Source organism: Nuphar pumila, chromosome 2 (assembly GCF_984573655.1).
Source record: "Nuphar pumila chromosome 2, dmNupPumi1.hap1.1, whole genome shotgun sequence".
NCBI classification, from domain to species: Eukaryota; Viridiplantae; Streptophyta; class Magnoliopsida; order Nymphaeales; family Nymphaeaceae; genus Nuphar; species Nuphar pumila.
The window spans coordinates 21,629,767-21,741,279 of NC_143250.1; the positions used below are offsets into that span (position 1 = coordinate 21,629,767).

Genomic DNA, 111,513 nt, shown 5'->3' on the forward strand with positions numbered 1-111,513 from the left:
CGTCTTACTTGGATGACTATTATATTTACCTGTTGGAGGAACTGTGTTATGCTTTAGACCTGGATGACATGGAAGATAACTTTTCATATGATTTGGCAATAAAATCTCATGAGTCAACAGATTAAGTAAAAGTCATGAACGAGAAAATTGCGTCTATTGAAAAAAACCAAGTCAGTGAATTAACTGATTTATTTGAGAAAAGAAAAGCCATTGGATGTAAATGAATTTTAAAGAAGAAATTCAAGTCTGATGATAGTATTGATCAATTTGAACCAAGGTTGGTAGCTAAAGCATTTTCTCAGAAAGAAGGGTTAGACTATGCTGATATATATTCACCTGTTATAAAATTTGCTTCGATAAGGATAATTCTCGTGTTTTGTATATCACTGTAACCTAAATCTACATAAAATAGATGTTAAAACCGCATTTCTTAATGATGAGCAAAAGAAAACTATTTTCATGGAATAACTTGATGGCTATATAATTGAAAGCAAAGAAAATAAAGTATATAGGTTGAAAAAAAAATTATACGGACTCAAGCAATCACCACATTAGTGGTACTTGAAGTTTCATAAGGCAATTACATCATTAGGGTTTGTGGTAAATAAATTTGACCACTGTGTTTATGTCTGAAAAAGTGGAAGCAAATTTGCTATTCTCTCATTATATGTGGATGATATTCTTTTGACTGGAAATGATAATGATATGATTGCCAAAACCAAGTCATGGTTAAATTCTCAATTGGAGATGAAAGACATGAGAGAAGCATCCTATATTCTTGGAATTAAAATCATTCGAGATAGAAATTCTAAACTTTTAAGCTTGAGTCAAAAAAGGTATTTAAATCATATACTCAAGAAATTTAAAATGAGTGATTACAAGCTTGTTGGAATACTTCTAGTAAAAAGTGTCAAATTGAGTAAGAATGATAGTCCTGGTGATAGACAAGAAAGACTGAATGTCCCTTATGTATAAGGCCTGATATCAGCTTTGTTGTTGCCCTCGTTAGTCGCTACCAAAGTAATCCTGGTTGGCCTCACTGGTAAGCAGTAAAAAGAATATTTCAATATTTAAAAGGGACTGTAAACTTGAAACTATATTTTCAAGATGATGCTTTAGAATTAACTGGATATTTTGATGTTGACTTTGTAGGCAATCAAGATTATAATAAATCTACTTCTAAATATATTTTTCTCTTTAGAAGAAGAGCAGTTTCCTGATCTTGTAAGAAATAAGGTTGTGTAGCTCAGCATAATCAGGAAGCAGAATATATTGCATGCAATGCAATTGCTACATTTGTCGTTTGGATACGTCGCTTCATTAATGATTTGAAGCATGATATAATCAATAGGCCATTTCAAATTTATTGTGATAACCAGGTTGTTATCTCTTATGAAGAGTGGCAGACAATTCTAAAAGTAAACATATAATGATAAAATATCATTATATTCATGACATGATTGAAATGAATGAAATTAAAGTCAGTTACTTACCTATATCTGATATGGTTGTTGATCCCTTATCAAAGGGCATATCAGAGAAAATGTTATCAAAACATGCATCCTGTATGGGATTAAGATATGTCTAATAAGACATATAGTTGAATGAGTTGTTAAAGTATATAACTTATTCCAAGAACATTGATGCAAGTGAAATACTCCAATAATAGGAGGTAAAACCCTGCATCATGATTATTTTCACATGTCCAAGCTTGGTCATACATAACCATGTTTCACGCATGAGTTTATGCATTGAGGAGAGAGGTGGGCCCACTCTCTCTCCAACGCATGAAACCGCCTGATAGAGGACCATATCCATATAAAACACATTTGAACGTGCTTTATTTAGATAAGCATAAAGGTGAAACTGGTTACCGATTTTCTCTCTAAGTAAAGAAGATTGGTAAGTCTTAAAAAGCTGAGTAACGGTTCATAGGAAGGTGAAACTACCAACATATTTCTCCCTTATAAGGGAGAGGTTCTCACTCAAAACACATATATGATAAAGTGAGAAGATCCCCTTCTGAATAAGGCCTATTTCATACCTTCTACATCTACGCATGTAGTCTTAGTGACTTCCTAACACCCCTCAAACTGAAGCATGTAAGTACTTACATTTTTAAAAAATAATAATAAATGCATAGAGGGTGGAATTTTAACCTAGGACTTCACGCATACACGTTACCCATTTAGCCAAAAAAAATTCTAAGTTTGTAAATCAACAAAAATAATACATATCCTAAAATTAATTACCATATGACACAATTAGATGAGCTTGATCAAGCTCGGCTTGTTTACATTGCGGCAAGGGCAACACCGACCTAGCCATTGCCCAACATCGGTTGGACAAAAAGTAGTAGGCTTTTTTATTTTTTAAAGTTTTTATTTTTTATTTTTAAGCTAGCTAGTAAAAAATGTCGCATATTTGATGAAATTTCGCATATAAGTAGGAATTTCCCATGTATGCGTCTGAATTTGCATAGAAAATGTGCAAATTTGCATAGAAAACTCATAAATTTAGGGGGAAATCGTGAAGAGTTCAAGGAAAATTGCATGTATACAAAAAATTTGCATAAGAAATTTGCATGTATACGTGTGAATTTCCTATCCTATTGCAATATTCACATGCTAAACCATAATCTCGCATCGCTTAAAGTTGACTGCATGTGAAGGTCTTTGAATTCTGCAAAGTTTTCATGATTTTTGTATCGAAAGTAGACTTTCAAAACCACCAACATGAAACTCTTGACGAACTTTGTATACTAATTGCCTATATATATATACACACACAACAAAATTTTCATGCTAAAACAAAATCTCATATCTCTTAAAGTTGATTGCATGTGAAAGTCTGTAAATTCCACAAACTTTTCATTATTTTCGTCTCAAAAGTAGACTTTTACACCCGCCAACATGAAACTCTTGATGAAATTCGCACGCAAGAGATTTTCACAAGTATTATCACGATTTTTGTACTATAGATGCGGAAATCGTAGGGCTTTCGTGAAAGTGAGGAGTAGTCATTTTTGCAGCATGTATTGGGCGAAAATCATGATTTCCACATAAATATTGTGTGATTTTTATTTTTAGTGATATTTAGTGAGATCGAGAGAGCATCGGAACGTAACGAGAGAAAATCGAGAGATTCACTCGTGCTAAGCGTAAAAAGGTCATAAAACATAGGCACCCTGCAAAAATGGACATCCGGCAGATTTAAAAATTTGTGAGAATTTTGGGAAAATAGGCCAAGTTTACTGTACAGTACCGTCATTTTTTGTAAAATAAAATCCCTCCCTAGGGGGGGTCAGGTATACCCAACCTAAGCGATGTATCAAACCAATTAGACCAAGCTGGGATTGATTTTGATAGGCTCACACATTAAGTCTAAAACCTAAACTTAAAAAAAAAAATGGGTTGATTCTTGAGTAAAAAAACATGGAGTCGAACTCATATGTACCTGACCTGTTTTTATACTGGAACCAAATGGTTTTATGCAATTTGTACTTGAACCCACCTGAACTCCAACCATTTTTTATCTATACCCGTTTCATACTCAACCTAGTTTTATACCTTAGTGAAACTATTCTATGTAATCTAAATGTAAACCGGCCTAGACCCCAATCCATTTTAGACTCAACCCATCGTTCCAACAGATCTCGAACCTGAACATCTGTCCTTGTTAAGGCTGCAAAAGGGTCAAATTCGGTCCAGATCTTGCAGGATCCGAATCCAAATCTGAAATGCAAACAGTTGATCTGAATCTGAATCCAAATGTGAAGCAGATCCAAGGAGGTAAGGCTTGAATATGAATCCGAAATACCTGATACATGTGGTAATACAAGATTTAGAGAAAATAGAACAAAAACAAGCTACTTACATGTAAAACAATGCAATGGAATCAGATTTTGATTTGGATTAATTCCAAATCTTACTTAAAATACCAATCCAAATTCAACTAGTCTTCAAAATTAATCCGATTAAACAGATCGGAATGCACATTTAGGTTTTAGTTCAACAACCAAAGCCAAAATTAACATGTCAGACTCGGATTGGATATCCAACCATATCAAACCCGTGCAACCCTAGTTTTTTTTCTTTTTTTTTTTTCTTTTTGGATTAGCAAGCTGGGTTTAGGCTAACCCCCACCAATTACAAATATGCAACAGAAAGCTCATCATACACATAAAGGAAGCCAATAAGGTGGTAGCCTTCCAACATTTATCACATCTCATAACTCCTAATCTTTCTAGCTGCATAGGCATGAAGAGAAAATCTTTTGGAGTCCAATTACATCCGAGACAATTGAACTTCTTAATAAAATTGATAATGCTTTGGTCAATCCATCCTGGTCTTCCCCTACCTTCAATTTCTAGATTCACCACTTTCACTATATCCTTTCACGAACTCTCTACAAATAGTCTTTTGAGTGTTTACCTTCAAAAGTGATGTCATTCCTCATCTCCAAGATCTGAAGCACTATCAATTGAAACAATGTAATCCAACATAGATATATTTTCTTACAACCAAAATTGAACTTGGTTCAATGAGTGAGCCCTGACATAGTGACAAACAATCTAGCAACCTTCGCCCAATCCAGCTCACACTGTTTTGCATGCAGATCAAGGAAATGATCTCAATCACAACTCAGCTCACACGTTTTCTGTCAATCAAGACAAGTCTATCTCTGCTCAAACAAAAAGCTCTCAAGATAAGACAAGATCCTTGGTATGGATGAAGTCAGCCTCACTCCTTCGTTCCAGTCGTGACGCTGCGGGTTGACTCTAGACTTAGACATTGATACACGTGCCTACTTTATTGCAACTACCATGATCAACAAAGGAAAAGTGACGGTTCGATGACAGTTGGTGGCAGAGAAAAACTCGGCATGCCGGAGAGCCGCCCGGTGATGTGGTACTTAGTGGTAATAGTACTCGTCAAAACAAAAAAGGCTCCAAAACATTCCATAAGGTGCATGCTGCACTCACGAGGGACGGCCAGTGAACTGCTGGAGAAAGGTGGGGATGACGTCAAGTCTGCATGGCCCTTAGGGGTTGGACCACACACGTGCCACAATGGCAATTCCCTGTCTAAGGCAAAGAACTCAGCTCTTGGAAAGATCAACTGATCTCATACTGCCGGCAGGGTTAAGGATGAGCTCGCTATGGTAAGGGCTCACGTTGGAAAAGGATTTAGATCTTGGAAAGGCAACTTTCATCCTGACAGCAGGGCTAAGGATAAGCTTGTTATGACAAGCTCTCTCATTGGAAAGGGCAGCCCTCATCACAGCATCAAAGCTAAAGATGAGCTTGCTATGGCAAGCTCTCTCAGCGGAAAGGCCAGCCCTCATCACAGCATCAAAGCTAAGGATGAGCTTGCTATGACAAGCTCTCACGTTGGAAACTCTCAATGAAGAAAACATTCAAGGCAAAAAATGAATCTCATGAGATTCTTGCCATTGAAAGAAATCAAGCCAAATTGTTTCTCAAGGAAAGAATGAAACCAGAAATGCACAGCTAGTGCCAACGTTGACAAGGAGATACAAAAATAGTCTAAGGCAAATTCAAAATTTTTGGATAATGGCAGAGCTCCATCATGAAGACCTACCTATCTTGGAAAATTCGAAAATCAAGGATCAACGTCCTTACCTTGTGAAACTTTTCTTGAGCTGCATGCAAAACCGTGTGAGCTGGATTGGAATCCAAAAACTGTGTGGGCTGATTGATCTGAATCCGAAGGTGTTTCCAAAACTGAAGTGATCTTGTTAAATTTTTTGTTGTAAGTTCGTTGTGTCATCTCAGATTGTGATAGTTGTAATGCCCCATACATTCCCACGAATTACGTGTTGGAGGTTAGGTGTTGGCTTGGTGCTTCAAGTCTCTGGGTTTGTGTGGCCAGCGAGGTGATTGTGAGGGTGCTGAATATACATATTTTGTTAGTTTGCATATTTCAGTTTTCCTTGATCCAGTGTAACTAAAATATGTAAACTGCACCAAAATTTTTTTTTGTTTTTTTTATTTTTTTCTAAAATTTCACCATAAGGATAAGGATGTGATATAGATGCATGGTTTTATATAAACAAACTCTTGGATCATCCAATTACGATGTATAAGAAGGATCTTTTAAAGCTTGAAAATAATGGCTCAAAATTTTTATAAATATGCAAGCATGAAAAATCATATTTCTTAATTTGTTTACGATGATCCAATATTCGATTCCAAGCAAATGGACCATGACGAATGCATCTGCATGGTTAGATTTGCAAAAAAATCTATGAAAATCTTAGTTCATACCAGTTGAAAATAATCAGCTTATTAACAACTAATGTTTGCAAAAATTGCTAAATGTCGCATGAGTTGATGCAAAAGTCATTTTCTTCGTGAGAATTCCTCAAGCATTAAGTGTGTTGTTTACTTTCTTAAAATATTTTCTACGAAATTCGTCAAGATTTTTTACATGTTGTTGACTCATAGTGATGCACAATTCTGTTATAGAATGCAAAATTCTGTTTTAGTATATATAAGAGAATTGTGCAAATCAGTGGTCCCCAAACTTTATTTTCTTATAACTTAGGGCATTTTGTGGTCTCCAAACGGTGGTCCCCTAACCTCTTCCTCTCTGGCAAAAATTTTGGCAACTATTTTAGGTGACTTTTTGGCGATGACTACTTTCGATGGTACTTCATCAGTAACTGTCTCCACTTCATCATGTGATTTCCAACCGGTTGAGTCCGAGTTTTTCTGGTAATGACATTTTTTAGTACGGTGCTAATATTTGCATAAATGGTTCTAAGGTTTTGATGTGGTGTTCTTCTGGTAATGTCATTTTTCCAGATTTAGGGTTTTGATGTGGTGTTTTTAGAATGACATAAATGGTTAGTTTATGGTTCTAAGATTTTTTTGGTGTATTTTTTAATTACCATTAAGCACAAATCAATGAATATTGTGTGATTTGATTTTGGTTAGAATATTAAAGTTTTTTTTATTAATTAACATCAATGCATATTTTTTTTGGTTTATTGGATTTAGGATTTTTTTATGTTTTTTTCTAATTGCCATTAGTCATGAATCCATGAATATTGCATGATTTTTTTGTTAGAATATTAAGAGTTTTTTTATTAATTAGCATAAATGCATAATTGTGATGTCTGTAGAAATCAAGGTTGTCAACCAGAGAGATGCATACTTATATGTTTCAGTATAAGAACTATGTAAACCATAAACATTGATTTTTTATGTATATAATCCATGAATGTCTGTAGAAATTAGAGTTGTGTGTGCAACATTTTTTGCAAGATGATACAAATTCTAGTAAATTATGTTAGTACATGTTTATATAAACTGATGCTTTATGGAGACACTAAACAACTTAATCAAGTTTTAAAAGGAAATTGCAAAACATAGTGTATTTGTACAAACCATTCTAAATAAAATTTTGTGGTAGTTGTTTGTACAAAATGAGTGCAAATTATTCAAAAAAATTGTTTAGTCCTTAACCATTTTGATATGTGATATTTTATGAAATGTATCACAGGTCAGATATTGTTCTACATAATACTGTAATTGGATTTGGTAAATTTAATTGCATTTTGTTCATTTCAATATTGTTTATGAGGTAGACGACAAGAATAAAATTATCTTCATTTCAATATTGTTTGTCATACATTTTTAATTGACTATTACTAATTTATGTTATTGTAGGAATTTCTTATTCTGAGAATTGTGATATAGCACCAAAAAAGAGGAAAAACTTATAGCCTACAATAGGCTTCACAAAGAAGAGTAAAACAACTTTAAACACACAATGTGGAGTATTTGATGATCGTTACGCAATGGGTCATATTTTTATACTGAAATATATAATAAGCTTGCCATCCAAGTAGAGAGAGAGCATGCTCCATGGCAAACAGTGTGGGCATTAGATGTAATGCATAAAAAAGATACTCTCGCCAGAATCGAACACAAAAATCTTCCTTCAACCTAGCAATTTATAGCACTTCCAACAAAACAACAATGCCTAGTTTCAGAATGGCCCAAAGATGCAAATGAAGCATCCAAAAGGATTGATAAGGTTGTTGCCAAAATATTGGATGAAAGTGAGGCTAGACTGCAGAGTGCACAAGAGGTTCCTCCTCCGCAGGAGAATGCGAGGGTGGGGAGTAGAATGGAGGAGAGTAAAGGCTCAAAAGTAAATGAGAGTGACGTTGGGTTGCAGAGTGCACAGAAGGTTCCTCCTCTCTAGGAGGATGCAAGGGTGGGGAGTAGAGTGTAGGAGAGTTCAATCCCAAAAGTAGATGAGAGTGCACAGGAGGTTCCTCCTCTCTAAGTTTCGAAAGTGGAGGAGAGTAAGGCTCCGAGGGAGAGGTCACAGTGACCAACAAGGTCTGGTGCTCATCTAGAGGTAAGTTTCTCCATTATGTGTAAGCACATGACTTTGACTTTAATCATATTGTTTTGATTGCTAAATTCTTGAACAGAGGAGAAATAGCTTATTAGCCAAATTTGCATTACTTTCGACACGACTCAGTAGCTTTTGTTTATCTTATATGCAATTTTATTATATTATAATTACTATATTCATACCTAGATTCATATAAAAGCATTAGCAAAACATAATTAGATGTTGTTTTGTTAGCATATGAGATATATATATATATATATATATATATATAAACATTGTTTGCTTTTTTACATTTCATATTGTCAAGCCTGGTTGAAGTTTTTTAGAATTGTAATATGTGTTGAGTCACACATCAATTGCTGCATAAATTTTTATTATTTTAATACTTTGTATCCAAAGTCCAAAATAAACTTATGAATTTGAATCTTTAAAACATGTTGTTATTCGTGCTTTGAATATGACAAAATTAATTATGAATGTAGGATTCATTGGCCCAAAAGATTCAAAGGGTCCAACATCTCTCATTCATTGATTCTACTTGTTTCAAGCTCACTCCTGGTTTCGAACACTGACCTCGAATGTGAAGGATTGGCAGAATCGGATGCATTTTTGAAAATTCTTGGAGATAGAACCATGGTACACTGATCAAAATCTCCTAGAGCCCATTGTCGAATTCTGGAATCCATTAACAAACACATTCAAGTTTGAAAGCAATGAGAAAACTAGTACATTGAAGGACATGATATGAATCACCATATTTAAGAATCATGGAAAGCTTATGACAAGACGTCGGTGGGCAGATTTCAAGTAGTTGGGTAAACTGCTCCTAGATGCGGGGGACGATGCATTCACAGATGACAAGCTTAGCTTAGCTTGGTTGAGGAGCCACTATGACATTGTCGTTTCATAGAGTTCGAGTATGAAGTTGCCCTATTTTGGAGGAAAGGGCTATAATCTAGACAAAGATGTGAGAGCATTCTTGATCTACCTTTTTGGCTTGTGGTTATTCATCGATACTGGTGGAAAGATGATCCATGCATCGTACTTAGAATAATTTCAATCACTAGATCAGATCGATGAGTATGCATAGAGAATTGCCATACTTGCATGTCTATATGCAAGTTTGAATGAGTGCAAGAATAGCAAAAAAAACCTTGCTGGATTTTTTGTGTTGTTCGAGGTATTCGTTCTTTCATTTTTCATTAACTTTTGATTTATATTTAAACATTATATAGAAATTATTGATGTACTTATGTGTTAATTAATCCTTGTATTGATTCTTGTAGGTCTGAATATGGGAGCGCATATCCAATGTAAGTATCTTTTTCCTTGAATTTCCTCGTATTACAATGTGGAGACATGTTTGCAAGACAAGGGTACAAACGAAGAGGTTTGGGTCATTGTATCAGCAGGGAAGCTAGCGATGCATAATTGCGCAAGATTACTTTGACACATGTATGCATTATGAAAATATTTTTTTATATTTTTTGCTATAATGCGATAGGACCAACCATGAATGAAATGTTATCGTATATAATGTGGTGCGCTTATGTGGATGTCGTGGATGAGGATAAATAGGATGTAATTGTTGAATCGAAGGGCCTCGCAAAGAGGGATATTTGGTTGCACAACATGAACAAAGTTGAGCACTAACTAGCCAGTTGAGTGGTCCGACAATTTGACTATGTTCAGCATCAACCATCGAATCGCCCTAGTGTTATAAGCAAAATCGTCCATGGTATATACAAGGATCAAAAGAAGGATTACCCGATGTTGTTTGAATTCGAAGTTAAAGATGACTACGACGACGGAGAAGACGTCAATACCATGGTACCAAATGACGAGAAAGTTAAGGTCCAGACTGAGGAAGAGGAAGTTGGGGGCATGGAGTCCAAACATTCGTGTAGAAATGGCCCTTTTAAAGGAAGAAAACTAAACATTAATAAAGTTACTTAAAGAAAATGATGCTACAATAATATATCAAACTGACCTTATCAAAAATATGGAGAAGATCAACAACAAGTCAAGGTCATGCTTAAAGGAGTGATTTTGAAGTTGTAATTATTTTGTTGGACTGTATTGGACTCTTATGTATATTTTTGTATATTAAGCTATAATTAAATTATTGAACTGTTTTGGATTATTGTGTATATTTTTGTGTAATAATTCTTATAATAATTGTTGAATTGTGTGTAAAATTATTGCAATAATTGTTGTTATAGACTCTTTTAAATTATATATGCCTGGTTAGTTAAATTAAAGAGCAATTTTTATAATACTAGGAAAATCTGAAATTTAAATTGAAGTTTGAAGTGTTCTCTAATAACAGAATTTGAAGTTTGTTTGAAGTGTTATAATAGCAGAGTTTGAAGTTTGTTTGAAGTGTATTTTTTTGCAATAATTGAAGTCTTCTATAATAATTGAACAACAGCTTCTATAAGAACAGAGAAATTAACATGATTCCATGTAAATTTTTGAAGAATTGAGCGAATTTTCATATATCTATGCAAATTTGCATAATTTTATGTACATTTCCTTTTAATTGAGCAAATTTTCATCAAACTATGTGAAAGTTCTATGCAAATTTGCACAATTCTATGTGATTTTTTTTCTAATAGAGAAAATTTCCATAAAACTATGTTGAAGTTCTATGTAAATACACACAATTCTATGTATATTTTTTTCGAATTAAGCAAATTTTCATCAAACTTCATGAAAGTTCTATGCAAATTCACACTATTCCGTGCACATTTCCTTCTAATTTTGCGATTTTTCATAAAACTATGCAAAATTTCTAAGCAAATTCGCACAGAACCATGCACATTTCCTTCTAATTGTGTGAATTTCCTTAATCTGTGGAAAAAAAATTATCCGCATGTTTAACATTTTAACGGTTACACAACAGATTCATTTAACACACATTTAAAATTTACAAAACAAAATAATTAAGAATGAACTTTATATCCAAATTCATCATCTGAAACAAAAAATCTGAAATTTACAACTGAAATTGATGCACAAACATAAATAAACAACTACAAATTTTAACTATGAGTGAAGTTTACATCAAAATTACAACCAAGTTTTTAAACACAACCATAAATGGAGTTTACATCAATATTACATTCATTGTATATTAAATTGTCCCTAGGATTGTCCAGAGCTTAGCTAAGTTCTCCTTGCCATTCGGTAGCTTATCGTCCGTTGGTCTCTCTTCCTCTCCCTCATCATGATCTTTCTTAAAGTCGTTGCCTACCTTCTTTTCCTCCCCCTCATTATATTTTCCTTAAGGTCATTGCTTTCCTTCTTTTCCTTTATCTCAACCATCACTTTGGCCCACTGCTATCAAACCTTCTTCCTCTCACGTTTATAAAATTTCATCATCCACTTCCTGTATGTGTCTGCTTCAATATGCAATAAGGGTTATATTAGTAACTTTCTAACAATGTCATAAAATAAAAAAAATAAATATTCAACAATTAATGCATAAGCCATAATAAAAAAAGGGTTATTAGTAACTTGCATAAAATTTAATTCTTTACCTAAGCTCAAGCAATGCATGTACATGAAGATAAATATTCTATAATTATAGTTGTAACAACAAGTCAATAACATGATCACATATCCTTTGAGTTAACAAACATGTGCAAAGTCATTATGAGTTTGTTTACTTAGGAATATCTTTCACGACAGTGGCCTTCTAGTCGGTGTAAACATCGTAGCCAAACATCCTTGCAAAAAATGAACCTACAATACAACATTCAACCCAATGAGTACTTGAAAAAAATAAACACATTATTGAATAAGTAATATTATCATCCAATATCTTCAAGGTTCTGACCAGGAAGATTTGTAGACCTCGTAAAATTATATAACTTAAACTCCTTCGTATTCATATTAATTTCCCAAAGAACTCAATGATAATTGCCCTAGTTAACAAGAATCAAGATCTGCAAGATAAATCGAGTTTAAGGTCATTGTGCAGTTAGAAATTTATGTTGTTTAAACATATCTTGTCACATTCACAAAATGGATATGACAACTGGTCGATTTTCAAGCAATTGCAAGCCCCTTCTTGAATTTTTGGACTCTTAAGCATTTGCTGTGAATTTTAATATTTATTGATTAGTTTCTATTAGATGGTAAAATAACCATAAAAATGTCACTTTCGAGACTTACAAAGAAATACGGGGTAAGGTAAATGGTCTTTGGCAGTCGTGCATCCTTTTTAAAATTCTCCATGTACAACTTTTGGAGTCTCTCTATGAATATTTGTAGGTGTTGCATCATCAAAATAAGTGATACACTGATGTTATATTTAAATGATTCCATGTACAAACATAACAAATAAAGAACATGTGATACACTTACTTCACTAACCAACAATGTTTCTTCTCCTAACAAAAGCACTTCACTGATTTTTTGCTTCTGCCTACCTTTTTTATTCTCATCATTCTATTTTTATCGCCAATTGAATTTGAATATCAACACATACATGCAACTACCATTGGTTGTATACACACATAACTCGAGAAGTTAATAATTATACATCAACTACGTCAATTGAAACTTTGCTTGGGGTTGTTGTTGAGGCCGGTGACCTGCGCTTGTAGGTTTCTTGTGCCATGTATATACATAGCAGACATCGCAAGATACCTAAGATATACACAACAAACATAAGACATTAGAGATGTTCATTGAAAAACCTTATATAAATCATAAAACAATTTTGTAATAGAATACTTATTAAAAATTAATAGCTAAATACTGACTATGAGGATGTCATGGAGGTCAGAAAAGCTCCCAAAGGACCAGAGGATGTCAAGGAGGAGGGACTCCGCTCGCTTTGATGGCTCATTCATGCATGCAAGGCCTCTCTCCTTAGACCCTTATACTCTCTTTTCTCTTTCTGTATGGCTATCTTTTTCTGTTCTAGCTAGGTTTATTATAAAATGGTGGAATAAAAGTGGACTTAATTGGGGAATATTGCTCACCCAAACACCATCTATGTCCAAGCTAGTTTCTTCTCTTAAGACTGCTATAAGAGTGTTTGATTTTGATAATAAGCACATGGGCTCTTATAGCAGTGATCTCCAGGATGTTGTTTGCCAATTTTATTGCTCATATTATGGATATCAGGTTTACATATTTTCCTCTATTTTTACCAAGCTCTCCTGAGGTTGCATGAAGTTCTTGATCAAGATGTGATTAAACTATGAGATGATCTTTACAATTTGATGCATAACTTTCCTCTGGTGCGTACCTTTACAAAAATGTGTTACCTTAATACCATAGTAGCAGAAAGATTGCTTGGTAGTTTATGTATGTAATTAATATGCCCCTTATAAGATAGTTTATACTGAGATTTAGCATTTAATTTTGCAACAGAGAAAGACTACTTGGAAAAAATATCTTTATGGGTGTAGCAAGACATTTGGTCTATATGTAATTTCAAATTTCAGTTTTTCCATACCTTTTACTATCCAAAATTATAATAGCATTTATTTGAGTTGTTGCAAGACTATTTTCCTTACTATTCGCTCAAAGAGAAGTTTCCAACTGCTTCAACTACCAGAGATACTTGCAAGATTTGAAGACGTTACTTAATCAGCTAAAGCCATAGTACGTGAATTACAAAAATTTCCAAGTAGAGTGAAGATATTAATTAATTAGTTACAGCACCAAGAGGTATGCTTTTATAAAGTGCATAGTTTGTTTAGTTTATTGATAGCTTTTTTTTATATTGTTTGGTGCGAGAATTAGAATTGTATCGGCATCAAAGATGCTCGAGGTATATGTCCTATTTCAGTATAGTTTGTCATCTTTTTGTGTCTGACTTTCCAATTTTTCTTGTGCATTTTGATCAATCTCTTTTTGCTTGTCAAAATACAAGTTATGCCCTTGCTTGGAGTTTAACTCAAAATGAAGATTAGGAATGCAGAAAAAAGACCCCTGTTGAAAATTTTTATCTATATTTTAGCATCTAATTATGTGATTTTTCTTGATGGCGATAAGTTAAATTCATCATCCTTTTTTCATCTTTTTGTTAACCTTGAATTTTTCGCGTGTAAAGTATTAAATAAACATAGGTTTACATAAATAAAACATCCATAACAGAAAAATACACATAGTACATCCACATCAACAACCAAACAAAAATACTATAAGGCCATTAACTTCTCATATATATATATATATATATATATAGAGAGAGAGAGAGAGAGAGAGAGAGAGAAAGTTGAGAAACAATGAGAATCATAGGAATGGAGTGAAAAAACTAATTGAGAAAGTCGATCAGTGTCAGAATGGAGCGAAAAAAAGCTAACTGGGGAAGTCGATCAACGACAAAATGGAGTGAAAAACTTTCATAAGAATCGCCACAAGGGTACAACTAAAAGGGTTAGGGTTCTAGAGGGAAAGGGTTATCCTGTTTTCAAATACAAACAAAAAAGAAAAGAAAAAATGAACACAACCCCTATATATACAAGTAAATTTGCACACTAATACGAAATCTTGCATCTTTTAAAGTTGACTGCATGCGAAAGTCCATTAATTCTGCAAACTTTTCATAATTTTTGCATGGAAAGTACACTTTTACAACTATCAACGTGAAACTCTTGACGAAATTCACACGTGAGCGATTTTCGCAAGGATTGTCGAGAGTTTTGCATCGGATATCATGCAAAATTAGTGATTTTCGTATAAACATTGTGCACATTTTGTTTTTAGTGATATTTGTCGTATAATATGGTTATTTTCTGTTTAAAATCTCTTAGTTACTCAATGAAATAAATCATGTTGATTATCTGTAATCTACTGATGACAATAATTATCATCATCAATATGTTGATTATTTATATTCTATGGCCGGCTATGTTGGTTTAAAACTAATGATAAATATCATTGACTACATGATTTTAAGTCGACGATAATTTATTATCGGTATAAGGAATATAGTTGATGATTTTTATTGTTGGCTATATCCATTTTTTTAATTTTAAAACTAACATAGCCAATGATTAATTATCGACGATATAAGCAATATGGCTAACAATTGTTATCGTTGGCTATATCCATATTTTTTTTTGTTTTTTGAAGCTAACATAGCCAATGATAATAATTGTCGATGATTTTTCTTATACCATTGATAATTTATCGTCAGCTATATTAGTTTTAAAATAAAAAAAGGGATATAATCGACAATAAATTTTCTTATAGCGATGATAATTTATCATTGACTATGTTAGTTTCAAAAAAAAAAAATAGACATAGTCAACGATAAAAATCATCAGCTATATCACTAATACTTATGATAAAGTATTGTCAGATATTTTAGTTTAAAATCGATAATAATTATCGTCATCTTATAATTGTCAATGATTAATTATCATTATAATTATAAAATATTTTTTATAGTGATTAATTATCATCGTAATTTCAAAATTGATGATTATAATGTCAACAATATCTCTTTTCGACCATCTTTTGTGTCTTCATATTTATATTACCGAGGGGATAAGAACAACGATAAAATATCATCGATAATAGATGTTTTCACTATGACATTATATATTATCGGGATTAAATTATTATTGATGATGATAATTTATCATCGCTATTTTTTGGTCGGTAATGACTGTTTTTCTGTAATGAGTGAATTCCTTTTTCTATGTTAGAGGGGAAACTAACTCCTTATTTCTGTATTAAATGAGAATGAAAATGGATCCACATGACAGGAAAAAGCCTAAGAAATGAGTAGGCTGAGAATTGATGTCAATATTCCTTTTTCTCAAACTTTTTGAACTATGTGACTCAAAAAGGTGCACATTTATGCTATTAGGCTTTTGATATCGGAATTTATGCCTGAATTGACACTCATTCTAAGTTGTAAGCACTGATTATACTCTCGATGTGTTATACTATAGGAGAACAATTTTTTTATTTGGTGTGGTTATTAGTATGGGATGCTCAAGCTGATAGAATAACATAATGCTGAAGAGCAAAAACTTTATCTCAGGTCTACTTCCAACACTACCACTTTGCTTTACATATTTTGCTTGATTGGCCAAAAACACAAATTTATATACATATTTTACTTAATGTACCTTGTACATATGCTTTGGCTTCGTATATCTTCTTTAATATTTGCAAATTGGGGATAATATATAATTTCAATTAACTATTTGTTGCAGAAATCTTCTACCATGAGTGCAGAGAACTACTTGTTGACTAAAAATACATCAGAATTAACATATTGTCACTCAATCTGCATATGAACATATACAAGTATTTTATGGCAGGATTCACAAACTTTCTTGATAGATCCGACATGCAAAATATGGATACAAATATGTATTTGCATGGAATCATTACAATTTTTATTCTCATTTTGGAACTTCACATGAAAATGTTTATGGATAGTTATCGATATTAATAGAAATAGATTTTCAATCCACATGATTTCCAATCATTTCCATATTTTTAAGCATTCTTATCAACCAATTCACACAATGTTTTTTGGCCTGCACGATAGGCCTCAATTGATGCATTTGCAAATATACAAGACTATGGAAGCAATGGTCAAGTAAAGAGAGGAAATAAAGGGAAAAAATTATATTTTTATTCTAGTAATATAGTGGGAATGGTTTAGAATGGTTGAAAAATCTTTTTAACAAGATTTGGCGGACAAATAAGATGCCTAAGGAGTGGAGGAAGAGTACTTTGGTGCCTCTATATAAGAATAAGGGTGACATATAAGATTGCACAAACTATAGTGGTATAAAACTCATGAGTCATACTATGAAACTTTGGGAGAGGGTGATTGAGTCTAGGTTGAGGAAGGTTGTCATGATATCGGAGAATCAATTTGGTTTTATGCCTGGAAGATCAACTATGGAAGTTATACATCTTCTTAGACAAATTATTGAGTGATATAGAGAGAGGAACAAAGATTTGCATATGTTTTTTATTAATTTAGAGAAGGCATATGGTAGAGTACCTAGGGATGTTCTCTGGTGGATAATGATGAAGAAAGATGTTTCTCTCAAGTACATTAGTATAATTAAAGATATGTACGAAGGAGTGGTAACCAATATCCGCACTTGTGGAGGGGTGACAAACAATTTTCCTATAAAAGTTGGGTTACATCAAGGATCTACATTAAGCCCTTTCCTATTTGCTATAGTGATGGACGGGCTTACGAAATCAATTCAAGAAAATGTGCCGTGGTGTATGTTGTTTGCTGATGATATTGTTTTGATTGATGAGTCTAGAACTGGGGTTAATGCTAAGTTAGAATTATGGAGACAGACATTGGAAGCAAGAAGTTTTATGTTAAGTAAGAGTAAGACAAAATATATGGAATGTCGGTTTAGTAAGCAACGCAGTAGTGATGAGAGTGTAGTGAAGCTTGGTGAGCAAGAAATATCAGTGGATGACTGTTTCAAATATTTGGGATCTATCATTCAAAATAATGAAGAAATTGATGGAGATCTAAACCATTGGATAAAGGTTGGGTGGATGAAATGGAAAAGTGCAACTGGAGTGTTGTGCGATCATAGAATGCCATTGCGAATGAAGAGAAAATTTTATAGGACGACAATTAGGCTCACTTTATTATATGGTACAGAATGTTGGGCGGCTAAGAGACATCATATTCAAAAAATGAGTGTAGCTGAGATGCGTATGCTTTGATGGATGTGTGAAAATACAATAAAATATAAGATTCAAAACGAGGTGATACGTAAGAAGGTTGGTGTTGCATCCATTGAAAATAAGATGAGAGAAAATCGTTTACGGTGGTTTGGACATATTCGGCGAAGGCCTAATGATGCTCCAGTTAGAAGGATGGACAAATGGAAAAATATATTAGTCAAAAGAGGTCGAGGCATGCCTAAGAAGACTTGGATGGAGATGATAGGAAAGGATATGAATGCTTTAAACCTCACCGAGGACATGGCATTGGATAAAAATGATTGGAGGAGAAGGATTCATGTGAAGGACCCAGAATGATTTTCTTTTTTGGTTCATATCGCCGACCCCAATTGTTTTGGGATGAAGGTGTAGTTGTTGTTGTTGTTGTAGTAATATAGTGATTTGAAAAACAACAATTGGAATATATTAACATATTCTTTCTTGTTTAGGAGCGCACACACACACACATATATATATATATATATACATTGGCAGATCTGGGATTTTGCTTAAAGGGGAGGCAAAAAAAAATTATAATAAAATAAAATAAAATAGTCCAAAATGAGGTTATTTATGGGCTTCATCCCATAGAAATACATCAAATTGGAACACTCAACATCATAGATTAAAAAATAAAGCTAAAAAAAGTTTGACCCGATTAATGAAATACTAAAAGAATAGGTGAATGGGTAAGCACAATTTTTCAAAAAACTCAAATTTCAAATACATAAACTAATAAACCACGCAATCAAGCATTGTTTTCAAATACATAAAGGTCTTCCGATGGATGGAAAGTTCAAAATTCGGCGTTTTCTGGTATGCGATGTTTTATCGAGTGTTGTGACAAGCACCCATATACCAAAAACCAAGTGTTTGAACACTGCAGTCATGTAATGCAGAAGATTTTATGTATGTTTCAAGAGACTTTTGGTCGATCAACAATAGTCAAACACTCCAATCAAGTATGGCTTCAAAGAAAACAATAGACTTTGGGGTTGTTGGTGCCGAAGAACTTACTGGAAATTAAGCTTTTTGAAACTAGTATTCCCCAACCGACTTTTCGGATGAGGGGTTCCTGCCACCAGAGAAATTTACTTCTTCTGGTACTCCAGAACCCAAAAAATGGGTTTTCAGAAACTCAGGAGCCCCATGTATCGGTCTTTTTGACTACTTCTGAGAGAAGCGACAACCTTGTACGCTCCGAAGTACAACCCCCTCTCTAACTCAAACGATGCGCATGGTGGTGCGCACGCTCAGTGGTTACACTTCCGCTCGCACACCTTAGGCCTGATAGTTCAGGCACGTGGTCGCGCACTGCCGTGTGCTATGGCATGTGACAACTTCCTGTAGCATGTGCTTCAACATAAAAAGTTAGTAAGTAAAGGAGTTATTAATACTCTTGATTTTAGTAACTTTGATATTTGTATAGATTGTATTAAGGGTAAGCAGACTAACAAACACAATAAGAATTCTAGGAGAAGCATTGAACTTCTTGAGATCATAAACACTGATATTTTTGGTCTTTTTAGTACTCCACACTTAGGAGGTCAGAGATATTTTCTCACCTTTATAGATGACTTATCATGACATATGTATCTCTATTTGTTGCATGGGAAATCTGAGGCTTTGAATGCATTTAAAGATTATCAAGCAGAAAAGAAAATTAAGATTGTGAGATCAAGTAGAGGAGGTGAGTGTTGTCATAGGTATATATAAGTTGGACAAAGACCTGTCCCATTTGCTAGATTTATTAAAGAACAAGGCATTGATTATCAATATTCAATGTCTAATGATCCATATCAAAATGGTGTTGTGGAAAGACACCATCGTACTCTCATGGATATGGTTAGGACTATGATTAACAACTCTATTTTCCCATTATCTCTTTGGGGCAAGGCCTTGAAAATTGTTGTGTACATTTTCAACTGAGTTCATCGATCTTGATCTTTCCCTACCATCAATTTCTAGATAGAAAATGATTGTATTGTATGAAAAAAAATTTGCATTCCAAAAAATGCTCCACAATTTATCAAATCTACAAAATGGACAATTCCGCAGGTTCTCACTTTTTTCTTGATGCTTTTACCCCTCATAGCTATGAATTTTTTATTTTTTGCGGGTCACGATGTTAAAATTTGATGGACCCACGAAACTCGTCAACAAAATCATATATGAGGTTTCGATATTCTTAAAAAGATTACAAAATTCCAAAACACTTGTGAAACTCATAACGAGCATCGCAAAGCATATTGCAAAAATCCTTTAATTATTATGAAAGTTCGTACCTTGTGAAATTCCAAAAGAGTATCACAAGAGGTATTATAAAATTATGAAAAACTTGCGAAAGTTCGATATTGCAAAATTGCCATGAGTATCGCACTGGTATTGCAATTTTTTTTTCTTGCAAAATTCCTTGTGATCATGCCATCACATGCATTTTGTATGAGAAAAATCTTTCATATGATTACTGCGACCAGTTCTATATAGTTGAATCGTATCGATCATTATATGGTACTTATCCATTTCATCTAATGGTCGATAATATCCCACATGTCGCTCTTCTGACCCTTATTCTCAACTTACTACCAACTCCAATTAAAAAAATAATGTAGCCTAAAGTGAAGAAACAAAGAACATAACACAAGGAGGTGATGTCATACAAGTGCAGTGTATGTTACCAGTTTGGCCACAACAGGCAAAAACACGATTAGAAAGTTTTGTGTGAGTATTCAAGGCATTTTGAAAGTAGTTTATGATATGCTTCTTTGTAGTTTACATAATGTTCTTTCGATTAAATGCTCTATTTTCTATTGTCTGCAATGTATAATGTTTGTTATTTAAATCATATAAGGTAGCTCACGATGTTTAGACGAAGTGCAAGCAAAGGAGTTAATGACCAGTCACCCGGCACAATTGTGATGGCTAATACTGAAGAGGTTGTTCCAACGAAGCCAAAATATAGTGAAGTGCAATTATTTTTCAAAAAAACTGTGTTGGTCAATAAAGTAAGTATATTATAAGTTTTTTTAGGTGTGTTTGTTTTTGTTAATTATATATGGATTCTTTTAAAAATAACATTAGTGTATTTATATATTTGATTCTTTTTTAGTTATTTGTTTGTTATGTTTGTATTGGCTCATTTAAATCTAACATGAATGTATCATATATTTTTGATGATGCAACATCTAGAAAGATTCAAAGAGAAACTCTAAAAGTACTGCATTGAACAAATGCAAGAAGAACACAGATTCCCAAAGGCCCCATTTACTGTACTTTATATATTCTTTTTTGACAATAAAAATTATGAATATAATTTTGACAAAATGAAAAAAAACTTGAATGTCATTTGGATGTAAAGTTTATTCATGATTACTCATACATTTTCATATTTGGATATACAGTTCATTCAGATATGTCATTTGGATATAATTTTGACATTGCATTATTTCATTCTTTCACAAAATGAAGTCGCTCATACGTTTTGCATTCATTTCATTTTTTCACAAAATAAAGTCACTCATATATTTTGTATTAATTTCATTATTTCACAAAATGAAGTTGTTCATACATTTTGCATTCATTCTATTCTTTCACAAAATGAAGCAGGTTATACATTGCATTCATTCCATTATTTCACATAATGAAGCCACTCATACATTGCGTTCATTTCATTCTTTCACAAAATGAGTTATACACTGCATTCATTCCATCTTTTCATAAATGAAGTCACTAATGCATTGTATTTATTCCATTCTTTGACAAAATGAAGTTGCTCATACATTTTGCATTTATTTTATTCTTTCACAAAATAAAGTCACTCATACATGTATTCATTTTATTCTTTTACAAAATGAAGTCGCTCATACATTGCATTCATTCTATTATTTCACAATAATGTTGCTTTTCACTGCCTCTTTGATGGAAACAAAACAAAGTATACAAAACAGTACCTTAATCTCTTCGGCTTAAAGAATGTTGTATTTCATTGCATCTTTGATAGAGAAAAAACATAGAATACCATCATTGATTCTACACTCTTTGTTGTCCTCTTGATTTTTTCCTATCCTACTTATACCATGTGATCAAACAAACACCAACTGTGAGATAGGTCGACTCTATATCATTATCATCAAACACATCTTTTCAGTTATCATAGTTCGTTAGAGTAGAGACATTTTGTATCATCATCCTTCACGTTCTATATGATGAGAATAAATTTTCAGATGATCAACTACATCACTCACGAATAACTCACGGACTTTTGGGTTCCTATCACACTTATACCATAAGATCTTATCGTCGATGAAGTGTCGTTGATCTTCTCACCGCTTATGTTTTTACTGGGAAAACTCACCACTTATAAAGTGCCACCCATGCTTTTACTGAGAAAACTCATTGTCGATGAAATGTCGCCCATGCTTTTAGGGTTCATCATCATTGATGAACCGTTCCTGATGAACTACCATCGATGAGGGATTTTTGCAAAGCCTAAATGACATTGAGATGTCATCGAAAGATCACAGAAAGGACTGAGGACCAAAAGAACCCTAAGGTTACAAAAATAGGGCATCAGAATGCAAATAAGGGGTTGAAAAAAAAATATCATTTATATAGAACAAAATTTTACAAGAAAAAATAATTTTATAATACCAGTGCGATACTCATCATAATTTTGCAATATCAAACTTTCGCAAGTTTTTCATAATTTTGCAATACCTCATGTGATACTCTTTTAGAATTTCACAATGTACAAACTTCCACAAAACTTAGATGATTTCGCCTTGCGATATTCATCACGAGTTTCACAAGTGTTTTAGAATTTCATAATCTTTTTTGAAATATCGCAACCTTGCAATTTTGTTAATGAGTTTTATAGGTCCATCAACTTTTAGCGTAATAAACTGCAAAAATTAGAAATTCAGAGTTGCGAGGTGTAAAAACATCCTGAAAAAGTGAGAACTTGCAGATTTGTCGATTTGACGGATTTGGTAAATCGTGGGAATTTTTTAAAAATGCATTATTTTTTGCTCCACAGTGCGGTCATTTTCCGATTTCTAGATTAACCACTTTCACTATATCCTTTCTCGAACTCTCCAGAATTAGTCTTTGAGTGTTTACCTTAGTGATGCCATTTCCTCATCTCCTAGATCGGATGCACTATCAATTGAAACTATACAATCCAACCTAGATATATTTTCTTACAACAGAAATTTAACTTGGTCCAATCATCGGTGAGCACTGACATGAGGTATCTATGTGTCCTCCATCTCTTGCCAAACAATCTAGCAACCTTCACCCATACTTTGCGATGCACTTTGCATTGAAGGAACAAATGGGTGCCATTTTCCTCATTACCTGGGCATAAACTGTATTAGCTGCAAAATGACCCAAGCGTTGAAGACGCTCCCGAGTAAACTGTTTGTTCTCCAAGGCCAGCCGTAGCGTGGAAGCTGCTCTAAGGCCATAATCACTTCCCCATATGCTTGATGAAGAGGGAACGATTGACCATGGTCTCGAAGCAGCTGGTATGCTTCTTTAGAATTGAACTCCTTAGATCCAGTCCACTCCAGCTTGTTGGGGCCAGGATCATGTGCCATCACATGGCACACTTTGATTGTGCCGCTGCACCTGATGCCCTTCCGACCCGCTTTAAACCCTAACAAACATTACAAATTTACAATGCAACAATGATTATAATTCATTTCTCGTTTTCTTTTTTTTTTTGAGAAATAATTCATTTCTCGTTTTCAAGAAGAGAAAGGTAAATTAAGTGTGTACCAACCATAAGTGGTAAAATACCACAACAGAAGCGCCCTCTAAGTGATTAATTAACCTGTGAAACCTAAAAAGACTTCCAAAATTAGCTTTAAATCAAATTTCCTCCACAGCCAATAAGAAAAAAAGCAAGGATAACTTGATGATTATGTAAAGGTCAAAATCAAAGAGCAAGAGCAGGCCACGTGTATAAAATCACAGATCAGCCAGGAAATTAACATAACATTTGACAGTAACGTGTCAAAAAAACCCTCCAACTTTTAAAATGGCACACAAATCATCTAATGGCTTATTTTCAATATGCTTTACATCGTAACCACATATCATTCGCCAAAGAAAGCAAGTGCATCTACGTTTGTGCACACCCTTTATTGGTCTCTCTCTCTCTCATTCGTATTTATCACCAATTCACCGTCTACATTTCTGTGATCAGGCGTCCATTGTCCTCTCTGTCTCTCTCATTCATATCATCAAGGTAATCACGATTATCAATCCCTCTTAAGTTTGCCTCTTTTTACCTCTTATATTTGTCTTTTTTAAGAAATCTCCCCACCACATTCACATACGTGTTTATATCGATCGCCTTATCTTCCTCTGTGAAACATTTTGAGTTTTCTCCGAGTTTAATTGATGTTGCAATCAAAATATTCGATTTTTTTCGACTTGCGTTCCACTTTTCCTGAAGTGGGTAATCGTTATTATCGGTGATATCTTCGTCATGATCATATTTATAGGGGTTTGAGTAGATGTCTCGGATGGTTCTGCCGCATCGAGGCTCGGGTTTGTTGGCAGAGAAGAATGTTTGGGGCTTAATCTCTTCGTTTCATGTGATTATTTCGTTGCGCCAATTTTTTGCTTCGATATGACATTGGATTGAATCGTGTTCTGTAAGATTTTGTTGGTTTTTCTTGTTGTGATGGAGGACGACGACGCAGGTTTTTTGGTTTTGTTCTCTGTTTTCGATATCAGGTGACGAAAGGTTGTTGTTTGTATACTTCCCATTTTCTGTTTTGGTGAGATTGGATGGAATGCATGTGATCTTCCTGTTTTCTCCTGGTTCTTTTCATTTTTTATTTTCTTTTCGTTTTTTTCCATGTGAAAGATCCTATTTTTGCCCCTAAGTTACCTGAATAGAGGTGTCTGGAAATTGGATGTTGGTTGGGCATTTAGTTTTCGTTGGTGCCTAGGCATGATTAACGGATTCTCTATGTTAGGCATTGATCCATGATCAAGAAAAGAGTGTTGCAAGCGTGGCCCCTAGCAGAGCGTACTCTGTATTGGGGCTTTGCCTATCTGGCAATACATGGTACTGGTGACTTTTCTGTAGTGTGGGATTTTCATCAAGTTGGAACCATTTGGTCCTAGCAGTCTTGGATGTGAATGAGGTCACCTTTTTCATAAAAAGCCTGAGCTTTAGGTGAGTTGGATGGTGTTGGTTAAGGTCAACCATGCTTTATTGACTCAGTGAGTTGGTGATCTTGACTTTATTGGTCATCTATGGGTCAATCTGCATTGTGTTTATACTTGATGAAGTTTAAGATATGATGGCTGTGATGATGTTTTCTTCAATACTTATGTTCATGTGCTTTATGTACATTAAATCGTGTGGACATTTGGTTGGTGCTTCACTAATTCCACATTGTCACGATTTTCATTTAGTTTTGTAATATCGGGTTTGGCCATGATTTGCCTGCTTACATTGGTTCTGCTAATTTTTTGCAAACACCATCTTTATCAATGGTATAATTGAGTCTGGGCATTATCAGAGTGTGATTGTGTTAACTACATACTTTTAACCTTGTCAATATTGCTCAATCACCTGGTCCTTCATTAGATGATCATATGGACTCCAACGTTGCATCACTCCATTAAATGTGTGATTCCCCTATTTATTCATTAGAAGTGAAGAAGCTGGAAATAATAGGACCCTCTTTGAATGGTTAGGATGAACCTAGATTGTTGTTGCTTTTATGGTTTAGGCTTACTTAACAATTTGACCAGCCTGAGAGCCTGAGAGTGATCATATTCTATCCTTCTTTAAATTTAGTTGCTTTGTGTGGTTATAAAATTACAACCATATTAAATTTATTCTAGGTGAGCTAGGTTTATCTGCGCAACTGCATGCATAAGTTGGCTAAATTGTTGTCTGCCTGATCCTGGCTTGCCAACTAAATGGTATGGACATGCCTACAGGTTAGGCCACAAAAGGTGAAACCTGTTAGGCCTATCAGACCATATTAAACTCGACTTGGTTGCACTTTTAGCATAACAACTAAGGTCCTAGTGTGTTTAAAGGCTTGAACCATTCCATCCTTTCATCATCAATCCATATCATAGAGTTGGATATATCAGTCTTCCTTCTCCCTCATTTGTATCCAATGTCAAAACCTGTTTAGCCTAACAATTTTCTTATATTGTATTTATGGTCTCCCTCCAAGCTTTGACAGAAACTTGCTCATTTAACATGTATCAGATCAATATTTCATACCATTGTTGTGTCAAGTAGGTGTAAAATGTCCAAACTAAGGCTTCACCTTATTTTTTGCTTTTACTGCCACTGCACATCCTGTAATGAGTTCATTCCTGGTCATATCACTTTTATTGATTCCCATATCTTGCTTAATGCATGTGCTTTCTCTTCTTGTGGAAACTCAATTGTCCAAACACCTGAATTTACTATGATCTTATAGAAACTCCTATCTAATCAAGGAGCCACTCATGTATCATATTTGTTGTCTCTACTTTATCTATCCAATGCTATCATACTTACTGCTTTGTTATGTACTGGGGCTTAAATATTAAAATTTATGTTGTTGTTGCACTAGATAGACACTTGTATATTTTAGTCAGTATCCTCTTCACTTTCTCTCCAGCTTTCCCATTGAACTTGCACTTCCTGTATTTTCTCATGACTTTAATTTATAAGATTTGACAAAAATTTCATGGCCAGTTGCCACCACATGCCACTTTTCCCTCTATGCTTGGGACTGACGTTAGTAGGGTTAGTTGCACAATGATGAAAAACTTCAGCCTAGATTCACTCCAAGTTGATTGGTTGGGCTAGTTCCATCCTATCCTATTTTTACCCTTTCAATTAACTCATCCATGAAGAGATAATCATACTATTGTCTATGTTACATGCTGTTTGCAAACTCGCTAGGTTGGCTTGAATCACCCATCTGCCAAGCGAAATTTCATGGACAAATCATGTTAGTTTACAGATTGCCAAAAACTTGGCAAGTCTTGTTGACTCGACTGAGTTATCAGTTGATTTACCTACTTACAGGGACAGTTAGTGATTGAATTCCATTATGTGATTAAACAATATATCCATTAGCTTTAGGTTTTAAGGGTTTGGCTTTTATAGAATTATGTTCTTGTAGATTATAGTTAGCAGCTTGTTTCTACCACTATATTGCATACTTGTAGTTTTAGGCGTAGTTTTGTTGTCTTTAAGTGTGAAAACTTCTTCTTTTGATTTTTGAAAGTGCTCTATATTTTCGTTTATTAAAATTGTGTTGATCTTTCAGATTCTGAAATTTCTTATTCCCTTTACTTGCTTAGCTGTCTGTTCAAGCTCCATCTGCGGTCTTCCTCATTTGTTTGCTACTAAGCTTTCTCAATTACTCATTCTGCCCTTTCTTAGTCCATTATCTACCTTTTCCTCTGTTACCTTGTCACAATAACAAAAATGAATGAACACAAAAGCTGTTCTAGAGATGGAAGGTTTTGTTTGATTCAATTGGTCTTTCCTTCACTTGCTTAGAACCATGACAAGTTCCATCCACCTCTTTCTCTGCATGGAAACTTCACTTTATTTTGAAAGATCTTAATCTACTTCCTTTAGTATGTATTATACAATACTGTAGAAGTCGTTCTCTTTTGTTTTATTTGATGCAGTCTTGAATGATTTGGCAAGTCATTGATCCTTAAAGAAGGGCCAGAGGAGCAGTGACGAACCAATCTATTTGTTCTCATAATATATGAGAACAAGAAGCATGCCAGCCATTTGTCAATCTATAAATGGAATGTGGATCTTCATTCTGAACTCTGATACTTATTCTCAGAAATTCCCCAAGTAACAACTCCTTTGGAGAGTGTGCAAATCTTGTTTTGATTTGGTTATTTTTTCACCTAGATTTGGAAATTTGGTACTCCTGCAGCAGTACTTTTTACAGTGTTTGGAACTTTATGGCCATATTTCTGTTGCTTTACTGTAATTTAGTTAATATGCCTATATTCAACTTAGTGTTGAGGAAAGAGAAAAAGCAAAAAATGTTGGATAAGGATGACACTAAAATGTCATCTATCTAAAATGAAAAAACAAACATTGAGATTAGTATCCCAAGAGTGCATTGGTATTGCAATAGATTATACATGCATAATGGAATTTTGGTGATGTATCTATGGTTTGTATAATAGATTATACATGCAAAGAGGTCGGGGTAGGCCTAGGAAGACATGGATGGAGGTGATAGGAAAGGATATGAATGCTTTGAACCTCACCGAGGACATGGCATTGGATAGAAATGAATGGAGGAGAAGGATTCATGTGGAAGACCCAGAATGATTTTCTTTGTTGGTTCATATCGCCGACCCCAATTGTTTTGGGATGAAGGCGTAGTTGTTGTTGTTGTTGTTTGTATCTATGGTTTGTATTTTCAACTAGTGCGCTTTTTCATTCTTTTGTTATTTTACAATGATTGTCAAGAATTAATTCCCTTGGGTATTTTATTGTTTTTCTTTTTAATTTTTTATAGATTCGCGCTACACAACGTGGTAGTTTTGTACGCAAATCAGTAAGAAATCTTCATAACTGTTGGTTTAGCAGCATAAAGGAGGTGAAATGTCATTATGAATAATCTTTCATTTTTTCACTTTCTACATTCCAAAGGAGTTTTCGTAATATTTGAAGGTTATATAAATCATGAATTTTAATTTTGATGCCCGTCATATGGTTATTTGACTTATTTCCATTAGTGCTCATTGAGGATTTGTGTGCAGGCCACACATTGGAAAAGAAGCCAGTTCATATTCCCATTAGCTGTAAGTTGAACCAGGCAATCTTGTTCTCCATTTTCTTTTCTTTTTTTATGTCTCAAGTGGTAGTGGCATACTGATACTATATGGCAGTTGGACATGGACAATCCAATTTAAATAAAATATATAGTTCTTTTAATTTCTTTTGAATCCAGATTTTCCTGCTATCTGATGTTGCTGAAATTGATGATTTAAATACTGTCATCTAGAATATTACAAGTTTGAACCATTATAATTGGGATGGCAGCTGATGCCCGGTTTTCAACTAGACGGTATATCAAAAATTTCTAGGCAACATTAAGATTTCACATTTGGCCTGCCATTCAAATGCTAACTATCTTAATTTTAAACTGTGACAAGTTAGACTAAAGGTTTTATATTTGTATGTGCTTCTAGCCTTGATTGAAAAGCAATTTCTATGTTTGAGGCTTATAAATTTAATGTTTCATATCAATATTAGCATTTAGCTTGGATATTCTTGTAGTTCAAAATTTGGTTGAGTTCATTATGTTTAGATTGTTAACATTTATGAATTCCTTTTCCTGTTTTATCACCGAGGACATGGCATTGGATAGAAATGATTGGAGGAGAAGGATTCATGTGGAAGACCCAGAATGATTTTCTTTTTTGGTTCATATCGCCGACCCCAATTGTTTTGGGATGAAGGCGTAGTTGTTGTTGTTGAAAATTTACTTTTCATCTTGTATAGGAAGTTCTTAAACTGCATATGGTATTGTAGCACGAGCTTTATGTATTCTCATGTAATTCCATTTCAAGAAGATTGTAATGAGTCATCAAAGTAAGCTACTTGATGCTACTAGAAGACCAAGTTCCCACCATTTAAAAATTTGGGGTTAGGTTCAATCCCCTCTATCAACAAGTTTTCACACAGCTGCTGTTGCATAATTACTCTTGTGATTGACAACATACAAATCCCTTCTTTTCTTTTATGTAGTGCAGTAACAAAGAACAAATGCTGGAACAATTGCTGTATTTTTTTTGGTGATGTCCCCTCATTAGACATTACATTTGGAATGAGAAACAAATAGACTTCTTGAGTATGTGTAACAACCCCAACTCATTCTCGTGAAAAGAGGGATTTTTTTTTGTTTTTTTTTAAACAATTGCGGAAACCAAAACCCAAGGATCCGGGGTCTCACATACTTAACAACTTCTAAACCACAAGTGATCTTACATTGATCAACCAATGAATAACCAATTTTATTAATCAATAAATGAATGTCATAAAACAAGAATAAAATAAAGAATGTAACACATAGCTACACTGTCAAGAATATCAGAAACAAGTCACGCGATCTTGCAGGCTCCATGTGGCAGTCATCCCCGTTTGAACCTAGAGAGGAACCCGTACCTTGGATCGAAAACGGAAAAAGACTGAAAAATATTCGTTGGATGATCGGAACGAAAGGTGATCCTCCTTTCCTCCTTCTTTCCTTTTTCTTTCTTTCTCTCCCACGAGTTTCCCTCTCTCCTCTCTCTCTCTCTCTATAGAATAACAATTCTAGATGGAGAGGAAAACTCAGCTCTTATATAAGTTTTTTCTAGATTTTTTTTCTACTTTATCTTTTTTTTGTATTATTTAATTAATGGGCTCCTCTAGAGAGTGATGCCGCTCTAGAGTCTACAACTCTATCTCCCTTTAACCACCTCTCTTTTTAACTACCTTTCTTATCTATTATTTTATTTATTTATTTATTTATCTCTAACAACATTTGGGTCTTTCTAGAGGGTGATGCCCCCCCTAGAATCCCCTCATAATGGTTTGAGTTCCACAAATGTAAAACTACACCATATCCAAAATAAAAATTTCGAAATTTATTAATTTATATTAATCATTTAATTATTAAATAATAAATTTTAAGAATGTTCCGGAGGGTGTCTCTCCCCTTCTAAGAGTCTTCTTAACATGGAATTTTACCTGGTTTAACTTTTTAATTGAATTTAAATCTTTAAATTGTTTGGACTTGGATTTCAGATCTGGATCCAAGATTCAAATCTATATGGATCTCAACTTGGATCAGATCTTAGTTAATATGGGTCTTGGATTGGGTCTAGATCCATATCAACTCGGATCAAACAGATCAGATCAGATCCGATTCAATCCAGAAAATGATAAAAATAGAGGCGGATCATTTTTGAAAAACACGATTTTCGGGCCAACCATAACCCGATTTCAGAAAAACAAAATATCAATGTTCTCAAAATTACGAGACGCATCTAACGGTGTACTTACTTGATTTTTGCCTCTGAATTTAACCTAAATTTTGCTTGATTTTAAAGGTTAAAAAAAAAAAAATTTACAAATATTAATTGACCCATTTTGGTCTTGTCAATGGGTCTTGGGCCATGCCCAGACTCATCTGACATCGTCTAAAAACAAAGATTTCTATTAACTTACAAAATACTTAGCCAAAAATTTAGAATTTCAAAACTTAAAACCATGGAAAAACACACGATATTACATCTCTACCCCTTTAAAAGAATTTCGTCCACAAAATTATAACATATTGAATAAATGTAGGTAGTGGTCATGCATATCGGCCTCGGGCTCCCAGATGCACTAGTCCAGTCCATGATGCCGCCAACGCACCCTCACAAACGGGATCGTTCTACTACGCATTGTTCTCTCCTAGTGATCCACAATCTTCACCGGCCTTTCTTTTGTCGTCAAGTCAGACTGTACCTCAACCACCTCGTAGTGGATCACGTGTGAGGGGTCATGCATATACTTCCTCAATATCGAGACGTGGAAGACATTATGAATCTAGGAAAACTTAGGAGGAAGCACCACACAGTAACTTGACTCACCAATGCGCTTGAGGATCTCGAAAGGTCAAACATGAGGGCTCAAATTCTCCTTATTCTCGAACCATAACACACTCTTCTTAGGCAAGATCCGAACAAACATGTGATTGCCCCACGAAAAAACTGAGCTCTCTACGCCGTGGATCGACGTAGCTCTTGTGCTTGTTCTGCACCGCGGCCAACTTCTGCCGGATCAACCGCACCTGGTCCGAGTACTGTTGGATGGCCTCTGAAAACTCCACTGCTCTCACTCCAACCTCATCCCAGCATACCAGAGATCTGCATGGTCTGCCATATAAAGCTTCGTACGAGTTCATACCAATACTGGCATGGTAACTGTTGTTGTACTAAAACTCCGCAAGCTTCACATGCCTATCCTACTCCCTTGCTCAATCCAGCGCGCATGCTTTAAGCATATCCTCGAGCGTTTATGAGTGAAACACTGTGCAGAACTTTAACATGATACCAAGGGCCTTCTACAACTGACACTAGAAATGAGATGTGAAGCGAGGGTATCGGTCTGACACGATCGAACGTGGCATCCCGTGAAGTCGGACAATCTCATCAACGTACAAATTTGTTAAACTCTCCAAACTGTGACTAATCCTGATCTGCAGAAAATGGGCATTTTTCGTCAACCAGTCCACTATCACCCTGACGACATTGTGCTGACGACGGGTCCTCAGCAAACCCACGATGAATTCCATCGAGATGTCGTCTCAGTTCCATTCTGCAATGTCTAGCGGCTGAAGAAGTCTACCAGGTCTTTGATGCTCGATCTTCACTTGCTGACAGGTGAGGCACTGAAACACAAACTCTGCAATATCTCGCTTCATCCCATTCCACCAATAAGTTCACTGGAGATCCTTGAACATCTTGGTAGAACCAGGGTGAACATAATACTTAGACCAGTGGGGCTCACTCATCAACTCCTCCTGTAGTGCCTTCAGAACCCACCATCGGTCTGCAAACATGATGGTCCCGTCCTCCTCACTGCGAAATTGCGCATAAGGCTTCTGGGCACTTATGCACAATCCTCGAAGTTCGGATCGGCCGACTGAAGCTCCTCGATACGGTGTATGATCTCAGGCCGCGCCTGCATCCCAGTATAAAGGATGCGTTCGAAATCGTCTGCAAACGGCTGCCATCTGACAAATTCCTCTATCAAGTCTCAATTGCACCCGATTAGGCTGGCTACCGTGACTGATGTCTTCCTGCTCAGCGCATCTGCCACCACATTCGCCTTACCAGGGTGGAAGGCGATGGAGAACTCATAGTCCTTGAGGAGCTCCAACCACTTGTGCTGCCTCAAATTCAAATCACGCTGCCTAAAAATGTACTTGAGGCTTTTGTGATAAAAAGGACCTCGAACTGCTCCCCATACAGGTAGTGACACCAGATCTTCAATGCGAAGACAATTGCTACTAACTCAAAGTCGTGCGTCGGGTAGTTCTTCTCGTGTACCTTCAATTGTCGAGAAGCATACGTGATGACCTTCCCGTGCTGCATCACGACACAACCTAGTCCGGTACCCGAAGCATCAATGTACACTAAAAGTCCTGTATGAATCGACGATTGTAGCACGCCAATCCTAAGAAACTCATGATCTCTGAAACCGTCGGCTGCTCCCTAGACAATACTGCCTCCACCTTAGCTGGATCAACCTCCACGCCTTTCTCTGAGATCACGTGGCCGAGGAACATCACCCTGTCAAGCCAAAACTCACACTTCGAGAACTTAGCATACAACTTATGTTCTCTCGGTGTCTGCAACACGATTTGCAAATGCTCTCGATATTCCGCTACGCTCCCATAATATATTGGAATGTCAACGATAAACATAATGACAAACGAATCCAGCCACAAACTAAAGACCCGATTCATCAAATCCAAAAATGTTGCAGGGGCATTGGTGAGTCCAAAAGACATCACCAAGAACTCATAATGCCCGTATTTGAACCTGAACGCAGTCTTCGGAACATCCTCTGCTTTGACCCGCAGTTGATGGTACCCAAAACGAAGATCGATCTTGGAGAACACCTTCGCCTTCCTAGGCAAAGGAAACTTGTTCTTCACGGTTACCTGATTCAGCATGCGGTAGTCTATGTAGAGTTGCATTGACCTATCCTTCTTCTTGACAAAGAGAACATGTGCAACTCAAGTGAACACACTCGGCCTGATAAAGCTCTTGTCAAGAAGTTCCTGCAGTTGCCTCTTCAGCTTTGCAGCGCCATGCGATACGACACGTTCAAAACTGGTGCCGTGCCAGGCACTAGCTCGATCGAGAACTCGATTTTCTTGTGAGGCGGCAAACTCGGCAAGTCCTCGAGAAAGACGTTCGGAAACTCACGAACCATGTCCAACTGCTTCAAAGGTGTCGCCTGACTCTTTGTGGCGAACACGCTAGCCAAGAACACCATATAACTCTGCTTGTAATGCTTGGAGATCTTTAAAGTCGAGACGATGTTCACCTTACTCACAGGCCTAGTCGCCTGGAACACCAGCCCAGACAAGTCGGGGCGTTCTAACAAAACCTTCTTTTCTTGACACTGAAGGGTAGCATTGTGTCTGGATAACCAGTCCATACCAAGAATGACGTCGTAGAAGGTTATGTCCAGTATGATCAGGTTGACAGACAACTCATGCCCCTCGATGACCACTCGAACTGCAGGAAGATACTTCCCACAACGAGTAGACACACCCATCGGAGACATCACATCGAGAGCCTTCTCTAGGTTAGACAGAACGAGGTCAAGCAAACCCGCAAAAGAAAACGAAATTAACGAATGGGTACCCCCGAATCGAACATCATTTATTAAAAAGTTTGTATCCTGGTCAAACCTACCCCTTAGGATTGATCCCCACAAAAATCACAATCATACAATTACATTGAATTTTAATTCACAAATAAGAAATTAAATCAAATTATCTCTACGGTCAATAACATAGAAATTTAACAATTTCACAACAGTAAGGATAAATGTACAAATTAGCTCTTACCAATGATGGAGACTGCTTCTGAAGTATGAGTCGTGACTTTTTGATAGAGGTTCTGACAAATCTAACAGGGTTCAAATACCAACCTTGTCTTACACAAAGACAATTTGGTATATAAAAAATGGTTCAATGCAAGATTTTGTGGTCTGGCTCTGATACCAACTCTCTAACGACCCCAATTTATCCTCATGAAAAGTGATTTTTTTTTATTATTAACTAATTTAGGATCTATTTAGAACACCTATCCAAGTAGAGTTCTACTCCATATAGAATTCTACCTTAGCAAATGAATAAAATTTTAAAATTTAATTAATTAATATTTTTATTAATTATTTAATATTAAATTATTAAATAATTAATTTTTAGAATATTCTAGATGGTGTCTCTCCCTCTGGAAGTCCTCTCGACGTGGAATTTTACTCAATTTAACATTTTAATTGAATTTAAAGCTTTAAATTGGTTGGACTTGAATTTCGGATCTGGATCCAAAATCTAAATACATATCCAAAATCCATATGGATCCCAACCTGGACTAGATCCTAGTTAATATGGGTCTTGGACTGTGTTCAGATCCATATCAACTCAGATCAAACGGATTGGATCCGATCCAATCCAATCCAATCCAAACAATGATGAAAATAGAGGTGGATCATTTTTTAAAAACGCGATTTTCGGGCCAACCGTAACCCGATTTCAGAAAAACAAAATATCAATGTTCTCAGAATTATGAGGTGCATCCAACGGTATACTTACCTGATTTTCGCCTTCGAATTTAACCTAAATTTCACTTAATTTTTGCTTGATTTTAAAGGTTAAAAACAAAAAGTTTTACAAACATTAATTGCCGGCTACACCCAGACTCGACTGATGTCATCTAAAAACGAAGATTTCTATCAACTTACAAAATACTTGGCCAAAATTTCAGAATTTCAAAACTTAAAATCATGGAAAGACACATATTACGGGAAGACATAAGGGTTGCCATGGGATTCACCATGTGATCTCATCTCAAATACATCTAGACATGTACTAATTTCTTTGTTAGGAAGAGTTAATCATGAGGATTAGGATCCTTTCTACTATAACATTGTTTGATTTTCACTGTCTTTTTTTTGCTACTATAATATTATCTTCTATAGAGCAGTAAAATGGCAATGCCATTCTCACATGTTCAATGAACAACTAATTATCGATAGAACCTTTCGAATCCATATGCTTTAACGACCTTCCATTGGCTATCAAGCTACATCTATGATGCCTGACTTCTTAATTTTTAACTTTCTGAAAGTTAATTTGCACAAACTGATTTAGAACAGCGGCAATACCTTTGCGTAAAAATGGGAGATAATTTCAGGCTGTGTCATGAAGCCTGTTGTGAAGACTGAAGACCTGACTAGGAAAACAAACATGTTGTTCAAGCCAATTTAGTAATTAACTTGTTTAAATGATGTATTATGGGTTAAGACATGTCTACTTTTAGTCACACTTTGGTCCACAAGGGAAACTCTTTTGGAACGTACATTTTTTCTATAGAGCAGTAAAATGGCAATGCCATTCTCACATGTTAAATTAACAGCTAATTATCGATTGAACATTTAGAATCCATATGCTTTAACCACCTGCCATAGGCTATCAATCTACATCCATGATGCATGACTTCTTAATGTATAACTTTCTGAAATTTAATTTCCACAAACTGATTTAGAGCAGTGGCAATAGCTTTGCATGAAATTGTGAGATAAATTCAGGCTGTATCATGAAGCCTATTGTGAAGACCGAAGACTTGACTAAGAAAAGAAACATGTTGTATGCCCATGTAATGAAATAGCAGAAAATGAAAAAACCATGCCACTAAAGACTTACAAGATCACAATCACAAAAGTGCACAAGCACAAACCAATGCCCCTAAGGGCTTACAAGATCACAATCACAATGTGCACAAGCACAAATCCACCGTGGGACAATACAATAGCCAACAACACAAACACTAAGGGCATATAAGACATCAAAAAACTAAATAGAAAAACACAAAACATAAAAAATATTCATCTTTATTGAGCAAAAATGCTTAAGAGAAGCATTAAGAAAAATGTGGACAAGTAGTCTCATTATATACAAAAAGACCCGAGGCCTAAAGCCATTGGGCGCTCCCATAGGAGTCATTGGGAGCTCCCAACGGTAATAAATGTGACCGTTGGGGCTCCCAACGACTCTATGATACAATGCAATAAAGGAAAAATAAAAAATAAAATAAGAAAAGACGAAAAACAAAACTGTCCTTAGTGCACATCTATTAAAAAAAGACAAAAATACCCCTAGAGGGTATATATATATATATATTGTAGAATGATAGGCCAGTGCAGTAGAGAGAGAGAGAGAGAGAGAGAGAGAGAGAGAGAGAGAGAGAGAGAGAGTCGTACTTCTTATTCAGAAATTATGTCTAATCTACTATTTAAGTAGTGATTAGCTTAAAGGAAAAAATTGTAGTTAGGTCTATTATTTATTGTAAAATATAATAAACCACCTTAAGCATGGATAAAACTCTAATTGGTCGACTTATCTTAACACTCCCCCTCAAGCTGGAGCATAGATATCAATCATGCTCAGCTTGTCTCAACATTTTGAGAAGCTGGGCCTGGCAAGAGGCTTTGTAAAAATATCTGCAACTTGATCCTCAGAGATTACATGCTTAGTAGAGATATGTCCAGCTTGAGCCATATCTCGTATGCAGTGACAGTCAACTTCAATATGTTTTGTTCTCATGAAATACCAGATTATTTGCTATATATGTAGCTGCCTTGTTATCTCACATCATCACCATAGGAGATAGGACCTTCACTTGAAGACGAGTCAGCACTGTTCGAACCCACATTAATTCAGCTGCGGTTTGGGCCATAGCTCTATATTCTGATTCAGCACTTGACCTAGCCACCACAGTTTGCTTCTTGCTTCTCCAGGAGACTAAGTTACCTCCCACAAATACACATAATCCTGTGGTAGATTTTCTATCCTCTACAGACCCAGCATAATCAGCATCGGAATACGTGATTACCTCCAGAGTGCCTCCTTTCTTGAATAACAACCCTTTTCCAAGAGAGGATTTTAAGTACCTAAGTATCATCATTATAGCATTCCAATGTACCTAAGTCAGTTTGTCCATGAATTGGCTAACCTTGCTTACAGCCAGAGCGATATCAGGTCTAGTGACTGTCACATAAAGTAACTTTCCTACCAATGAGCGATAGCTCTTGCTATCAACAGGTTTTGACCCCTCATCCAACAAATGAACTTTGCTCTCCATGAGAATATTTGCTGGTTTAGCTCCCAACATTCCTGTTTCTTTTAGTAAATCAAGAACATACTTCTGTTGTGACAGAACCACACCCTCACTGCCCCTGGCCACTTCTATGCCCAGAAAATATCCAAGGGACCCAAGGTCTTTAGTAACAAAATGTTTTTGAAGATGAGCCTTTGTAGCTGCAATATCATTCATGTTATCTCCTGGAAGGATGATGTCATCCACATATACCATCATAACAACTATACCTGAGTTAGTTTTTTAATGAATAATGTGTGATCTGACGCTGATCTATTAAAACCAAACTTTGACATCACCTCAAACAACTTTTGAAACGATGCCTGAGGACTTTGCTTTAGATCATATATCGCCTTTCTTAAACTACACACCTTTTGACACTCCCCCTCAACCTCGAACGCAGGAGGTTCCAATATGAAGCAGGAACATTGGATTGAATCATAAGAGTGCGTGCTATGTCAAGGAGATGCCTATGTTTTCGTTTAGCCACCCCATTTTGTTGAGAGGTTTAGGCACAGGAGGTTTGAGGTTGAATTCCATGATCCCGGTAAAATTGCAATAGACTTGTGGTTTTAAACTCAAGAGCATTGTCAGTACGAATAATCTTAACAACTGAATCAAACTAAGTTTTTATTTCAATGACCAAAGATTTTAGAATATTAGGAACTTCATATCTTTCTTTTATTAAGAACACCCAAGACAACTTAGAAAAATCATCGACAATGACAAGATAATAACGACATTGGGTGTCTGACTCTGACTAGAAGGAAACGAACTTTGATGATGCTTGCCCAACTGACATGCTTCACACTGGAATGATGTAGTAGGCGGAATTTGAGGAATGACACGACGAAGCTTCGACAATGAAGGATGCCCGATACGACGATGCCACTGAACAGGACTTGAGGATGAATCGACTGCAACATAACTGTTTACCACATGGTGATGTAGATAGTAGACTCCATTTTCTTCATAGCCTCCACCAATCTTCTTCCCCGTCAGCAAATCCTGAAAATGACAACACAGGGTCAAATATCACCTTACAATTTAGCTCTTTTGTAAGACAACTCACTGAGAGTAAACTTTGAGGAAATAAAGGATCATGAAGGATACTTTTCAACTACAAAGAAAAGGATATAGAGACATTTCCCTGATCGATAACTGGGGAGGAACTCCCATCAGCTAATGAGACTCCCCGATGTGCAATAATAGCCTTTAGATCTGAAATTTTTTGAGAGTTTCCACATAGATGTCTAAATGCACCAGAGTCAATAATCCACTTACTATCATTGGAAGAAAGATGGTCTTCGACAGAGTAGGCCACACCAGCTATAGGAGAAGAAGAACTTGAAGGACGATGAGAGACCATCTCTTCATATTCTGCACGGCTAAGAGTGATAGATTCACTAGGAGAATTGGTTTCATGCTCCACCTCCAGTTTTGTAGTATTAACTTTTGGAGCATTTTGCTTCAACGAAGAGAATGCAGGCCGTCCATGTTTGTCCCAGCACCGATCTTCTAAATGTCCTTATTTTCCACAATAGGTACATTGGAGTTTACCTCTACCTCCCATACCTCTTCCACGACCTCTGCCTCTAACATTTATAGGATTTCCTCGTCCATAACTAGATGGAACCACCAAAACAGATGACTGAGATACAGGTTGAGATTGTGGAAGAGAGATGGCAAGTCCACTCAACCGATTGTATGCATCAACAAGAGTAGGAACATCAGACCTGGTTAACATTTAGACTTCTGATGATAGGCCTGTAAGGAACCGAGCAACCATAGTTTGTTCTTGATGGTCCTTCTGTATTGAGCAACACAGAGGTCTGTGAGCATTCAGTCTCTCAAAGGCAGCCTTAACAGATGCATAGTACTGGGATAAGGTCTGATCACCCTGCTGTAAATTATATATCTCCTGTTCAACTTAGAGAATACGACTCACATTCGTGTCTTGAGAATATGTATCTCTAAGATTATCCCACATCTGTTTAGCAATATTATAATAAATTTAGCCATCCACAATATGTGGTTCAATACTATTCATGATTCATGACATAACAATGTCATTATCTTCTTCCCAAGTAGTATATTTTCCAATTTTATCATTTGGCTCGGATTCCAATAAAATATGCTTTCTACGATGTCCAGACACCGACATCATAAACATCCTGGACCACCTTGCATAGTTTGTTTCATTCAGTTTAACAAAAGAACCATATGAGAAAGGATTGGCAAAGGCCTTGTATTCCCCAATAGCCTCATTCTTGTAATCAGATTTGGAAGCTTCACCCATAATGTTTAAACTAAAAGTTACTCAGAACTCAACAAAAAAATTGCTGCTGCACGATACACAGATGGACGGCGGTAATTTTCCTTCACCACGACACCCAGATTTGTATCAAATTGGAAAACAGAAAAGGAACTAATATGTGTTCCCCAAAATGCAGGTTCACACTTCAGATCTGTGTCAGACCTTACACAGATTAAACGCTCAACAACATAACATAGAAGTGTTACTGCAGATCTGTATCAGACCAAAAAAAAAATTTATAACAGCGTCTGCTTCACGCTGTCAGACCATAAACACCAAACACAAACACAGTTAATGCCTGTCGCCCATTCCACGACATCAACGCAATGTGCATACCCACACTCACCAGATCGGGTCGACTGAAAGCCCATTGCTTCGCCACAATTTGTAGATCTGATTACAGATCTGAGTCATGACGTTTGTCAGACTACAGATCTGTACCAAAACAGAACCAACGAATACACCTTACCCGATCGTCAACGTGTGATCTCCCTTCACGCGATCTCAGAATCACTACCTTACCCGATCCTTCTACACGTGATCTCCCGATCCACAGTCACATGATTTTCTTCAAGTAGGATTTGGAGAAGATCTAGAGATCATGTTTCCAAGAGCGTCTGCTCTGATATCATGTAGAATGATAGGCCAGTGCAGTAGAGAGAGAGAGAGAGAGTCGTATTTCTTATTCAGAAATTAGGTCTAATCTACTATTTAAGTAGCGATTAGCCTAAAGGAAAAAATTACAGTTAGTTCCATTATTTATTGTAAAATATAATAAACCACCTTAAGCATGGATAAAACTCTAATTGGTCGACTTATCTTAACATATATATATATATATATATATATATATATATATATATATACATGCACAACTTAACACTCTCCCCAAACTTACGGTGTGATATACCGAAAGTTTTCAAATACAACAAAAATTTAATAGGAAGGATTCAAGTCTTCAAGTGTTTTTAAGGGAAATCTCCATCTTTATCACATAGAGAATTTTGCAAATACAAGTCTTCAAATATCTTTATCAGTGATCATCCCCAAACACCTTCATCGGCTATCTACATCTTCATGATATGATGCATCAAAGATATCCTTTCTCAATCCATCACATCTTTAAGAGCTTGTAAAGAGAATAAGCCAAAAGATTCCAACTACACAAGGAAGATATCCTAACCCAATAGTTATAATTTTTTTAAAACCAATATATTTTAAAACAAGAATAGAATTTTCGAACAAAGTAGTAATAATTTTTAGAAATGTTAGATAATCATTAAGATAGATAAGATGAGTATTCTTCAATGATCAATTTTTATGAAATCAAACCATAATCTTAAAATCAACATATTCTTCAAGAAAATATAACATTGATCATAAGAAAATTTGATCGTTAAAGGACATATGAATCATCATGAAGAGATAAACAATTATGCATAAATAATATCCTAAGCATTTCAAATAAAAATATGCATATAAAATATAACAAGTCAAAAGGAGGCCTCAAGAAAAGAGGAGCTAATTAAATTCATGCATACAATAATATGAACAAGCTAATTAATATAAAACACACACATACATGCATCATGCAATTAAAGCATATTTAATGCACATGAAGCAACAATAAAAAGATAACTATTTTTATCAATAAAATGCATATAACATGCATGGAATTTAATGTAAAGAATCAAGTAGCCTTCAATTACGAACCAAAGTGTCCATCAGTATCAAGTGGACAACACAAGTGTTTACTTAAGGAACCCACTCTCAAAAACCCACAAAGGGGCACACACAAGAATGCTCATAATATAAAGAATAAAATTTTTATTAAACATCACAAGTATGCAAAAATGTTTTAAATTTTTATCCATAAACATCTTCCATACAAAGAAAAACAAGCATTAAAAGTTTAGAAATTTCAATAAGAGATTTTAAAAATCCCACATAACAAAGAGAATGATATTTGCAATCAACATCAATTTACAAAAAATATGAAGAGATTTAAATTCTCACAAATATCAAGAAGTAATATTTTGCAAACTTCGACAATAGTTTGACCACCACAAGCAATCATCTCACTAGGCTTCCAAACTTCAAAAATCAAGTGTATCAGTGACTAGAACAAGAGCATAATCACCATGTCACTAAAGGGCTAAATCATACAAAGGTGAATAAACATTTTTTGTCTACATGTAATGACATTCAAACCAAGTGTATCAATGACTAGAGCAAGAGTATAACAAGAATGTCACTAATGGGCTAAACACACACACACGAAGGTATAGATAAACATCTCTTGTCTATATATAATGACACTCAAAACAAGTGTATCAGCGACTAGATCAAGAGTATAACCAATGGGTGCACATAACTCACCATATTGAAACACATCCTTTGTCTACATATAATGACACTTAAAACATGTGTATCAACGACTATAACAAGAGTATAAAAATGTCACTAATGGGTAAAAAACACACACACGAAGGTATGAATAAACATCTCTTGTCGACATATAATGACACTTAGATAAGAGGCATAATAGAAGAAAACACCCGAGGTAAGAGAGCTTGTAATGAAAACAAGCTAATGTCGCCAAGAACACCAATTTTTAACAATCTTTCGAAACACCATGGTTTCAAAAATAGATAGCCATCACATATACACATAATTATAAGCATCCATAATAAAGTCAATGGCAAAAAACAAATAAGTGATTCAACACACTCACATGACCAGAGATCACATGGCTGTCAGTTAGAGCCAAACTACAAGTTGACAATCTAAACTGATATAAAACGATATGCATACAACTCACCCGAACAAACATCTTTGATTCAATAATATAAGGCCAAAAAATGATGCATCATATAAAAATCTATGTTGAACAACACAAATCCCACAAGAAGCCAATAAATACTCACGAAAATCAATTTTCAAATAAGTGAGTTCATATATAAGAACCAATTTGAAAAAACAAAGTTTCAAATCAAATCCTAATAACGGTAGATGAAAATTTTGAATTTATATAGTGCAATCGTATGCACAATCAAGATGACAATTGATGCAATATCAATATAAGCAAGCTATATAGAGAGCTCAGTTTAGATTACAAGTCTACCATGAGACAATCAATGCCATATAACATTAAAGAGGGCTATATAGAAAATCTAGTACATACACAAGTTACAACTAATCATGGATACTCGTAAAGAGATAAAACAAATTCATGTATATGCAATAATCTAAATAACTTAAAGCCATATATCTTATACAAAAGTTATGCATAGGAACATATTTAAGCATACATGCAAGTGATAGATTAAGGCAGTAAGGGTATACTATAAAAAATTATATTTTATAAATGAAATAAATCAAGTCTTTTAATCAAGAATACACATGTCTACCAAAGATCTAAGTGGACGATCACGTCCATCAATAATGGACTAGTATTAAAGTGAACCATGGGGGGAAACACTTATAACACCTATAAAGAGCAAAGACAAAGAAGTTTCTCATGATTCTCAACTTAATATTTTATTAAAAACTAAGTATGCAACATAATATTTAAATCCCATGCAAAACATGCAAAATAATGCCATGAGACTAAGAAAATAACATAATCATAAGTACTACAAAAAGGATCAACAAAAGAAACACTTAATATCATAACTATTGTCCCACAAAAGGATCATAAAAGACATTTATTAAAGTGAATGACTTTCCATAAAAAGTTATGCTTAATACCTTATGCACGAACAAACAATCTTGTTCATCATGTAAGGCAATCATAAGTGCACAAGGATCAAATATCAATATAAAAATTGTTTATTCATAAGCTAGATCATAATTTTTCACACTTCATATGCTACTTTTAATACACCAAGAGTAACGGCGAAAGTTAAACACAAGTTTAAGCAAAATTTCATAAGATCATACTTGTGAAATAGATACAACACCATTATTCTAAAATATATCAAATTATTTTAAATTACAACTTTTTTTTCAAAAAAAAGAAACAAAACAAAGTTCAATTAAAAGTACGAACATGATTTGACATTTATAATCATGACTTGTTCAAATAAAGCATCTAAATGCCAACAATATATTCTCAAGCGTACAAGATTATATACATATATATCAAATAAAGCATCTAAATGCCAACAATATATTCTCAAGCATACAAGATTATATACATATATATCAAATAAAGCAAGTTTTGAAAAATTAAGATTCAAACATGATTTTAAAAATCATACATATATATAATTTCACAAGATTAAACAAATAAACCTTATAAGATATTTAATAAAAACAAGTCCAACGATAATTTTAAAAAAATTTAAAGTGTTTTTTTAATAAAAATAACATATATATATATATATGTATATATATAATTTTAAAGATAAGGAAAATAAATGCTTCCACATGTATAATGCATGAAATAGATAGCACAAGAAACACTTAAAGATATAAGATACATACCGAGTCAAAATTTCCCTTGAATCCAAGCCACGCAATGATCATGAATCCTTCACGAAGCACGGACTTGAACCAAGGAATCCCAAGACCCAAAAAGAGGTAAAAAGCCAAGAAGAATTTCTTGGCTCTGATACCATGTAATGAAATAACGGAAAATGCAAAAACAATGTAACTAAGGGCTTACAAGATCACAATCACAAAAGTGCACATCGAAAAATGCAAAACAATGCCACTAAGGGCTTATAGTATCACTATCACAAAAGTGCACAAGCACAAACCAATGCCACTAAGGGCTTACAAGATTACAATCACAATGTGCAGAAGCACAAGTCCACTATGGGACAATACAATAGCCAACAAAGGGCAACAACACATGCACTAGGTGCATATAAAACATCATAGAACTAAATAGAAAAACACAAAACATAAAAAATATTCATCTTTATTGAGCATAAATGCTTAAGAGAAGCATTAAGAAAAATGGGGACAAGTAGTCTTATTTTATACAAAGGACTCAAGGCCTAAAGCCATTGGGAGCTCCCAACAGTCATAAATGTGACCGTTGGGGCTCCCAACGACTCGATGGTCCCAATGACCATAAAGCTCCTACAATGCAATAAAGGAAAAATAAAATAAAATAAGAAAAACAAAACAAAACAAAACTGTCGCTAGTGGACAACATCTATTACAAAAAAGACAAAAATACCCCTAGAGAGTATTACCTACTACATTATAAATGACACACACACACACACACATATATATATATATATACAACTTAACAGCCCATTCTGTAATTAACTTGTTTAAATGGATGTATTATGGTGGGTTTAGACATGTCTACTTGTAATGACACTTTGGTCCACAGGGGAAGCTCTTTTGGAACATGCATTTTTTTATAATGGTTGACAAAGTGACCAAGGCCTTAGACCAAGTAATTTTTTCTTATTGTGCCTAACCTTGTATTTAATAAAGCTTTTGTATTCACCCTTGGTTTTCCAAACAACCCAGGGGTTTGTCTCAAACCAAGCACAAAGCGAGGATCCTTTAAACTTGTTATCCCTTTTTTCAACCTGGTACTGTTCATACTTTACTGTTCTCTATTTTAGATAGTGACCTGCATATTGTAAAAAATCCAACTTATCATGATTTAAATTCAAATGATCCTACTTCACTGGGCCTTTGCCCTTTGGCCATTTGGCGACCAGTAAACCCAGACTTGGCCCTGGTGACTGCCTTCACTTCTAGGTACATCAACAATGTGTCTCAAATTTCACTTACTGGGGCTTATATGCCATTTTGAGAGAGAAATCTATCAGTCTTTTAATCTTGTTACCAGGACCAATCATATTTTCACATGGTACCTTAATATCAAACATTGAACAAAACAAAAAATAAAGATGTAAATGTCATGTAAACCAACTCAAGGGTGTAAAGATTATGAATATTCGTCCGATATCTTGGGCCCAATTGATTCAGACTCCATTCTCTTGAATTTCTTGGGAGATTTCTAAGTTTAATTTTTTGGGAAGATCTTGGAACTTGAAAGAAAAGAAGACATGGGGAATTAAAAGAATTCCTTGTTTTCTCAAGTTTCAGAAATTCTTGGTGAATAAGGCAGTGCTGTGATTGTAAATCTATGTTCGATTGTATTTGAATGAATCTCGATAGATTTGTATTTTCTTGTTTTCTGAAATCTTACTCGAAATACCATGTGGTATTTGCAGTAGAGCTGGAAAATTTTCTTCTAGAAGAAGCAAATATAATGTAGCCATTTCACTTTGCTCCATCTTTCATGCAATTTTCTGCCACACACGCTGCCATGCTTCACATGATTTACTGCATTCTGTTCATTTCCTTATTCTGCTTTGGTTATTTCTTCCATTATTTTTTCTTTTTAAAATTTCCCCTCTTTCTGCAACCACTGGTAAGGTCAACAACCTCTCTATCCAATCTATATGATATGAGTGTGGTAAGAAGAAGAAGATGCATCTTTGACTAAGAGGAATACAAGATGATGGAAGTGATCATCCAACTTAGGCCTTAGACTTGTTATTCCCTTACCTTGTAATTCATTTATGATATAAATAACAATGATATTCTTTGCTGTTTAATGCAATGATGTCCCAGACATCATAATTAAGAAAAAAAAATTGCATTACCTCATGCTTCTTTCCTAGTCCATTCGAAAACATTTCAGAAAGTTCGTATATGTGGTCTATGATGTTATTGTCCACAAAAGAAAATTCATAGACAAATGTCCATAATTTTTTTAAGGATAATGGAACTTAGATTTTTGTCTATGCTATGGGATGAATCCTATTATGCTGATCTCCAGGATGAACAGTTAGTCTTCCTGGGAGGTTACATCAGTCTCTCTCTCTCTCTCTCTGAGTGCACTTTTGACTTTCTGTTATGATAATGTCATGTTTTTAGTTTCCACCCTTCTTGCACTCATGTCTCTTTTCAGCCTTTTTTGCTGTGTCATGTAAAAAATGCCAGCTTATATATATATATTTTTCTTTTGCTCTAAGCAGTTTTTTCTCTTGAAATTTGTAATTTCTTAGCATATCTTGACCCCATGTTGTGATAAGGCTTGATGATGATGATGATCAGGATAGCTGTAGAAGCAAGAGGAGTATTGGCACTGTAGCTTATTCGGTTGCAACACAAACTCTTCCAACTCCAACTGAGGAGTCAAAGATGGCCCCCAAGGAGATCTTTTTAAAGGATTACAAGATACCTGATTACTTCTTTGATACAGTATGATCTGGAAAACTCCATTGCTGTTCCTTTTATTATCATATATGCCTTGCTGTACTGTGTGTTTGAACAATTTCGGGGGCTTGCTGTTATATGTTACCATATTGTACTGGAGTCATTAGTTTCATAATCATGTTTGTGACTGATCAAAGATTCTTCAAAAGATTTTGAGTTAAAATCGACTGGTTTGTATGGTGGTTCATAGCCTTTTTCAAACTGTTTCTTATATGGCATGTCTTTGCAGGTTGCATCTATTTGCCAATTTTTTCTGTTCTTCTGGGCTAAAAAAAGGAACGACGTTGCCATCTGCTTTGCCATATTTATTTTCTAATATTGACTGAATATTAAAAAACCATTTCTTATATGACTGTATTGATTGTTTCAGCATCCATTAAAAAAAACTTCCTCTTTTTATTGCCTAATATTAACTGAATGCATCATAAGATTTTTTCCATTTGTTTAATTTTCTTAAATGCAGAATAAGTAATTTTGGTGGTTTTGCCATTATTAACCTTGCGTGTATCTCGTTTAAGTTTTTCAGTTATTATTGCCTAGCTAAAAACATTTTTACCATGACAAACTGCTTCTTTATGGTTTTCCAACATTGTGAAACCTGTTGATATTATTCTTTTTCTAGACTTCAGTTCTGGCCTGTCACCCATTTCCATTTTGTCCAATTGCTTGTGATATGGTGATTGGAGATTGAAATTGGATATTCAGATTTCCTAATATTTATGAGGAGCATCCAACCACAAAAGTGCTTCTGACCATCTATACTTTTTCTGGACACTCCAATGGAAAAAAAGAAACAAAATAATTTAGATTAGGAGCACAAATTGCACATCTGCTTTCCATCCTTTCCTATTGCTTACTGAATTTTCAGAAGGGGGGGGGGGCATTGGCAAGAACAACAATGGGACGACGTCATTGTTAAGTTATATATATATGTATGTATGTATGTATGTGGGTGTATGCTGTATACATATTAATTATGTGTGTGTGTGTATGTATGTATGTATGTATACGTGTTAGGTGTTTTATGTGTTTTTGTATTTGCTTCTTTTTTTTTGTATTTTTTATATTCATGCCCAATAGGGGTATGTAGGTAATTGGAAAAACCAACTAGCCCTTAAGATGCTCTAAGCTAGTTGGTCTCGCTGTTGTTGTAGATAAATGGGACTTAGGTTCCTTGTATGAGCATGAATATTCTGTGCATTTTTATCTCTAATAAAATTATTTTTTTTTACGTGTGTGTGCCCTCGTGTGGATTTGTGAGTGCCCTTAGTGGCTTCTTCATTGCCTTTGTTGGATTGTGAGATTTCCCCTCTGTGGGTTTGTGAGCTTTATTTTTTTGAGCCTATTCCATTACAATCTAGCTGCTTAGCATCGCCTAAACATATTTTGTCAATATCCATGACGTGGAAAATTGACAAAAAGGTGTCATCTAAATCCTTAGCTTGTGGCCATTCTCTTCCTACAGCAATGGCCAGGACATGCAAAGCGGCTCCTTTTCATAGATCCCCGAACTTTATCTGAGCTTCATGGCTAAAAGGTACCCAAAAATAAAGTGTCCTTTTTATCAATCAACTTTGGTTGTTCAATGGCTTGACCATAGTTACCAAGAAACGAAATGGATACAGGTCACAATTTGAGAAGCGGAAGTAGGGAAGCAAGCTGTTTAAAAATGTATTAAGTGTGAAGCTTGAAGCATTTAGGAAGTGAAAGAGGAAGTGACCAGAAGAGACAAGAAAGTGAAAGGGGAATCACGATAAAAGCAAAAGTAGGAGTATTATGGAAAGAAAAAATTGACACTTCAACATATAAGCCTTTAAGAGAATAAAGAAAAAGATTAATGCATCAAGTCCAGTCTATGCTGATCAACTTAACATATTTAAGCAAATCAATGTTAACTTATTTATCAAATCTTATCAATTATGGACAAATAAAGTTAAAAGACAATAAAATGTCAACATATTAAGATTATTAAACAAAAAGTACTCAAAGTGCCTTGTAGCTTTACTCAAATTGAATTCAATGTTGTTAATGCTGCTAGAAAGTTGTTCTCAACCATGCAAGTTTGATAAATTCTGGTTCAGAGAAGTGAAAAACCATAACAATGTGAAATCTTGAATGTCCATTTGTTGTTTTGCTAAGGCATTCTTGTAGACACGTGCAAAGGTATTGACAATTGACCTGTTTCCACTGAAGACAAGACAGAATTTATGACTTATGATTATTCAATAGGGAGGTTTGAGGTGTGGACGGTGTGGCCACTTGGTTAGTCTTCTTGGTGTGGCCCATGTGAGGCTGACAATAAGAGAGAGAGAGGCCACCATCATCAATCTCCTTTGCAACCCTCAACAAGTTTGATAAATTCTGGTTCAGAGAAGTGAAACCATAACAAGTTTTGCTAAGGCATTCTTGTAGACACGTGCAAAGGTATTGACAATTGACCTAAGTCACACAGACTCGGCTGTAAGGTCGACGCACCCGCGTCGACACGCCCCGACATGGGTGCGGCTTCGGACATGGGGCAGACTCGGTCAATGAAGATTCAGACTCGGTCAACGCAGCGGGGCTGAGTCCGTCCGCATTTTGGACTCGGTCAACTTTGATCGAGTCTATTTTTGTTCATTTTTTATGGCAAAAAACTAAAAAAATTTGTTTTATATATATATATTTAAAAAAATATATATAGCCATCTTATTATTGTTATATAAAAAATTTCTTCTGGGGGCACTGCCGAGGGGAGCCCCTAGACCCCCCCCCCCTCTGTAAGGGCAAAAAACTCTGAATCAGGCTCTACAACTCATCACGTGTCCCCTAATAGGCACAACTTTGACCGAGTCTTATTATTGTTATATATATATATTTAAAAAAATATATATACATATATATAGCCGAGTCCCCATGTCCAAAATTTTTGAAATTGCGCTGCACCTACACCCATGTGACATTGCAATTGACCCGTTTCCACTGAAGACAAGACAAATTTTATGACTTATGATTATTCAATAGGGAGGTTTGAGGCGTGGACGGTGTGGCCACTTGGTTAGTTGGTTTGTCTTCTTGGTGTGGCCCATGTGAGGCTAACAATAAGAGAGAGAGAGAGAGAGAGAGAGAGAGAGAGAGAGAGAGAGAGGTCTTAAACAGATAGAACGCTGAGGGGGCATTTGTGTGATAGAAAAAGTCCTGTTTTCGTGGTAAAGGGTTTTTTGTTCTGTGGGGCCCATTAATAAAATAAGCGAAAATACAAATAACAAGTGAAAAACACTTGTAGGTCCAACAATGAACAAGAACCAAGAAGATTACACAAGCACTTTAAGTGCAAACACATAAACCCACAAAGAAATGCCAAAAGGCAAAAAAGAGTGAAAATATTATTGAGAGAGGGAGAGAACAACTTACAAATGAGAGGGGGAACACCCCCTTCAAATCAAGGTTTGAAAACTCGCCGAGTCAACTCGTTAAGTCGGCTCGGCTCGACCCTCCGGCGAGTCAACCTGGCAAGGCAAACTCGGGTTGCCAAGACTCGGGCTTGACTCAGTCGAGTCACGAGTCATGCTGAACTCGGGCGAGTGCTGCCGTTTTCGGCTTTACAAAACTCGCTGGAGGGATCGCTTGGACTCGCGCGACCCAGGCCGAGTCACGAGTCAAATAGAATCGAACGGTTCGTGTTAATGGCAATTTTGCAATATTTGTTTTTTCCACCTTTTAAGTTGTTAACGAAAACCCTTAAGGTCTTCACTGTTCAGCCCTCGACGGAAGAGAGGAGAAGCCAAGAAGGTGCGGTGCGGCTGCAGCTCCAGCCATCCGACGAGAACTCCGGCGTGAACAGCGACGCCGGAAAGGAGTTTTCGGCGTGAACAGTAACTCAGGCGTGGTTTGCCATCGTGTTTATTTTTTTGCGTTTTGTATTTGCATCGTAAACAGTAACTCCGGCGTGAACAATAACGCCGACGAAGGCACATCGACGGTGAATACTGAATAGTAAGGCGTCGTCGCAGCTTCGACGCGTCTTCTCCAGCAAAAATAGTGCATCGACGAGATTTTCCGACGCCACCAGGTATGTTTTTTCGATGTTCTAGCAAAGATTGAAGCATGATAAAATTAGTAGCAAATCTTGTAGTAACCGGTCTTAGAATTTCTTTCTTATTAGAAAATTGAGTCCTCATTAGGTTCAAAACAAAAGTATGATTGTAAATGAACTTCGTGATCCTTTTTCCTTTTTCCACACATCCAACTATGCTTTTTATCTTAGACAAATCTTCAAGCATGAGATCAATGCAATGAGCTGCACAAGGAGTCCAAAATATGGTCTTCCTCCTATCCTCCAACATCTTTCCAGCTGCTTGATAGTTGGCTGCATTATCTGTGATTATCTGCGATTTTTCAATTTCAAAACATTATTAACATACTAGACAAATTATAAATATCAATGTTCAATAGAAAATTTCAAAAGAACAAAATGATATACCTGAACAACATTCTTTGCACCTACTGTTTCCACCACTTTATCTAATAATTTTAATAAATTTTCTCGATTCTTCACGATACTTGTTGCATCAACTGATTTCAAGAAGTAAATGCCCCTTGGACAATGAACCAAAAAATTTATCAATGTCCTTTGTGTTGCATCTTTCCAACCATCAGCCATAATAGAACAACCCATTTCAGCCCAAGACTCCTTGTATTCTTTGAAATAATCATCAATTTTTTAATTTTTTCTCGTAATAATCTTTCAGAAATCTCAGCTGAAGAAGGCGGCTTCAATCCCATTCCTACTAAGGAACAAACTTCAATCATCTTCGTAAAGTAAGGAGAATTGGCTGCATTGAAAGGAATGGTTGAATGATAAAAAAATCTCGCAATAGCTGAACATAACCTATCTCTAGCTTTTCTATCCAAAGTTGCTTTTATTCCAAGTTGTTTCATTGATGGAGACCCTGCCTTCACTTGAACAAAAGCATCAAGATTATGCTTTTGGGCATCATTCATCAATTTTTTTTCCTTTATATATCTTTTCTCAGAAGACTCATCACTTTCATCTGACAAGTCCATATCATTTACTTCAACAAAGGAACCAATCTCATTTACATTATTTTTCTTATATAATTTGTGTTCCTTAAATGACTCCAAATTCTTACGAATTTTTTTCCTTACAAATTCTTCGACTTTGTCGCATGGTTCCACCTCTCCTTTAATACCAGCAAGATGATACTTAAGTCTATTAATGCCACCACTCATCTGTTTTGTACACCAAGTACTTTGTACCCTCTTCTTTTTTTTATCAAGAGGTAACCCAAAATCCCACACAGGGTCCTTTCCCTTAGTGAATGTTGTACTTGGAGTTCTTGAAGATCCTTCTTCTGACATTTCTTTGATGATTTGATAAATCTATAACTGTTAAATTTGAAAAGTTAAAAACATAGATACGGTTAGTAGATTATGCACAAACCCGCCAAGGAAAGTTAAAAACATAGATACGATTAGTCCAACCACTCTCGATTTTCATTGAAGAGCAGTCCAAACCCACCAAGGAAAGTTGGTCAACCCAATTTTTATTATGGATCAGTCCAAAGACTCCAAACCTATCAAAGAAAATCAGTGAACTGTAACCTGAAATCGATTGAGGTTCGGTCCACATGAATCCTCAAATCGATTGCAAAACAGATTTACAAGTGGGTCAAAACTGCACATGATCCCAAAAATCGATGCACACATAAAACTATACATGGTACACTAAGTAATGATAATGCACACAAACTGAACATTGTATATGCTCATCAGCATAAGCAAGTTATCATTTTTTTTTACTATTAACACTAGCGTGATCAAGTTATCAACAACAAAAAAAACCATTAGTGCATGCTTCGTTGCCAAAAAAAAAAATTATACAGGGAGAACCCAAAATCGAAACCAAATCAGAATCCTAAAAACCTGTACCCGTTACCCAAAACCGACAGATTTGGACTTTTCAGAAATCATGCCCCTTGGTCTCTAATATTCTTCATTAATTGTTTTTGTGTTCCTTGGTCTCTGAGAGTCTGAAGAGAAAATTTTGTTACATGACAGGCAATCATTTGTTCATAGCCTACATTTTGGAACTCTTACAGCCTTCCTGCCATGGGATTGGACCACCTTGATATGGACTGATCAAGTAGATGACGAAGGCTCAAGCAAAAGTCAAACGAATCAAAATAATATTTAAGGTTGAACTCACTCTCTGCCTGATCTAACCAGATAAAAAGGCCAAAGTCATAACCTTACAAGGCTCTCTGTGGTCCATTTGCAATTCCAAGTTTGTGGCCTTGTAAAACATTCATTTGTCCCACGCTTCAGTGTAACGAGTGCATACAGCATACTACCTTCACAAAACTCGCCGGAAAATCTTGCCGGAAATTCTCGCAGCGGCAAAAAGAAACACAAAAGGGAAAAAATTGAAAAAACATACCTGGTGGTGTCGGAAAATCTCGCCGATGCACTATTTTTGCTGGAGAAGACGCGTCGGAGCTGCGACGACGCCTTACTATTTAGTATTCACCGTCGATGTGCCTTCGTCGGCGTTACTGTTCACGCCGGAGTTACTGTTCACGATGCAAATACAAAACACAAAAAAATAAACACGATGGCAAACCACGCCTGAGTTACTGTTCACGCCGGAAACTCCTTTCCGGCGTCGCTGTTCACGTCGGAGTTCTCGTCGAATGGATGGAGCTGCAGCCGCACCGCACCTTCTCGGCTTCTCCTCTCTTCCGTCGAGGGCTGAACAGTGAAGACCTTAAGGGTTTTCGTTAACAACTTAAAAGGTGGAAAAAACAAATATTGCAAAATTGCCATTAACACGAACCGTTCGATTCTATTTGACTCGTGACTCGGCCTGAGTCGCGCGAGTCCAAGCGATCCCTCCAGCGAGTTTTGTAAAGCCGAAAACGGCAGCACTCGCCCGAGTTCAGCATGACTCATGACTCGGCCGAGTCAAGCCCGAGTCTTGGCAACCCGAGTTTGCCTTGCCAGGTTGACTCGCTGGAGGGCCGAGCCGAGTCAACGAGTTGACTCGGCGAGTTTTAAAACCTTGCTTGCACCATCTTCTAAGGAAAAGAAACATGACAAGCATCATGGAGATGCCACTGATTGTAATATGTTCATGCAAAATGCAGCCATCTATGAATGTAAGGGGAATAAGTTGCCAAATCAGCCTAAAAAAGGAAATAACTATGATGCTAAAATAAAGTACTTAAAAAATCTTTCTCAATATTTATAAGCATTTATTCTAGATTGCATAACTGAAACCCAAGACTCTTTTGCTACTTATCATCATCATCATTATTTCTATATCCACTGTAGCGATACATTTGCATGGTCAGAAAATATCCTACTTACTATGTCCTCTCTGGGACAACAACCCTCAATCCTTTAACTACATTCCTCACTACTATGCTGAGAATGTATCAATTCATCATCTATGCTATCTCCATGGCTGGACTTCCCTCCCTGAGCCACGCCGAGTGTTTGATGATGTTATCTTCAGCAATGAACTTGATATGCTTGAAATCTGGATGCATGAGCTGTTCCCCCTTGTGAATCTAATACCACTTTCACTGGCTTGCCCAAACCTCCTTTCTTTCACCAAAACCGTGCCCAATTCAATTTTGTTGCCAACAACTTTCTGTGCCAGACTACCTCTATTATTGTAGTTGCCATGGCCCGATATTCAACATCAATTGGTGAAAGCGAAACCTTATGTTGCTTCTTGCATCGCTACGAAATCAGAGATTCACCTGAGAAAACAAAAAAACCCGTTGTTAAGTGTTTGTTATTGGGATCACCTCCCCAGTTAGCATCAATATATGCAATTAAATCTAAAGAAGATGAATCAGACAAAAGAGGCCTCGAGAAAGAGAAGTCTTAATATATCTAATAATACACAAAACCTCTCCCATGTGAACAAAAGTTTGAGCGTGCTGAAATTGACTAACTGTGTGTACAACGCGTGTTATGTCAGGTCTAGTAATTGAAAGATAATAGAGTGCTCCAATAAACTGTCTATAAGGAGTCGGATATTCAAGAAGTTCATCATCAATTCACATCTTGGTGTTGGCAATCTCAGGGATTTCAACTCTCTTATCATCTGTGATGTCAGACCTCAAGACAATGTCAAAAACAAATTTACACTGAGATAATAAATATCCTCTAGGAAAGTAAGCAACTTCTATTCTTAAGAAATATTTTAAGAAGCCTAAATCAGTCATTTCAAAATATTTTTTGAAATGTTTTTTAATATTTTCAACTCCCTGTTTATCTCCTCCGGTGATGATCATGTCGTCCATATAGAGAATAATAATAATAATACCTGTATCAAAAATCTTAACAAACAGTGCAGTGTCAGTCAAACAAGTTCTAAATCCAATATCAAGCAAAACTCGACTAAATCGGTGATACCAAGCCTTTGATGCATATTTAAGTCTATAAAGAGCCTTTTCCAAACAAAGAGCTTTATCCTTAGGAAGACTTATACCTAGTGGTGCCTCCATATAAACTTCTTCAACTAGGTTTCCATTAAAAAAAATATTTTTAACATCCATTTAAAATATAGGTCATTTTCGAAATGCTACTAGAGTTCTAATAGTGGTTATTCTAGTGACTGAAGCAAAGGTTTCTTCGTAATCTATGCTATGTTCTTGAGAATATTTTTAGGCAACTAATTTGACTTTATATCTTTCAAGAGTTCCATCATTCTTTGTTTCAATCTTTTATACTCACCTACAACCTATAGGTTTCTTTTCTTTTGGAACATCTTGAATGATTCAAGTATTTGTCTTTTCTAAAGCTTCTAACTCTATTCTCATAGCGTCTACCCATTCAAAATGTTCTTTAGCTTGAGTGTATAGGTTGAAGGTTCCATATATGAATGAATTAATGCAATAAATGCCTTGTATTTTGGAAAAAAAGAATCATAAGACAAGCTTTCCAAGTGGTTTGGAAATCCTAGATGACCTTCTAGTATGAACTTCAGGCTATTCATCATGACCATTATCAAGATCATTCATCTATTATATCAAGACCACTATCCAGGTTACATTCATAATCACATTTTTTATGACTTGAACTTAAATGAAATAAAAAAGAATGCTCAATTGCTCATCTACTTGCTTCACATTTTCAAAGTCAAAGAAACTTTCTTTTTGTAAGGTCACTTTACGTTAAACATATAATTTTTTATTTTTAGGATCAAAGCACCTGTATCCTTTTTGGTTATTTGTATAACTCAAGAAGACATAAGGAATAGCATGAGGGGAGAGTTTATCAATTTTGTTAGTAAAAACAAAACATTTGCACCAAAAAATTCTTAGTCTAGTATAATCAGAAGCTACTTTAAAGAGTTTTTCAACTGGTGTTATATTTTGCAAAGAAGCAGAAGGCGTTCTATTGATGAGATACATAGCAGTTAGGGATGCTTCAACCCAAAATTCTTTTGGCACTTGAAAGTTCTGGTTGTTTCTATAATATGTTTGTGTTTTTGTTCAGCCAAACCATTTTTTTGTGGTATACGAGGGCAAGCTCTTTGACGTGTGATACCATGCAAATTTAGATAATCTTTAAATTCCTTTGATAAAAATTCTCCCCCAAAATCTGTGCGAAAAAGAGAAATATCCTTTTCAAACTTATTTTTGACCAATTTGTGAAATATTTGAAAATTTGAGAATACCTCATATTTATGTTTGAGAAAGTAGATCTAAGTACCTAGAAAAATCATAAAAAAAAATCACATAGTACGCATATCCACCCTTTGATATAATTGGTGTTGGCCCTCAAACATTTGAATGTATTAGCTCAAGCGGTCTAGAAGAAAAGAAATTTTTTTCATGAAATGGTAATCTCTTCATTTTACAGTCTTTACACGTAAAATTTTTAGAGTTACAATTTTTTTTCAAATTTGGAAAGTGTTGAATTTTGGATACATTAAGAGACCAAGTCATTTGTGCCATATATCCAACTCTAATTTCTTTACATTATAACGAACGACATCCTTGGTTATTTCCAAAAAATCCATGTAATAGTGACCTCCTCTATGGCCTTCCCCAATCAGCTTCCCTGTCAGGCGATCCTGTACCAAACATCTATTAGAAAAGGAAACATTATATCCATGGTCAGATATTTGTGAAATTAATAAGAAATTTAAATTTAACTTGAGAATATATCTATTTTTTGGAATGGTAAATTGTTTGGAGTTTTGTAAAATCTTTTCAAAATTCCCTATTCCTTCTATTTCAAGAGATGTACCATCGGCTGTAAAAACATTTGACATGCTTGAGTTGGTATGACATTCAGATAAAATTTTACTATTATGGGTCATATGAAGGGAAGCACCATAATCAAGAAGCCAAGGAGTTTGATCGGGATCAGACAAGGATGAAACTGCTGCTTCAGTTGAAGCTTCATTTGAAGAAGATACCCTTTGAAAAGTGGTTGGAGAATCACTATAGGTTGTGACATTGATACGGGTGCATCATTAGTTTCTTGTGAAGAGCCAACTGAAGCCACCACCTTTTCTTCCCTGTTTCTAAACTTTAGGCATTGAGGTTTAGTGTGCCTGAGTTCATGACAATTATAACAAATAATTTTTTTCCTGTCATAATCATTGCCTTGTTTCCAATAAGGCTTATTATCATGCTCATTTCCTTGGGCGCATGTAGTTTCTCAGTCTAGAGACGGCCAAAACGGAGTTGTCTTCATTTTTCAAAGAGTGCCCTTTTAGCCTATTTTCTTCCATACTCAATTCTTCAATAGTGTCAACAATAGAGGGTACTTTTTTTCTATAAAGAAGAGCCAAATTTGGTGCTTTCAAACTCCGGTCTCAAGCCATTTATAAATTGATAGAAATGTTCCGCATCAAGTTGCTTTTGTCGGAGCTCTATATCTTCCACGCAATGCCACTTGGGCTCAAGAATAGATAATTCTTCTAAAAGTTCATACAATTCATTGTAGTATTCTCTAATACTTTTGTCTTTTTGAGTCATTGTCTGAACTTTATTTTGAAGATTATACACATGAGCAATATCTTTAAGAGAATACATATTCTTAAGGTATTCTCAATCTTTGTTTGCATGTTCAAATTTTGCGAAACTAGAGCATTTTTTAATATCCATGCTATTGATTAACCAAATATTTGGGATCTATCATTCAAAAATGATGGAGAAATTGATGGAGATGTAAATCATAGGATAAAGGTTGGGTGGATGAAATGGAAAAGTGCAACTGGAGTGTTGTGCGATCGTAGATTGCCATTGCGGTTGAAGGGAAAGTTTTATAGGACGACCATTAGGCCCGCTTTACTATATGGTACGGAATGTGGGCTGCCAAGAGACATCATATTCAAAAAATGAGTGTAGCTGAGATGCATATGCTTCGATGGATGTGTGGAAATACAATAAAAGATAAGATTCGAAACGAGGAGATACGTAAGAAGGTAGGCGTTGCATCCATTGAAAATAAGATTAGAGAGAATCGTTTACGGTGGTTTGGACATATTCGGCGAAGGCCTAATGATGCTCCAGTTAGAAGGATGGAGAAATGGGAAAATATATTAGTTAAAAGAGGTCGGGGTAGGCCTAAGAAGACTTGGATGAAAATGATAGGAAAGGATATGAATGCTTTGAACCTCACCGACGACATGACTTTGGATAGAAATTATTGGAGGAGAAGGATTCATGTGGAAGACCTAGAATGATTTTCTTATTTGGTTTATATCGCCGACCCCAATTATTTTGGGATGAAGGCATAGTTGTTGTTGTATTGATTAACCAAGACATGATTTTGGCATGCCCCATTCTCCACTCTTTCCACTTTTTTCATAAGTAGCTAGTGCCTTAGTTTTCTCACCATCTTCAAGAGGCACTTCCTTTTTGTTCTCTACCTTTGTGAAGACTAGTTTAGGCTTTGGATCGGAACCATCAATTAATCCTCATAATCCTTTTCCCCATATATGGTGCTTCATTATTGAAGACCACATTGCAAAATTAGTATCATTGAGTTTCATGGGTACGATGGTGACTTTCTCTTTGTCATCCATCCTTATAAAATAGTGAGAAAGAAAAGAAAAGAAAAAAAATAATAGATGAGAAAGGAGAGAGTAGTAGTATGCGAAAAGAAGTGTGTTTTCACGACTGGGTTTGGATCTTATCCAAACCCAATTTGAGTTCATCCAATTAGCACTCTAATTAGCACATGTTCCTTAAAGGCACTAATGGCATATTGTAATTTATATTCGTTGTATGATGGGTATTTTCGTACCCTAGTAATTGTAACAACATGTATTTAATATGAAGCTCAATACCACAGTCGATCTTTTTTGGGGAAAATCCTGCAGCTTTCTTTTCTCTCTCTCCCATTCGGTGGTGTCTGCTCTTGTGTATGAAACAGGGAACCACGATTTCTATCATGGTATCAGAGCAACAGATCCAAGCTTAAGGATCTTCTTCCTTCATCCGGTAAAGTCTCTTTCCACTCACTTGCCTTCGAATCATCTCTCCTGCCTTCAAACGAATCAATCAAATCCTTCAAAATAAAGTATTCTTCCTTCTCAGCATACCTGTTTCTCTACATATTTCTATTTCACTGTTTGCTGAACAACCTTCTTTCATTAGCCTACCTGTTTCTTTCTCTACATATTTCTGTTTCACTGTTTCCTCTCTATTTTCTTCACGTTATCATATTTTTGTTTCCCTTTTGACTTGTCACTGCACGTGATCTTATATGTTAACAACACAAATACTCACGCAATATCGGATTCACATCATTTGATCTTTGCGTGATTCCAAGGCTTGAATAGGGTCACATTACTTTTTTTTTTTACAAGTTGACTGTATATCAGATTCAGATCTTGGAGTGATCCCAGGTCTGTCCTGATTAACTAATATTACATTAGTTGATCTTTCTCTATCTTCTTCTCTGTTTCACATTATCTGTTTATATCCCAGAGTCATAAATCCATATTCCCTCATATTCTGAAATTACACACGTTAATTTTAAAGTAACGTGTCTCTTTGATCAAACTCTAATTCAGAACAGGTTCTTGGTAAATAGTTCTGGTTTTCTACCTCAGTTTTATCATTCAAAAAGGCTTGCAACAGAATTTCTGATATTAAGTTTTTGTTCTGATTTTCATTAGATCTCAACTGCAATTGGGTCCTTGTCGTAAAGTCATTTTCTTAATTCTTATCTCTTCTTATATTTTTGGTTTCGATAGAATATGGACTCATTTCCTCACTCTCAGTCTGGTCTTTCCTCAAACTTTCTCATTCAACTCGTGTCTGAGAAACTCAATAATTCCAATTTTCTAACTTGGAAGCGACAAATCATCCCATTCATAAGAAGTCAGGACCTTTCTGGACATCTGGATGGCTCTGTTCCTGTTCCTCCAGAGTTCATATCACAAGAAGCAAAGAATGGTGAGGGAGATCTTTCTATTACCTATGTCAGAAATCCAGAATACGTATCCTGGATGAAGCAAGATCAGGCGCTGGTTGCCTATATCACTTCTACATTATCACAGGAAGTGCTTGTGGCAATTCCAGATGACTGCTCTGCAATGCAATTATGGCATCGATTGGTTCAGACATATTCTCAAGTTTCTCAGGCCAGAATATTATTTTTGAAGAAAGAGTTTCAAATGTTAAGAAATGACTCCATGGCCATCATGGAGTACTTGAACAAAATGAAGACTATTACAGATTAGCTGGCCATCGTGGGATGTGCAGTTAGTGACAAAGATATGGTGCAACAGACTTTAAGTGGGCTGGAATCGGATTATCATATGATGGTTACTTCCTTATTGTGTTTGTCAGAGTTACCTGTTTTTGAAGATCTTCGTGCCAAGCTTTTGCAATATGAGATGACCCTAAAGGGATTTTCTGAAGATACTCATTCTCAAGGTGGAGCACACACTGTTCTTGCCACAGGAGTTGCATATGGGCGGGGACGTGGTACATATGATTTTCGAGATAGAGGGAGTCAAGAAAGAAATGGACAAGGAAGTCGTGGAATATTACCTACACCTAATATTCCTCCCAATGGGCAAAGGTAAAGATCAATACCGACCTGTTTTCTATGCAATAAAAGGGAGCATATCAAAGCAAATTGTTGGTTCAATCCTCAAAATAAAGGTAAACGGCCAGAGACAAGCAAGGGGTCAGATAAATTGAAGAACAATGACAAAGTAAATGAGTTGTTACTCTCTTCTTTAGCTGAATTGAACTTAAAGCAAAATGATCAGGGCACTTGGTATGTCGATTCTAGTGCAGCCACTCATGTCACTGGTGATGTTGGTAAGCTCCTAACTTGTGTTCCCTATGCTGGTAAAAATAATATAGTCACTGGAAATGGGTCTCACCATTGTATTTCCCACATTGGAAACTCTGTCATACCTATGTCTACTTCTTCCCTTGCTCTTTCAAATGTCATTTATGCTCCGAATATCAAGAAAAATATTGTTTCTGTCTCTAAGCTTGTTGATGACATCAATGCTTTAGTTGAGTTTATTCCTTTTTCTGTTTGTGTCAAGGATCTCCACACGAGGGAAACGTTCGCTGAAGGAAAGCGACAAGGGAATATGTACGTATTTCAAGAGAATCCTTCCACTTCGAAGCTCGCATCATCATCTTCTTCAGCTTCTTCTAAAAATGTTTTTAGCCTTTCTGAGTGTAATAAGCCAAATCTTTGGCATGGTCGTTTGGGTCATTGTAGTAGTCGCTTTATTGAAAAGCTTGTTTCTAGCAGTCTTATTCCCAAGTCAAGTCTAAATTTAAATGTCGATGATAAGAAATGTTCTAGTTGTCTTCAATGTAAGAGTCATGTTCCATTTCATTCTATTAATAAAAGAGCTTCAAAGCCTTTTGAAATTATTTGTTCTGATGTTTGGGGTCCGGCTCCAGTTCCCTCCATGTCTGGCATCATGTATTACCTAATTTTTGTAGATAGCTATTCTCGGTATACATGGATCTTCTTTATGAAATGTAAGTCTGAAACATTCAAGTTATTTCAGAATTTTCATTCCTTTGTTCAAAATCAATTCTCTGATAATATCCTTTGTTTCCAATGTGATGGAGGGGGTGAATTCTCCTCAAATGACTTTATTAAATTTCTCTAGACAAACGGAATACGTAGGCAGGTGTCTTTCCTCATACACCTCAACAGAATGAGATTGCTGAACGCAAGCATCGCCATATTGTCGAGAGTGCCATGAGCATGATGCATGATAGTAACCTTCTAGTTACCTTCTGGGCAGAGGCCTTTCATTCAGCCGTTCATATTATAAATCGGTTGCCCATGAATATCTTGGAAAACAAATCACCCTACCTTTCCTTACATGGTGTTCATCCAAATTATCATGATTTGCGAGTATTCGGGTGTGTATGTTATGTTCATGTTGACAGTTCAATGCGACATAAGTTTAAGGATAAGGCCTTGAAGTGCAGATTCGTGGGGTATGTTGATGATTATAAAGGGTACAAATGTTATGATCCCGTGGGAAAGCGTATCAAAATATCCAGGAATGTTGTATTTGATGAATTGAATTTTGATCACAAGGTTGACACCCTTCCTGAAATTGAAGTTTATCACCCCTGGTTGAACTCTGACCTCTTCTCTAGTGTTAATGATGTTTGTCCTTCAGAATGTGATAAAAGAGATGAGAGAAACATGTCTCATGATGTACAAACGACTCAGGAAAGTGTCATTTCCGATTCACTCTTGCCTTCCGAAAGGTATAAAGGCATTGTTTACTCTCGACGTGAGAAGGGGATTCTTCCTAATTCTAATCAAGAGATGAATTCTTCTTCTGCTCCCAGAAGATCCACTCGACCCCGACATCCTATTGATAGATGGGTATGTTATGAGAATTTCACTATGGATTTTCAACTCTTCTTAACCTCTCTAGGTAAGGAAGATCAACCCCCGACTTTCTATCAAGCAACAAATTCTAAGCGATGGATTGAAGCTATGAATGAAGAAATGAAGGCTCTTCATGAATGTGGCACTTGTGAGATTGTTCCCAGACCACATGATCGAAATGTAGTTGGGTCCAAGTGGGTGTACAAAATAAAGTATAATCCGGATGGTACTATTGAGCGATATAAGGCTAGGCTAGTTGCCAAGGGATTCACCCAGGAGCAAGGACAAGATTACGATGAGACCTTCAGTCCGGTTGTGAAAATGGGTACTATTCGAATCATACTATCATTGGCTATTGAACATCAGTGGATTATCAGTCAACTGGATGTAAAAAATGCATTTTTACATGGAACTCTAAAGGAAGAAGTGTACATGGAACAACCCACTGGGTATGCAGAAGGGAACTCCAGAGAATATGTGTGTCGATTAAAGAGAGCTATATATGGTTTGAAGCAAGCCTCTCGATCTTGGTTTGACAGTTTTTCTCTTGAAATAGAGAAATATGGTTTTAGTCGTTCGCTTCTTGATCATTCACTTTTCATATTCAAATGTAAGGACACAATTACCTTATTATTGATATATGTAGATGACATAATCATTACATGTAACTCTGCTGAACACATTGAGCAGGTCAAAGAACTCCTGAACCACAGGTTCAAGATGAAAGACCTTGGTAAACTGCGATATTTTCTTGGAGTAGAAGTTGACAGAACTATTGAAGGCATTACACTTACCCAACATAAGTATACCATTGATGTTCTCAGCAAAGCAGGTATGAAAGATTGCAAGCCTCTAAGCACACCCAGTGTACTTCATCAGAAACTCAGTTCCAGAGATGGCGATTTGTATGAGGATCCTACAGGATATCGCAGGATGGTGGGGATGCTTCAATATCTCACTTTTACTCGCCCTGATATTGTCTATTCAGTCAATCAGGTATCTCAGTTCATGCATGAACCGCGTATTGGACATATGGAAGCTGTTAAACGTATTCTTCGATATTTGAAGGGAACTATTGGAGATGGTCTTTTGTACAGAAAGAGTATGAATGAACATAACATGCATGAACTTCTTGTTTACACAGATGCAGACTGGGCAGGAGATCCAGATGAGCGTAGGTCAGTGTCAGGATACTGTATTTTCGTTGGCCTAAATCTTGTATCTTGGAGCAGTAGAAAAGAAAGGGCTATTGCCAGATCAAGCACAGAAGCTGAATACAGATCAATGGCAGCTGCTACAACTGAAGTAACATGGATTAAACATTTGTTGACAGAAGTAGGAGAATCAATATCTAAATGTATTCTCCTATGTGACAATCAAAGTGCCATCAACATGTCATTCAATCCTATCTACCACAGCCGTGCCAAGCATATTGAAGTTGATCAACATTTTGTAAGACAGAAAGTCGAAGAGAAGGAAATTGAACCAGAATTTGTTCGGACTACTGATCAAGTTGCTGACTTGTTTACCAAAGGGCTTATCAAGGACCGATTCTGGATGTTGAAAGGCAAGTTGTTCATGGTTCAAAACCATGTATAACTTGAGGGAGGATGAAAAGAAGTGTGTATTCACGACTGGGTTTGGATCTTATCCAAACCCAATTTGAGTTCATCCAATTAGCACTCTAATTAGCACATGTTCATTAAAGGCACTAATGGCATATTGTAATTTATATTTGTTGTATGATGGGTATTTTCATACCCTAGTAATTGTAACAACATGTATTTAATATGAAGCCCAATACCACAGTCGATCATTTTTGGGGGAAAATCCTGCAACTTTCTTTTCTCTCTCTCCCATTCGGTGGTGTCTGCTCTTGTGTATGAAATAGGGAACCACGATTTCTATCGGTATGACACACCACTATGAATACACGAGCACTTGAATCACCAAGAAATTCTTTCTTTCTCCCACAAGCATGGAAAACGAGGCAATACACAATCCTCAAGAGTCAAGAGCGAACCTTGCTCTGATACCATGTAAAGAAATGAATGCTTTCAACAAGATCCACCACAATGCTAAAGTATGGGCGCACTTACAAAACCTACACAAGGGGTAAAAACAAGAGGCTAAAATAAATAATATTTTATTGATAACCTTTATGCAAGAAGCATACAAATGTGAGGTGGTTTCACCCTTATATATACACAAGCAAGAGGAGCTCCAAAGAGACGTTGGGAGAGGCCCAACGACTCTAAATAGAGTCGTTGGACCTCCCCAACGTCTCTTTTGGTTGACTAGTCAACCTTTGTTGACTAGTTCAATTTAAACAAAAAGTAAAAATTAAACTATCCTAACCTAGTTACATATCTATTGAAAAAAGAGAAAAATAAAGGAGAAAAACATATATTTATATAAATATATATACATAATATATATATATATATATGTATATATATATGTACAATTTTTAACATGAGGCCCCTCCTGGTAGCAGACACTAATTCCTGGTTAACTTTCACTGGTGGTAGACTCATGTTTGCTGGCTGAATGCCCTTAACAAACCAAAAAAGCCCCATAAAAACTTATCAAAATCCCTTGAAAAAGCCCAAAATAAGAAGAAAACACACTTCTATGAATGAAAGAAGTGTGTTCTCTGTTGTCTCAAAACATGCTTTCACATCATAGGCACTGGATGCCTTCAACAAACTAAAAAAGCCCCATAAAAACTTATCAAAATCCCTTGAAAAAAACCCAAAATAAGAAGAAAACACACTTCTATGAATGAAATAAGTGTGTTTCTCTGTTGTCTCAAAACATACTTTCACATCATAGGCACTGATATCGTCGATATTTTGAAAATGGCGCAATATTATATGGTATTTCAAGGTCAGCCGATATTTTCCCGAGGTTTTTCGGAGATTTTCAAAATATCATCAGAACATAAAATATCACAATATTTTTTCAAGATTTTCAAATACATCTTTTTGTTTATATATTTTAAGTATCTTTTTTTGTTTCTTTTATATTTTAAAAACTTGTTTAATTTTTTTTTTGCAAGAAAAATACTATAAAACCGATTATATCTTATCTTTTCTATTATTCTTTATAAATTCTCAACATTTAAAACTTCTGATATTTTCCCGAGATTTTCTGAGAAAAACCTTGTCGAGAACGATATTGGTGACTATGTTTCACATTATCATGGAAGCACATTTCCTTTGTTTTGTGAAACAAGCTTCTTACATTTCAGAAGTGTGTTTCATATGGTTAGGACGTGGGTTTCCCCACTTCCCCTCATTTCAGGGAAGCAACAGGTTTTCCGCTTCTGAAGCGCGTTTCCTGGGGTACTCATGCACTTCTGGTAACTATGGGCTTTACCATCTTAAGCCTCCTTCTTGGACAAACTTCTGAACGTGCAAAACTTGGATTATTAATCAAATAGGAATTAGTATGTGGAGAACAACCAATAAAGTTTCTGGATATATTTCACCTGTTGTAGTCTATCGTTACAGAAGGCTTAGTCACTTAACCTGTATGGGTTACTGCTTACTTTCTGCAAAATCTTAAAAGTATAACCATAATGATTTTGAATAGTTTCCTCAAGACATCTGCCTAAAATTATCCCTCTGCATGGGGACAAACTTGCATTACAAGAATTCTAGTATTCTGAACCTGCTCACCATTGATCCAAATACTATGAGGCATCTAAAACTATAAAAGAAATTTATAAGTCTTCCTTAATTGATTGCATGCAGTGGTATTAAAACTTGATATTTTAAGTTAAAAAAGTGAAAAAAATCTGACCAGGTACCAACAGCACACTGTGCTATATTAATTTTGGATGGAACCATTTTTATTTTTCATTCATGTTCATCTCCTTTATATCACTCCTCTTTTCTTCTCTTCATATTAGCACAAGTTTTTTTTAATTGGCTATATGAACGATCAATCAGTGTGAGTTTATATTTAATGTGGATGAGACCTCTTAGTGAGTATCTTGGTCCAAAGGGTTAATATCTGCAGTTGGTGCAAGTATTTGGAAAGGTGCAGGTTTCATCAATTGCTGATAGTGTTGCAAATAATTTGATATATTTACACATGTTGCTTGTCTTAAAGACAGTTTTAAATGCTCCTTGAAGTTTCCATGTTTTAATATTCTGTACTCTTTGATGATTGCTTCTTTAGGAATCGTTTTATGTTAGGATGAGATCCTGATTCTACATGTGTGCGGCCCACTCTTCTTGAGTGAACTGTGTGTTGTCTTCATCAACTTGATATGGAGTTTGTTACCTGATAACATTTCCATCTTTGATTCTTCTTTTCCTTGCTCTGTCATCTAATTATCTAGCTTTATCCTTTTCTTTTGTTTTCCCTCCTGTCTTGATTGTCATAGTAATTGTTTTGCCTCATTGCCTTAGCTAAATGCTGGTAGACATATTGTGAATCCTTTTTGTTGGGCAAGTTTTAGATGTGATTCTGCATTCTTCTTCACATTAAAATTTTCGATTTATACCTAATTATAATATTTGTTCCAGCTCTCTTATTATCTATATTCACATTTGGACGAGATCTGCTTTTTTGAATAATTTATATATCCTTGTTGTTGTCATGTAACATCATGTACCATCTGAAACTTTTAGGTGGATTTAAAGTTTTCATTAGGAGAGGAAAAAACAATTGTGACCTCAAAAATACCTGTTCTGCACAGAGTTGAAGGTAATTTTGCTTGGTAGCAGATGGTAATTTATGTTTCTTGCTTCTGTTGCCTTTGTGGTTAGGAAGGCACATGTAGTGGGCTTGTTTTTTGTGCTTTACTTGTACTTTAAATTATTCCACTTTGAAGCATTTGCAGTTGAACATCTTTTTGGAATTCTATGATTGACTAGCAGGTGTTTCCTGCCCGCTGATTTTGGATGGCCAAGATCTCAAGCTGATATCAATCAAAATTGATGGCAAAGAGTTGAAGGTGTCCTGATCTTTTTGATTGATTTTCTGTTGATTGAATAAAATCAATATCTGCCTATAAAATATTATTTATCCTGCAAAAACTTTGGCTCCTCAAGACCTTTCAGTAGAATAGGCCTGCAGGCTTCACCCGTAACATTTGTCTAAAATAACCAGAAAATTTTTCTTTAAGTTTCAGCATTTACTGCCTCTTTTGTGGGGAACAACCTGAAATTTTGCTTCTAGGTTTGATCATTTACAACCTCTTTTAGGGCACATTTGGAAGTGAGAAAGATGTAGGAAAAGTGAAGATAGGAAGGAAGAATGTACGATTTTTCCAACCGTTCCAAATGAGGGAAATTTTCTTTGAGAGAGTTTTTCTGAAAAGTACAATTTCCTGCACGGGGGGGGGGGGGGGTTGGAGGAATGTTTCCTACCAAGAAAGAAAGAAAAGGCTGCTCCTCTTCCAACCCCATCTTACCACCACCCACGCCTCTCTGCCCTTGAATCTGCTCTCCACCACCTCCTCTCTCTTTCTCTATCTCTGAAGGGGATCGATTGATCCGCATCCTCGCCCAACTTCATCGGTATCGTCACTGGAGGAGCATCGATCGTATGATCCGACGCCGGAGAAGTTCGGGTTTTCTCTTGCTCATCAATAAATCACGAAGCTTGCTGCAAGCCTTGAGCACACTGGTGAAGGTGAAGGGGTTTTGAACAAAGCCATCAAACACCATTGTCCTGTTCACCTAAAAAAGGACCCATTGATTCCTTGCCTCAAGTTCAGATGGCTGACTTAGATAGTGCGAAACAAATGAATGTGTGGTTTTCACGCACCAGATGGCCATCGCCCATTTCTGCCTCTTTGCACTTATTGCCATCTCTACCATCCAAGTCCCCATCTCCTCTTTCTTCATTCATGCAATGATCTTGTTCCCCTCAAAGAGGATAAATGCAGTGGAGGGGAGGTGAGCTGGTTGAAGTGGTGCCAACACTGGTTGGTGAGGCAGGAGAGAGGGGATCTGGGCCTTGGGAGACTGAAATCACACCTTCAGCACCAGTTTTTCGAGGGAAGAATCGGGCAGCAGCTGGGCGGCAGCCATGATGGAGAAGCTGCTCCACCACCACCACCCTCCTCCTCTCTCTCATTTTTCTAACATTTTCCATTTGATTTTTCTCATGCTACACAAACAAGTGAAATTTTCATTTAGAAAAATTATCATATCAAAACTTCTCATAGGCAAAATTTTCTTGCTTCCAAACGTGCCCTTAAGTTTCAACTTTATGCTCTGGATTTTGGTGGTTAGGCTTCACCCTGTTATTCTTATGTGGACCTCTGATAGCACTTACAATCTGAATGGAAACTAGAAACCAAAGAAAAGAGAGAAAGGAAGAAAGTATCATGTTGATAAAAGCATGAAGATGGGAAATTCTTTCCAACTAATAAGCATCAGATGCTAAAAACTAGAACTAAGATGATCTCTTTGTTTCAGAAAAAAGGCATGCATAATTAATTCATGATTTTATTGGAAAATGCAGCAGAAGGAAGACTTCCACATGGATTCTCGCCATCTCACAGTTATTTCACCTCCAAAATCTACTTTTACTCTGGAAATTGTGACCGAGATACATCCTCAAAATAATACCTCATTGGAGGTGAAGAAGCTTTTGTTTGTTTTCATTGCCTTAAGATTTTCATTACTAGTTGATTTTTTAACAACAAATAATCCAAATGCAGGGACTATACAAATCTTCTGGGAATTTTTGTACTCAATGTGAAGCAGAAGGATTCCGAAAAATTACATTCTATCAGGTTTTTCCCAATGCCTGCAAGCGGTAACTTTGTGGTTGTAGTGTCGAAATCTTAGCGTATGTTCTTCTGCACCAATTCATGTCTTTGCGGGTGAGACTATATCCCTGCATAGTCATGGATATGGACAGAGTTAATATTTTGAATGGTAGATGTTTGATATTTGGAGTTACAAGAAATATCATCAAAACTTTAACCATTCATCTGATATGATTTACAGGATCGTCCAGATATCATGGCAAAATACACTTGCTGGATTGAGGCTGATAAAACATTATATCCAGTATTACTGTCTAATGGAAATCTTATAGAGCGTGGAGACCTTGAGGTGAAGTTTTCTAGTAGCAGATTGACTATTTTACTTTTGAAATATTTTAATGAAAAATATTGATTCTGCAATTGACTGCTTTCTGTAGGGTGGAAAACACTATGCTCTCTGGGAGGACCCCTTCAAAAAACCATGTTACTTGTTTGCGTTAGTTGCAGGGAAATTGGAAAGCAGAGATGACACTTTTGTGACCTGTACAGGCCGCAAAATCTCACTTAGGATTTGGACACGAGCGGTGGATGTGCCAAAGACTGCACATGCCATGTATGCTCTCAAGGCAGCCATGAAATGGGATGAAGAAGTTAGTGCACCAGCACTGACATGTGATATTTTTTCCTTCTAATAGATCTATTCAGTTGAATTAAAGTATATGCTTCTACTCTTTGTTTTTTCTGAAATAGATTTTTGGGTTGGAGTATGACCTGGATCTCTTCAACATTGTGGCTGTACCAGATTTTAATATGTGAGCGTCCATATCTCGAAGCCTGTTCTTTTATGATCCTTGTGGATCTTGTCTGAATTCAATTGTGGAATATGTTTAACTGACAATAATTTGGAATATTTTCAATTCTTTTCAAAATATAAAAAGAAATGTAAACTGGGTATAAATGAAAAAAATCTGAATCAACCAATAAAATGGGAATCTGTCAAATTAGGTACTGGTGCAGGTACAGGTACAGGGTGTGACACTGGTATGGTGGGTACAACACACAAATTTTGAAAAAGATGAGTGCATAGCTACTGATATACTCACACGCATGTGCTCACACACATGCAAAAGTGTGCATTCTATGTAATCTAGATACAAAGTTATAGACTATTAATTACAAACTAAAAGTCTAAAGCAAGTCAAAGGAATGTGATTAACACATTGATAAAAAATATATATATTCAATAGTAGACATTTTTTATGTTGAGCATAAACTATACATTGATTTATATCACAAGACCAATAAAATGGCTAAAGTCAAGTTCAAAACCCAGTTAGCCCATACTCCTTAGTACCTAGTACTGGGCTCGGGTATGAGACGGGTGGGACACTTGTATCAGGACCTAGTGGAAGTACCCATGTTACATGGTTGGGAATATTTTCTTTGTTGCCATTTGGTGGATAGAAGGTTAATATGATTGTTTTTTATCTTTAACTGCCTGCTGTATGGATTAGTACATGCAGTTTTTTATTTGTTTAGCTTTTCTATTTTTGGTTTTACTGAAACATTGTTTCTGATTCCTTTTTGTCTGGATCGACCTCCAGGGGAGCTATGGAAAACAAAAGCCTCAATGTATGCAACTTTTTTTGGTTAAAAGTTAAAACTCTACTGGTTTCATTAATTTATTGAGAATGATAGAGGACTTCTTTGATTCTGTTGAATTGATTGTCTTTGAGCAGATATTCAACTCAAAGCTTGTTTTGGCATCTCCAGAAACAGCTACGGATATGGATTATGCTTCCATATTGGGTGTGATCGGTCATGAGGTTGATTCTATAGTTCCACTTCTGAAAGGATTTCTACTTCAGAGATTGTCTTTAAATTTTTTGCTTATTTATCTTAATTCTCCTTGTTGGTCTTGGATGTTGCAGTATTTTCACAACTGGACAGGCAATCGGTAATAATGCTTTCCTTGATTAGCAGAATTTTCATGTGCTTCATTTGCTTTTTGTTTCTCTATCTTCGGAATGGACCATATAGATGGTAATATATGTGATAAATGGTATTTTTGTTCAAAATTGTAAAGTTGAGTTAATATTTGATGGTATATTCTGGTATATATTTCTGAAAAACTTCTGCTATATATTTGGCTTTTCTGTCAGATGTCTTTGCCTTTTACCTTTTTTTTCTTTTTCTTGTTCTGCTTCCGAATGCTAATGTTGAAATTCTTGCAGAGTGACTTGCCGTGATTGGTTCCAACTTAGCTTGAAGGAAGGTCTCACTGTCTTCAGAGATCAGGTGCTGTGTCCTTTGTTTTCTTCTCCATCGTTTTTGTTCATTTTGTTGTTTATGTAGTTACTTTTTAATGAATTAGTGCCCATTGTTTGAGTTTTATCTGATGACTGGTTTTACATCACACTTAACTGGATTGCATTGTGCAGGAATTTTCTTCTGATATGGGAAGTCGTACAGTTAAGAGAATTGCAGATGTTTCAAAGCTTCGGATTTATCAGTTCCCACAGGTTTGAATCGATATTTACATTCATTTTGGCTTACTAGTATTTGATGTTCTCATGGCAGCTTTCTCACTTCATATATGGTTTTAAAGCTGGGAGAAAACTTGTTGCTTTTAGTATGAAAATCCAAGCGCACAGCCACCATTGCCTTGCAGTTCTATCTGACTCATGTTAACATACATTGACTGCTATATATATACACATATATTTATGTATGTAATATGAAATACCTATCAGGGGTATTTTGGTCATTTGCTGTTTATAATAGGGACTGCCTGTTAGGGCTAACTTTTTATATTTTTTGTTTTTTAATTTTTGTATTAAAGTAGCTGTTGGGACAGCCTAACTAGCCATTTGGACAGCCCATCTAGTCATTGGGCTAGTCCCAACGGCTAGATTTGTAGCTGATGGGGCTAGTCCAACCACTAGGTGGACTAGCCCATTTGCTCCTTGTCTATTTAAAGGGGATCTTCCCCATTGTAAACATAATGCTTTTCTAAGCATATTTGTTCTAATACAACATATTTTTTACTTGTTTCTCTCTAAGTGTGTGTGTTTGTGTATTTCCTTTGTGAGATTGTATTAGGCCCATAAGTGGCCCTTTGCTTGTGCTTGTGTATCTCCTTTGATAGATTGTATTTGTCCCATAAGAGGTTTACTTTTGTGCATTCTTGGAGCTCTTAGAGGTAATCCTTATATTCTTTTTGGTTTCATTACATGGTAGTCATCAACTTCTCTTCTTCTTTTCTCTCTCTCTTTCTCTCCAATGGCCAAAAAAGAAGCTCTTATCGTTACTCCTATCAAATTTGATGGAAACTATAATATGTGGGCGACCGTTGTGAAGAGGATTCTTATGGGTAAGGAATTATGGCAATATGTTGATGGTTACACCTCGGAACCTCAACCTATTTTCACTAAAACCACTATAGGAGAGAATTGGGAACCTAAGGAAGAAACTCTCAAGGGAGTTGAGAGAGAAAAAGCTTTGCTTGAATACAAGAAAGCCTATAAAGAATGGGAAGTGGGCCATGCTAAGATCCTTTCTCTATTTATGGGAAGCATGTATGAAGAACCATGCTCCAACATACTTGAGTTTGAGAGGGTGGACGAAGCATGAGTGTTTGTTAAGCAAACTTATACCCAAAAATGCCGCTTACAAATGGGATCTAAGAGATATGATCCATAATTGTAAACAAGGTGACAAGGCTTCTAGAGAGTACTATAGTGTTTTAAAGAGGCTTTGGGATCAAATGGCCAAGTTAGAGCCAATATGGGAAATCCCTAATGATGCTTTTCAAATGAAGAAGCGAATACTTGAAGCGCAACTATTTCAATTTATGAAAAGCCTTAGACCCGAATTTGAACAAGTTCAGGTTAATATTATTCATAAGGAAAAATATCTTCCCTTACATCAAGTATTGACCGAAGTTTGTATGGATGTGACAAGGTTTAGATCCATATCCGAATCCAAAGAATCTAAGGATAATGTATTAGCTGGAAGTGGACCTTGGCACCTATGCTTACAAACCACTTCACTTTTCCAATCCTTACTATGGGAGTTCTCACAATGATGATGCAAAAAAGAAAATCATATGTTACAATTGTGGAGAACCGAGGCACATTAAGCCCTATTGCCCCAAGTTTAAAGGAAGAGAAGAAAAGAATGTGGCACCCGTGGGAACTTCCAAAGACGACGAGTGGAACCAATGGATACTCCAAATCCGTTGGAACCATGACCTTGTGCCAACTCATGTAGGCCATACAACCACTTTCCAAAACCTCCTCTTCCTCCATTTCGGGAGTTGTCATCTCTACTTCATCTTCTCCCGGTAAGATTTTTTGGCTTTTGGATTCCGGAGCTTCTTATGACCCCAAATGAATCTTTACTTTCCGATTGTAAAACTAATTCAAACAAAACTCATGTTTTTACTGCCAATGGGTCCTCACTTGATATAATATTGAGAATTTTAAAAATTCTTCAAAATTTTTCATTCCAAAATTTAGATTTCTACCTAAATTAAATTTAAACATTCTTTCCGTTTCTTAAATTGTTGCCTATGGGTGTAGTGTCTCCTTCTCGGGGAACCTATGTTAGGTGTAGGATCTACAACGAAGAAGTGGATTGAGGAAGGTTATAAAAAAGATCTCTACTACATGGATCGACTTGACCTTCCAAATGACACTTTTTGTTACAATGTACAAAATATGGACATTGTTTTGTGGCATCAAAGGCTAGGACATCCTAGCATATCCAAATTGTCTTATGTACCACATTTGAAATTTTTTTGTAATGAAGAATTTCATTGTACCAATTGCATTCTTGGCAAAATGAAAGCTCTTCTTTTTTCTAAAAGGACTTTTTTCACCTCTAAACCACTTGATATAGTGCACTAAGATGTATGGGGTCCCACTCCCATCCCTTAAAAAGATGGTTATACTTACTACGTGTTATTTGTTGATCACTATTCTAGATTCACTTGGATTTATTTTCTTAGGCACAAACATGAAGTTTTTGGAATATCGAAAAACTTTCATAATCTTGTCAAAAATCAATTTAAAACTAATATTTTCACCTTCTGCTCTAATTCATCGTGAGAATTTATGTCAAATGATTTAAAAAAGTATCTTGAACTAAATAAAATTTTTTACCAAAGATCTTGTGTCAATACATCTTAACAAAATGGTTTGGCCGAAAGAAAACATAGGCACATAGTTGAGACTACTATGACACTCCTAATTTTAACATGTTCCAAAAGAGTTTTGGGCCGAAGCTTCTTTAACTGTCATATATCTTATTAGTAGACTTCCTTCCGCCAAACTCCAAAACATTTCTCTCTATGAAAAACTTTTTAAAATCTCTCTCGATTATTCTAAATTAAGGCCTTTTGGATGCAAATGCTTTGTTCTTACCAACAAAAATGATAAGCTTTTCCCAAAAGCCATACCTTGTGTATTTTTTGGGTATGGAAAAATCCAAAAAGGATTTAGGTGTTATGATTTTGAAAAGGACAAACTCTATGTTTCTAGAAATGTCTATTTTTTAGAAGAAAAAAGTATTTTTTATCAAAGTGTGCCTAAGAAAAGTACTCAATATTCATTTTTGCTTGAGCTATTACCTAAGAGCAATGATGACTGCTTGATTAATGATGTTAGTATTGAAGAACCTCATCTCAATATCCAGGATGGTGCAAATCTTGATCAAATTGATCCCATACTAATTCAATATAGTAGACGTGGAGATGATTGACAACCTAGTTTCTTAAAAAACTATTTAAACTTAGAAAGACAAGAGTTAGGTGAACTTATAAGATCTGTAGAGTCTTTCGAGATCTTGATAGATTTATTTCATATGAATCATTTTCTTCCCAGTATAGGGCTTGTCTAGCAAAATTCTATCATATTTTCAACCAGCTACCTATAATCAAGCTAAAAAAATACCCCGAATGGATAAGAGCCATGAATGACGAAATAGAGACACTTGAAAAATCCAAAACTTGGGAAATAAGCGACTTGCCTAACATGAAATAAACTGGCTGTAGGTGGGTCTACAAGGTAAAAACCATGAGTGACGGGACCTTAGAGAGATACAAAGCTAGATTAGTAGTAAAAGATTATTCTTAGGAGTATGAAATAGACTATGATGAAACCTTTTCACCTGTAGCTAGGATGACCTCTGTTAGGACACTTATATAGTTGTAGCTGCTGTCAAGGGTTGGGCTATATATCAAATGGATGTGAAGAATGCCTTTTTAAATGGGGCATTAAAGAAAGAAGTTTATATGGATTCACCTCCTGGATATGAGATTCTTCTTGGAAAGGTACTTCATTTAAAAAAAGATTTATATGGATAAGGCTTGTAACTCTTTTGAATTCTTCGGCACCACCTCCTTTGGATGAATTAATCTGTCCAATCATTTTCTTAAAGGACCTAACTGTAAGAAAGTACGCGGAAAGGTATAACAAGAATGCTTAATGCATTCACACGATCCAATGAATGGACAAACCCAAACCCACAATGGGGAATATAGAAATAGTCCACTAAGGGACAACATAAGAAGCCTTCAAAGCGGCAACACATAAAAAATATATGAACTTTATTGAATGAGGGCTTGAAAAGCCATACCTTACATGGGGGGAATGCCCCTCTATTTATACACAAAGGAGAGAGGGAGAGAGTGAGAAAAAGTGAGAGAGAGAAGACCTTGGGAGGCCCAAAGGGGACTCGTTGGCCCCCCCAACGGTCACATTTGTGACCGTTGGGGGTCCAATGACTCCTTTGGTTGGGACCCCCAATGCAATGCATTAAATGCATTTTTACAATAAATGAAAAATAAAAAAGTTAAAAAAGATGAAAAATAAAATACATGTAAAAAGACTAAAATGCCCTAATGAATAGAATTACAAAAATACCCTTTATCTGGTATGATGATATATATATATATATATATGATTACATATATTTTAACACTAACGTCCTCGTCAAGCTCAACTTAATAGTCCTTTTTCATATTCACTTCCTCCAAGCCACAAGATAAAAACTGCACAAAAGGGAGCAACAATCACAAAAACCAAGCACCAACTAGGGGCCTCAATGTGTAGCCCACACCATAATTATTATAAGAAAATTCCCCAAGAAGTGCCAATAAAACCGAACACCAAGTATTGTTTCTTCACTAATGATGAACTGATAGAAATAGTGAGCAAGAACTACTCACGAAACTCCTCGTGATAAGACAATCTCAGTCACAACAGCAGCATGCGTTATCAGCATTCAAAGCTTGCAAATATCAAAATATCATGATCGACAACTCGATATAGGCGATACCCTCAACACATTATCACTGCCTGAAATGGGAGTTCAAACGACAACCTCCTAGAATGCTGCACAACATAACAAACACAATGCAGCAGAACCAGCCTCCACTATGCAATTCCTAACACAAGATTGATGAGTAAACCCCAAGAATCCCAATAAAAGTCTACAACAGTTTACCCTTCACAATAGGTGAATCGATGCCAATAACAAGCAAGAACAATACCCAAAATACCTCACAATATGGCAAACTGAGACACAACAAAACCAAATCTATCAATTAACACTTGAGATTAACAATATATTAGAGAACCATGACCAATATAGCAGTATAATAAGGTTGACATCTTCGAAACTCAATTGCTGCTAGAAATAAGCACCCAAAACCTCAATCAAGCTCTGACAACTGTTACAAAATGATGCAATACAATCACATATAGTAAAATACCCCACTGATAAGCCTTGTATCAGAAGCCATAAGGCCAAAACTCCAAAAATACTATTAGCTCTTGTAATGGTGTAACGACCCCAACTCATACCCGTAAAAATAAATGACAATTTTTTTTTAAAACAGTTGTCGAAACATTCCCAGAAACCCGAGCCTTTACAGTTATATCCAATCCACAACCACAAGAGATCTTACACCCATCATCCAAACTAAAATACCAACTTTATTAATTGAATTCATATAGTCTGAAAACATAAGCAAATGACTATAAACAAAGTAAAATGTGGAGCCACGCTGTCTCAAGAAGAAACAATCAAGTAGTCGTGCAACCCTCGTAGCTCCTTGCAAAAGCAGGTCCCTTCACTGGGCCTCAGAGACTGTAAAAACACAAAAGTAGGGGTGTCAGAATCAAAGATCCTGCGTATAGGTCCCTTTAATGAATCAAATAAGTAAAACAAACACAAATATGAATCATGCAATATTTTAGAGGGATGCAATTATGACAAATTCATAATCCAAATAGTCATTCAAGCAATAGTAAATAATTGCTAAGTAAGGGGGAACAATTATTATCAATAGGGAACTTCAATTAAGCAATAAAGACATTTATCATGCAATAGGGAGTAAATTGCTAAATTGTATTCTATAACTTGTAATCCTACGTATATATTTTATATATATAAAGAGAGATACATGTACATATATATTTCATATATATATATATACATGTATCTATCTACTTATATATATATAAATATATATTTTCTTTTGGATTAATTGTAGGGGTATTTTAGTCTTTTATTTTATTTTACGCATATTCATCTTTTTTTAATATGTTTGTATTTTATTTATTTTTTATTTTTATTTTTCTTTCTTTTTATTTTTTATACTTCATGTACCTTGGGGGCCCCACACTCTAGTCGTTAGGCCCCTCCAACGGTGACATTTCCAACAACTAGATGTAGAGCCCCTCCAAGGCTCTTTTAATGCCCTATAAATATGGGCCTCTCCTCTTGTATTGATATAAGGCTTTGAGTCAAAGCCATTAATTGCTCAATAAAGTTTTCCATATTCTTTTATGCTTTTTGTGCATTTGTGAGCCATTGTGGGTGGTGCCTTTGTGCACAAGTGTTCTAAGTGTTCTTATTGTGCCTTTGTTCACACTTCATTCATCAAGAACTTAGTGTCTTGATCATAGTGTCTCTTTTGAAGACACTTTCACATGGTATTAGAACAAGGTTATTATTGAAGAGGATCGTGTGCTACTTTATTTTCATCGTGTGCCTCGAAAGCCATGCGTCTACCTTTCTCTTGAATTTCGGCGTGGAGATTTCTTACAATATATATCGTGAGAATCATACCACATCTAAAGATCCGTTGGTGGTAAGAATTCTCTCTCTATATTCTTTTCTTTACAAATGGGGGAAAAGACTCATTTCTCTCTTGGGTTCAAACTCAATGGTTCAAATTATCATGGTTGGGCTGGTAATATGGAAGCCCCCATCAAGGTAAAGGGCTTTGGGGATATGTCTAAGGAACAATACCGGAACCGGAACCGGAACCGGAACCGGAACCGGAACCGGAACCGGAACCAAAGATTACCTTGGTGGAAAAAGGAGAAATAAAGATTCTTGAAGGAGAAGAAAGAATCAAGACTCTTGAAGACTATAGTAAGGAACATGAGGAATGGGAGATGATAAATTTCAAAATCCTATCATGGATCTTCTCATCCGTTGAGACAAGAATCAATGCCAACATTATCAAATTCAAAAAAGTTTCTCAAGCATAACAATATCTTGAAAAAATGTACACATTAAGGAATTTGTCTCACAGGTACTATCTTCAAAAAAGGGTCTTGACCCTACAACAAAGCGAAATGACTATTAGAGAGTATTTCGCGGAGTTGTCCTCTATTTGGGATGAGCTTGCCATGCTTGAGCCCAAATGGTGTGGAGAAGCCATTGAGCTTAGGCATAAACAATTGGATGATCACTTTTTTAACTTTCTAAATGGGCTTAGATTCGAATTTGAACAAATACGATCCTCTCTTCTATTCTCTTTTGCTTTCCCTTCTCTTGAAGACGTAATTACAAAATTAAGTGGGGAAGAGACCCGTATGGGTATAATAAAAAATAACTCAAGTGTCCTTGAAATACTTTCCAACCAAAAAAGAAATTGAAGGTGTTAATGCCGTTTCAAGACCGGCAAACAATTTGAGATCCTATAAACCTCCTCACTTCAAAAATCAAAATCAAGGACCAAGGAAAAATAGTGGGCAAGACGGAAAAAGAGATTATAGCAAAATTGTGTGTCACTTTTGTAAGAAATCAGGACACATCAAACCGGTGTGCCCAAAGTAGAAGAAATTGCTAGCCATGGCTACCACATTTCAACGTCAAAAGGAAAAATGCTCATCCTCTTCCAATGGAGCTCTCTCTTTGAATCAAATTGTGGAAGCACTTTAACCTCTTATCAAGGGGGAAATTTTCGGAGCCGCCAAGTCAACTTCTTCTCCTCTCGGTAAAACTTCTTGGCTTTTAGATTCATGTGCCTCTTTTCATATGTCCCCAAGTATTTGTTCTTTTTTCGAATATTCAAAAAACCCCTCTCCATCTTTTGTTTCAACCGCAGATGAAACTTCTCTTGAAATCAAAAGAATTGGAAACTTTGAAAAACAAGGATTTTTTATCTCAAAAATTGGATTTATACCAAAATTAAACTTAAATTTGCTTTGAGTCTCTCAACTCCCGAACCATGGATGTGATATAAAATTCTCATCTGATAAATGTTGGATACAGGATCACCGGTCCGAGAGGTTGATTGGGGAAGACTCTAGGAGGGGAGATCTATACTATATCGACTTCCTCCAAATTCCAAAAAGTCCTTTTTGTAATGTTGTCCAACAAAAAGATATTAATGTATGGCACAAAAGGCTTGGACATCCCAACATTGTTAAGATTGCTTATTTACCCTTTGTTAAACATCTTTGTATAAGTGATTTTACTTGTAATGATTGTACTCTTGGAAAAATGAAAAGTTTACCCTTCAATCAAAGATCTATGTTTACAAGATGACCTTTTGAAATTGTCCATTCGGATGTATGGGGACCGACACCTGTTTTTATCAAAAGGGGGGTTTTTATATTATGTGTTTTTTGTTGACGATTACACTAGATATTGTTGGATATATTTTTTTAGGCACAAACATAGGTTTTTACGACATTCAAAACTTATCATATGATGATCAAAAATCAATTTAATGGAGACTTGAAAATTTTTAGAACAGACTATGGAGGAGAATATCTTTCAAATGAATTCAAAAGATATCTTGAAAGTTATGGTACAACAACAACAACTACGCCTTCATCCCAAAACAATTGGGGTCAGCGATATGAACCAAAAAAGAAATTCATTTTGGGTCTTCCACATGAATCCTTTTCCTCCAATCATTTCTATCCAACGCCATGTCCTCGGTGAGGTTCAAAGCATTCATATCCTTTCCTATCATCTCCATCCAAGTCTTCCTAGGCCTACCCCGACCTCTTTTAACTAATATATTTTCCCATTTCTCCAACCTTCTAACTGGAGCATCATTAGGCCTTCGCCGAATATGTCCAAACCACCGTAAACGATTCTCTCGCATCTTATTTTCAATGGGTGCAACACCTACCTTCTTACGTATCTCTTCGTTCCGAATCTTATCTTTTATTGTATTTCCACACATCCATCTAAGCATCCGCATCTCAGCTACACTCATTTTTTGAATATGATGTCTCTTGGCAGCCCAACATTCCGTACCATATAGTAAAGCGGGTCTAATAGTCGTCCTATAAAACTTTCCCTTCAACCGCAATGGCATTCTACGATCGCACAGCACTCCAGTAGCACTTTTCCATTTCATCCACCCAACCTTTATCCTATGATTTACATCTCCATCAATTTCTCCATACTTTTGAATGATGGATCCCAAATATTTGAAATAATCATTCATCGGTATATCTTGCTCACCAAGCTTCACTACACTCCCATCACTACTTCGTTGCTTACTAAACCGACATTCCATATATTCAGTCTTACTCTTACTCAACTTAAAACCTCTAGCTTCCAATGTCTGTCTCCATAATTCTAACTTAGCATTAACCCCAGCTCTAGACTCATCAATCAAAACAATATCATCAGCAAACAACATACACCACGGTACATTTTCTTGAATTGATCTCGTAAGCTCATCCATCACTATTGCAAATAGGAAAGGGCTTAAAGCAGATCCTTGATGTAACCCAACCGTTATCGGGAAATTGGTTGTCACCCCTCCACAAGTGCGGACATTGGTTACTACTCCTTTATACATATCTTTAATTATACTAATGTACTTGAGAGAAACACCTTTCTTCATCATTGTCCACCAGAGAACGTCCCTAGGTACTCTATCGTATGCCTTCTCTAAATCAATAAAAACCATATGCAAATCTTTGTTCCTCTCTCTATATCTTTCAATAAGTTGTCTAAGAAGATGTATAGCTTCCATAGTTGATCTTCCAGGCATAAAACCAAATTGATTCTCCGATATCATGACAACCTTCCTCAACCTAGACTCAATCACCCTCTCCCAAAGTTTCATAGTATGACTCATGAGTTTTATACCACGATAGTTTGTGCAATCTTGTATATCACCCTTATTCTTATATAAAGGCACCAAAGTACTCTTCCTCCACTCATTAGGCATCTTATTTGTTCGCCAAATCAAGTTAAAAAGATTTGTCAACCATTCTAAACCTTTCTCTCCCAAGCATTTCCAAGCCTCGATAGGTATAACATCTGGGCCAACTGCCCTTCTTGATTTCATTTTCTTCAAAGCCTCTGCAATTTCTTTCTTTTGAATCTTGCGCATGAAGTCACGATTTATCTCATGAAAAGGAATGGAGAAGTCTCCAAGATCTTGAGCATGACTATCATTAAATAGCTTATCAAAATAATCTTTCCATCTCTCCTTAATCTCCTCATCTTGAAAGTTATGGTATTCTCCATAAAAATTTTTGTCAAAAAATGCCTCAACAAAATGGATTAGCCGAAAGAAAACATAGACATATGATTGAAACCACTCGAACCCTATATATCTCGCAAAACATTCCAAATTTTTTTTGGGCCGAAGCGGCTCTTACATTTGTCTATCTCATAAATCGGCTTTCATCTAAAAATTTAAACAAAATTTTGCCTGTTGAAATATTGTATACAAAAGAACCCGACTATAATAAGTTAATGCAAATGTTTATTTCTTGCAGACAAGAATGACAAACTTTCACCGAAAGCTATCACATGTGCCTTTCCTGGTTACTTTGAAACTCAAAAGGGGTTTCAATGTTATGATGTTAAAGATGACAAATTATATGTATCCAGAAATGTGAGTTTTCTGGAAAATGTTAGTGGTTTTGAAAGTTGTGAACCTCATGAAGAAAATATGGATTATTCTTTTTTATTTGAGTTATTATCTAGAAACGATGATCCTAGTGATGATGAATCTACTCGTAATGACTCTAGTGATAATGAAGTGGAGGAAAATAACTTCTTATCTCACCCATCTACCTATCAACATATTGATAAAGGAACATCTAGAGATCCTATCACGTATACTCATAGAGACAAGAATAGTTTTAGAAGTGCAATAGAAAAATATAATGAATCTAGTAGAACTACCCCTTCAAATGGAGAAAATCCGTGAAGAACTGAGAGAAATATGAAAACCCCTTCTAGGTTAATCTCTTATGATTCATTTACACCTAAACATAGAGCTTGTCTTAGCGCCATTCATTCACATGTAGAACCCAAAAACTTTGAAGAAGCAAAAAAAAGTATTAAATGGATAAAAGCTATGGATGATGAACTTGGAGCTCTCAGAAAAGCTAAGACTTGGGAATTTCTAGATCTTCCCAATGGTAAGAAAAACATAGGATGTAGATGGGTGTTGGATCTCTTGAAAGATATAAAGCTTGTCTAGTAGCCAAAGGATATAGTAAAAAATATAGAATTGACTATGAAGAAACATTTGCTCCTGTTGCACAAATGATTACTGTCAGATGCCTCATTACCGTCGCTTCAATTAAAAAACGAAACATCTTTCAAATGAATGTTAAAAACACCTTTTTAAATGGCGATCTAAATGAAGAAGTGTATATGGATGCTCCTCCAGGAACAGAGACTCCTAAAGGAAAAGTTCTTCGTCTCCAAAAGGCACTTTATGGTCTAAAACAAGCACAGATTTAACTTTATAATGTTAAAAAATGGTTTCTCCTCATGCTTCACTGACAGAGCCTTGTTTGCCAGAAAATTCAACGCAAGAATAGTTATATTACTTTTATATGTTGATGATATGGTAATAACTGTAAGTGATACTAAAGGAATTAAGAGCATAAAATCCATTCTAAAAGATAAATTTGAGATGTCTGACTTAGGATTTCTGACCTACTTTTTGGGAATTGAAGTTGCATATTCACACAGAGGTTATTTTTTGTCTCAAACTAAACTTGCTTCTGAGATTCTTGACAGGTTAGGTATTATAGATGATAAAGTTTGTGAAACTCCTGCTATAGTAGGAACCAAAATGAAAATTGATGATGGCGTTCTTCTCAAGAATCCCACTCCCTACAGACAACTTGTAGGATTCTTGATGTACCTGAATATTATTAGACCAGATATTTCACATGCAGTTCATACTGCAAGTCAATTTCAACATGCATCAACATCCGTTCATATGAATGCAATTTTGAGGATCATCAGATACATAAAGAGATCACTGAATAAGGGAGTGTTCTTATTCTCATCCTCTGAATTAAATTTAATAGCTTATACTGACTTTGATTAGAGAGGTGACCCAAATAATCGTCACTCTATCACTAGCTTTTGTGTGTTTTTAAAAGACTCACTAATTTTATGGAGATGTAAAAAGCAATAAAAGGTGTCGTTATCCTCTACCGAAGTTGAATACCGAGTCATGACAAATACTACCATTGAGATTGTATGGATCCATCAGTTGTTAGAAGATATGAGGATTAATGTAGAAGGGCCCACCAAGCTATGTTGTGATAACGAGAGTGCAATTTATATTGCTAAAAACCACATTTTTCATGAGCGCACAAAACATATCGAAACAGACTACCACTGTATTCGAGAAACATATTTGAAAGGAGTCATAGATCTTTCATATGTAACTTCAGAATATCAGTTGACAAATTTCTTCACCAAGGCGTTGTGCTCTCCTCGATTCAACTTTCTTCTGGGCAAACTTTCGGTCATCATGCCTAAGTTTGAGGGGGGGTGTTAAATTGTATTCCATAACTTGTAATCCTACATATATATTTTATATATATAAAGAGATACATATACATGTATATTTCATATACATGTACATGTATCTATCTACTTATATATACAAATATATATTTTCTTTTGTATTAACCGTAGGGGTATTTATTTTAGTCTTTTCTTCTATTTTATGCATATTCATCTTTTTTTAATATGTTTGTATTTTATTCATTTTTCATTTTTATTTTTTTTTTATTTCTTTTTATTTTTTGTACTTCATGTACCTTGGGAGGCCCACACTCTAGTTGTTGGGCCCCTCCAATGGTCACATTTGTGACCATTGGAGGGGCTCCAACGACTAGACGTGGAGCCCCTCCAAGGCTCTTTTAATGCCCTATAAATATGGGCCTCTCCTCTTGTATTGATATAAGGCTTTGAGTCAAAGCCATAAAGTTTTCCATATTCTTTTATGTTTTTTGTGCATTTGTGAGTCATTCTGGGTGGTGCCTTTGTGCACAAGTGTTCTAAGTGTTCTTATTGTGCCTTCGTGTACACTTCATTCATTAAGAACTTAATGTCTTGATCATAGTGTCTCTTTTGAAGACACTTTCACACAAATATCATGCAATCACCAATACATCACAAGGAAACAAATAAATATGCATGATCTAATGCATAACAGGAATATGCATGACATCAATGTACATGCATGAATAAATTATTATCTTTTATCAGAGTTCTCTTTTATATCCATGTTCTTATTAAATGCACACAAATTTTAGTTCTTCTTTTTATTACTGTTGCCCGCGGATACTCAAAATGAGTAAACAATTCCCAAGGTCAAGTTAGGTTCCCAGTTGTAGCCAGTGTTGTGAAAAGCGTTGAGGCGTAGCGAGACGCTCCACAAAAAACCGAGGCGAGGCGTAAAGCGTAAGCCTCAATTTTTTTTTGAAAACTTAAAAAATATTATAAAAAAATATCTAAAAATACAAATAAATAAAGAAATGCTTTATTGATTAATTAACAATCAATAAGAAATAGAAAATCTCAAATAAGTACTAAAAAATATGAGATCTACATATAAAAGTAACTAAAAACTGATTACATAACTGGAAAATATGAGAATAACCAAAAAAAGTTAAAATATACTAATAAACTGATTACATAACTGAAATAATTGGAAAATATATGAGATTAACCTACAAAAGTTAAAATATATGAGATTATTCTAAAAGATTTGAGATTAACATATAAAAGTAACTAAAAAAATGATTACATAACTGGAAAACATACGAGATTAACCAACAAAAGATAAAATATACTAAGAAACCGATTACATAACTGGAAAATATATGAGATTAACCAACAAAAGTTAAAATATATGAGATTATTCTAAAAAACATGAGATTAACATATAAAAGTAACTAAAAAACTGATTACATAACCGGAAAATATATGAGATTAACCAAAAAAGGTTAAAATTGTTAGGTTTTAATCCACTCGTGAGAGCTGAGAGACAGGGAAAGAGAGAGAGAGAGATAGCAGAGAATGAAAAGAAGCCAATAACCCCAATACACAGGGTCGGCTGCTGTATGATCTCATTTATAATAACATACAAAGTATAAGACTTGGGTACAAAAGTACCCTTTTTACAAGAGTATAAATTACACACAGTGCCATTAATGACACGTTAATGATCACGGATCTGGATCTCCAGACCCGTGACCCGTAACAGGAGAATACACTTCTTTTCACCCTCCCTCAAGTTGTGCATGATCTTGGACCATGAACAACTTGCCTTTTAACATCCAAAATCTATCTTTCGTCAATCTTTTTGTAAATATATCTGCCACTTGATCTGTGGTTCGTACAAATTCAGGCTCAATCTCTTTCTCTTCTACCTTTTGTCTCACAAAATGCTGATCTATTTCAATATGTTTGGCACGACTGTGATGGATTGGATTAAAAGACATTCTAATGGCACTCTGGTTGTCACACAAAAGAAGTGATCGAGAGATCGATTCCCCTACTTCTGTCAGTAAATGTCTAATCCAAGTAGCTTCAGCAGTGGCGGCTGCCATTGACCTGTATTCAGCCTCTGTACTGGATCTGGCAACAGCCTTTTGTTTTTTACTACTCCAAGAAACTAAATTCATCCCAACAAACACACAATAGCCGGATACCGATCTGCGTTCATCTGGATCTCCTGCCCAGTCCGCATCAGAATAAGCAGTGATCTCATGTGCATTTTGCCCATTTGTCTTTCTCTGATATATGAGGCCATCCCCACCAGTTCCCTTGAGGTATCGAAGTATCCGTTTAACTGCTTCCATATGCCCTTCATATGGTGCATGCATAAACTGAGAGACTTGATTCACCGAGTAGACTATATCTGAACGAGTAAATGTGAGATATTGTAACATACCTACTATGCTACGATACTGTGTGGGATTATCAAATGGATCCCCATCTTGAGACCTAAGCTTTTGATCAAGGACACTAGGAGTGCCCAAGGGCTTGCAGTCTTTCATACCCGCTTTATTTAGAACATCAATGGTATACTTATGTTGGGTGAGAGTCATCTCTTCAGAAGTACTGTCGACTTCAACTCCAAGAAAGTATCGTAGCTTGCCAAGATCCTTCATTTTGAACCTTTGATTCAAGAGATGTTTCACTTCTTTAATGTGCTCATTGGAATTACCAGTGATGATGATATCATCTACATATATCAACAACAGAGTAATTGTGTCCTGGTTCTTAAAGATAAATAAGGAGTGGTCAATAAGAGATTTCTTAAAACCATATTTTTGAATTTCAACAGAGAAACTGTCGAACCAAGATCGAGATGCCTGCTTCAATCCATATATCGCCCTTTTTAGTCTGCATACATATTTTGTAGGATCACCTTCTCGTAGCCAGTGGGTTGTTCCATGTATACTTCTTCTCTCAAATTTCCATGAAGAAAGGCATTCTTCACATCAAGTTGGCTAATAGTCCATTGATGTTCAATAGCTAAAGAAAGTATAATCCGGATTGTTCCCATCTTTACCACTAGACTAAAGGTTTCATCATTGTCCTGTCCTTGCTCCTGTGTAAAACCTTTGGCTACAAGTCTCGCCTTGTATCGCTCTATAGAGCCATCTGGTTTATACTTTATTTTGTACACCCATTTCGAACCAACAACATTTCTGTTAGGTGGTCTTGATACGACATCCCACGTACCACATTCATATAGAGCTTCCATCTCCTCATTCATTGCTTCAATCCATCTTCTGGAATTTGATGCTTGAGAGAACGTTGTGGGTTCATCTTCTTTATTCAAGGCTGTTAGAAAGAGTTGAAAATCCAATGAGAAATTTTCATAACTGACCCATCTTTCAATTGGATGACGAGTACGGGTGGATCTTCTATTATCAACAATGTTGGATGTAGAGGATGTGTCCATGTCTGAATTAATTATGGTGGGCGACTCTCTTTCTCGTCGAGCGTAGACAAGACCTTTATACCTTTGTGGATTCGAAGTTGGGTATGTATTTTCATGAGCAACCACTTCATCAGCAGACATAGATTCCTTATTCTTTTGAGTACAGTTCGAGCAAACCTCACTAGTTTCGGGGAGAAGTTCATAATTCAACCAAGGGTGATAAGCCTCAACTTCAGGTTTTGATTCTGAAGAACTAGTATATCGACAATCAAAATTCAATTCATCAAATATGACATTTCTTGATATTTTGATGCGCTTGCTCACTGGATCATAGCACCTGTACCCTTTATAGTCATCGGCATAACCCACAAACCTGCACTTCAGAGCCTTGTCCTGAAACTTATGTCTCATTGAACTATCAACATGAACATAACATAAACAACCAAACACATGCAAATCATGATAGTTGGGATGTACACCAAAAAGACACAAGTGATGAGACTTGTTTTCCAAAATAGTCATGGGCAAACGATTTATCACATAAACTGCAGAATGAAAAGCCTCTGTCCATAAGGTGATCGGGAGACTGCTGTCATGCATCATGCTCATCGCACTCTCACCAATATGGCGATGCTTTCTTTCAGCAATCCCATTCTGCTGAGGTGTGTGGGGGAAAGACACCTTTTTCCTTATCCCGTTACTTTGGAGAAAGTTAGTAAAGTCAATGGAAGAAAATTCACCTCCTCCGTCACATTGGAAACTAAGGATGTTTTCAGAAAATTGGTTTTTGACAAAGGAATGGAAGTTTCGGAACAACTTGAAAGTCTCAGATTTGTGTTTCATGAAAAATATCCAAGAATAACGAGAATAATTGTCAACAAACAAAAGGTAATATCTTGTTCCAGATATGGAAGCAACTGGAGCAGGCCCCCAAACATCAGAACAAATAGTCTCAAAAGGTCTTGAAGCTCTTTTATTAATAGAATGAAACGGTAAGACATGACTCTTACATAAGAGACAACTAGAACATTTGTTGTCATCGACATTTATTCTTAAACTTGACTTGGGAACAAGGTTATTTGAAACAAGCTTTTCAATGAAACTACTACTGCAATGACCTAGACGACCATGCCAAAGATTTGGCTTATTGATTTCAGAGACACTGAAGACACAAGTAGAATTTTCAGAAGGCAATAATGATTGGAGCTTCAAGTTTGGATCTGCAGAGCGAATATGTGCTGAAGGATCTTCTTGAAAGACATACATATTGCCTTGTCGTTTTCCTCTAGCGAACATCTCATTCGTGCAGAGATCCTTGACAAGAACAGAAGAGGGAGTAAATTCAACTGAGGCTTTGATATCATCAACAAGTTTAGAAACTGAAACGATGTTTTTCTTGATTTCAGGAACATAAAGGACTTTTGAAAGATTGATAGAAGATTCAGACAGGGGTATAATGGAGTTTCCAATATGAGAGACAGAGTGGTGTGATCCATCTCCAGTAACTATATTGCTTTTACCAATGTAAGGAACAAGTTTTAGGAGCTTACCTGCATCACCAGTAACGTGAGTCGCCGTGCCCGAGTTCACGTACCAAGTACCTTGCTCATTTTGTTTCAGATTTAATTCTGCTAAAGCTGACAACAATAACTCCTTTACTTCTCCGTTGGTCCTTGTACTGTCTGTGCCTCTTTTCGCTTCAGTTTGTGTTGATTTTCCTTTATTTAGGGGATTGAACCAACAATTAGCTTTGATATGCCCCTTTTTATTACACAGAAAGCAGGTAGGAATTGGCCTCTGTCTTTGTGGATTGGTATATGTGTTAGGTGTAGGCAATAATCCACGACCTCCTTGACCACTTCTCCCTTGTGCTCCCTTTCCCTTGATATCATAGCTTCCTTGTCCTCGTGCATAAGTAACCCCTGTAGCAAGAACTTCTTGTGCCCCAGTATGCATAGATGATTCTTCAGAAAACCCCTTTAGGTTCATCTCATATTGTAACAATTTTGCACGCAGATCTTCAAAGTTGGGGAGCTCAGGTAAACATAACAATGAAGTAACAATCATATGATAGTCATGTCCCAATCCACTGAGAGTTTGCTGTACCAAATCCTTATCAGTTACTGTACTTCCAACAACTGCAAGTTGATCTGTGATAACCTTCATTTTGTTCAAGTATTCCATGATGGTCATGGAATCCTTTCTTAACATTTGAAATTCTCTTTTAAGAAACATAATCCTGGCCTGAGAAACCTGTGAGTATGTCTGAACAAGTCTGTTCCAAAGTTGCATGGCAGTACAGTCATCTGGAATTGCTACAAGTACCTCTTGTGACAGTGTAGATGTGATATAAGCAACAAGCGCTTGGTCTCTTTTCATCCAAGCCACAAATTCAGGATTTCTAACATATACTGTAGTAGGTTCCCCTTTATTGTCCCTTTCTTCTTGTGATATGAATTCAGGAGGAACTGAAATAGATCCATCCAGATGTCCAGAAAGATCCTGACTCCTAATAAAAGGTATGATTTGTCTCTTCCAAGTCAAGAAGTTACCATTGTTTAATTTTTCAGATACGAGTTGACTGAGGAAACTTGAAGAAAGGACCGACTGACTAGGAAATGAATCTATGTTTTACAATGTTAAGAATGTGTTTAGCACAGTCTGTTTACAGTTTCTGTAACTTTTTTTTTTCAGAAACTAATTCAGATCAATGGCCGACGACAGTGGTTGAATTTGAAGCAGAAATTAAAAATCTGTCAGATTTCTGATTTTCATAAGTGATTGAATATTGGATTGTGAAACGAAAAGCAGAAATTAAAAAAATTCGTGAATATGAATTCACACTGTGAAACGAAAGGCAGGTGGCTGAATACAACTAGCAAAATATAAAAACCCGATTGTGTGACCTATATTCAGCCGCTGTGATCAAAGACAACTAGCAAAATATATGAAAGGCAGAACGAAGAGATATTCAACTGGGTAACTCAGACAAGAGGAGAAGAAATGAAGTTTCTTCTGTGGCACAACAAGCAATATCCAGTCAACCTTGTACTCTTGCACAAATAGAGGCAACAAAAGTGATATAAGGGCACTAACTGAACTAACACGTGCTCAGGATAAAAAAAAATTGGGGAAACCTGGAGATAGAACATGTGCAGACGATATTGGGAAAATGGATAAACCACGAGATTGGGAAAGAGGGGAAACCACGAGATTGGGGAAACCAGAAAAGAAAAGAGGTGATCAAAACTACGAGATCGGGAAAGACGAGATGCAGACGAGATTGGGGAAAACAAAGGTGTTTTTCTTGACTTAATAAGAAAAAAAAAATATCGAGGAGAAAGGGATCTTTCAAACGTACCTTTTTGGATCGATTTCAGCTTCAGCTGTAGCGATGCTCTGATACCATGTTAGGTTTTAATCCACTCGTGAGAGCTGAGAGACATGGAAAGAGAGAGAGAGAGCGAGATAGCAGAGAATGAAAAGAAGCCAATAACCCCAATACACAGGGTCGGCTGCTGTATGATCTCATTTATAATAACATACAAAGTATAAGACTAGGGTACAAAAGTACCCTTTTTACAAGAGTATAAATTACACACAGTGCCATTAATGACACGTTAATGATCACGGGTCTGGATCTCCAGACCCGTGACCCGTAACAGGAGAATACACTTCTTTTAAAAAATATACTAAGAAACTGATTACATAATTTAAATAACTAGAAAATATATGAGATTAAACCTACAAAAGTTAAAATATATGAGATTATTCTAAAAAATATGAGATTAACATATAAAAGTAACTAAAAATTGATTACATAATTGGAAAATATACGAGATTAACCAACAAAAGTTAAAATATACTAAGAAACTGATTACATAACTGAAATAACTGGAAAATATATGAGATTAACCTACAAAAGTTAAAATACATGAGATTAGCATATAAAAGTAACTAAAAAACTGATTACTGGAAAATATATGAGATTAACCAATAAAAGTTAAAATATATTAAGAAACTAATTATTTAACTGAAATAACTGAAAAATATATGAGATTAACCAACAAAAGTTAAAATATACTAAAAAACTGATTACATAACTGAAATAACTGGAAAATATATGAGATTAACCTACAAAACTCTTATTGATTATGTCTCTGAAGTCTTGTTGTAAATTTTTTTTTTCACTCCTCGGGCTTGTGCCTTGAGGCACAGAGGGCTGCGCCTCAAGGCGAGGCATGCATTTTGCGCCTCAATGCGCGTTTTTGATAACAATGGTTGTAGCTTAACACACAATTTGTATTTTATGATTGGGTTCCACACTTAGCCCTCGACCGATATCAGGAATCAACATTCATCAAAATATTAGAAATCAACATCTAATGCCGGGACATTATGGAAATCAACAACCATAATGTTACTTTTTTGGTATATCAAAAACAACAGCTGTGTCTACACACCACTCTTAGGAAAAATGGCGGAATCTTCCTAAAACCGTGGTTGGGAGGTGAACCTCAATATCGGGTTCAGGAACACAACAACGCACACGGAGTTTTAATATCCTCACGTTTTTTCAAAACCGCAAAGTCCAAGATTCCCACACTAAATAAGGGACATTGAGGAAGCGTAAATTACATTATTCTCTTCTTTTATCTTGTTATTAATTAAATTTTTTTATTTTACAATTCAACATGCAAAATTAATAACATAGGTTCACAAATCAACATGCGAAGCTCATTACGAGACCTCAGCCCGTGGCAACATGGAACAATGCAATTAGAACAATAATTTCATGTTTGATTTTTGCGATGCATATAAACAACTAAATTAAAAAGCAATACATGCTCAAGGCTCACACGGCCTATGATGATCTACTTTTGATCATCGATGTATCCAAATGCAAAAGTCATAAAGAACATGCCACTTATGCATTCTTCTCACATGCTTTTCAATGCACAATCATATATGTTAATTTAGAGATATGAATGAATAACATTATTCATATGCATGTATTCACATAATCATGCCATTTACATGCTTCAATTCATGAACTTCCTCAACATAACAAGTGAACACTCATGCTATGATGTACGTGCCAAAACACATCAATTTCATGTATGTACTGGCACATAAAGCAACTTTGCATTAACACCTTGATCATGCATAACATAACAAGTCTAAGCATGTGAAAAATATCATTTTTTTTGCATGCATAAGGCTAAGTCTAACACAAAAAGCAAAATCTGGAAATTAACATGCATAACTGAATTCCAATCAAGCTTCACTGTGTAAACAATAAGCATGAACTAACAGATTTGATTATATAGCAATTCTCATATTATTTGGTCAAAGGATGGCATGCATTGTTGCTTTCTTTTAATAGAATTTAAATAAACACATGACCCATTTAGATGAAACAGAAAAGGAATCTGATTATATATATATATATATATATATATATATATATATATATATATATATATATATATATATATTATACTTGGCCAATCGAAGCCGACTGGGTTGGCTGGGCCTGACAGGCCCATCACTAGCCCAACCGAACCTGGTTCAGCTGGGCTTGACAGGCCATGCTGCCGCCCAGCTGAACTTGGTTCGGCAACACCCTTGTCAGCACAATAGAATTTTTTTAAAACCTTTCTGTCTTTATTTTTTTTGAAAGTGCACAATCACCTGGCCCAGCCCCAGTTGAACCAGGTTCAACTGGGCCTGACAGGCCCTGTCTTGCCCAGTTGAACGTGGTTTGGCTGGGGCCTGACCGACCCTGTATTAGCCCAGCCGAAACTGTTCGGCTGGGCAGCCAGCCAGCCCACTGAAAAGGTTTAAATATATATATTTTTTTAAATACCATTCCAGCCGACAATTGGCTGGGCCTAAACAAGATTTCAAGGCCTGACAAGCCAGCCGGCTCAAAAATAATATATGTATACCCAGCTGACTGGCACTCAGCTGGGGTTTTAAAATCCCTGTAAGCACCCTGCACAGGCCGGACTTGTGCAGGTCAGCCAGGGCCTAGCAGCCCAGCCGAGTACCGTCAGCCCAACAACATTACAAAAACATATGCAAAACTTCAATGTGCAGGAACTAAACATGTTCTATTTCGGATATGCATGCATAACAAATTCATATGGCCAATATTCAATACAAGTTCAGACTTTATGTTCCTGTATGAATACCCCTTTACAGTCATGCATATGCAGATTTTCATTTTGGTGAGCATAGGTAAACAAATAATCTTGCAAATATGTATGTATATGTTGATTTTACAATCAGCTTTCGCATAACCCCAATACACAACCATTTGCCATGAAATATGAAATCAACGTACCGTTCTAGCATGATAAAAAAATTGTTTTAACATAAGAATGACCATTAGCAGAAAATATGCCTAGAAAATACAACTATATGCAGATCGCTTACATGTTTCCTTCCCAACCATAGTGCTATAGATATGGACCAGATCTGCGGCACTTTATAATATATATATTCAAGAAAAGTAAGCCTCAAACAGGGAAGTTCATTAATCCCATCCATACATATAAGAGTAAATATTCAGATTTACTCTTTTTTTATGAATTTTCACTAAAATCTTGCATAGAATTCAAATCCATGCTCTTTTTCTCATTTGACGCAAGTGGAAGACCCGTACCTTAACCGAAGATCGAGAGAAACTGAAAAAAACGATGGGTGTTTGGAGAAGAAACCTTCTTTTTCTTCTTCCTTCTTATCTTTTCCTCTCTTTTTCCCTCTTTCTCTCTCTCTCTCTTTAGGGTTCACGTTTTTTTATTTTTTGATCTTTATATAGGCACTAGGGGGGTGACCCCCCCCCCCCCCCTTTCTAGATGGGCTGGAGAGCGAGAGAGAGCTCCTCTTTTGGGAGTCTCTACTTTCTCAATTTTACTAAAATTCTAAAGTTGACTTTTTTCAATCTTCTTTCATAATCTAATTAGACCTTCTCAAACCTTCTTTACTTTCCTTAAGTCCTTTAAGGACTCTCCTAAGGAGTCTCAACTAATTAACAAAAGTGAAATTTGGAATTAATTAATTAATTATTAATAATTAAATGTGTAGAAACTTCCAGAGGGTCCCTTATCCCTTTGGGAGTCTTTTTAGCTCCAATTAACTTTAATTTAAATATAAAAAGTGAATTTAAAGCTGTATTTTCATTGGGTATGGGTTTTGGATCTGGATTGAGATCTAAGATCCAAATCCATATCCAAACCCCAATTGGATCTTGGACTGAATCAAATTATGATTAATATGGGTTTTGGATAGAGTCCAGATCCATATTAATTTGGATCAAAAGCATTGGATCCAGTCCGATCTAAATCCGGACCCGACCTATCGAGAGTCCTTTTTTCGAAAAAAGCGATTTTTGAGCCAACCATAACCCGAATTCAGAAAAGTAAAATATCATTACGATCAGAATTTCGAGACGCATCCAACGATATATAACTTGAATTTCTCTTCTAAAATTCGTCCAAAAAGTACCCGAATTTCGCTTGAATATAAAGGTTATAAATAAAACTTTTTCTCACGTTTTAAGTGGTTCGTTTAGGCCTTGTTGATGAGACCTGGGCCAAGTTCAGACTCAAAAGCATCTGCTTAAAATCAAGAATCTACCAATTTTTCCTTTATACTTAGCCAAATTTTTGAAAAATCTCAAAATGATTGAGTGTGAAAATACGCGATAATAAAAATGCTACCTTCAAAAGAACATCAAAACTTACTCAAATCACTATAGAATGCACCCAATTAACGTCCAAATGCTTTCATACTGAAAAACATTCAAAATGCATCCAATCCAAACCAACAAAAGCTATCGCTAAGGTTGATACGAGTGGATTTCTCAAATCTGGACCCAAATCAAGCTATTATCCAGAAAATATTAAAAAATATGTAAATCTGGACCCAACACAATTCTTGATTCGTTAGACTCCTAAAATTAAAGTCTATTAACCTATCACATGGGTGCGGGTACGGGTGCGACACAGGTGCAGGGCAATTTCAAAAATTTTGGACATGGGGGCATGGCTATATATATGTATATATATATATTTTAAAAAAAAATATATATATATATATAACAATAATAAGACACATATATATATATTGATTTTTTTAGTTTTTATACGTCTTTTTCCCTAAAAAATGGACAAAAATAGACTCGGTCAAAGTTGATCGAGTCCAAAATGTGGACGGACTCGACCTCGGTGCGTTGACCGAGTCCGACACTTGGTTGACTGTGTCCGTGTCCACACTCGTGTCGGGGAGTGTTGACGCGGGTGCGTCGACCTTATAGCCGAGTCCGTGTGACTTAGATTAAAACCCTAACTCAAACAGATCATAATTGACCATCTGTACTGATGGTGCTGATGTCAGCATGCACGAATCCCAATGCAGGGCACAAGCTTCAATTGAATGGAGTCTCCTTCTGCTCCTGAACTCAATCTCAATCTTTCCTTTGGTTCAGATATGGCTCTAATACTATATCAAAGCAAGGAGAGAAGATATATGGTGAGAGTGAATAGATAGGAAAGCTCAAAGGAAACTTCATTAGACCAAGAATGAAAAGATTACAATCATATATGGGCGATGCCCCCTCTATCTCAGTACAGGACAAAAACTGTTGACTTTACACTAACTGAAGATTTACAAGAATACCCCTAGAAAGAATGAAATATACACCCACAAGTGGGGGGTAACACCCAAAATGGTCATACATATAATTCACAATTCTCAACAGTATTGAGCTGGTGAATGATTCTCTGTTGCATGTTTGATAGTCTTGTAGTGTTTCTGTTGTTCATATGAGATTTTGTTGTGTAGCTTACTGGGCATATCATAAAATTAGTTGCTACTGCATTTCAATCTCTATAATTCCATCTCTTGTTTTTTTGGAATAAACTGTTGGTCATTAGTAAGTATTCTTAACTTTGCAGGATGCTGGTCCTATGGCTCATCCTGTACGACCACACTCATATATCAAGGTATCATTGAGCTTTAGATAATTACTTATGTTCTTCAAAAGAAGCTAAGAATTTAGTTAGGGCCAATCCGACCATCTAATGATGTTTTTTTCGGTTTTGTTTTTTAAATTCTGAACAGATGGACAACTTTTATACTGGTGGGTTGCACTTGTTCTCTTTTTCTTCAACCATGTGATTGAGCGAATTTCAATATTTATGATGTTATATTTCTATCCTTCCAAGATGAATGATTTTCTTGACTGGAGTTGCTGTGTGAGAAATTGATTCTTTTTTCTGTTGGACATTGGCATGCTTAACACTCTGGCTTGCTTTTGTGGACAATGTGCTTTGTGTCATGGTCTACAGTAACGGTATGCTTCTCTATTTTCCTTTTTTTCCCTTTTATCTTTCTTCTGTTACTGTTGCTATGGAGATCTTTCTACATATACATTTGATTTCTTATTCTTTCTCTTTTGTTTGTATGAATTTGCGCTCATCACTACTCTTGGTGTCACTAATTGCAGGTGTACGAAAAGGTCAGGACATTTGCATGTTCATTGTGGATTTTTCTAATATTTAAGCTGTTAGCAATTTCTGAATAACTATTTTCTAGCATGAGAACTCAAATACATCCTTGTTATCTGTCAGGGTGCTGAAGTTGTCAGGATGTATAAAACCTTGCTTGGAAGCTCAGAATTCCGCAAGGTATCACTAGTGATTATTTTGATCTTGTTTGTCTCTTCTGCAGGAGACTGATTTCTGTAGATTGTATTACAATTTTGCACTGATTTTAGATAATGACTTTGTAGCTTAGGAGCCTACATTGAGGCCATAGCTTCTTGGGAATTTATTTTCTTTTTAAATAATGATGGAGGTCTTGGAATGTTGATCAGATAGATTTCTGTTATCCAAGTAGTTAATTTTGCATTAAGACGCTCCAGTAAATTTTGCCTGAAGATCTAAATTTTTGTAGATGATATTTCCTTTATTAGTTCATATACTCTCAATATTCACATTGTTTTTTGTTTGTGTATATATATATATATATATATATATATATATATATATATATATATATATATATATATATATATATATATATGTTTTAAAATGATGTTGAGCTCTCTTTTCTCATTTATATCTTTCTATTCAACACAAAGGTATGCAGCACTAGTAATCTACATGTTGGGCTATTGCTAGTTTGCCCCCAAACTCCTTGCTGTTAATCGGTTACTGGATTCAGATAATGCAGGAAGCAGTTCAACATGAATAACCACTTCATATTTCATATCCCAAAATGGTGCCTACAAATATTTATGAATAATATCCCCTTCTGTATAGATGGGAAATTTCATTTAGACATTTTCTCTACTAATTTTCTCTACTTTGTGATTTTCTCTTATCTCTTGTATTTACTTTCATGATTTTTTTAAATGCTGGATATTTATAGGTTCTTTAGAATTATTTTTAGTTTTTTGGATAAGCACATTTCTGTTTTTGCTTCTAACGCATCGACTTTGTTTGTTCAGGGTATGGATCTTTACTTCAAAAGACACGATGGGCAAGCAGTAACTTGTGAAGATTTCTTTGCTGCTATGAGAGATGCAAATGATGCTGATTTTGCAAACTTCCTGCTATGGTACAGTCTATCTGTGCTGCTAATAAGAATATTTATCCTATTGAATTACTTATTCTGTTGTGTCACTTACGCCTGGGAGTTCTTAATCTGCAGGTACTCCCAAGCTGGTACACCTTGTGTTAAGGTGGCTTCATCCTATAACCCAGAAGCTCGGACTTTTACCCTCAAGTTCAGGTGAATTTGCACCAATCCCATGACAATTAATTATTGTTGTTTAACCCTTCATCCCATGCTTTTTCTTCCCTTTCTTGCCAAGACTTTTGGTATTTACATGAGGAATTAAATCTTGCATGATTTATCTGAGAAACATGGTTCCGGCATTAAACATTATTTTGTATGCTTGACTGAATTGTACTTGGTGCCAAGCTGGTGGATCTTTATGATCTCAATGCTTTTGTTTGATCACCTGATTTGGGTCTCAGACTTGTTGGCTTCTCTTTTCCTGATTTGTAATTTCATGTCGGTGTAATTGTACAATGATAATCATATGCATGTTCTATTGGTATTCCCATACTGTATCCTCTTGTATTCCATTTGTAATGGACAACTTCACTGATGTGACAGGCAACATATAATATTTCTTCAGTTGAAACGTTGCACTGAAGTGGTTCCGAGTTGCATGGATTTGGTAATTACGGAAATATGGGAAAATGGCTAGTTAGGATCAATTTATACATTTTATGTTGATGTTCATACATAGCTGTCTCGATTGACTTGAGACTTGCTTGGTGGAAAGTCCAGTTGTAATTTACAGCTGTATACTTGTGTATGGACTAAGGTTATGTACCATATAAGTGTTTTGATATTTTATTGAATGTTTTGTAAATTAAACCCTACAATTGTTGATCTTTATTTAGTGAAAACATCTCTTAGATGAGGAAGTTCTTATGTTGACAAGTTTCTAAAAGATCCTAAATATCAACGTCCCATACTGAACCAAAACTTTGCAATGAACAAATTTCAATTTTTCATTAAATAATCAATTTAGGAATATTAAAGAAATCTAGAGTTTCAATTAATTTTAAAAACGTCTGCAGCTATGAATTTTTTAAATGGTCTACACCAACCCATCCCTAAGTTGGTTAGAACCAGAGTTGCCAGCCAAGGAAGCGGTAAGCGAGGCACTTCTAAAATTTTAGGAAATCGGAAATGCAAAACGATTTAGAAGCAAACCTGGAATTATCTCGGAAGCGAACTGGAAGCAAAGAGGAAAACGACCTAGGATTCAAGTGGAAAATAAATAGGAATCGAGTTTTCCTGATATTGGGCAAAAAAATTTTGTTAAAGGCTCCAAGCCCCCCAAAAAGAAAACTTGCTTCATGATATTGGGAAGCGAGCTTCCCATTTAAGAGGGTCGCTTCCCCGCACATTTTGGAAGTGATGCATTTCGGGGAAGCACGCTTCCCTGAGTCCTATAGCGTTTCCGGTAACCCTGGTTAGGACTGGCCATTCACTGTATATATTCTTTTTATGCATCTCTTTTATGCACTAGTGCAAACATTCCTACAGACCATTTATAAGCTTATTTATTGGTTCTTACAGTCAAGAAGTACCTCCAACCCCAGGGCAGCCAACCAAGGAGCCTATGTTCATACCTGTTGCCCTTGGTCTGTTAGATTCCAGTGGAAAGGACCTACCACTCACTACTGTTTATCATGAAGGGATTCTGAAGCCTGTCACAGATAATGGTCACCCTGTGTTCACCACAGTACTTCGTGTTACAAAGGCAAGTTCTTCTCTCTAGACAGGAACAGATCTCATGTGTCATCTACATCGATGAGTGTAAAATTTTCCTCTTTCAATTATTTTCTGTTGAACTACCTCTTTATATTTTGAAGTCTTTGCATTCCTAAATTTCTCTCTTAACATGAAGGGTTTTTTTTTCTCCCCACAATTCTGAAAAATGCATTTTTGCTGGGATAAACTATTCAGAATTTCAAATCACCTGAAGACCTGACTTGATTATCCTCAATCTTATCATCGATACTGGAAAATCTAAATACTTGTTTATCTTACTAAATTTGAATATCTGGATGTTTTATCACTAATTTTATTGACTGACTGAATATTCATGATGTGCTTCATAGTTCATAGTTTGTCTTGGTCTCATAATCCTGAAGTTCTTAAGCTTCCTATTTGTCAATGAGCAGAAAGAAGAAGAATTTGTTTTTGTTGATATACCCAAGAGGCCGATCCCGTCCCTCTTGCGTGGCTTCAGTGCTCCTGTCCGTCTCGATTCTGATCTTACTGATGCTGACTTGTATTTCCTTCTTGCACATGATTCTGATGAGTTCAATCGGTATGTTTCTTATTTTTTTTTTCCCAATTTTGTGGAGTACGCTTTTGTAGCCTTCTGTGTCTGAGTTAATGAACTGATAAGGTGGTTTTAATGTTCCATCAGCTGGGAAGCAGGACAAACATTAGCAAGGAAATTGATGCTGGACATGGTGTCAGATTTTCAGCAGAACAAGCCACTGACATTGAATCCAAAGTTTGTGGATGGAATTAGGAGCATTCTTTCCGACTCAAGTTTGGATAAAGTATTAGTCAATTCCATTTTAGCATGTTATTCTGTGTGATTAAATATGCAGAATACTAATGAATTTTTGTTTCTTTGGTTGTTAGGAATTTGTTACGAGGGCAATTTCTTTGCCTGGTGAGGGGGAAATCATGGACCTGATGGAAGTTGCCGACCCAGATGCTGTTCATGCTGTTCGTCGCTTTATTAAAAGACAACTTGCTTCTGAACTGAGAGGAGAACTTATAAGCAAGGTGCATATCTATGTTCTATCCTTCTCAGATTGAGTTGATATGAAGATGCACCTGGCCCATCTTAGGATTTAAAATTTAATCTGAAATGCTAGATTCAAATTGAGTTGCATGGGATAGGTTAGCTCTGTTTCCATTGGTCTCCGCTACTCAGTTTGGGTAGCTTAAGTTGGTTCCAGCTCTTGAATAATTCCTGAGACCAGCAGAGTTGTGTCTGAGATTTGATTTGGGGTAGTTCTAAAACCTGGTGCATGCTATTCTTCGTCATGACCAGAACTTGTGATCTGGATTGTTATAAACATAAGTTTTAAAGATTGTCTGCAAATAATTGAAGGACCCAACTAACCTCCATATGTCCCTTTCTTTTGGTTGTGAATAATACGAGACCAAATATGTGGAAGAACTTGTGTTTTTGAAGAAATGGTGACAAACCCTAATGTTGAAACAATTTTCCCTTTTTCCTTTTGTGGAAGAAAACATATCATTATGCTAGAATTTGGAGACCAGAGTATTAAATGTTGCAAGTCCAAATGTGTTCCTAGAGTGTGCAGCATGTTCAGTGGCCTCTTGGTTTGATGGAAAAGACATCTTGAGTCTGTTTAATAATCTTCCATAGTTTTTTCCTGTTTTCTATAAACTGTAGAAAATAGACTTTTCACAATGATCCTCTTCCAAAATGACTGTGTGATTTCCTTTTTTATATGTTTTGCGTAAGGAGTTAACTTGCAGTTTGGATCATCAGGTTAAAGAGAACACAACCCGAGAACCTTATGAGTTCAACCATGAGAATAAAGCAAGGCGTGCTTTAAAAAACACAGCACTGAGTAAGTATCTATATTTTGTTAGCTAGATATAGGGCATGCTTTCATTTTGGCTTTCCCTTAAATGGAATATACTGGGGAAATGCTTACACTACATTTTTGTGTAGACCAGATAATGTTCTTAGGATGGTTGTGGATGATACCAGCCAAGTAAATGCACATTAATAAGTGCATTTGCCTTATTGTTTTAAAGCTTTTATATGTTTTTCATTGACAAACTTGCATTGGGTTCAGTCACATGTCTATGTGGTTTGGTGATGCTGCTCTTCAGCTAAGATGGTTTGGTTGCATAAGCCTGACCCAGACTCACGCATGGTTTGGATTGCTGGATCTTTGTCTATATGTTTCTTATCAATAAGCTTGTTGGAACATTTGATAAGCACTCTCTCTCTCTCTCTCTCTCTCTCTATATATATATATATATATATATATATATATGTATCAAACCATTTTGAAGAAATAGAGAATCAATTTAGTAATGAAGAAGCAGACAATAATATTAGTTCAAATAAGATATCAGATCATAACAGTTCAGCCTATTGCAGAAGAAGAATAGCAACGAGTAAAAGAACAAAATAAACAAAGAAAAAAGAGCAGCAAAATATAAAGGCAGATCACGGAATACCAAAATTGTGAGTCCTGCTACACTCAAAATAATTCATTTCTGCAGCTCCTCAGCCGTGATATACCTGATCTGTCCATTATAAGCTGCCTCTAAAACAAAAGGCAAAACAACAAAAAACAGAAAAAATCAATAACACAACCACATTACTTAGCATCAGAACATAGTGAAACAATGTAGCTGCATATCCATCAATGATAATTAACCTATTTTTTTCTCTGTCAAAGATAGGTCAACTCAGGTAATTTGTGCATTTCTCTCAAGCCACACATTCCATGCCTGGATGATCCACCATTGCCAAAGAGTGAGACCACTCCTTAGGCCTATGTCTGTCATGACCTCTCTATGGCATGGTCTAGATTTAAAGGTCAAACTCTTTATTTGTCCAGCCCATTGCTGATGAATTCCTGGACAGTGGGCAGCTTCAAAAGACGTGACATGGTAATCTTCCTCGTCACCATAACATAGGTTACATCTGTTTGCTATAAAAGAAACAGTGCATTTGAGAAAAGGTCGGTGATGACCTTATTTTGAGCAATGAAAGCCAACATTACTCTCCTAGGAGAAAATTCACTATCTCAAGTTGATTTAGAATGAAAAGGCTGGGAAGAAGGTGAACATAATGATTTCATTGTGATTTGGGTTATTTGCAAGCCTTTGCTTGTCTCTTTGTGAAATGTAGACGCCTTTTATTTCTGTCTTGAAAAATGAATCTTACGACATATAGCCTGCGAGAGTAGTAAAATCATGCCATGCACATTCTAAAGGTTACATGTAGCTTTTCATGGCTACATATCCATGAAGAAAGCGCATACTACCACACGTGCACACACACATACATATATATTCATAACTCAATTCCATTCAATTGACACATGGATCTTGTCGTACAGTATATCTCGCCTCACTGAATGAACCAGATCTTATAGAACTAGCATTGCATGAATACAGACATGCAACAAACTTGACCGAGCAATTTGCAGCATTAGAAGCACTAGCACAAAACCCTGGTGACGTTCGTGATGATGCTTTGTCAGACTTCTATAAGAAGTGGGAGCATGACTTTTTGGTTAGCTTTTTCAAGCTCAGCAATTCTATTTTTCTGCCTCTAACCTTTGTGTTTCCATTTTATTTATGTTCCAGACATTCACAGACATCAATGGTATTTTAAAATATCATGATACAGATATAGAACAATATTAAATGCAAAATATCAATATGTTTTCAAAATATTGCCATATTGCAAATATCATGATATTTTGTATTTGTTAGCTTGCTTGTGCACTTCTAGTATTTTTTTTCCTTTTTTCTTTTTTCTTTTTTCGTACATTTTGATAACTTGTATGCTTTTTTCTGTTATTGTGATTTTTTTTACTAAAACTTGGTTTTTTCGTTGTGCTTACTGTTATTTTTTGAGAAGTCTCAGGTTTTTTTTTTCAGAACTTACAATGTGTTGCTATTAGGCGCCTAACCAATACACCAAAAGTCCTTAGGGTGATTAAGGTGTGTAAGTCATGCCCTTAAACCACCAAGATCCTAACAACCCACCATGCTCTGCAGCCGGCATCCTCGATGGTCCACTCTAAGCTTTCACTCTGGCCTTAATTCTAGGTAGCCCTTTCCATCTTTTGGCGGCTTTCACTCTGATCCAATTTTGTGATTGGGGAAATTCTTGGCCATGAGACTGGAAAAACATGCAATTTTCTAGTGTTAGTTATGGTTCAAGTAAAAATTCAAGAATAAGATTTTGGTTCATGTGTTGATGAGGCTTTCCTGCTCGGTTGGAGCAGTGCCTGTGTTGGTGGTGGTGGTGGCTTGAGTTCTTCTCATTTGTGAAGCCCACTCATTCTTGACTGAGGAAGCTTTTGAAAAATGGTAAAAAGTTGAAGCATTCTCATAATTTTTGTGTATAAGAAGTATGAATTGCCTGTGGGAAAGCCATGACCAACGGTGGCCCTGCCCAAGCAGTGTCTAACTGCAGAAGCCCAAACAATTTGTCTTTGCCTCCACAAGGATATTTGTTGATGTCAAGTTCTTACCTTAACTTATAGACATGGTGGGACTCCGACCCTTTTCCCTCGTGTTGTTGTTGTCAAATATTAAGTGGTGAATTCAACCTTTCCAGAAACCAAAGGAAAAAATGAATGTTTAGATGTCCTTAGCTGTGATCTCATCTTGTGCTGTCAAGGGCAGTACAAAGAACTTACAGATTGGATAGTGGTTGTTCTATGTAAAATAGAAACTTCAAAATGCTCAGTGTATCTGCATCAATATTGGTACTTATGGGTACCGCTCCTGAGTGTTTTTGGTGCTGCTACACAGAGATATAAGAGATATATATTTTCACAAATATTTTTTGCCTTCTATTTTTTTTCTTTATATAAAGAAACCGCTGCAACCTTGCACCCTTTTCTTGAAAAACAATCATGCCTTACCAGTCATAGCGATATTGTCCCATGTACCAACAAATGTACCTATATGACAGATTATGTTTATTTGATACATATTTGGTGCTGCAAATTCATCATTGTTTTCCTCTTTTTGCTACAAATACTTCTTTCTCATCAGCGGTCAGGTCTCTGATCCCAGTTGCAGTTTTCTCATATAATAAACAAAAAAACAGTATTCTTTCTTATCTTGCTAACACCTTTCTGAATGTCAAAATTTCCAATTTTAAAACTTATAATTTGGAACGTTGTGCATTCTATTTATTTCTGTGCACGGAATGATGACTAGACTGTTGATTATGTTGTCAGAGAGAGAGAGAGAGAGAGAGAGAGAGAGCAATTGTGTTCTAGCTTTTAGTCTCTGCAAAATATATTCATGCTTAATTGTCACGCTATCCAACAGATTTCCTGTTTTTCTGTAGGTTGTGAATAAATGGTTTAGCCTTCAAGCCATGTCTGATATCCCTGGAAATGTGAAGAATGTGCAGAACTTGTTGAAGCACCCAGCCTTTGATCTTCGCAATCCAAACAAGGTTCAGATGGCTTTGTTTCTCCTAAATACTTATCATGTTTTAGGTGCAGAGCTTTTTTCCCCCTTTTTGTTTGATTGTCTAGCTGGGGCCGTTGTGAATTTGAAACTGCAACCCCTTGATTATGATAGAAGACTGAAATCTAGGTTTTCCTCAATTATGATAGAAGATCAAATCTAGGATTGCACATGTAAAAATTGCAAATGGATCAAATTAGATCTGAATCTGAAAATATATTCGATTTAAAATGAGGATCTTATTTCAAGATTCTGTACTGAAAATATTGGCAGATTCAGATTGAAGGCCTGATCAAACCTGTTCCATTTGCACCCTTAAGTGCAACCTAACCATCCAGCTATCTCATTCAGGTTCACTTGTTATTTTCTTGGGTATCAGGTCTATTCTCTCATTGGCGGATTCTGTGGGTCACCTGTGAATGTTCATGCAAAGGATGGTTCTGGCTATGAGTTCTTAGGAGATTGTGTATTGCAGCTTGACAAACTAAATCCCCAGGTTTGTTTCAAGTCGTTTTCATGGGCTGTGAACTCTTTCAAGCATGAAAATCTATGAAACAGGAAGAAAATTGCATATCCATGTGGTGTTCTTTGTTCTAGCAATTTTAGGTTTACTCTTTATTTTGTTCTTTGCAGGTTGCTTCACGCATGGTGTCAGCATTCTCAAGATGGAAGCGTTACGACGAGAACCGGCAGGCTCTTGCCAAGGTAATGTTTCAACACCTTTCATGTACACCAATCTATGCCTCCATCAATAAGGGTGCACATGAGCCGAGTACAAGCCGAGCTATAGCTCTAGAAGCTCGGCTCAACTTATTTTTTGACTGCTCAGACTTGGCTCGATTTATTTTTTGCCTGCTTAAACTCAGCTCAAGCTTGAAGCCGAACCTGATAATTGATGTACGAGCCCGGCCTGTGGTCGAGCTTGAGCCTGGCTTGGCTGGGTTCATGATAGCCATGAAGCATAAACCTAACACCAGATTACTAGAGGGCAGAGGAAACTCTTACACCTTAGCAGAAAAGAGAAAAGAAGTGCAACCTTACTAGGGAAAAGAATCTAGAGTTTGGTGGCTCCTATGTAAAGATGGTCACCCTTCTGGCCTCATTAGGTCACTAACTATTCCGGAAATGAGGGCAGACTTAACAACGCCTGTGACGGCAAGAGAATATTGTTAGCAGAGAGAGAGAGAGAGGGGTTTGGGGGAGACCTCACTGTCATCGACTAGTCGTCCCTGTAGGCCACTGCATCATTGCCACTGACGGTATCACAGAGAGGAGAGATTGGGGAAGAGGAGAGTTGGAGAGGGAAAGCTGAGGAGAGGGCACCAAACCACCTGGTGGATTAAGCCTAAGCCCTAACCTTTAAGCATTTATACGGACTGTTTAGTCCATGATGAACCGTTGAACATTTAAGGTCAATGGTTCAGATTTAACATACATAATATATAATATTTATATTATGTATTATACAATATATAATTAATACAGAATTAAGCCTAGCTTAATTGAGCCTAAACAGGCTTAACGAGCCCAGAAGGCTGATCAAACTCTACGACTGAGCTTATTTTTACTGTACAATCTTGGCTCATTTAACTTGTTAGGCGAGCCCAGGTCGGGCTTAAACCAGTCAGCCTCAAGCACACTACTGTTTCCAAAGTTTCCATGGCATCAAGATGGACATGCTTTTCTTTTCATCCTATTTTTTCTCCTGTTTTACAGCTCTTGGTATTTGGGGGTACTGTCTGACATTTTTGTTTTGTCAAAATTTCAGGCTCAATTGGAGAAGATTGTTTCTGCCAATGGGTTGTCGGAAAATGTCTTTGAGATTGCATCGAAAAGCCTTGCAGCGTAGAAATGCCTAAATTCCAACTTTATTTATGATGTTAATAGAGACTGATGATTAGTTAGTGACAGCAATAAGATCAGCTTGGAGGAGCCTATTTCTCCCTGAATGCGAACTGATTGAACAATATTCAATAAATTATAGTAACATTATCTTGGTAGGGTGTTCATAGGGTGCATCTAACAGGGCAGAGAGAGAGATTCCAAATAAATCCTTTTCAGGCGGAGCTAATGTTTTAGAAATGCTAATCACGCCTGAGCTGAGTTTGGAGATGGAACTCTTCTTTTGTTTCTTCACAGTGAAGACGGACCAAGTTCACGAGCTTATTCAAGGTTTGCAGGAGCAGGGTTCCCTCGGGATTCATTGCATATAAATTAGTCTTTTATCTTAGTCATACCTTTAACCAACACACACATTTTTTATATATATATAGGGTTTAACTAACATTAAATGCATTCAACTTTTTTATAGTGTTTTGTTTTGGAGAAAAAGAAAAAGTCAAACACCTTTTACAAAAAAGTAAAAAGGTGCATTACATCAATATGAATTAAAAAAGTGGGTTACTTTTTTGTTTCGAAAAATCGATCATGTATTTTTAAGAGTGCCATTACTTTTAAAGGTATTTTTGCCAGCTAATGTTAAATATAATTAGTTTAATGTTTATATATATATATATAGATAGAGAGAGAGAGAGAGAGCACTCTTTTTGCTCTTCTGCCCTATTCTGCCCCCTAAAAAATCATAGTTTTTTTTCACATATAACACCATAGATGTGATCTATAAGTTTGGTTTAGTGGGAACTAGCTTTTGAATCACCAGAGTTTGACCTTTATATAGTTTTTTCTGTGATCCAAAATCAATGGCTATGAAGGTACCAGTTTTCCCTGGCTCATATAAATATGCTTTTTTGTTGAAAAACCATGATTCAAGAATTGATTCCCACTAAATTGAGCATTCTAAACACATCTAACGGTTCATATCTATCATAAAACACTTCAAAACTATGGAGGAGGGCAGAACGAGAAATGGGACCTAAAATGTTCTCATATATATATATATATATATATATATAAAGGTTAACTAACACCATAGCTGTGGCCTTATCTTTTAACCAACTCAATGTTCCTTATCGAACATTGAGTTTGTAATAAAGAATTGACAACCAAGATGAAAGAGGCTGGGTAAAAATGTCAGTCAGCTGATCATTACTGTTCATGTACCGGTCTTGCAGTTGCTTCTTTGCATTTCTGTCTGACCAAGTTTACATCTATGTCGATGTGTTTGATGCGGGAATGTAACAGAGGATGGTCAGCAATATACTTGTTTCCAATATAAATCACAATAGAGAACTGGTGGAGGAGATGAGAACCCAAGTTCATCAAGAAGATATCCAATCCAGGTAGCTGCCGAATTAGAGAGTGTCCTACACTGGGACTCCATACATTCTAAAGATCCAAAACATTCTAAGGATGAAGGTGCAGCTGTCGATGAGAGCTCAAAAGATAAGATTACAACTAAGGAGATGTTCATGATCTTTACCAAAATGAAAATCAGAAGTGAAGCCCAACAGGATTTCAAGATAAAAAGATGAATGGTGAATCTGGCATGTACAACAGTAAATTGTAATATTAGAATAAGACAAATCTCTATTCAAGAGAGTGAACAGAGATATTACCATGGGTGTAGGTCACACTGACCGAACCACAAACGTGGGTCACTTGCGTGTGAGCGTATGTTGCTCTTGTGTGTGCGTACCATACTTTTTTTTGTTAGGTGGTGATTTTTTGTATGCGTGAGATCTGGTTTCTCTTATGGTATTAGAGTCATAACAGTGGACAATATGGATTCACAGTCAGGGGCGGCTCAAGAGAAGCTGAGGCGCTAGGCATATTTCATTGGAGGCTCATATTTCTCCATATTTTTTTTTCATTGGAGGCCCTCAGCATGAGGCACATGCATGTGCCATGTTTCATTGGAGGCCTTTAAGCGGTATATATATTTTTTCACTCGAGGCCCTGTTCACAGTGTTCCTCAAGATGCACATATGGGTTCAATCAATGTGACCTATATCCACAGTTAGGGATGGCAGTGGACCTGGGGAAAGCGGGGCCCCGCCTCGCCCCATTTGGACCGGGGATGGAGGGCATGAAATGGGGATGGAGGCGGGGATGACGGTTAAAATTCATCCCCGTGTGGGGATGGACTGACACTTTTCCCCGCCCCATCCCCACCCTTCCCTGTCCTGAATCCCGATAGCACACCCGTTAACCCCGATAAACCCTAACGCAAACCCCATTTCCCCATTTTTGTTCACTTTCCTTCTCACACAGCTCGATTTTTCTCCCTTCTACCTCCGATCGAAGGAGCGGTTCGAGAGAAGAACCGCGGTGAGGTCGATTGTGATCACACCGGCACTACAACCCATCCCATCGAGATTAAAGGTCTTGATGTTTCCCTTGAGGTTGTACTTGTTGACGATCATGGCAAAGAGCGAAGACGTCAGATTGAAGAGGCCAGAACGTTCGAGGATCTTGCCCTAGAAGTCGAGGGTTGGGTCCTCGAAGTTACCGGAGAGGTGGGAGTGCTCCATGAATAGGGAGAAGGAGACCTTGAGGTCGGGCGTCTTGGGGGTGCCAGATTGAACTAGAGGTGCTGCCTCAGTTGTTGGGCGTCTTCGGGGTTCATCTGGGCGACTTCCAAGACGATGACCACCATGAGTGGGATGGGGCGGAGATGTGGAGGTGGCGGTGGTGAGGTGGGGGACGGGGCGGGGATGAGGTGGGGGTGGGGGCGGGGATGAGGTGGGGGTGGGGACAGGGATGGGGATGAGGATTAATATTTTGAGACGGTGCAGGGGTGGAGGTCCAAAGTCTCCCCCACTACGGGGATGGACCGGGGATGAAGGTTAATTTTTTGAGACGGGGCAGGGGTGGAGACCTTGTCCCCCGCCCTGGCCTATCCACAGTAGTATCTCTTATCACTCTTTTGAATAGAGATTTGTCTTCATTCAAATATATATATATATATATTTTCACTTGAGGCCATGTTCACAGTGTTCCTCAAGATGCACACATGGGTTCGATCAATATGACCTATATCTATAGT

General features: G+C 36.2%; 1 protein-coding gene across 1 annotated transcript; it reads left to right on the forward strand.

The window, feature by feature from the left end:
• Window positions 1–24,488: 24,488 nt before the first annotated feature.
• LOC149844999 (puromycin-sensitive aminopeptidase-like) lies at window positions 24,489–108,560 on the forward strand. The gene is made up of 33 exons (XM_089986727.1): window positions 24,489–24,691; window positions 28,625–28,705; window positions 28,869–28,910; window positions 47,461–47,607; window positions 68,142–68,217; window positions 68,391–68,467; window positions 69,988–70,101; window positions 70,184–70,258; window positions 70,476–70,583; window positions 70,672–70,884; window positions 70,985–71,046; window positions 71,839–71,866; window positions 71,974–72,060; window positions 72,166–72,191; window positions 72,469–72,532; window positions 72,676–72,756; window positions 97,697–97,744; window positions 97,863–97,915; window positions 98,090–98,094; window positions 98,248–98,259; window positions 98,343–98,428; window positions 99,253–99,362; window positions 99,456–99,536; window positions 100,905–101,088; window positions 101,513–101,661; window positions 101,764–101,902; window positions 101,988–102,134; window positions 102,874–102,955; window positions 104,468–104,643; window positions 106,444–106,554; window positions 106,948–107,064; window positions 107,202–107,273; window positions 108,337–108,560. Exons 1-33 carry the CDS (start codon window positions 24,611–24,613, stop codon window positions 108,415–108,417), a joined length of 3,015 nt encoding a protein of 1,004 aa, XP_089842853.1. The 5' UTR covers window positions 24,489–24,610; the 3' UTR covers window positions 108,418–108,560.
• Window positions 108,561–111,513: the final 2,953 nt, after the last annotated feature.

Bases quoted from the DNA above. Each gene is read 5' to 3' on its own strand.
- LOC149844999 (XM_089986727.1), top strand. From the start codon at position 24,611: ATGTCTCGGATGGTTCTGCCGCATCGAGGCTCGGGTTTGTTGGCAGAG. The intron at 102,135-102,873 runs GTGCATATCTAT...TTGGATCATCAG, and splicing joins GAGGAGAACTTATAAGCAAG to GTTAAAGAGAACACAACCCG. The intron at 107,274-108,336 runs GTAATGTTTCAA...TCAAAATTTCAG, and splicing joins ACCGGCAGGCTCTTGCCAAG to GCTCAATTGGAGAAGATTGT.